The sequence below is a fragment of the Lampetra planeri genome, chromosome 57 (assembly GCF_965212315.1).
Source record: "Lampetra planeri chromosome 57, kcLamPlan1.2.h2, whole genome shotgun sequence".
Taxonomy (NCBI): Eukaryota; Metazoa; Chordata; class Hyperoartia; order Petromyzontiformes; family Petromyzontidae; genus Lampetra; species Lampetra planeri.
In genome coordinates this window covers 1,360,035-1,492,784 of record NC_136163.1, presented here as the reverse complement: position 1 = coordinate 1,492,784, position 132,750 = coordinate 1,360,035, and the positions used below count along the sequence as shown (strand labels likewise).

The following is a 132,750-nucleotide window of genomic DNA, read 5'->3' as shown; positions in this document are numbered from 1 at the left end:
CCCACCTCACCCACTCACCCACTCACCACACTGCAGCTCACACTCACTTACCCACCCACTCACCCACTCACCCACCCACTCACCCACTCACCACACTGCAGCTCACAACGCTTCTCAATCCGCTCCGTCCCTCGCACCGCTCCACTTTGAAATGCCCGACCGCCATCGTCCTCTTTCCCTCTCCCTCCCACCAAAGTTTGTTTACAACGTGACCCAATTGAACAAACCGCGTGAACTTCTTTACATTTCACAACAACTTAGCGGGTGCCGTTCGTCACTGACCGCTTGACGTTTCGGCCCTTTTGGACCATACAAACAAAAAAGATTTGGACAATAAACATTTGCCACCGGCTGTTTCCACGTCCCCCCACCCCGCCTGTGCCACGCGAGCTCTGAATCCACCGGCTGATTCCACGTCCCCCACCCCACCCGTGCCACGCGAACTCTGAATCCAAAGTGCCAAGGGTACCAGGTGGAACTCGTCTGGACGTCGCTTGGCCCTGATCGGCGGAGCAAACCCAAAAGGTTTCACACAGACCACAGGAATGAGCCAGGAACCAAGAAGCCGCAGCCAGAAGCCGCAAGGAATTCCCCGGGTTTATCCAGGATTTCCCAGGTTATACCAGATGCTAGCAAGCAGCGGGGGTGGTCACACACAGAGATGTCCCCTCGGGGGTACATGGAAAATCGGCGAGACCCCCCCCCCCGGGCCCCGCGCTTTGGGGGGCCCTCGCGATTCGATGTCACGGTGTCGGATGTAATAATGCCGGTTCAGTTTGAAGGGGTCGGGGGGCCCCACACGGAGTAGGCACCCAGGTGGCTGGGAGATGTTAACTACCTCGCCTGGTACACAGGAAGTCGTGGGTTTGATTGCCGACGCTTGTTGTATATCTGGAGTTTGCATGTCTCTCTCTCATCATCATCATCATCACGGTGGCTAGATGTTAACTACCTTGCCTTGCATACAGGAAGTCATGGGTTTGATCCCGACCCTGACACCTGCTGCATATTTGGAGTTTGCGTGTCTCTCTCCCTGTGGTCGTGTGGATTTTTCCCCGGGTCCTCCGGTTTTTCCCTCCACATTTAAAATCAACATCACACTTTTAGAGAGTATTTGGCCGATATAAACTTCCACATGACGATAAGCCACTTCGTTGGGCTATCATTTGTGATAGCCAGGAAGCTTTACATAGCTCAGCGGGCCTTACCTAGTCAAATAAAAATAGTTAATAGTTTTATAGTTTATAGAGCGATTTGTCCCAGGCTCCACAACCCCCCCTATGGACATCCTTGACCACAAACCACCACCAGTGACATCATGCAACCAGAAGTTACGAGGAACCGCCCGGAGAGACCAGTAGCTGGGAGCAGTTGCTCGCAAACCCATTTAATTCATTGTGTATTTATGCTTCATCTGTTTGACTGGGTTTGCTAATCACTGTATACGGTAGAAGCATAATGCGGGAGACAGAGGCTGAACATGCGTGTTTACGCGACGTCGCCCAGCGCGGTCTGCTGTGTGTGTGTACGTGTCAAGAGACACTCGACACCATCAAGATGTTCAATCTCCAGTGATGTTCCAGGCGAAAAGATTTTAATCGATTAAATCATTGGTGAGTCCTACGAACACGTAGACGTACGGTCCCTGTGTCAACCTACCGCCGCCGGATGAGGGCCGTGCAGGCGGTGAGGGTCATTTCGACTATACTTCACCACGCCGGTCCCGCGTGGGTTGTTGAACGTGGGGGGGGTGGGGGCGGATTGTTTGCTGTAGCGCTCTCAATGTTGCTCAAGGCGCCTGTCGTTCGTGCATGGTGGCGGACACCCATTGCAAGCACCACAGCGCGTGGTGTCGCGACGTTGTACTGCAAGCAGAGGTCGCAACCGGGTACCCGATAACCGTACCCTACCCGATACCTGGCTACCCGTACCTGGCCGGGTACGGGTACCCGTTTGCGACACTGGTGCGGCCGGGTACAGGTAGGCCGTGAGTCACTGGTGAGTAACTGTATGTCACTCATTTCCCAACGTCTTGTCTCTTCTCACAATTCAAGTTCCTAGAATCAACCCACCCGCGCCTGCAACATGGCTTCATCCCAGAGGTCGCAATCGGGTACCCGTACCCGAACCCTACCCGATACCCGGCCGGGTACGGGTAGGGTACGGGTACGGCCGGGTACGGGTACGGCCGGATACGGGTCGCCGTTTGCGACCCTGGTGCGGCCGGGTACGGGTAAGGAATCAAAACCCGTTTGCGACCTCTGACTGCAAGTTCCGACCGCGTCCGTCCGCTGCTCGCAGAGCTGCATTGGCTTCCGGTTGCCGAACGAATTCGTCACAAGGTAGCGCTCATTACACATAAAGGGCTTGCCGCAAAAGAACCACAATACTTCGCTGATCGCGTCAAGGAGCATGAAACAACTTGACGCCAATTCCCGGTCGTTATCCTCGCAGCGGCAGCTTTTTGCTGGCCATCGAACAAAGGCAGTCACCGTATTGCACTCTCTCAGATGCTATATGCACTGCACTATACACTACACTATGCACTACACTATACACTATACTACACTACACTATAAACTACACTATACACTACACACTAGACTATACACTAGACTACACTACACTATACACTACACTATGCACTAGACTACACTACACTATACACTACAGTACACTATACACTACACTATACACTACAATATACACTTCTGTAGACTTTTATACACTACACTATACACTACACTATGTACTAGACTATACACTGCTATACACTACTCTATACACTACAGTAAACACTTCTATACACTACATTCTTTACAACTGCTTTTATTGTGTTTAGTCTGTTGTCCTTCCCCCGTACCTCTAATTAGCACGGGTGGCTATGTAACGGGTGAAAGAAGTTCAACATCCATACAAACAAACATGGCGGCTCAACCCTAGCTTTGCTTCTGAGGTCTGACGGGATTGACGTGGGTGACTGCATGCCAGGTAAAAAACTACTTAAAACTATAAACTAAAAAACGATTAACTATTTTTATTTTATGAGATAAAAGGCCCACCGAGTTATACAGCTCTTTTTTAGAAGCGACCTGGTCACAAATGATAGCTCAACGAAGTGGCTTATCACGCGGAAGACCCGGAGAAAATTCCACACGACCACGGGGAGAGACAGAGATGCGACCTCCAAATGTACAGCAGCAGGCGTCGGGGTCGGGATCGAACCTACGACCTCCTGCATACCTGGCGAGGTAGTTAACATCTCCTAGCCACCGTGATAAGAGAGAGAGATGCAAACTCCAACTATACAGCAGCAGACATCGGGGTCGGGATCGAACCTACGACCTCCTGCATACCAGGCGAGGTAGTTGACATCTCCTAGCCACCGTGATGATAAGAGAGATGCAAACTCCAACTATACAGCAACAGGCGTCAGGGTCGGGATCGAACCCATGACCTCCTGTATACCAGGCAAGGTAGTTAACATCTCCTAGCCACCGTGATAAGAGAGATGCAAACTCCAACTCTACAACAACAGGCGTCAGGGTCGGGATCGAACCCACGACCTCCTGCATACATGGCGAGGCAGTTGACATCTCCTTGCCACCGTGATGAAGATGATGATGAGAGAGACACGCAAACTTCAAATATACAGCAGCAGGCGTCAGGGTCGGGATCAAACCCACGACCTCCTGTATACATGGCGAGGTAGTTGACATCTCCTAGCCACCGTGATGATGATGATGAGAGAGAGAGACACACAAACTTCAAATATACAACAGCAGGCGTCAGGGTCGGGATCAAACCCACGACCTCCTGTATACATGGCGAGGTAGTTGACATCTCCTAGCCACCGTGTATTCAGCTTCACGCCGTGTTCAGCAAAAGTCTCTGTAGTAGATGACCCACACAGGTAACGTGCCCCGCTGTGATACGCCGGCTAACGTGCGCTTCAGCACCTCCGCATCCACAGCGATTTGGTTCGCAGGCCAAAGCCTTACGGGCAACTGACGTCACCAACAACCGCAAGCAACCGCCGTGAGCAACAAAACCCCAAGAGCCAGCAGCGGTGAGCGAAGAAGCCACCCCAGTGGGCCCGCTACCGCGCACAACCAGGGTCACAAACGGGTACCCGTACTTGTACCCGGCCGTACCCGTACCCTACCCCCGTACCCGGCCGGGTACGGGTATCGGGTACCTGATTGCAACCTCTGGGATGAAGCCATGTTGCAGGCGCGGGTGGGTTGATTCTAGGAACTTGAATTGTGAGAAGAGACAAGACGTTTGGAAATGAGTGACAAACAGTTACTCACCAGTGACTCACGGCCTACCCGTACCCGGCCGCACCAGGGTCGCAAACGGGTACCCGTACCCGGCCAGGTACGGGTAGCCGGGTATCGGGTAGGGTACGGGTATCGGGTACCTGGTTGCGACCTCTAGCGCACAGCCAAGAAGGCAAGGGGGCTAACACGGGGGTCAACGGGAAAACAACATTGTCGCTTGGCGGTGGAAGGACACAAAATAAAAATAAAGTTTTTATTTGCTCTTTATTTTCTTTACCTACGTGACTTTACCGAAAAAAACAAGAGTAAAGGTACGTAGTAGTGTAGTGTATCGTAGTGTAGTGTATAGTGTAGTATATCGTAGTGTAGTGTATCGTAATGTAGTGTATAGCAGCATACCTGTTAAACCAATACGGTTTACCCCGTTTCAATACGGGAAAAATGTGTCTGTGTTTCTCTCCTTGTGATGAGACTTTGAATGATGAACGTTGAGATTTATAAGTGGCACGGGGTGACCAATGAGGTCTGACTTGATCTGTGATAAGGCAGGCACTGATAAGGGGTTGACAGGTATGCGAAACACACGGAGGGAAGCGTCAGCGAGACCCACGAGGAACCATGGAGTGGACCACCAGGTGGGGCAACGGGGAGGCACCGTACCCAACCGACGCTGGGGATTCACACGGACGGGAGAAACGATGCGAGGGGGACATTCAAAGCAACCCCGAATGACCAGGATCGACCGAAACCGCCAGCCACTAGGGGCAACCAGTAGCAACTGGGAACCAGCCACACAGCAAGCAGTGAAGGTGATTTCGCGGAGTCGTCGAGAGTGACTCGGGAGCAAGCCACCAGCGGGATGAGCAACTTCCCGGAGCAACCATTCGTGGTCCAGCACCGCCGCCTCCACTCGCATCGACAGTGACTCGGAGCAAACAACAGCAACGGCGAGCCCCACTCGGGGCAACCATCAACCACGTGGATGCGACTCGGGGACTATCGGCGTGCAAGAGGAGGGGCTCAGAGCGACCAGAATCAACCACGAGTCCCCAGAAGTCACACGGGACCAGCAGGAGCAACCATCGACTTTCAGAAGCAACTCGCGGGGGGTGGGGGGGGGGGGCAGAAGCAACTGGCAGTGACCAGGAGCCACCAGCAGCAACTAGAGTGGGGACGGTAGAGGAACCAGGGGGCTATACATTTTGATTTAAAGCTTTCGTGACTGCAGGGATTCATATTCTTGATTATTTCGGTAAAGTCACGTAGAAGGAAAATAATAAAATAATAAAAATATAAAACAATAAATAAGACGTTCCCTCCCACGTGACTTTACAGGGGGCTATACTCGGACCCATCGGAAGTGACTCGTGGTGAGTTACGAGGAGAAAACCAGAATCGACTCGAGAGAAACCAGCAGCCGCCCGGAGGAACCTCGCGGCAACTCGGAGCCACCAGGAGCCACCAGGAGCCACCCCCAGCGAGCAGCGAGCGGGAGGAACAGCAGCAGCGGGAGCCGGCAGCAACTACCCAGGAGCGAGCGGGAGCCGGCAGCAACTACCCAGGAGCGAGCGGGAGCCGGCAGCGGGTAGCCAGCAGCGGGGGCAGGAGCCCCCCGGTAGTTCACGGTGTCCCCCGGGTAGGTAGGAGGGCAGGACGCCGCGTACGCCGTGAGGTCAACACCACACGGAGCCTGTGAGGTGAACACCACGTGGGTGAGTGTGAGGTGAACACCACGTGGGTGACTGTGAGGTGAACACCACGTGGGTGACTGTGAGGTGAACACCACGTGGGTGAGTGTGAGGTGAACACCACGTGGGTGACTGTCAGGTGAACACTACGTGGGTGACTGTGAGGTGAACACCACGTGGGTGACTGTCAGGTGAACACTACGTGGGTGACTGTGAGGTGAACACCACGTGGGTGAGTGCGAGGTAAACACCGCACGAGACCCCGCGAGGCGCCCGCCTCTCCGCGCGTTCCCCCCGCACGGCGCGTCCCGCACGGCGCTCGCTCTCTCGCTCTCCGCCATCGGCTCGCGGGCCTCGCCGCAGGAGCGAGGCGACGAGGCGGAGAGCCGTGGCCGTGGAGGAGGTGGGGAGGCGACGAGGCGACGGGGCCTCCTCCCCACCGCGGCCCGGGAGTTTCTCACCATCAGCGCCTTGGCCGCACACTCCAGTTGCCCGATGGTCTCATGCGCGCTGGGCGCCGCCATCTTGGGCCGCCTGGTTGCCGGGGGGAGGGTGGGGGGGGGTAGAGGGGGCGGGGCGGATGGGAGATTCGGGTGGGGGGGCTTAGAGGGGACGGGGCGGATGGGGGATTCAGGTGGGGGGGTTAGAGGGGGCGGGGCGGGTTGGAGGGGGCGGGGCGGATGGGAGATTCGGGTGGGGGGGGTAGAGGGGGAGGGTGGGGGGGTTAGAGGGGGCGGGGCGGATGGGAGATTCGGGTGGGGGGGGGTAGAGGGGGAGGGTGGGGGGGTTAGAGGGGGCGGGGCGGATGGGAGATTCGGGTGGGGGGGGTAGAGGGGGAGGGTGGGGGGGCTTAGAGGGGACGGGGCGGATGGGGGATTCAGGTGGGGGGGGTTAGAGGGGGCGGGGCGGGTTGGAGGGGGCGGGGCGGATGGGAGATTCGGGTGGTGGGGCTTAGAGGGGGCGGGGCGGATGGGGGATTCAGGTGGGGGGGGTTAGAGGGGGCGGGGCGGGTTGGAGGGGGCGGGGCGGATGGGAGATTCGGGTGGGGGGGGTAGAGGGGGAGGGTGGGGGGGTTAGAGGGGGCGGGGCGGATGGGAGATTCGGGTGGGGGGGGGTAGAGGGGGAGGGTGGGGGGGTTAGAGGGGGCGGGGCGGATGGGAGATTCGGGTGGGGGGGTAGAGGGGGAGGGTGGGGGGGCTTAGAGGGGACGGGGCGGATGGGGGATTCAGGTGGGGGGGGTTAGAGGGGGCGGGGCGGGTTGGAGGGGGCGGGGCGGATGGGAGATTCGGGTGGTGGGGCTTAGAGGGGGCGGGGCGGATGGGGGATTCAGGTGGGGGGGGTTAGAGGGGGCGGGGCGGGTTGGAGGGGGCGGGGCGGATGGGGGATTCGGGTGGGGGGGGGGTAGAGGGGGAGGGGCGGATGGGGGATTCGGGTGGGGGGGGGTAGAGGGGGAGGGTGGTGGGGCTTAGAGGGGGCGGGGCGGATGGGGGATTCAGGTGGGGGGGGTTAGAGGGGGCGGGGCGGGTTGGAGGGGGCGGGGCGGATGGGGGATTCGGGTGGGGGGGGGGTAGAGGGGGAGGGGCGGATGGGGGATTCGGGTGGGGGGGGGGTAGAGGGGGAGGGTGGGGGGGTAGAGGGGGCGGGGCGGATGGGAGATTCGGGTGGGGGGGGTAGAGGGGGAGGGTGGGGGGGTTAGAGGGGGCGGGGCGGATGGGAGATTCGGGTGGGGGGGTAGAGGGGGAGGGTGGGGGGTCTTAGAGGGGGCGGGGCGGATGGGGGATTCAGGTGGGGGGGGTTAGAGGGGGCGGGGCGGATGGGGGATTCGGGTGGGGGGGGGGTAGAGGGGGAGGGGCGGATGGGGGATTCGGGTGGGGGGGGGTAGAGGGGGCGGGTGGGGGGGTTAGAGGGGGCGGGGCGGATGGGAGATTCGGGTGGGGGGGGTAGAGGGGGAGGGTGGGGGGGCTTAGAGGGGGCGGGGCGGATGGGGGATTCGGGTGGGGGTGGAATATGGGGGATTCGGGTGGGGGGGTAAGATGGGTGAGGGAGAGGAATGGGGGATTTGTGGGGAGGGGGGCGGTAAAAGGGGGTGGGGGGAATGGGGGGTTCGGGGAGGGGGAATGGGGTCCGCGCGCCACGTGACCCATCGCGTGACGTCACGACACTTGATAAAGTTTATTTATCAGCATACGTATTTATACTGGAGGAATCCGATGAGCTATGAAGCTCTTTTTCACAGATGTCCAGTTGGGTGAGATCGCGTCAATATAAAGGCGTCGTCAAACCCGCCACCACCCGACACAGCCAACCAGCAAGGTTTTAGTGGCACGTCAACAAAACGTGGCCGTCGTGGGACCTCATTTGCCAGTCCCAAAATATGCGAATAAGTTTTCCCATTTTTTCTGGCAACAAAACAGCTGTGTTAAGATTTCGATTTAAAGCTTTCGTGACTGCAGGGATTCATATTCTTGGTTCTTTCGGTAAAGTCACGTCGAAGGGAAATAATACAATAATAAAAATAAAAAACAAATTTTCTTGCTGTGGATTTCACACCTGATGATGATTGCTTATGTTGCAGTCGAAACGTGATAATTGTTATTGTTTTACATTTTTATTATTTATTATTTCCCTTCTACGTGACTTTACCGAAAGAACCAAGAACAGGTGTTCAGATGTTAAAACACCAAACTGAAACCTTTTACAAGGACTCATGTCTGCATTAACCACAATACTTGTGGTCAGAATGCAAACAAAAAACACACTCTGGTCTAACACGGTTCTGAGAGGAGGCTCAAAAGAAAGCTGTCTCTGGTGTGGACCAATCAGATTTAAAGAAAATGCATAGATTATTAGAGTGTTTTTTGTTTGCAATCTGACCACAAGTATTGTGGTTAAAACAGACATTATTCCTTGTAAAAGGTTTCAGTTTGGTGTTTTAACATCTTAACACCTTATAATAATACAAATATAAAACAATAACAATTCTCACGTTTCGACTGCAACACAAGCAATCATCATTAGGTGTGAAATCCACAGCAAGAAAATTTGTTTGATATTATTATTCTTTTATTTCCCTTCGACGTGACTTTACCGAAAGAACCAAGAATATGAATCCCTGCAGTCACGAAAGCTTTAAATCGAAATCTTAACAGCTGTGTGTTGGAGAAGTAAACCCACTAACAACATTTACCATTCGAGTTTACAACAACAGCAGCAGCCAGCTTCATTGCTTTGGCCATGTGTGTTTGTTGTAGTACGGAGTTAGAATGATGGCTTTAATCTAAGTTGTCTTGTGGTTGTTGTTGTTGTTTGACTTGTCTTGTGGTTGTTGTTGTTGTTTGAATTGCATCCCACTGGGATTTTTTCACAGCGTTGGTGAACGCTGCTTTTTTTCTATAAGTCTTTGCAGTTTTTCCCTGGATTTTTCTGTTTGCGCAAAGTCACTTTAAGATGTTTTCTTGTTCATGTTTTTTGTTTGTTGCGGTTGCACCCGATTCAAGAGCCGAATGGCTCACAGGGCTATACCAAATTAATGAAAATGAAACTGAATCAGGCGATTTGCTGGAATTGTGAAGAATGTCCTCCTCGAGGGCAGTGTAGAAGGTGCCAGTGTCATCACTGTGGCCCTATCGGGTGCGACAAGACCCGAGGGTTAATGGGATCGCGTCAACTTCGTCTCTCTGTGGTGGCTTTGTCCACAGCTCATGGGCGTACAGTGCGACGATTTCAATTTGTCGCGCCGGACATCGTGACGTCACGGCGGGGGTTGCCTTTGCTACGTGACGTCACCGTTGCAAGGTGTTGGGGTGGGTGGGGGGTGGAAGGCGATGCCAGCACTGAGGGTTTAATTCTGTATGTGTCAGTGATTCAATAGGATTTTTTTATTTTAGATTTGATAAAAAACGATGGCAAAATATTTCTCTATATGCCATGAGGAAATATGTAAGCCAAAAATAGCGATAATTATGTAATATGCAATAAAGATGTAAATAATTGGCACATTTTTTAAAGTATTTATTTATGCGTACGCTTGTCGTTCGTTTACATTTTAAGAATATCGATTAAGGATATTATTAGTATCCTCAAATAGCGATTCAAAATACAGCAATTACAGTGCATTATCCATAATAGAGTTTTTTTTGGGTTAGTACATTGGCTGAACACGTGGTATGCGGGTGACGTCATCGGGCAGAAGCGCGCGGTGACGTCACCGCCACGTGCTTTGCTCGGCCGCGTGCCAGCCAGGAAAACTTGTTTTTATTATAAATGTTCTACTGAACTAAGGTTTCAGATTAGGATTTTTTATTATAAATGTTATACTGAACTAAGGTTTGAGATTAGGTTTTTTTTATATATACATGTTCTACTGAACTAAGGTTTGAGATTAGGGTTTTTTTTTATATATGTTCTACTGAACTAAGGTTTGAGATTAGGTTTTTTTATTATAAATGTTATACTGAACTAAGGTTTGAGATTAGGTTTTTTTTATATATACATGTTCTACTGAACTAAGGTTTGAGATTAGGGTTTTTTTTATATATACATGTTCTACTGAACTAAGGTTTGAGATTAGGTTTTTTTTATTATAAATGTTATACTGAACTAAGGTTTGAGATTAGGTTTTTTTTATATATACATGTTCTACTGAACTAAGGTTTGAGATTAGGGTTTTTTATTATAAATGTTATACTGAACTAAAGTTTGAGATTAGGGGTTTTTTTTTATATATAAATGTTCTACTGAACTAAGGTTTGAGATTAGGGTTTTTTTTTATTATAAATGTTATACTGAACTAAGGTTTGAGATTAGGTTTTTTTTATTATAAATGTTATACTGAACTAAGGTTTGAGATTATGTTTTTTTTATATATAAATGTTCTACTGAACTAAGGTTTGAGATTATGATTTTTTTATTTATATATAAATGTTCTACTGAACTAAGGTTTGAGATTAGGTTTTTTGTTTTATATAAACAGAAGTGTGACGGCTATTCGTGAAAATGCACTGAGGTCTTGTTCCAGGAGGCAATCTCTAAGGGGCCGTCCATAAATGACGTCACGCACCTAGGGGGGGGGTCAGACATTTGTGACGAGGGGGAGGTTTGAGAAATGTGACGTCACATAAAAATACGCAACTTTAAATACGTATAGAATTGTTATAACAACACTAATTATTATAACAATACTCCTACCACATCAGAGTGCAGCGCCACATTAAATACGCACTACAATGACAATAGTTTAAAGCGAATTGAAGCATGTTTTATTTCCAAAAAGGAAATATAGTTTTGGGGGTGGGGGGGGCAGAGCTTTGTGACGTCATATTTGAGAGGGAGGGTCTGACTTTTTGTGACGCCGTGCGACGAGGAGGGGGGGGGGGGTCAAAAATCGTCCAAAATCGCGTGACGTCATTTATGGACGGCCCCTAATTTAATCAACGACTTATCCAGATGACGCGGGCTGTCTCTCTCCCCCGTGCCGGACCGACTCAGGAGACGAGTCTCTGCTGGACATCTGAGAGAGAGAGGAGAGCTGAGAGAGATTAAAAAAAAACCACAAGAGCTTTGCAGCTCATCAGATTGCTCGAGTTTTTAAATCAACATTCAGATTCCCCGGCGCGTGGCTGTGCGGCTGTGGCCACTAGGGGGCGCAGCGGCACCGCGTTAGTCATCGCAGCAGCAGCAGCTTTTGGCGCTTTGTCCATCGAACAAAGACGGTGGTCACCGCATCATCATCATCGTCGTCATCATCATCATCATTGTCGTCACCGCATGATCATCCTCGTCGTCGTCACCACATCGTCGTCGTTGTCGTCATCGACGTCATCGTCATCACCAAGTCGTCATTGTCGTCGTCATCGTCGTCTTCGTCACCACGTCGTCATCATCGTCATCGTCGTCGTTGTCGTCATCGACGTCATCGACGTCGTCGTCGTTGTCGTCATCGACGTCATCGACGTCGTCGTCACCAAGTCGTCATCGACGTCGTCGTCGTCACCAAGTCGTCATCATCGTCGTCGTCATCACCACGTCGTCATCGTCGTTGTCGTTGTCGTCATCGACGTCGTCGTTGTCGTCATCGACGTCGTCGTCACCAAGTCGTCATCGTCGTCGTCACCACGTCGTCATCATCGTCGTCGTTGTCGTCATCGACGTCATCGACGTCGTCATCGTCGTCGTCACCACGTCGTCATCGTCGTCGTCATCGTCGTCGTCGTCACCACGTCGTCATCGTCGTCATCGTCGTCGTTGTCGTCATCAACGTCATCGACGTTATAGTCGTCGTCGTCACCAAGTCGTCATCGTCGTAGTCGTCACCACGTCGTCATCGTCGTCGTCACCACATCGTCGTCGTCGTCACCACATCGTCGTCGTCGTCATCATCGTCGTCACCACGTCGTCATCGTCGTCATCACCGCATCATCATCGTCGTCGTCGCGCGGCGCTTTTCCAGATGCGCTTCTGCGGCCGTCTGGAACGCTCTTCCGATATCGGGAAGCCCACTGAGAGCTGTACACTTTTACATCCTAACTTGTTTATGACTTACATCGAGCGACTTGCTCTTACCCTCTTAATTCTACTTTGCGCGCCTGTCGTGTGTTTCTGTAGTCCATGATCTAGTTGTGTTTTGGGGGGGTTAGATCGCGTGAAAATAAATGTGTCGTTAAACCCGCCACCACCCGACACAGCCAGCCAGGAAGGTTTTTGTATCGTTCACCCTTGTTGCCTACTGACCCCGTGCACATATATAGTAGTCTAGTTGAAAGTAGTGTAGTGTATACTATTGTAGTGTATAGTAATGTAGTGTCTAGTAGTGTAGTGTATAATAGTGTATGTTATAGTGTATAGGAGCGCAATGTATAGTAATGTATAGTTGTGTATATTAATGTAGTGTATAGTGTAGTGTATATTGTAGTGTATAGTAATGTAGTGTATAGTGTAGTGTATAGTGTAGTGTATATTGTAGTGTATAGTAATGTAGTGTATAGTGTAGTGTATATTGTAGTGTATAGTAGTGTATAGTAATGTAGTGTATAGTGTAGTGTATAGTAGTGTATAGTAATGTAGTGTATAGTAGTGTATAGTAATGTAGTGTATAGTAATGTAGTGTATAGTGTAGTGTATAGTAGTGTATAGTAATGTAGTGTATAATATTGTAGTGTATAGTAATGTAGTGTCTAGTAGTGTAGTGTATATTGTAGTGTATATTAATGTAGTGTATAGTGTAGTGTATAGTAATGTACTGTATATTGTAGTGTATAGTAATGTACTGTATAGTGTAGTGTATATTGTCGTGTTTAGTAATGTAGTGTATAGTGTAGTGTATAGTGTAGTGTATATTGTCGTGTATAGTAATGTGTATAGTGTAGTGTATATTTTAGTGTATAGTAGTGTATAGTAATGTAGTGTATAGTGTAGTGTATAGTAATGTAGTGTATATTGTCGTGTATAGTAATGTAGTGTATAGTGTAGTGTATATTGTAGTATATAGTAATGTAGTGTATATTGTAGTGTATAGTAATGTAGTGTTTATTGTAGTGTATAGTAATGTAGTATATAGTGTAGTGTATAGTGTAGTGTATAGTAATGTAGTGTATAGTAATGTAGTGTATATTGCAGTGTATAGTAATGTAGTGTATAGTAATGTAGTGTATAGTGTAGTGTATATTGTAGTGTATATTGTAGTATATAGTAATGTAGTGTATATTGTAGTGTATAGTAATGTAGTGTTTATTGTAGTGTATAGTAATGTAGTATATAGTGTAATGTATAGTGTAGTGTATATTGTAGTGTATAGTAATGTAGTGTATAGTAATGTAGTGTATAGTGTAGTGTATATTGTAGTACTGTATATAGTAATGTAGTGTTTATTGCAGTGTATAGAAATGTAGTGTATAGTGTAGTGTATAGTGTAGTGTATATTGTCGTGTATAGTAATGTAGTGTATAGTGTAAAGTATAGTGTTGTGTATATTGTAGTGTATAGTAATGTAGTGTATAGGGTAGTGTATAGTGTAGTGTATAGTGTAGTATATAGTGTAGTGTATTTTGTAGTGTATATTGTCGTGTATAGGTGGTGGAGTCTGCCGCCAGGGAAAGGGAGATGTCTCAACACGCTGCTGCCGTGATCCCCACCAGGACGTCACCAGGACAAGCGGACTGAGAAACGAACGAATCAGTGGCGACTGGGGTTGTGCTACGGGCACAGGAGGCGTTTGTGTGCTTCAGGAATATTTGTGAGTGTAATTCATCTCAGTGGCCCACCTCCAATTAGCCACGGTTGGCTACGCTCGTTTGCGGAATAAGTTCAACACAGTAACATACATGAACGCGTAAAGCACAATAAAATCCCCACCACGTGTTTATTACACATGCAAGGTTGATATGAACATTTTGTGTGAAGCACACAGAGAAAAAAAAAAGGAATTAATTTCAGTTTGCACCGGTGAAGCGTTGCACTCAAACATTCGCAACCCCGCGTGCCAATGGCGGAAATTCCACATTGCTATGGCGGGGGGCCAGTCGCCCCATCCAAGGGACAACCACTGTCCCCTTATAATTACACCACACATATTCAAATAGTACACGCCTTTAAGGGACCGTGGATACATCATTTTTTTGTAAAATAGCATAAGGCACGCACTTAACAACACATTTTATTAATATATATATATATATTTTGTTGTATCGAGCGACATCGTGCAAATTTGGAGTCGAGGGTGGAACCACGGACGAGCGCGAAGACGGCAGCCACGCGACGAGCCAGCACTACCAACAATTGCCCGAGCTCTGGCGTCCCTTACGTGTATATATTAACTATATATATTAAGACGTTCTCAGCCAAATTGCACTCATTGTTGACACACGTGGGGGTGGGTGGAAGCCTGGACTTCCCAGACAAACCCCAGCTGGTGTGGGTTACACTCGATCCCAGCACGGATGGAACTGAACCCACTTGCTGTACTGCCCCGCCGTGCCCGTCGACGAAAGCCGGGAACACGGCGGCGACATCGACGCCCCGCAATGTCAGGGAGGGAGTTTCAAAGTGCACCTAGCCTGGCACAAGCGCCTTGGCGACATCGCTTCCACTTGGTGGTGGACGGCGTTTGCTGTTGTTGTTGTGATCCATCAACCGCCCCCCGCTGTTTCCAGGGGGGCTGGGTTACAGGCCACACGCGCGGCAGCATAGCCACCAGCGCCCGGATATTGTACGAGGTTACAAACCCTTTGCCCATCCACCGCTAGATGAAGGCCTCTCCGTGCCGTGAGGGTCACAAGCAGCAAAAGAGGTTAACACGACAACGCGATATTTAATCATTCATTTCAATACTGATGAGTTTTTTGTTTTGTTTGAGACGAGACACATCGTGGGTTAATGCAACAAACGAGTAGGACACCCCAAAAAAAATAATAATAACACCTTTTCCATTGCCACATCCGAACCGAGCCAGCGCGGTACGGGTAGTTTTTTCCACAGCCTGTTTGCCAAGGTGAGCCGAAAAACTAAGCCGTGCTACGCTGCTAGCTTCACGGGCCCAAACTAAAGCTATAAACTATTTTGTAGTTTACCAGGTAAGGCCCACTGAGCTATGTAGCTCTTTTTCAGAAGCGACCTGGCCACAAATGATAGCTCGACGAAGTGGCTTATCATCATCATCATGATCACGTAACAGCCAAATACTCCAAACGCGTGATGCTGATTCTAAATGTGGAGGGAACCCAGAGAAAACGCCACGCAACCACGGGGAGAGAGAGATAGACACCACAAAACTCCAAATATACAGCAGCAGGCATCGGGATCGAACCCACGACCTCCTACAAGCAGAGGCCAGGGGGAGAGCCAGGGTTGACCATGGCGTTCGTTGCGCGCGCAAAATCAGTCGGTAACGCCATGAGGACGCGGAGTCACCGCGTCGTCAACTACAGGGACTCCTCTACTTACGAACGAGTTAGGTTCCAGAGGTCTGTTCGTAAGTCGATTTGTTCGTAAGTCCAAATTTACTCCTGTCGATTCCAAGCACGTTGTACTAAACACGGGAAAAGGCTTTAAAGTTGTATCATCTCCTGTAGATGTAGATGCCACTGGTTCGTCATGTTCTGTAGATGCCACTGGTTCTTCATGTTCCACAGATGGAGATGCCACCGCTGCCATCTATTGCGCGGGTCGGTTGAACGTACGACTCTTGGTCTGAACGGGCAACTGGATATCCGTGAAGGTTTGTTCGTATCTCTGAAAGTTCGAAAGTAGAGTCCCTGGACGCGCATCTTGACTCGTTCGATGCACGCGACGTCAGTGAGCACGGCACGGCTCGGCTTACGCAATGGAAAAACCCAACCCCCGGTGCCATTCCTGTGCCACGCCCGGCCGGCATGGGCTCTGGTACGGCTCGGTTTGCGCAGTGGAAAAGGGATGTTGGCCTCCTCTTCACTCATAAGTAAATACTGACGTGCGGGAGCGGTTGGCGTGCGTGTGTGAGTCACCAGGGTAATTGAATGTGTGTAGCCAGGATTAGGCAGCAGCGCACACACCTCAACATATCGGAGGGGGTTAATTGGTTTTCTAACCGGAGTGTATTACTGTTGTTATTATATATTTATTAAAGACGGTCACTGTATCGTGCGCTCTCAGATACGCTTCTATGGCCGTAATGAAAAGCTCTACTGTCCGATATTAGTAGGCCACTGGGAGCTATGCACTTTTAAATCATCATCTAGATTGTTGTGTTTATTTGTCCTTCCCCCACACATCCGATTAGCACGGTTGGCTATGTACGGTGCGAAAGAAGTTCAACATACATACGTGCATGTATAAGCAGCGATGGAAATGCCCCGGTATGATACCCATTCGTTATACAGTCCACGTTCACTGACACACCTCACTCACAAACACAAAGATCCCCCGTGTAGCCTTAACAGACTGTCGAGGCAAGTGCTGTGAGCGAGCACCGATGAAGGCCGGCAAAGCACACGAGGGGGTGGACGCCCAACCCCTCGCCTGGCCGCCTTTGTCTCCCCTGATGTTAACACACAGCACCAGCTACGCATTTAACACCGAGGAGGAGTTCCGGGACAAGGTTCAGATGTATTCGTGGTCGATGTCGGCTGCGAGCCGGAATCGAACTCGGGTCGCCGGGTCCGTAGTTGCGGCGCACCGACCACTCACCAATTGCCGTTTGCCCACCTCTGCGGACACACCGCAGCCGTACAGGAATAGGAATCGGTGTGAAATCGCCGGGGCACTTGACGGATGTGCTGGCATCCGTCGGCGAGTCCTCGCTTAACGCGCGGCCGGTGTTCGCCCGAACGACGCGGCCCTTTCATTCGGGAACACTTCCTCGCACAACGCCACCCGCCCCCCGTTGTAACGCCGTTTGCGACCATGGTGCGTCCGGGTACGGGTAGGCCGTGAGTCACTGGTGAGTCACCGTTTGTCACTCATTTCCCAACGTCTTGTCTCTTCTCACAATTCAAGTTCCTAGAATCAACCCACCCGCACTTGCAACATGGCTTCATCCCAGAGGTCGCAATCGGGTACCCGTACCCTACCCGATACCCGGCCGGGAGCGGATAGCCGGGTATCGGGTAGGGTACGGGTAAGGAATCAAACCCCGTTTGCGACCTCTGCTTCTTCCTGTGCGCGCATAGTCGTAGTAGCGACACGGTATCTCGGCAAACTTGATGGTCGTTGCATAACTCACGGGGACGTTGTTTTCGCTTAACGAGGCACTGTTCAGGAACGCGTCTACCGTGTTAAACGAGGACTCGCTGGACTGTGCGAGCACGCGATACCACGTGGCGCTGACGCAGCTGATGACAGTACGCGTCAACCCATATTGTTTACCCGTATTCTTGTGCACGGAAATTGAGTAAAAAGCGTTGGTTTTTTTGACCTATTGGTTTTGTGTTTCTCCCTTGTGATGGGACTTAGTAGGATGAACGTTAAGGTTGATAAGGGCACGGAGTGGCCAATAAGGTCTGAATTTGTCTGTAATAAGGTAGGACGATGCATATATTATCAGAGTGTGTTTTTTGTTTGCATTCTGACCACAAGCTTTGTGGTTAATGCAGACGTGATTACTCGTAACAGGTTTCAGTTTGGTGTTTTAACATCTTAACACACCTGTTTTGTTGCCAGAAAAAAGGGGAAAAACCTATCATCACATTTTGGTACTGGCAAAGGAGGTCCCATGAGGGTATGCACCGATAAGGGGTTGACAGGTATGTGATTACGCAACAACACCTTTTGAGATCTTGCACGACGACGACAAAATGAAGGCAACATTCGAATACCTCTGACAAAATAATGAAAAAACACCAACAACTAGTCTTAAGCACTGAGTTCCACCACCAACGTGACCACGTACAGTATGCGTACAGTATGCGCGCGGCCCGTTTGTCAATCCACTGCTAGATGAGGGACCTGACCACGCCGCACCTGAATTGGGCATGGCACCCCCCCCCCCCCCAACTTCACCAAACCCGCGCTGACCGGCGCGGTGAAGTATGGTCAATCCCCCTTTTGACTGACACGGCGTGGAGAGACCTTCATCCAACGGTAGGCTGACTAAAGGGCCGTGAAGGATTATCTTATTAAAAAATTCTGGCATTCATTCCGCTTTTCAATGACACCACATTTGTCACCCATTCTAAGTACTGTATGTGTACAAGACAAAGACACCCCGAGTAGCCACAACAGACTGTGGGGCCAAGTGCTGTGAGTGAGTGGCACCTTGGAAGGCCGGCACGGTACAGGAGGAGGTGGGTGGCCAGCACTACGCCCGGCCGCCATTATCTCCCTTGCGGCGATGTCTACACACGGCACCAGGTACTCATTTGAGACCGAGTTGACATAGGGGAGGCCCAAGAACCCGTTCAGATAATCGTCTCGGGTTTGTAGCACACTCCGCACCAGCCCCTACACTCCCGCTACCCATGTAAGTCTGTGTACAGACACGCGCACACAGAGGGATGTATGGATGGATGTACCTGCTTATCTATGGTGCTTACTCAATCTCATTGCCCCAACCTCTCGGTTTGCACTGCTCCTCAAAATACTTTTTCGACGCCACATTTTCAATGATACTGCTCAAGGTCACCGCGCCAGCTGGTGTTACTCGTTAGAAATCTCATCGCAGCCCGCTAGTCCTCGCGAGCGACTTGCTCCTCCGCGGAAGGCTTCTCCTCCAGATCTTCCGCACTGTCCAGCGATCGGGAGAAAGAGTAACCGTAATTCTGTCCCTTGGCCGTGGGTAACCTGCCAAACCCATCTTTGGATTGAAAATAAACCCCTTCCTTTGCGAAGCGGGACGGCCGCGCCTTGATCTTGGAGATCATGTCCATGTAGGACTGCTTGGAGTTGGACACGACTGCCGAGAAGTTCTCGTGTGGCCTGTACTTGTCAAAGGTTGGCGTTCGTGGCAGCAACGGTGAACCCACGGCGTTGGAAGCCAGCGCCGGCGGAATCGTAACCGGCGTCTTTTGCGCCGCCGCCGTCGCTGCCGTCAAGATGGTAGCCGCCGGAGGAGTAATGACGATCGGTGGCGGCCGCTTGCGAATCTCCACCTCCTCCTTGATGGGAGGGAGGAATTTGTAAAGCTGCCAATGCCTCTGGCGTGGGGGGCGGTCCCTTGAACTCCTTGGAAGGGGCAGGGGATTCGGAGAGGGGCCGATGCTCCTGAGCCAGTCCGGGAGATTCTCCAGGTCGTCCTCTGGGCCTTCGAAGAACCGCCCGGTGCACGGCTTGCCCCCGGCGAACAGGGCGCTCCAAATGCCGCGCCCGCCGCACCCGTCTGCATCCGCTTCCTGCGCGACGGCGTCGTGCACGAAGAGAAAGGGGTTCGTGCCATCGTCGCGCGGCGCCGCGTGGCCTCCGGGGGCAGGGCCGACAATCGGCACGTGCGCGAACGTGCCGTGAACGTCGTCGTAGTCTGGTGACCCGCTGTCTATGAAATAGTCCACCCACTGCGGGCTCGAGCCTCCGCTGGTCGAGCCGCTGTCGCCTCGGGACGCCGCATCTCCGTGAGCGGGCGACGTGCCGGGGGCGTCCGCCCCATTCGCTCTGGGCCCCGGCGCACGGTCGCTCACGTCGATGCCTCCCCTGCCTTCATCAGCAACCACCGTGCCATCAACGTCTTTAAAGGAGTCGAGGGTTTGCGGAAGGTTATCCGAGCCGGTGCCATTCACAGCTACAGTCCCTCCGTTCAGCCACACGGCATTATCGTTGACGGGTTCGGCCCTCCCGTGACTTTCACCGGACCTGATGAAATCATTCTCCCGTGAACCAATGCGGTTATTCATGGAATCCAAGCCTCTGGATTTATTGCCGACAGGCAGAGGCCGACCGTCATCCGAGTTTTCCAGCGCCGTGCGATCGTCATCTGCCAGACAGGGCTTTCTGAACACCGGAATGGAACCGGCGTTCGCCGAAGCCGACCCGACCACGCTGTGGCCCGCGTCGCTCTTCCCATCGTCGTCATCTCTCCCCTCACCGTCGGAATTCTCTCCCAGTGCTTCATAGCCGGAGCCACCGTTGTGAACATTCTCGGGCATCGCGTTATCGTCATCGCCGCCGTGCGGGTGTCTCCGTGGCGCGGCCGGGGGCACGCGTGCCGTGACATCTTCCCAATCATTGCCGCCATCAATTCCGAAGCCGTCTTCATCTTGGTGCGCAGGCTCCTCTTCTACAGAGGAGCTGTGCCGGAAACTCCTGCGCAGCATGCCGCTGCTTGTGCCGTCGCTCGTGCCGTCGTTGCTCGTGTCATTGATCTCGACTTTCACCTCACCGTGGTCTGCGCCACGCTTTGGTTCAAAGCCTCCATTTCCATCACTCGGGCCTTCGCCTATAAATGGCTCACCGCCCTCCTCTCGCAGCCATTCCCCGTCGTCTTCGCGGGGCTGTTGTGTGCCACGTGCCCAATCACTCTCGTGCCTTGGTCCAACATTGTGCGGATCGGTGAAATCCTCCCGGTCTCTTAGGTCGTCCCTTGTAGACTCTTGGAATGTGTAGCCATCGTCTAGACTTTGTGCCTTGCCCGTCAAATCACGATCTTCTGGATCGTGTGTCCAAACTTTGTTGTGGCTCAGTCCTAAATCATCTCCATCAATGGACCCTTCCTTCTCTGTTTGATTTTCCTTCGTTGAGGCTTGGTGTTTGTAATCAGAGTCTGGGCTGTGTGCGTTGTCAGCTGGACTATCTGTATCTTTCGTGGGCACCCACGCACTCTTGAGGCTGAGTTTTAAATCGTCCCCGTCAGTGAAACCTTCCTTCTCTCTCTGGTCTTCATACATTGATGCTTTGAATGTGTGGCCATCATCTGGGCTCCGTGCGTTGTCTGCTAGACTATTCGTATCTAGACCGTGCGCCCATGTGTTCTTACGGCTCACTCCTAAATCATCTCCATTAGTGGAACCTTCCTCCTCCATTTTATTTTTCTTCGGAGACACTTGGTGTTTAAAATCAGAGTCTGCGCTGTGTGCGTTGTCAGCTCGACTATTCATATCTACATCGTGCGCCCAAGCAGTCTTGTGACCCAGTCTCAAGTCATCTCCACCAGCGAAACCTTCCTCATCTCGTTGGTGTTCCTTTGTAGATGCTTGGAATGTGTGTCCATCGTCTTGGCTCTGTGCTTTGCCCGTCAAACCACGATTTTCTCCATCGCTTACCCAAACTTTGTTAAATCTCAGTCCTAAATCATCCCCACCAGTGAAACCTTCATTCGCTCTTTGCTCGTTATACACCGACGCTTTGAATGTATGGCCATCGTCTAAGCTCTGTGCTTTTCTCGTCAAACCACGATTTTCTCCATCGCTTACCCAAACTTTCTTAAATCTCAGTCCTAAATCATCCCCACCAGTGACACCTTCATTCACTCTCTGCTCATTATACACCGACGCTTTGAATGTATGGCCATCGTCTAGGCTCTGTGCTTTTCTCGTCAAACCACGATTTTCTCCATCGCTTACCCAAACTTTGTTAAATCTCAGTCCTAAATCATCCTCACCAGTGAAACCTTCATTCACTCTTTGCTCATTATACACCGACGCTTTGAATGTGTGCCCATCGTTCAGGCTCTGTGCCTTGTCTGCCAGACTTTCCTTATCTCTAGCGTGCGCCCACGCGTGCTTGTGGCTCAGTCCCACATCTTCCCCACCAGTGAAACCTTCCTTCTCCATTAGATTTTTCGTCGTGGACGGTCGCTGTTTGTAATCATCGCCCATGCCCTGTGCATCGCCTGTCAGGCCGCTGCTGTCGCCGGCACCATCCCTTTGACGGGCGTCATCTTCCCGTTCGTACGCAGGCCGCTGCTCCTCTTCCTCCTCTCCCTCCTCGCCCACTAGGCCGTAGCCTCGGCGGGATTCATCATCCCCCCCGCCGATGGCCTGATCTCGTTTGTCCCACCGGTCTCCGGGATCATCCCGCGGCTCGCCCTTCTCAGAGTCTGACCCCCCGTCCCGGTTCTCGTCCTGCTGCGTGAACTCTGGGTCTCTCCTGTCGATCGCGAGTTCACTCTTAGACAGGCCATCTCCTGTGTGCACCTGACCTCTGCTCTGCAGTTCGTCTTCTCTGTTGCACTCTGGTTGGACACGTACATGGACCAGGCTTGCCTTGTACCTTGAACTGTCCTTATCCTCGGCCTCCTCATCCGACAGGTCTTCCTTGGTTCCTACGTCTTCCGTTTGGTACCTTTGGCTCTTGGTGTCAACTTGAGCTTCCGGGTCACCTGCGTCTTTGACTTTATAATCGAGGTCATTGCTGGCGATGAGCTCTTCCCCATATCTCAATCTCCTCCTCACGGGTGCCACCAGACCCTCGTCATCTGCTTGGAGGCTCTTGACCCACGTTTTCCCCGTTCTGTAAACTTTTTCTCTCTCATTGTCCTTCAGGCTTCCCTGGTCGCTTAGGCCTTCCTGTTTAGACGTGGGACTTTCTGTCTTCAAATGTTCCTTCTTCAAGCCTTCCTTGTCTTCTGGTTGATAAGTTGATCCTTCCATGTTATAATCTCTGACCTCCTTGCGTTCACCACCATCCACGTGCCTTAGGCCTTCCTTCACATTTCCAAGGTCCTTCTTCTCCCTTAGGCCTACCTGAGGGAACGTCAACCCTTCCTTGTCGCTCAATGTTGGGCCTTTGAGGTGCCCTAACGCCGGGCCTTTGAGGTGCCCTAACGCCGGGCCTTTGAAGTGTCCCTTGCGGTACCCAAGCGCCTCCTCGTGTCCGACGCCCTCCTCTTGGCATCCCACTTCCTCCGTGCCGATCATTTGCCCGTGCCTCCATAGCCCCACCTTTCTGTACGGTGAACCCTGACCCTCCACGTGGCTCTCCTTTTTCGGGGCTGACGACCCCCTGCCGCCTATTTTGCCTTCCCGGCCGATCTTGCCCTCGCCCAACGAATCATCGGACGCGTCGGCCGGGCCTGCCGGGCCCACCTCGGACGCTGTCGCCATTCTCCCCGCCAAGCCATTGAGCGTGCCGCCCTCTCGCTCGCCACGGCTCGGGCTCGGCGTTTCACCGTTTCGGTAGCGACGCCTGGAATGCGCCGCCACCACCGTCGCCGCCGCCGAGCGATCATCTGTCGGCCGTGAAGTGCGACTCGCCGGGACGTCCACTTCCTCTGCCCGTCGGCCGTGCCAGGGCCCCCCCCCGCCGTTGTGAACACCCTCCTTCGATGTCGCCGCCGAGCCGCTACCGCTCTCGCCGGAGGGTCGTGCCTTCGCCTCCCGCGGCGCATCTTCTGGACCGCCTCCGTCATCGTTGGCGTGGAGCGGTTTGTGGACGGGCCGAGGCTGGGTCAGGTAGTCGCCGATGATGCGGCGGGCCGACTGCTTGACGATGTCCTCCGTGGGCGAACAGAGGTCGGCCGTGCGAGATCTAATGAAAGGTGCAACAACAACAACAAAAAAGGTTTGTCGTGAATCAGAACGTTCCGGTGCAACAATTCCCACTGATCGGGTAGCGACGTTCGTAAAGAAATGACTAAATATTTGCGCAACAACGTAAAAGGGTGGGGGGAGACATAAATGGGGGTGTTGCTGTACTCTATCCATGGGACCTTTATTTTACCAGTATCAAAAAAAAATGAAAAAGAGAATCGGTGTTTACCCATTCTGGCAATAAAACAGGAGTTGTGTTCAGATGCTCAAACACCAAACAGATGATACACCTACTGCAAGGCATCAAGTCTGCATTAGGCACACGTTGATTTTGGCAAAAAGTCCCGTAGATATAACTACTCAACCGGAGCTACTAATACTTTGATACTTACATTGCCTTTGTACTGTTCGCATTTTGGTGTTCGCCGGGCTAACACAGGTGGTGAGACAAGGCCATGAAAAAGGCGGTCTCTGGTGTAGGCCAATCAGTTTCAAATACAATGCGTACATTATTATCAGAGTATGTTCGCTTGCATGTTTTGCCACAAATATGTGTGGTTAATGTACACTTTATGACTTTCAAAAGGTGCGTCATCTATTTTGGTGTTTGAACATCTTAATACAACCTGTTTTATTGCCAGATAGGGTAAAGCCGACTCTGGTTTTGTCAGCTGTACTGTACTCTTGTTTCCAAGCCTCGAGCTGTGGTTGTGGCCGCGATGGCTATGTTTGGCACTGTTTTGCTTTCGAAAGAGCCACGGCCGTCACCGTAATTGCGAAGGCGATGTTTCCAGCCTTTGAAATCGCTTTCGCCGCGAGGCACATACGCCGCGGAGATGTTAACTCCCTCGCCTGGTATGCAGGAGCTTGTGGGTTCGATCCCGACCCTGACGCCTGCGTGTTAAACTGTATATTTGTATTTTGCGTGTCTCTACATCTCTCCCCATGGTCGCATGGATTTTTCTCCCGGGTCATCCATTTTTTCCCCGCCACATTTAGAATCAACATGCGTTTAGACTTTAAGTATTCGTTTGCTGCTAGAAATGTCCACGTGATGAGCCACTTCGTTAAAGCTGTCGTTTGTGATGGAGAGGTCGCTTCTCAAGAAGTGCTACATAGCTCAGTGGCCCTCACATGGTAAGATAAAATATATAGTTTAAGTAGTTTCGTTTGCATATGTGCCATCTTGGCGTGCCCAATAATTAAATTCTGTCCATATTGGTAACTCGGCAGTGCAGCGAGTGCCTCTCGCAATGGGAAAGTTTGCGAGTTGGTGATTATTATAATTTTTCGTCATCATCATTATCATTATTGCCCTACGGAGTACGTAATGGAAAGCGGCCTACTGGACTAACACAGACTCGTTAAAACGCTTGCGCCGTTGTTAAAACAAATTTTGAATGTAATAAATAATACCGCAGCATGTGGGCGAGAATTAACTACGGGCGCATGCACGTGTGTTGAACGACTTTCGCACCGTACGCAGCCAACCGTGCTGGTGAAGATCAACAAACTAAAACACAAAAAGCAGTTCTAAAGAAATTCGTTTTCAATATAGATGATTTTAAAGTGCCTAGACCCATTACAGACGGCCGCAGAAGCACATCCGAAAGCGCCGCGCGATGCGGTGACCACCGATCTTTGTTCGATGGTCAGCCAAAAGCCGCTGCAAGGATGACCGGAATTCGCGTGATGGTTTATGTTCCTTGACGAGATTAGCAAGGCATTGTGGGTGACTTTGTGACAAGCACCTCATGTGTGTGATCAGTGCGACCTTGGTATGTGTTCGTTCGGCAAGCGAAAGCCAATGCAGCTCAGCGAGCACTGGACGGACACGGTCGGATCTTGCCGTGCCCCGCCACGACACGCGCCAGAGAATGTTGTACACAAGCTGCAGCTTTGTAATGCTCTTGGCAGACGACCCGTAACTTTGTAGAGTTGAGGGGGTGGGACCCTTCTTGGCTGTCACTCCGTCTCTAGTCTCGACCGTCTAAATTGACAAACTAATTTCTTTAAAGCTGCTTCTTCTTGTTGTTGTTGTTGCGTTGAGTTTGATGGACTTCCCCCACACCTCCGATTAGCGCGGTTGGCTACGTACGGTGAGAAAGAAGTTCAGCGCACACGCACGTACATAACACATACGTCGAACACGGATGCATTTACGGCTTACTGCACCTCAGTGGGGGACGCGGGGGGTGGGGGGACGTTAGGGGGGGGACGTTAGGGGGGGGACGTTAGGGGGGGGGGACGTTAGGGGGGACGTTATGGGGGGGCGTTAGGGGGGGCGTTAGGGGGGAGCGTTAGGGGGGGGCGTTAGGGGGGGGCGTTAGCAGGGGGCGTTAATGGGGGGCCTAAGCAAAACTAGCGCAGGACGTCCGAAAAATGAACGATTGAGTGGGGGGGGGGGGTTAAAAAATACCATTTGGACTCCGTGGCGCGGGTGAGGTCACACGGGTTGACCTTCAGCGCCTACAGCTGCGCGCATGCCGCCCCCCATTGGCTGAGCCACCGCCCGCCCGCGTGGTAAACACACGTGGGGCGTTGCTAGGCAACGCACAACGACACAAAGGATCCCCCCGCCTCCCACAGACTTGGGGCGAGTGCTGCCCGTGTCGAGGAGCTGGCGAGCACCTGTGAAGGCCGGCACTGCTGTGGCTGGCCAGCAACCACCACGCCCGGCCGCCTTTGTCTCCCCAGTGGCGATGATTTTACAACACCGCGCGCCAGGTACTCATTTGAGGTTGAGTCGACCTAGGGGAGGCCCAGGACCGGTTTAGAATATCGTCAATGGTGGTGTTGGCTGCCGTGAGCGGAAATTGAACTCGGGCCGCCGGGTTCGGAGCGCGAACCACGGCACTAACCGCTCCCATAATTGCTTAGCACACACACAGATACACAAAGACAAAGACAGCCCCCGGGGTATAGCCTTCACAGAGTGTTGGGGCAAGTGCTGTTAGCGAGCACCTATCAAGGCCGGCACGGCACACGAAAGGGTGAGTGGCCAACACCATCACGCCCGGCCGTTATTGTGTCCCCAGTGCCGATGAATTTACAACGCCGCACCAGGTACTCATTTGAGGTTGAGTCGACCTAAGGGTGGCCCAGAGACCTGTTCATGTGATAATCGTCACCGGTGTTGGCCGTGAGCGGCAATCGAACTCGGGTCACCGGGTTCGTAGCGCAGCGTAGCGCTAACCACTGCACCACCGCTCCCTCCACACACAGCGTTGTACTGTATCTCAAACTGGCTTGTCGTGTCTCTGCCGACCCGATTTTTCTGTCATCTCCCTCCCTCCTGTTCCTCCCCCTGCTGCTGCTGCTGGGCGCCACGGTGGCCAGGAGATGTTAACTACCTCGCCTGGTATACAGGAGGTCGTGGGTTCGATCCCGACCCTGATGAGATGTTAACTACCTCGCCTGGTATACAGGAGGTCGTGGGTTCGATCCCGACCCTGGTGAGATGTTAACTACCTCGCCTGGTATACAGGAGGTCGTGGGTTCGATCCCGACCCTGATGAGATGTTAACTACCTCGCCTGGTATACAGGAGGTCGTGGGTTCGATCCCGACCCTGATGAGATGTTAACTACCTCGCCTGGTACACAGGAGGTCGTGGGTTCGATCCCGACCCTGATGAGATGTTAACTACCTCGCCTGGTACACAGGAGGTCGTGGGTTCGATCCCGACCCTGATGAGATGTTAACTACCTCGCCTGGTACACAGGAGGTCGTGGGTTCGATCCCGACCCTGATGAGATGTTAACTACCTCGCCTGGTACACAGGAGGTCGTGGGTTTGATCCCAACCCTGATGAGATGTTAACTACCTCGCCTGGTATACAGGAGGTCGTGGGTTCGATCCCGACCATGATGATATGTTAACTATCTCGCCTGGTATACAGGAGGTCGTGGGTTCGATCCCGACCCTGATGAGATGTTAACTACCTCGCCCTGTATACAGGAGGTCGTGGGTTCGATCCCGACCCTGATGAGATGTTAACTACCTCGCCTGGTACACAGGAGGTCGTGGGTTCGATCCCGACCCTGATGAGATGTTAATTACCTCGCCTGGTATACAGGAGGTCGTGGGTTCGATCCCGACCCTGATGAGATGTTAACTACCTCGCCTGGTATACAGGTGGTCGTGGGTTCGATCCCGACCCTGATGAGATGTTAACTATCTCGCCTGATATACAGGAGGTCGTGGGTTCGATCCCGACTCTGATGAGATGTTAACTATCTCGCCTGGTATACAGGAGGTCGTGGGTTCGATCCCGACCCTGATGAGATGTTAATTACCTCGCCTGGTATACAGGAGGTCGTGGGTTCGATCCCAACCCTGATGAGATGTTAACTACCTCGCCTGGTATACAGGAGGTCGTGGGTTCGATCCCGACCCTGATGAGATGTTAACTATCTCGCCTGGTATACAGGAGGTCGTGGGTTCGATCCCGACCCTGATGAGATGTTAACTATCTCGCCTGGTATACAGGAGGTCGTGGGTTCGATCCCGACCCTGATGAGATGTTAACTACCTCGCACAGTATACAGGAGGTCGTGGGATTTGATCCGGACCCTGATGCCTGCTGTTGTTTATTTGGAGTCTGCGCGTCTCTCTCTCCCCGGTTTTCCCCCCTCCAACGCCACGCGTTTGATAGACTCGGGTTGCCACCCAGTCCACTGCGGACCAAGCCCGGATGCTGTTTCTCCGTCAGCACTGCGGTCTATAATCAACACGGCACCATCTTCTTGGTTCTTTCGGTAAAGTCACGTAGAAGGGAAATAATAAAATATTATTATTATTTAATTATTTCCCTTCTACGTGACTTTACCGCAAGAACCAAGAAGATGAATCCCTGAAGTCACGAAGCTTTAAATTGAAACACCGCACCACTTATATGCAACTGCGACTGCACGCAAACAGCCCGCCACGCCGGACACGAATGCCCCAATTCCCCTGCAACTTTGTCCGGGTCCAACCCATAGAGGTGGCAACCCCTTGTGATAGACACAAGCAGGGCTGTCCATACGGGGGGGTGGTGGAGGCCCCCCCCCAATGCCTTCAAACGTTTTATTTGATTTTCGATTTAAAGCTTTTATTTTATGTTACCAGGTAAGGCTCCACTGACCTGTGACGTCGCTCTCAGAAGCGATCTGACCATCACAAATTTCAGAAGCGATCTGACCATCACAAATTATAGCTCAACGAATTGGTTTATAATCATCATCGTGTGGAATTTTATAATAGCAGCCGAATACTCTTTAAACGCGTGGTGTCATTGATTCTAAATGTGGAGGGTAATACCGGAGGACCCGGAGAAAAATCCACGCGACTATGGGGAGAGAAACACGCAGACTCCAAATATACAGCAGCAGGCGTCAGGTCGAGATCGAACCCACAACCTCCTGTATGCCAGGCGAGGTAGTTAACATCTCCTAGCCACCGTGACGTCGAAGCGCAGCCCCCACCCCCCAAAGCACGGGGCCCGGGGCAGTCACCCCCGATTCTCCGTGTAGATGTAGAGACGACGACCAACATTTCACATTCAGGTGGGGGTGTGAGAGTGTGAGACAGAGAGTGTGAGACAGAGAGTGTGATACAGACAGTGTGTGAGACAGAGTTTGTGAGACAGAGTGTGTGAGACAGAGTGTGTGAGACAGAGTGTGTGAGACAGACAGTGTGTGAGACAGTATGTGTGAGACAGAGTGTGTGAGACAGAGTGTGTGAGACAGACAGTGTGTGTGAGACAGTATGTGTGAGACAGAGTGTGTGAGACAGACAGTGTGCGAGACAGAGAGTGTGTGTGAATGTCTTTGTGTGTGTGGGGAGCGGTAGTGTAGTGGTTAGCGCTTCGCTGCGCTACGAACCTGGCTACCCGGGTTCGATTCCCACTCACGGCCAACACCAGTGACGATTATCTGAACCGGTCCCGGGCCTCCCCTAGGTCGACTCCGCTTCAAATGAGTACCTGGTGCGGTGTGTAAACATCGCCACTAGGGAGACAAAGGCGGCCGGTCGTGGTGCTGGCCACCCACTCCCTCGTGTGCCATGCCGGCCTTCATAGGTGCTCGCTAACGGCACTTGCCCCATCAGTCTGCTGAAGCTATACGGGGGGTCTTTGTGTGGCCCAGTGTTTGTGTGTGCAATCCAGAGAGACAGACAGAGAGAGAATTTCGCTTTGGGCTACGAAACACAAAACAATCCCAGAAATGTGTTTGTGTGCGTGTGGTGGGCGTTGCGCTGATTTAATTTCTTTTTTCCTTCAACTACAAATAAATGATCAATCATCGCAAACTAAGAAATTGGCCGACGACGTCTCCTGCTCCTTCGCACATTTTTAAGAGGGCCGTAGGAGGGGTGGGGGAACAACCCGATAACACCACTCCACCACCCCTCACGCGGGGCTCCTTGGAGCACGTGCTGTCAACAGGATTGTTTCAGCACGAGCCAAACTCTGGACTGGTTTCCGCATTCAGTGTTTCATCAGTAGCAGTCAGGCTTGTTTGAACAAAATGCTGTTGAACCGACAGCATGGCATTACCCCAGCAGTGGATAGACACTGGGTGGCACATGTATGCAAGTACTGACCCCAATGACCTTGGGGAGAGGAAACCGGGTACTCACGCGGTAGGGGCCGTTTCTTCACGAACTCCGACCCCGCGGTTTGACCTCTGGCCCCGATCGCGGTCTCCCTCCGACGCGAATCCGCTCCGCATCTTCACTCCACGTGGAAGCTCTACCTGGGCCTCGATAGCAGTCCCAGCTCTGGTCCCAGTCTTGGTCTCAGCCTTGGTCACAGTCTCGGGCCTTGTCTCTATGCTAGCCTTGGTGTCAGCCTTCGTCTCGGTCTCAGTGTCAGTTCTCGCTCTAGTCCTGGTCCCGGTCTCAGTCCTAGTCTCTATCTGAGTCTTGGTGTCAGCCTCGGTCCCGATCTTGGTAGCAGTCTCTGCCTCCTCACTCTCCTTGGCGCTTGGGCTATCCTGACCGGCCTGTACCCCAGTCCCAGGACTCTGGTTCCCATTGCCGGTCGAGACCGAGGATTTCCGCCTGAAGTTCTTCGAGTCCTGCAGGATCATTCCCTCCGACGCCAGCTTTTCTCGGAGCATCGCAAGCCTCATTCGCGCCGGCAGCATCCCCGGCCTGGGACTGCCCAACACCTCCGAGTCTCTCCGAGGAAATTTCTCCGGCGACCCTGGCTGATCGCCCATCGTCTGCGAGGGCCTCCTTATCGAGGGTTGGGCCACGCGGGCCCGGCCCACCGACTCCACGGAATTGTCCGTGCCCTTTCGAGACTCAGGAGAAGAGTCGGCTTCTGTCTCCCGTTGCCTGGACTTGTCGCGGACGGGACCCCAAGGTGATGCTTGCCTCTTCCACCGACTGGACTCCTCACGGAGGGAGCCCCCAGCTTCTACCCGTTTCTCCCACCTCCTGGGCTCTGCATGGAGAGGACTGTCAGAATCGAAGAGGCCCTCCTGGCTCCTGGACTTCTCGAGGACAGGAATCCTTGCTGCTGCTGTCCGACTCTCCCACCTCCTGGGTTCTTCGGAGAGGGAAATGGCGGATCCTCTCTTGCCCTGCATCGCGGGCTCCTCCTGCAGGAAGCTCTCAGTGGCTCCCGTTCTTCTCGAACTCCTGGATACTTCAGCGGGAGGGCCATCGGGATCTATTCGTCTCTCCCACTCCCTGGACTTCTCAACGAGGGGAACCCCAGCTGCCGCCTGCCTCTTCCACCTCCCGTAATCTTCGTGGAGAGAGCTCGACACCCCTCGCCTCTCGACACCCCTGAGCTCTTCAAGAGCATGGCCTGCTAATACTCTTTGTCCACGTGTCACGGGCTCGTCGTGAAGGACGGCCTCGAGCCCTCTCCTTGAACCGCTAGAGTCTTCACGGAGAGGACCGCCAGCTTCTGCCCGCCTTGCCCGCCCCTTGGCTTCCTCAGAGAGAAGACTTTTTTCCAAGTGCAGTCGTTTCTCATCGTCCCTGGGCTTCTCAATTAGGGGAACCCTGGCTGTCGCCTGTCTCTTCCACCTCCTGGAATCGTCGTGGAGGGAAGTTGAAGCCCCTTGCCTTTCAAGACCCCTGGGCTCGCCAAGACGGTGACCTGCCGATCCCCCAAGTCCCTGTGTCCCGGGTTCCTCTTTCTCTCGCAGGAAACGCTCGATGGCTATTCTTCCCCTCCATGTCCTGGATTCTTCGCGGGGGGAGCCGTTGACCTCTATCGGCCTGCTTTGACTCCTGGATTTCTCAAGGACGGGACTCTCGGCTTCGATTAGCCTCTCCCAAATCCTGGACTTCTCACGGACAGAACCTCCAGCTATGGCCTGCCTCTCCCACCTCCTGGAGCCTTCGCGGAGAGAACCCCCAACTTCTACCCGCTTCTCCCACTTTTTGGGCTCTGCACGGAGAGGAACATCAGAATCGAAGAATCCCTCTGGGCTCCTGGACTTCTCGAAGGCGGGAATCCCTGCTGCTGCTGCTGCCCGCCTCTCCCACCTCCTCGCGTCTTCATGGAGAGACTTCGCCGATCCTCTTCTCGCCTGAGCCGCGGGCTCCTCCTGCAGAGAGCCTTCAGTGCCCCTCCTTTGAAAACTCCTCGATCCTGCACGGGGAGGACTGTCGGCTTCCACCAGTGCGTCTTGACCCCTGGACTTCTCAAGCAGAGACAGGGCAGGTCTTCTTACCTCCCGCCTGCCGGCATCCTCCTGGGCAGGGCTCCCGGCCTCCCATCTCTTCCATTTTCTGGGCTCTCCCTCGTCTTCCCCCGGAGGCTGTGGCCTTCTTCCGCCGTTCTCCTGCCTCGCACCGCCGAGTCTCTGCCGACCTCCGGGCCGCTCCTCCCGCAGAACGTTGGCGCCGCCTCCTCCTCCGGCCCAATCGTCCCCTCCGGCCCGTTGCTCCGCTCGCCGTGGAGGCCCGGCCTCGGCTTCTCGCGACGCTCTGCGGTCTCCCCACGCCGCTCGCTCCCCGGCCGCTCCGTCGCCGCTACCGCCGCCACGGCAGCGGTCGCGGTCGTCGTCGTCATGCAGAGCTGGGGACGGACCCCGAACGGCGAGCGCCTCGACCGTGGGGCGAACGGGGCGCAGGAAGCGACCGCCGCCTGCGGTCACGGCAGCGGCGGCGGTGGCAGCGCGGCGCCGTGTCCACGAGGTCCCGGGCTCGCCCATTCCCCTCGCGCTGTCCCTCGCACCTCTTTAACCGCCTCCTGCAGTGGCTTCTTCCTCGATCTGGAGAGATGGGGAGTGTGTGTGAGTGTGGTACGTTCACATTTTTACCAGACCAGGTAAACAGGAAAATGTGCATGCCCCTGAAAGCGCTCGCTCACGCCACTAAACTATTTAAACTATTGTTTATTTTACCAGGTGCAAAGCCCCACTGAACTATGTAGCTCTTTTTCAGAATAGACCCGGCGATCACAATAGATAGCTTCATGGAAGTGACTCATCGTGTGGACATTCATTGCAGCCAAATACTCTAAACCAGTGGTTCTTCTTAACCTGGGGTGCACCACAAACGCCTGGGGCGTGCGAGACATGGCCACATTCTTTTAGAAGGTAAATCATCGAAACACAAATTAAGCACGGGGCAACGGAAGTGACAACTTACTTTGTTTCATCAAACCCTATGTAGCTATTAACATTGTACATTTATTAACGATTAAGGGTCCAGTACAGGTTAAGAACCGCTGGGCTAGACTGCGACGTCGAAACGAATCGCCGGGTTAACTGACTGCACTTTTTTTGAGTCGTCTCGTTTCGATGGAAATCGTGAATGCGCGCGAGCGATCTGAAACACGCGAAGTATTTTAATTTGCTCGTGATCGTGATCTCATCACGTATTTTAATTTGCCAGCGATCCTGATCTAGCGACGTGTTTTAATTTGCTCGTGATCGTGATCTAGCGAAGTATTTAAATTTGCCAGCGATCGTGATCTAGCGACGTGTTTTAATTTTCCAGCGATCGTGATCTAGCGACGTGTTTGAATTTGCTCGTGATCGTGATCTCGCGACGTGTTTTCATTTGCTCGTGATCGTGATCTAGTGACGTGTTTTAATTTACTCACGATCGTGATCTCACGACGTGTTTTAATTTGCCAGCGATCGTGATCTAGCGAAGTATTTTAATTTGCCAGCGATCGTGATCTAGCGACGTGTTTTAATTTGCGAGCGATCGTGATGCGATCTAGATGCGATCTAGATGCCCGCCCATCTCAACCGATTGCATGTTTGACCCTCCTCCTCCTCCTTGCCTAACTGCTGACCGATCGTAGAACAACTTCCTTCCCACCCACCCACCCAGTGGCGAATGATCCTCGTAGCAAAAGTAGCAGCGGAGGAATCAACGAGTGGCAGTGACCATGGCAGGAGCAGCAGCGGCGCTAGCAGAGCAACACGCAGGTGACCGACTGCCCGGTGAGTCAGGGGCTGCAGCGAATCGGCCGGTGCTGTGATCAGTGCCGGATTATCTTCGTAACAAAAGTAGCTACATCTGTAGTAGCTACATCTGTAGTAGCTACATCTGTAGTAGCTACACGTGTAGCACGTGTAGTAGCTGCACGTGTGGTAGCTGCACGTGTAGTAGCTGCACGTGTGGTAGCTGCACGTGTGGTAGCTGCACGTGTGGTAGCTGCACGTGTGGTAGCTGCACGTGTGGTAGCTGCACGTGTGGTAGCTGCACGTGTGGTAGCTGCACGTGTAGTAGCTACACGTGTAGTAGCTGCACGTGTAGTAGCTGCACGTGTAGTAGCTACACGTGTAGCAGCTGCACGTGTAGTAGCTACACGTGTGGTAGCTGCACGTGTGGTAGCTGCACGTGTGGTAGCTGCACGTGTGGTAGCTGCACGTGTAGTAGCTGCACGTGTGGTAGCTGCACGTGTGGTAGCTGCACGTGTAGTAGCTGCACGTGTGGTAGCTGCACGTGTAGCAGCTGCACGTGTAGTAGCTACACGTGTAGTAGCTGCACGTGTAGTAGCTGCACGTGTGGTAGCTGCACGTGTGGTAGCTGCACGTGTAGTAGCTGCACGTGTAGTAGCTGCACGTGTAGTAGCTACACGTGTAGTAGCTGCACGTGTAGTAGCTACACGTGTAGTAGCTGCACGTGTGGTAGCTGCACGTGTGGTAGCTGCACGTGTAGTAGCTGCACGTGTAGCAGCTGCACGTGTGGTAGCTGCACGTGTAGTAGCTACACGTGTAGTAGCTGCACGTGTGGTAGCTGCACGTGTGGTAGCTGCACGTGTAGTAGCTGCACGTGTAGCAGCTGCACGTGTGGTAGCTGCACGTGTGGTAGCTGCACGTGTAGTAGCTGCACGTGTAGTAGCTGCACGTGTAGTAGCTGCACGTGTAGTAGCTACACGTGTAGTAGCTGCACGTGTAGCACGTGTAGTAGCTGCACGTGTGGTAGCTGCACGTGTAGTAGCTGCACGTGTAGTAGCTGCACGTGTAGTAGCTGCACGTGTGGTAGCTGCACGTGTAGTAGCTGCACGTGTAGTAGCTGCACGTGTAGTAGCTGCACGTGTAGTAGCTGCACGTGTAGTAGCTGCACGTGTGGTAGCTGCACGTGTAGTAGCTGCACGTGTAGTAGCTGCACGTGTGGTAGCTGCACGTGTAGTAGCTGCACGTGTAGTAGCTGCACGTGTGGTAGCTGCACGTGTGGTAGCTGCACGTGTAGTAGCTGCACGTGTAGTAGCTGCACGTGTAGTAGCTGCACGTGTGGTAGCTGCACGTGTGGTAGCTGCACGTGTGGTAGCTGCACGTGTAGTAGCTGCACGTGTAGTAGCTGCACGTGTAGTAGCTGCACGTGTAGTAGCTGCACGTGCGGTAGCTGCACGTGTGGTAGCTGCACGTGTAGTAGCTGCACGTGTGGTAGCTGCACGTGTGGTAGCTGCACGTGTAGTAGCTGCACGTGTAGTAGCTGCACGTGTGGTAGCTGCACGTGTAGTAGCTACTTATGTAGTAGCTGCACGTGTAGTAGCTGCACGTGTGGTAGCTGCACGTGTGGTAGCTGCACGTGTAGTAGCTACTTATGTAGTAGCTGCACGTGTAGTAGCTGCACGTGTGGTAGCTGCACGTGTGGTAGCTGCACGTGTAGTAGCTGCACGTGTAGTAGCTGCACGTGTGGTAGCTGCACGTGTGGTAGCTGCACGTGTAGTAGCTGCACGTGTGGTAGCTGCACGTGTGGTAGCTGCACGTGTAGTAGCTGCACGTGTAGTAGCTGCACGTGTAGTAGCTGCACGTGTGGTAGCTGCACGTGTGGTAGCTGCACGTGTGGTAGCTGCACGTGTAGTAGCTGCACGTGTAGTAGCTGCACGTGTAGTAGCTGCACGTGTAGTAGCTACGGGCCCCACGCTTTCAAGGGCTTCGCGCTAAATTATTTCAAGCTATCAATTCCGGTTCAGTGATTTTGCACTTGCCCTATTACTGTAGTACTATACTGCCTTCAACTTTTACGAACAACTGGGTGTTTAAAGTTAGCGATTTGTCCTATTATCTGGCCGTATAGCAAATGAAAAAATAGAATTAATTTACTGTGCAAGTTAAACATTTATGCGTTTTAATATTTGTGTTTTTTTCCTTCACTTAGGGTCCCTTTATAACATCATGCTACAGGCCCCGCACTTAGCTTCATCCGGCACTGCACCCACACATGCCTCCTCGCACGCTGCCCCCCTGGTTGGGTCATTCGTGCCGGTGACAACACCTCGCCCAAAGCGCGCGCACGCCGTGTTCCACCACCCCCCGATTCACCTGCTCATCGCTGTCAATTGGCTCTGCCTGCAATGCGCCACCATACCGCCTCATCACCTTGCCGGGTGTTCCTGGGCCTCCCCTAGGTCGACTCAGCCTCAAATGAGCAACCTGGAGCGGTGCGTAAAAACATCGCCTTGCACCTGGCGTGGTGCTGGCCACCCGCCCCCTCGTGTGCCGTGCCGGCCTTCATAGATGCTCACTAACAGCACTTGCCCCAAAAGTCTGTTAAAGGCTATACGGGGGATCTTTGTCTGTGTGTGGGTTGAAACATCGTCACTGGGGAGACAAAGGCGGCCGGGCGTGGTGCTGGCCACCCATCCCCCTCGCGTGCCGTGCCGACCTTCATAGGTGGTGCTGCTACTCGCTAACAGCACTTGCCCCTACAGTCTGTTAAGGCTACACGGGGGGGGGTGTCTCTTTGTTGTTCCTGTGAACGTCACCGTCACCTGTCACCTTACGCCGACGGCAAAATGAAACAACTCGTGGGGTCGCCACCGAAGTCTATCAACGAATCCGTGAACCCCCCCGGGTGGTTCCCTTCTGGCTGAAGCGTCCACCGCTGGTCCACCTCGCCCCGCTGTCGGCCTGCGTCGTCCCTTGCGAAGTCGCCCACGAAGTCGCCCCTCGCGCGACTCCCCGTCCACTCACTCCACCACCCACCCCAGCGGGGTCGTCACACCACTGGGTCGTCATCATCATCACACCGCTCACCTGTCGCTCTCTTCACCCGCTGCTCATGTCGCACACCCGTGGCCCGGTCCGGCGATGTCGCGAACTCGCCGTTGTCACCTGCAGCTCCAAAGCACCGCGACTCCACGTGTTGATTGAGACGAAGAGGAAGATGACGACGACGGTGACGATGAAGATGTCGACGCTTTAGCCGCAGCTCGCCTATCCCGCGGAGTTGCGTTGCGTGTTTAAAGTCTCCGCTCGAGCCCAGGTGCACCCCGGGGGGGAGGGGTGTGGGCGGGGTGTGGGCGGGGTTGTGTGATGGCGAGAGAGCGACTCCGTCGTCGTCGGCGGCTCTTGTTTGACGACGAGCGACGCGGAGACACCCGCAGCGGGAGAAGCAGCAGAAGCGAGTGAGCGCGGCGCTCAGAGAGAGACGCAGGCGGGGACACGGGAGCACCCCCCCCACCACACGCCTCCCACCACCCCCCACCACACGCCTCCCACCACACGCCCGAACCTGCACGGGGCCCTGTGCTGATCGAGACGCGGCAGACGGCACCCACGGAGAGAGGGGGAGGGGGGAGGAGGGGGAGGAGGGGGGGGAGGAGGGGGGGGGAGGGAGGGGGGAGGGGGGAGGGAGGGGGGAGGGGGGAGGGAGGGGGGAGGGAGGGGGGAGGGAGGGGTGTGACGGGGCTGGGCGGGGGAGGGGAGTTGGGGGGTGTGGTGCTGAGTTGGAGGCGAGGGAGGGGGGGCGAAGGGGGGGGGGCGAGGGGGATGCGAGGTGCGGCGAGGGGGATGCCAATTGCGGCCCCCCCCCACCACCCCACCCCCACCACCCACCCCAGACGCTCCGCGTGCATTCCGGGACGTGTTCACCTGCGCGGCGGGGTCGCCTCCAATCCTAATTAGAAGCGGCGGTCATGGACATGTGGGGCATTCCGTGTGTCCGTGTGTGTCTCTCTCTCTGTGTGTGTGTCTCTCTCTGTGTGTGTCCGTGTGTGTCTCTCTGTATGTGTGTGTCTCTGTGTGTGTGTGTGTGTCTCTGTGTGTGTCTCTCTGTGTGTGTCTCTCTCTGTGTGTGTCTCTCTGTGTGTGTGTCTCTCTGTGTGTGTATCTCTCTGTGTGTGTCTCTCTGTATGTGTCTCTGTGTGTGTGTGTGTGTCTCTCTCTGTGTGTGTCTCTCTCTCTGTGTGTGTGTCTCTCTGTGTGTGTCTCTCTGTGTGTGTCCGTGTGTGTCTCTCTCTGTGTGTCCGTGTGTCTCTCTCTGTGTGTTGTCCGTGTGTGTCTCTGTGTGTGTGTGTCTCTGTGTGTGTCTCTGTGTGTGTGTGTCTCTCTCTGTGTGTGTCTCTCTCTGTGTGTGTCTCTCTCTGTGTGTGTCTCTCTGTGTGTGTCCGTGTGTGTCTCTCTCTGTGTGTCCGTGTGTCTCTCTCTGTGTGTTGTCCGTGTGTGTCTCTCTGTGTGTGTGTCTCTCTGTGTGTGTCTCTCTCTGTGTGTGTCTCTGTGTGTGTGTGTCTCTCTCTGTGTGTGTCTCTCTCTCTGTGTGTGTGTGTCTCTCTCTGTGTGTGTTTCTCTGTGTGTGTCCGTGTGTGTCTCTCTCTGTATGTCCGTGTGTCTCTCTCTGTGTGTTATCCGTGTGTGTCTCTCTGTGTGTGTGTGTCTCTGTGTGTGTGTGTCTCTCTCTGTGTGTGTGTCTCTGTGTGTGTGTGTCTCTGTGTGTGTGTCTCTCTGTGTGTGTGTCTCTGTGTGTGTGTGTGTCTCTGTCTGTATGTTGTCCGTGTGTGTCTCTCTCTGTGTGTGTGTGGGGGGAGCGGTAGTGTAGTGGTCAGCGCGCTGCGTGACAAACCTGGCGACCCGGGTTCGATTCCCGCTCACGGCCAACATCAGTGACGATTATCTGAACCGGTCCTGGGCCTCCCCTAGGTCGACTCAGATTCAAATGAGTACCCGGTGCGATGTGTAAACATCGCCACTGGGGAGACAAATGCGGCCGGGCGTGGTGTTGGCCACCCACCCCCTCGTGTGCCGTGCCGGCCTTCATAGGCGCTCGCTAACAGCACTTGCCCCTACAGTCTGTTAAGGCTACACGGGGGATCTTTTTATCTTTGTGTGGTGCTGAACTTCTTTAGCACCGTACGTAGCCACCCGTGATAATCGGAGGTTCGGGGGGGGGAGGACAACAAACTGAACACGACACCGACACGCAGCAGTTCTGAAGCGAATGAGTGTTTCAATGGTGCTCTTTTATCGACCCCTTGAGGGTAGGAGGTATGATGGGGCGCTGTGGTCGACCACACTTGTACAGCTGCACGGGCGTCACTCAAGATCACAGCGACGTTTGTTTTGCTACAATGAGCATTGTTGAGACATCGCTGCTCAGGTACAGTTTACAGGACTGAGGCAGTTCTGGAAATTGCACATTCCTATGACAAGGGGGGAGGGTGTCTGTACGCGCGTCTGTTTCACAGAAGACGTGTCCGTTGGTACTAGTTTTATCGACCCCTCGCACATCGTGGTACTAGTTTTATCGACCCCCGAGGGAGGCAGGGTGGGACGGATGATGATGGGCCGAGCCAGCTATCACGAACAAACTTGAGTCGAACGCTGCTCGTGGGCTAACAAAGCGTCACATCCATGCTGGACTCTAGCCAACACGAGGGGCATGTCAACACCAATTACATGTAATAGCCGCTCGCTTTGTGGGCAGTAATTGAGGATGAAGGCGTGAGATCATCAACTCCGGATTCGCGGTGGCCGAGTCCCCGATTTGAACCCAGGCCCTCAGCGATGGCGGCTCGGAATCTTCTGACCTTTTGACCCCTCCCGACACTGGGACACATCTGTGGACAGCAGCAACAACAACAACAAGGACAAGAGCTTTGAAGCTCTTCGGATTAAAGATTCGAAACGAGGAAAAAAAAGATTCTAAATGAAGATGAAAATAAAGATACAAAATAAAGACAAGATGAAAATAAAGATAAAATAAAGACGATTAAAAAAAAAAGATTCTAAATAAATATTCGAAATGAAAAAAAAATAAGATTCTAAATAAAGATGAAAATAAAGATACAAAAATAAAGATAAGATGAAAATAAAGATACGAATAAAGATGATCTCCCGCAGTGGAAATGAAGATAAAAAATGCATAAATATTCTGATGCCCTCTGACCTCCCACGGCCGCCTTCGCTTGCAGTGTTCATCGAAGCGCGTGTCCAGGGATGATGGCATCGCTCTGTTTATCAGGGTGGCCACACACACAGACAAAGACAAAGATACCCCGTATAGCCTTAACAGACTGTTGGGGCAAGTGCTGTTAGCAAATACTTATGAAGGCCGGCACGGCGCACTAGGGGGTGGGTGGCCAACACTACGCCTGGCCGCCTTTGTCTCCCCAATGACGATGTTTACACCCACGCACACACAGAGAGACAAAGATACCCCGTATAGCCTTAACAGACTGTTGGGGCAAGTGCTGTTAGCGAGTACTTATGAAGGCCGGCACTGTGGCACACGAGGGGGTGGGTGGCCAACACCACGCCCGGCCGCCTTAGTCTCCCCTAGTGGCGTTGTTTTTTTACACACCACACCGGAGTGCCCATTCGAGGCCGATACGACCTAGTGGAGACCCAGGAGCGTTTCTAACAATCGCCATCGCTGGGTGTTGGTGTACGGTGGGTTTTCTGCAATATTTTTCTGTCTTTTCTTGGATTTTCTGTTTTCACTTAGTCACTTTAAGATGTTTTCTTGTTCATATTTTTGTTTTTTGTTTGTTGCGTTTGCACCCGATTCAAGAGCCGAATGACTCACAGGGCTACACCAAATAAATTAACTTGAACTTGAGTTGGTGAATCGAACCTCGCGTCGGCGGTAGGGGGGGGGGGGTCATGGTGCAGTGTGCTAACCGCTGCGCCACCGCTCCCTGCTGGTGACACAATACACAGACAGAGAGAGACACAGACTTTGACTTTTTATAAGTTTATTCACCAGCGGCAAAATGCCCTGGAATTTCGCAATATTCAAGCCTTAATGGCCACACCAAAAAGCACAGCTCACCATCCCACCGCCGCCCCGCGACACGCAACGCCGGCACTACAATCCCCACGCACCGGCCGCGCAACAGCATCCGACGCGCTGTGTCATTTCGAGCTTTGGCACCTCTTTGCTTGGCAGGGCCCCCCCGCTTATTCCACACTTCCTCCCCTGATGGTTCGAGGTCACAGTCATCGGTAACATCACCACCGCTAGACAACGCGGCCCGTGCGCCACGCCACCGCGCGAGCCACACCGCCACATGCACATTCATCCACGTCACATGTGCCACACCGCTGCGCACGCACCACCACCCCGCGAGATTTCCGCGACACGTGTGTCACACCACCGCATGCACCATACTGCGACGCGCACGTCACGCCACAGGTACGCGTGCCACAACGCCCTGCGCCACACCGCGGCACGTGCGCCGCACCGCCTGGTGCGACCCACCGCCGCGCACGTGCGCACATTTTTGGTCCGCCGCGTGCGCCACACCTCAGCACATGTGCCGCGCCGCCAAGTGCGTCACACCGCTGAGTGAGTTCCGCACCACCGCGTGCGCTACACCATGCCACGTGCGTCACGCCGCCTCACTCCGCGTGACACACCGCGGCGCGTGTCCCGCGCCGCCAAGCGCGCCACACCGCCGCGCACACACCACATTATTCAGACCGCCGCGTGCGCCACACCTCAGCACATGTGCCGCACTGCCAGGCGCGTGCGCTGCACGGCCGGACTGTCACGCGCTCCGCTCCACCACGCGCGCTGTACCGCCGCATACGTCCTGCCCGCGTCGCCGCGTCTAACGCCCGTTTCGACTCGATCATTAAAAAGTGAAGGTCAGTTCACCATTCGTGTTGGTGCAGAGGGCCTGACCGGCCCCCCACCGCTCCTGGAACACGGCGTGCGCATCTCCAACCTGGGAAAAGTACGCGTGCTCCAGCCGGAGCCTCGCTTTCAGCAGACCTTTCAGCGTTGCCTCCGCTGAACAACTATCGTCCGTGTCACCTCGCAGTTTCTTTTTTCGCGTTTTGTATACTGCCATCTTGGCTTGCGCGCAGACAAAGTTTGCCAGGATGTGGCGCTTGTCCGCCCGGTACGGTACCCCGCATATAAAGACGCTCTTGTAGAAGGGCACCCCCAATTTCTTAAACACGGCTCCCAGGAGTCTGAACAGCGGGTCCAGCCGCGAGCACCCCACGTACTGGTGGGCGAGGTCCTCCCTCGCGCCACAGAACACGCACAGGTCTGATGCCCCCGGGGTGACCTTGCTGATCCACGCCGCCGAGGGCAGCGTCCAATGCGCCAGCCTCCACTGGAGGTCCCCGCTGCGCTTTGCCACGGGGGCCTTGTAGAGCTGTTTCCACTGGGGGGTGGTGTCGATCAAGGGAGAGAAGAACTCCCTCCACTTCGTGTCCGGTAGGTTTTCCAGCTCTCGACACCGCAGTGTTTTGACGCAGCAGTCGTACAGCACCCGCTTGGAGGCACCCTTGAGGGCCACGTCTCTGCAGTTCGCGAGCTTGAGCAACCTCCCTGCCTCACAGCGCCCGGGGGGCTGGATGCAGGAGACGCGCAACTCCTGGAAAGCGGGGGGAGGGGAGGGGGGGGGAGGAGGAGGGCGGCGGCCGTGCGGCACCGCTGTCTCCTGGCGTTTCTAGCTGCAAACGCAGCTTCCGCATCGCCGCGATCGCCTCTCGCAACAACTTTTCTCCGGCCATCATGGAGCGGAGCCCAGCGGCGCCGCTCACCTCAGCTGCGTTCTTCCATTTGGAGCGGCCGTCCTGGCTCTTCACAAGATCCCTAACCGTTCGCACTCCTGCCGAGGCGAAACGGAGGGCCAGCGTTCCCTCCTCCCTGATTCCATCGAGGAGGCTATTGTGGAACAGGGGTTCGGTCATGAAGCCGTTAAGGCCGTGGTGCGGGCTCGCCCTGCTCCATTCCAGGCTCCGCCACGCCTCCAACAGGCTCTGGTAATAGCCCGGCAGTCCGGTGCAATCGACTAGGGACAGGTCCATAAGGAAGAGCTCCCTCCCATATCCCAGCCGCCCGCCCGCATTTCTCAGCAGGGCGAGGGCCAGCGACGTCCGGGGCAGCTCTTCTTGCTCATATAGCAAGTTTCTCACGGCCTGGAGCCTGAAGCTCATCACTCGAGCGGTGACGTCTACCAGGCCCTGGCCGCCCTCACCCACCGGCAGGCAGAGGACCCCTGGCCTCATCCAGTGCTTGCCGTTCCAGACAAAGTGGGCAAGCGACCTGTTCGCCCTCGTGAGTAACCAGCCCGGGGGTTGGAGGGCCTTGGCTCTGTGCCACAGCACCGAGGCTGCCAGGTTATTCCCTATGAGCACTCTCCCCCTGAAGGACATTTGTGGGGCAAGATGTGCCCACGCTCTCAGTTTAGCATCAAATACGTCGCTCATCTCGGTCCAGTTTTTGTGAACGACTTGGGGCTTCCCTAGGTACACTCCGAGATACTTCACGCCCTCACCCTGCCAGGTGACTCCGCCTGGGAGGAGCACGGAACTCACTGCACCTTGTGACCCCATCCATAACGCCTCACACTTCCGCCAGTTGACTTTGGCGCAGGAGGCCTTTTCATAGACCTCCACCGCCCGGCAGAGTGCAGCGACGTCCTGCGCGTCGTTGATCACGGCGCATACGTCGTCCGCATATGCGGAGAGCTTTATGACTGCATTCTCCGGCCCCGGGACCACGAACCCGGACAAGGTGTTTCTCAGGCGTCGCAAGAGCGGCTCAAGGGACAGGGTGTAGAGGAGCCCCGAGAGAGGGCACCCCTGCCTGACTCCTCTTGTCACGGGAACAGGGCAGCCCAGCCTTTGATTGATTTTTATGAGGCTGGATATGCCCGTATATAGGAGGTGCACGAGTGCCGTGAAGTTCTGGCCGAACCCTAAGGAGAGGAGCAGTCTTCTCAGGTACTCGTGGCTTACCCTGTCGAACGCCTTCTCCTGGTCCATGAATAGGAGACCTGCATCCATGTCGTGCATATCGGCGAGGGAGATCACATCCCTGACCGTGCCGATGTTGTCATAGATGCAGCGGCCGGGGATGCAATACGCCTGCTCGGGTTGCACGAGCTGACCCACCACCTCTTTGAGGCGGTTTGCCAGCGCCTTGGCGAATATTTTATAGTCGGCGCACAGGAGGGAGACGGGCCGCCAGTTTTCTATGCGACGCAGGTCCCCCTTCTTAGGCAACAGGGTGACCACCGCCCTCCTGCAGCTCTGCGGGAGTTCCCCGTCCCGCAGGCTCTCCTCCAGCAGCCCCAGCAGGCAAGGGCCGAGTACATCCCAGAAGGTCTCGTAGAACTCAACTGGCAGCCCATCGATCCCTGGGGATTTGCCAGCTGCCAGACCTTTCATGGCAGTGTGCAGCTCCTCCAGGGTGACAGGGCTTTCCAGTTTGTCTCTCTCCGCGTCCCCCAGAGTAGGGCCCGCAGCTAGTAGTTCTTCAACTGCCTCGTCCTGTACGTGCTCAGCCTTGAACAGGTGTGAATAGAAGTCCTTCGCGATCCTAGCAATTTCCCCCTCGGCAGTTGCTGTCTTCCCCTCTGGGGTAAGCAACCCTGAAATGTTGTTCTCATTGCTCGAGGGTCTATTGCCTAGCCTAAAGAAATACTTTGAGGGAGAGTCCGTCTGTGCCAGGTGTTGCACCTTTTTGTGCACAAACGAACTATGTGCCTGTTGGTCCGTGACGGCCCTAAAAAGTCGCCGCTTCTCCAGCAGCACCTCGCCCTCGTTGTTGTGCGCGTCCTGGGCCGAGCCCATCTCAGCCTCGAGCAGCAGCAGCTCGCTCGCCAGGTGTTTCACCGTCTCCTCCTTGGCGGCGGCGTGCTGGCTCGAAAGCTGTAGACAGAGGGCCCTAATTTGCGCTTTAGTGTGTTCCCACCATCTCTGACCAGAGCTGAAACTGCTCCTAGTTGCTGCCCAGTGTGACCAACAGGCCCTGAATGCCTCCGTGAAATTTTCGTCCTCAAGCAGCTGCACGTCGAGTTTCCAGTAGGGGCAGCGACGCCTCTCCCTGGGGACTCGCAGCAGTGCTGAGACCAGGTGGTGGTCAGAGAAACCGGATGGGGTGATGTTGCTGCCCCCGAGCCGGTTAGCGCTGTCCGCACTGATGTACAGCCGGTCCAGCCTGGCGAGGCTCATCCTCCCCTGCAGGCCCGCGCGGCACCAAGTGTATTGCCTCTGGCCTGGGTGTTGCAGTCGCCACGTGTCGAGCAAACCCAGTTGCTGCACCATGTCGGCTAATGGCCGTGCGGATTCCGGGTGGGGCTCAGCACTATTGCGGTCGAGAGCCGGGTCGAGGGTGCAGTTCATATCTCCCCCCACGACCGTGAGCACCCCGTCCGCACTGCCTGCCTCCAAGGCATTCCGCAGTGTGCCGGAGAAAAAGCGTTTCCTCTCACTGGTCTTACTCGGCGCATAAACGTTGAAACACCGTAGCCTCGTGTTGTTTAACACGAAGTCTACAGATATCAGATGGCCTTTTTGGATCTCTCTGAAGGCCACGCCTTCCGGGAGAAACTTTGGACTAAACACAATTGCAACACCAGCGCGGTTGTCTTCTCCGTGACTGAAAAAGGTCTGACTGCCCAAGAGGTGCTGGCGCTGGCCCTGCAGAGTTGCGTCAAGGTGCGTTTCTTGCAGAAACGTCACATCCGCTTTCTGCTCGCTAATGAAGCTGCAGATGCGGTGCCACCTCTGATCGCTTCGAGCTCCGTTGCAGTTTAAACTCGCGATCCTTACACCTGAGGAAGCCATGGCTTTAGGCGTCGGCTTCAGCAACAGCATCAGCGGGGGGGCACTCCGGTTGGGACATGCTCCCTTTTCTTGCTTTCTGCATGAAACCCCTCAGCCGATTGCCTTCCTGCGGGGTGCATTTGTGCTTTTCCATGTCGCTGATGATTGTCTGCGCGACCTTCAAGAAGGCCTGCGCATCGGGGAAATAATCTCCGATGTCGACCCCCCGCTTCTTGTAACTAGTTCGGAGGAATTCGACAATCTTGCCGGGTGTGTACTCTCGTTTCTTCTTAACATGTGAGTAGCTCCCCTCACTCAAGTTGTCTTCTATCTCTAACTCCGACCCTCCGTCGTCTGAGTCTCCCGGCACGCTTGTGTGAGGCTCGGTGGTTACCTCTTCCAACGCACCGTGCCGATCGGAGGTGTCTTCCAACTCGGGCCGGCTCCCCTCTGCGGCCTCTGCCTCCCTCACCTGGTCGGGTGAGGAGGTGAGCTGGTCGTCACCCCCGAGCGCCGTGTCATCGGCAGGCTCATCGGTGGCTTCCAGCACCCCCCCCCCTTCCGGGGCAGCTGAGTCCGGGTCTGGTGGTCGCCCCTCTGCCTCGGCATCAACCGGCCGGTGGGCCTCGTCAATGACGATCACCTCACCCTGTGGCTCGGCCTCACCGCCGCGCCCTGCTGTTGCGTTCGGGCGGTTGTCCCGTTCGTCACTGTCGCTGTTGTCTTTCTCGGCGGCGGCGGCGGCCACGCGTTTTGGAAAGGTGCCACCGCGCCCCCCCCCCCCCATTGCCTCCTCTCGCCTTCCGCTTTCTCGACTCAACGGCGGTGAAACCCTTTTCCCCGCCGTCAGTCATTGGCTGCGCGTGACCATCAGCAGAGTCGGTGGGGGTCTGCTGCTGCTGCTGCCGCGGTGGCGGCGCCTGCTGCTGCTGCTGCAGCGGCGGCGGCGACGCCTGCTGCTGCTTCTGCTGCTCCCGCACTTCTGCTGCTGCTGTCTGCGCAGGCGGAGCTGCTTTTCCCCTTTCTTGTTTGTTTGCCGTGCAGTGTTTTCGGGTGTGTCCGACACCACCACACCCGTAGCACTTCGGCGCGGCCGTGGAGGCATACACGGTATAGACGTGACCATCAATGGTGTACTTGAAGTTCCAGTGCCGGCCCGAGCCTCTTGGGGGCCCTAAGCAGAATTTGATTTGGGGGCCCCCCTCCCACCACGCAGACTCATCTGTGCTAGAAGATTATTGACACAAATGTCACACTATAATGTTATAGCGAATATTATAAACGAATACAGTGAGGTTATGTATTAATAAAAAATAAAAACAACACTTAAAATACTTCACTCTTTTATTAAAACTTCTGAATACAAACGGTCACAAAAAACATATTAAATAAATTATTTGCAAATGTGCATTAAATGTGCAATCTTTTAAATAAAACCAAAATAGACAAACATTAATCTAATCAAAAATAGAATGTTTTGATCTCAAATATGTTTTTATCAATTTGAGCTTGGAAAAGCTCCTCTCTGCTGAGGCAACTGACACAGGCAGAGTGCAGGCTATCCTGAGAGCTACCCAAAGATTTGGGTAAAGCTCACACATCTCATTTTGTGAGAGGTATGTGAGAAGCTCAAAGGCAGTCATCATAGTTTGGGGAAGTTCAGGAAGACTCTCTATCTCTACTGCCAGTGCGCTACCATCAATATCAGCCTCCTCTCCACAAGAGAGTTTTTCCCCAAGAAGCTCACATTGTTCCCTCCGGACCTTTTGATCTAGCTCCCTAAAATTGAGCAGCACTCCAAAGTTCTCTTTAACCTCACTTAGAGACTTAAATCTATCCTCCAATGACAGAATACTACGGTCCACTACAGCATTAAAAAATGACACTTCCAGCCTCTTCATAGCGTCCACTATCGGCTCATCTGCAGCCTCATAGGCAAAGTGCCTTTTTGTAGAACGCAATCGCTTCTCTTTCAGCACTGCTTCTGTGTTCATCCGCTCACAAATTTCTTTAGCAGATGTCTGTGCATCACAGAAGCCTGTTTTTCGGTAACTGATAAGTTCGCCTTTGTTCTTTTTTACAAGGTTAACCGCTACATCAAGCTGCATGTTGGTTGACTGTAGAAGCTTGCTCGTGATGTTAATTTTAGACAAAATGTCACACCAGACAACACAACAAATCTGAAACCTAAATGAACCTATCTCTTCCGCAAGGGAGTTGGCTTCAACAGCCACTACAGGGTCAGTCGCTTTACTTCTCAGTTCTAGCAGGGCTTCCCTCACCTTCTCTGACTGGTAGCGCAAAGCTTCAATACTTTTTATCCGGCTTTCCCAGCGTGTCTCACTCCAGGACTTGAGGGTGATGTCAACAAACTTCCGTAAGATGGCCCACCTTTGAGTGGACCCAGCGAACAAATTGTACAGCTTCTCCACATTTCCAAAAAAACAAGAAGCATCCGTTGATGCTTTAGCCGCATCTGAAACGGTCAGATTTAGTGTATGAGAACTGCAAGGCACATAAAAAGCTCTTGGATTCTTAACTAATAGCCTAGCCTGCACACCTTTGTTTTTTCCCTTCATATTAGCCCCATTGTCATAGGACTGCCCCCGACAATCCTGAAAAGGGATGTTCAATTCCTCAAGCCTGTTAAGGATTAGATTGGACAAACCCAGGCCAGTGGATTCTGGAGCTATCAGAAATCCTAAAAAGTGCTCTTTTATTTCTGGTGTTTTGCCCAGAGTGACTGTGCGCACCACAACAGACATTTGTTCATGGTGACTAACATCAGGTGTACAGTCTAAAATAATTGAATAATATTTGCAGTCCTTGATTTCTGCCACCATTACCTCAATTATTTTGTCACTGACACACTCTATCAGCTCATTCTGGATAGTCTTACCCAGGTACGTGTTGTGCTGCATTCCACTATCAATTCGTCTGATGTGGTCTTTTAACACCGGGTCAAATTTTGCCATCAGTTCCACCTCTTTAAGGAAGTTCCCATTGTTGGCCTGATGCAAAGTATCGACAGACCCCCTGAGTGCAAGATTCCTCTCCGCCAAAGACTGAATGATACTAATCAAACGAATGAGAACATCTCTCCAACGATTTCTTTCTGCCTCCAAAAGGGCCATTTCTGTTGCATCAATAGTCTTCTGCTTAGAAAGACGGAGGGCAAAGTCTTTCCACTTCACCATATTACTGCAATGATCTTGACTATTCTCATGCTGTTTCAGCAAAGCACCTACATTTACCCAATCACGCTGTCCCTCTGTTGACAGTTTTGTGGACTTTCTTGTGAATAATTTGCAACAGAAGCAGTAAACCGCATCTTTTTGCTTTGAATAAATTAGCCAGCTTCGCTTGATTTTTTCCCCATTAACTAACTGTCTGTATGTGTAGTGGTAGTGAAAGCTTCGTCCATCTGATTTCTTGGGGAAGGTAAAGGTGTCACTTATTGGCACTGGCCCTCTTCTTACCAGATCAGTCCTTTCTGAGTCTGACAGGAATGCTGACCATTCAACTGGGTCAATTGGAGGAGCTGTTGATCTATCTTGATAGCTGGAGCTTGTTGAGGGAGTAGATGGGAAATCTATTGCAGTGGGTGGAGATGTAGAAGGACCTGTAGGGACATTAGATAAAAATAAAAAATAGAATTATAAAATAACATAACACAGAATATTTTATAGTAAAGCCAACACAAAACAAAAACTTTTAGATTAACTGACCTGTCATGCTGGCTGAGGTTGAAACCGATGTATCAGTGAATGTAAGTGCTTGTAACTGCTCCTCGCTTTCAGTCGCTTGTAACTGCTCCTCGCTTTCAGTCGCTTGTAACTGCTCCTCGCTTTCAGTCGCTTGTAACTCTGCAGTGGATGAACCTGCAATGATAAAATAAACAAACAAACAAATAAATACATAAATAAATAAAAAGCTAAATGTGTCATGTCATATTAACAGGCTATGTAACCATTTGCCATCAAGAAAAACCTCACCTGCTGTATCATCAGCTGTGGAGGCTCTGACACTCGATATGTCAGTAGGGGCAGGTAAAATTGGTTGTGCTCCAAAGTACTTCAACAGTGTTCCTGGAAAAAAAAAATAGCATTGCATAAATGCATAGTTGATCGAGCAGAATGAGTTTATTTTTCCATCATTACTAAGCAATTCCACACCACACCTAACAATTCATATTCTATTGGCAAATGAGGCATAATTGCAGTATGGTGAAAAATTAACATGGTGATCTACTGCAGCCTATAAATATGAGGATAGCACTGCTACATCAGTTGCCACCATATTAATAAAATTGAAGTCTATTTTCATTACAGAAGTCTCCCCACCTAACATGGCTTTGGTATATTTTCTCATAAAGATCAATACCATCGCTTGCCAAAGATCTTAAAGCAGAGACCGCACGTGCTTTGCCTATGAAGCTGGAATATTCACTTCAACACAAACAGCAATGCTAGCTAAGCTTGTCATCGCTGTTTTCTCCAACTTAAACCGATATCTATCAACGTGAAATACACACCTACTACCTAGATAAATGTATATTAATAACATTTCACTGTTGTGGCGGGGATTTAGCTCTGGTGCGTTATATTACCACTTTTATGGCTTATAAAAATATCATGAGTCATGACTAGCTAGCTGCTTCCTCAAGTGACGTGAGCACAATTTGTGCTGCTGCTGCACAAAACATACTGTAAATAATAATGCAAACATACCTTTATCTCGCTCTTTTTTCTCCTCCTCGGTCCTTTTCTTTTTTCTTTTTTCGGCACCAGAGGGATACGTCCTTTTTTGTGACATGGCTTAGGCGTATTTATTATCGTGACGTACAATTGCGCGCACCTGCCCGCGCCCGCGCCCGCGCCCACGCGAATTGTCAATGAGCCGTGACATCCGTGAGCCGTGACAAAGCAGCAGTTGTCGACAGAATTTTCTTGTCTTGAATCATTTATTCATTCATTCATTAATTCATTTATATCACTTGTTTAAGTTATTTAATTGTAAAAAAAAACGATTCGGGGGCCCCCTGGTGGCCAGGGGGCCCCAAGCAGCCGCTTAGTTCGCTTATGCCTCGGGCCGGCCCTGTGAAGTTCACATCCAATTCCGTGTTGCCTTCCTTTAAGATCATAAACGTTTGACGCTGCAGCGACAAAACGTGTGCTAGCTTTGGGTCTTTCGACCTCAAAGGCAGCATAATTATATTCGAGATCACTGTGCCGAAGCGCTGTAGATCTCGGCGCAGTTCGGTGCCCTTGAGAAATGGCGGCGCACCTGAGAGCATCACCCTGATGGCGGGCGACGAGAGCGGGGTGCACTGCACAAACAGCCCTTCCCCGACGTCGAGCCCCGTCTCTACCAGGCGCGCCACCATACTCTCCTGGGTCACGTACACCACCACACCTCGATCTTGCCTTTGGGCGGTGAGGATGCCCGCATGGCCCACACACGTGGCCACAGCAGCAGCGACGATGTCGGCTGTGATCTCGGGCGGTGGATAGCAGATTAAACCGTTCCTTCGCGAAAGACACTCGAGCCTTGGATATTGCGCCATGGTGGAAAGGCAGCAGTAACCGCAGGTCTTAGCGAGAAAGGGAAACGAAAAGAACGATGACTCTCCCTTTCAGGCCAGGCACAGGCTCTCACCTGAGCCCAGGCCTCTGTCCGCTCACCTGGTGGAGCAGGAGCGACCACTAGGTGTGGCCTCTCCGCACGGGGGCGAGAGAGAGAGAGAGAGAGACAGAGGGACAGAGAGAGACAGAGGGACAGAGACAGAGAGACAGAGACAGAAAGACAGTGAGACACAGAGAGAGACAGAGACAGAGCGAGAGACAGAGGGACAGAGACACAGAGAGACAGAGAGAGACAGAGAGAGACAGAGACACAGAGAGACAGAGAGAGAGACAGAGAGAGACAGAGACACAGAGAGAGACAGAGAGACAGAGAGAGACACAGAGAGAGACAGTGACAGTGGCCAGGTAGCGTGGCCGAGCGGTCTAAGTTGCTGGATTAAGGCTCCAGTCTCTTTGGAAGCGTGGGCTCAGATCCCACCGCTGGCAAAGCTTGTTTTGCATTAAACACAACGTGCAAAATAGTCTTTAAATAAAGAGACAGAGTCAGAGGTCGGTCGGTTTGCTGCGCGTGGGATGCCACTGACGTGCAGCCAGGGGCCACGCCCGCGTGGATGAGGCCACTAGCGCTCAGACGTCACGGCAACACGCATCGGTGTGGATCGCCAGGTATTTGCACATCGTACAGTACAACCTGACTTCCCGGAACGTACGATTGGAGTTCGTTCGAGTCATCGCGGTGGCGGAGTTCAACGCTCCGAGTGGCCAGCAACAATCGGCACTGTCGTGAGACGAAGAATAAAACAAAAGGATACCCGATAAGGGTGTAGCAAGGTGGTAATGATTGCAAGAGTTTAATTATGACGGTGGTGGTGGCAGTGGTGGTGGTGGTGGTGATGATGGGAGGAGGGAATTCCAGTGGCGCGGTGCGATCGGTTAAAGCAGAAAAGAGAAGTGGGGCGAGTGAGTCAGTGGGTAGGTGAGTGGGTGAGTGGGTGGGTAAGTGGGTGGATGGGTAAGTAAGTGGGTGGATGGGTGGATGGGTAAGTAAGTGGGTGGGTGGGTGGGTGGATGGATGGGTAAGTAAGTGGGTGGATGGATGGGTAAGTAAGTGGGTGGATGGGTAAGTAAGTGGGTGGATGGGTGGATGGGTAAGTAAGTGGGTGGATGGGTGGATGGGTGGATGGGTGGGTAAGTGGGTGGATGGGTGGATGGGTAAGTGGGTGGATGGATGGGTAAGTAAGTGGGTGGATGGGTAAGTAAGTGGGTGGATGGGTGGATGGGTAAGTGGGTGGATGGGTAAGTGGGTGGATGGGTAAGTAAGTGGGTGGATGGGTAAGTAAGTGGGTGGATGGGTGGATGGGTAAGTGGGTGGGTGGATGGATGGATGGGTAAGTAAGTGGGTGGATGGATGGGTGGATGGGTAAGTAAGTGGGTGGATGGGTGGATGGGTAAGTAAGTGGGTGGATGGGTAAGTAAGTGGGTGGATGGGTGGATGGGTAAGTAAGTGGGTGGATGGATGAGTAAGTAAGTGGGTGGGTGGATGGATGGATGGGTAAGTAAGTGGATGGATGGGTGGATGGGTAAGTAAGTGGGTGGATGGATGGGTAAGTAAGTGGGTGGATGGATGGATGGGTAAGTAAGTGGGTGGATGGATGGATGGGTAAGTAAGTGGATGGATGGGTGGATGGGTAAGTAAGTGGGTGGATGGGTGGATGGGTAAGTAAGTGGGTGGATGGATGGGTAAGTAAGTGGGTGGATGGATGGATGGGTAAGTAAGTGGGTGGATGGGTGGATGGGTAAGTAAGTGGGTGGATGGGTGGATGGGTAAGTAAGTGGGTGGATGGATGGGTGAGTGGATGGGTGGGTGAGTGGGTGGGTGAGTCGGTGGGTGAGTCGGTGGGTGAGTCGGTGGTTGCGTGGGTGGATTGGTGAGTGAATGAGTGGGTGAGTCGGTGGTTGTGTGGGTGAGTTGGTGAGTGAGTGGGTGAGTGAGTGGGTGGGTGAGTGTTCTTATGACCCGCAGTGTCGTGGATAAACACATTCCGCTCAGTGACCAGCACATGGCAGTGAAGCCATGGATTTTTGCACCTCTCCGTACGAAGTTTCGAATGCCGCACCCAGACGTGGGTCACGTCCTCGTCGCTGTGAATGTGAAATTAGGGATCAATAAAGTCATATGAATACAAATCGATGCATTGTTACATGAAGGCAAGTCCAGATATTGTTTAGCAAATTGCTGTTTTCATTTACATAGCATAGCAATTATTAGTTTAAAATATTTTTCATAGCATATTTGAATATTGCATCTGCCTCGTCGTCGTAAAAACTAATTTTTGTTGTTGTTGTTGTTACGTTCTGACCACGTGCTAAGCCCCCCACCCCATCCCTTCACTGGACGCGTGCGAAGCAAGAGCTTTATAGCTCATCGGATTCGTCCTGCAGTATCAATAAATATTCAGATTCTGAGTGAGCGAGTGACTGGGAGTGAATCAGGGATCTGAGTTCAGGCGAACGGTGACTGTGGCAGTAGAGGCGATAGTGGAGTGGTAAGGTGGGCGAGTGAGCGAGTGACTGTGGAGTGAATCAGGGAGCGCTTCGCAATTATCAATCAACAGCGACAGGAGGGTGTGCCCGGGGAAAACAGGGACAGGTTGTAAACCTAAGTGGTCCATGTGTAATGCGGGCGTAAGCGACCTTCTGGATGTGACGTCACGGGGGGTGGAGTCATGTGACGTGGGGGGAAGGTTCGGGGCTTTAAGCGGGTAAACCGGAAGGGGAAGGCAGTCGGGGTGTGAGCGGAATAGAGTGAGGCCACGCGGGCGAGTGTGGAGAGGGGGGGGCGCCGACGGCCATCGGGAGCCAACCCCGAAGATAAGAGGAAGCTGCGGAGTGGTGTGCAGCTGCAGAGGAGACAGCCGGGAGGGCTGCGTGTTAGAGGCAGCGGTGTGGCTGCCAGGAGGAGCTGCGGAGAGAGAGGGAGAGAGGGCTGCTTGTTAGAGGCAGCAGTGTGACTGCCAGGAGGAGCTGCGGAGAGAGAGAGAGAGCAAGAAGCTGTCAGAGCTGCGGAGGGAGAAGAGCAGCAGCGAGTACAGCCAAGGGGGGCTGTGTGAGAGAAACAGCAGCAGAGCTGCTGTTGTGGATCGGGCCGACATTGGAGTCAGCACCGTGGAGAAGCTACAGAGTAAAGACAGCCGTGTGGGTGTACAGCACGAACCGAATAATAAAGGACACTGGGACAGACATCGTGGTCCAGTCGTTTATTACACTGGTGTCGGAAGTGCAACGGCATGTCGAAACAAGTGAGGAAGAAAGTTAATCCGGCGCCTGCATCGGCTTCTTCGTCCGACGACGACGAACTCCCTCCAACCACGGATCCTGTTGGGGTGGTGGAGGAGAGCCCGGCTGAGGCGACCACGGGAACGGGAGTGGAGGATGTTGGCGCGGTGGCGGGTCCGTCGACATCATCAGACGCGGATCAACGATGGCAAGCGATGGCGGTACAACTGGAGGCACTTAAGGACGTCCTGGCGCATCTATGCCATCTCGTCGCGCCAGGAACGATGGATGATGCAAGTGGTGCTCCGCGGGCCGCCACGTTGCCTGTCCTGCCGCCGCCATTGCCCACGCGGCAAGAGGCCGCCATTTTGCGCGCTCCGTGGCGCCAAACCGCCATCTTGGCCACGCCGCGGGCCGACGCCATTTTGAATTTGCCACCACAACCACCACCATTGGAAGACGGCGGGAAGAGGAGTCGGAGTCGCCACCTTACAACGGTTAAAGAATTTTCCGTCGGTGGGGACTGGAGCGCGTTCGCCTGCCGCTTCTTGGCGGCGGTACGCACAGCAAGATGGACCGATGCGGAGGCTTTGGAGGTGTTACCGACTCTCCTGGACGACGAATCTGTCCGATTCTTCCGTTCCATAACGACCGATAAGAAGGCAACTTTATGTGGTGTTTTTCAAGAAATGGCCGATGCTTATGAGCCACCAGATGATGCGCATCGGCGATTCGCTCAACGACAACGAGCACCAGAGGAGTCGCCCGTGGCGTTCAGGGGTGCGGTGCTGGAGCTGGCCATGGCAGCTTATCCTGAGACGCCACAGGACCTGCTCGAGCCTCTCATATTAGGGAAAATGTTGGAGCTGTCTCGGGATCTAGGGATCCCCATGCCTGTGTGTGGGCATGAGAAGCTAACTTCCCGGACGGCTGCTAAGTGTCTCGATGCGCAATTCAACCTCCGTCGCTGGAAACAAGTGACGGCGTGGACGGGGGGGCCCGTCAAAGAAGGGGATGCGCTGGGGTGGAACCCTGCGCAGGCTGTCTATGTTCCGGATGACCGGGGCCCTCAACAACTGACGGCCGCCTCCGCTCCATGGACGGGACGCGGCGGGCCGAGACCGCGCGCGGCACTACCAGAACGGGGCCGTCAGGAGGCGAGGCCTGCGCTTCGGCGCAACGAGGCCGAATGTTTCCGCTGCGGGCGTAGGGGCCACTACGCCAGAGACTGCTGGGCCCGCTTCCCGGCTCCGCCGCAGCAGGAGGCCTCGGCACCGGTCAAGTCGGCTAAAGATCCTCCGAAACAGGCATGTCGGCACGCACCAGACACTCGGCAAGGCTTTCCACCTCACCCACCACCTGTGTTGCGCGATCCTATTGTTGTTGTTAAAGAAAGGCCATCGACGGGGCCTTGTCATTCAGTTACGCAGTGGCGCAAATTGGCACGGAGAGTTGACGCGGCCGCTACGGGTTCGTCCACTGTACCGGGGTCCATACAAGGTGTGGACGTGCGCATTTTGGTCGACTCGGGGGCGTCTGCGACTATTATATCGGATGTCATTTTCCATCTGTTGGGCATTCCGTCGGGGGCTGTGCGTCCGGTTTATGGGTCGTGCGTCGCTGCGAACGGGGGTAGCATGGGCATCGTGGGTCAGGTGGATGCTAAGATATCTATTGGGGATGTGTCGGCCTCGGGTGTTGTGTTGATATCGAGATCTTTGGCGGTTCCTTGTTTGTTAGGCACCGATTTTTTGGCTAAGATGCCCATTTTGATCAAAATCAATGAGAATTGTATTGAACTGCCGGGGGGCCGTCAAATCTCGTTTCTGCCGTCGCCCTGGGGGCGACCTGCTTCGGCCGTACAAGTGCAGGCGCTGTCCGTCGCATCTGTGGACATCCCACCTGGTACACAGATGCTTATACCTTTGCGATATCGGAAGCCCCTGCCTGATCGGCTAGGAGCAGTAGGGGTCTTGTTGTCACCGTCCGCCACGATAACAACCGGGTTGGCGTTAGTGGGGGCACAGACCATCGTCCGGCTGGATCAATTACCGTTTTTACAGGTGCTTAATGCGGGGGGAGAAAACGTCCGTGTCCCGGCCGGTACGGTTGTGGCACATGCCACTACGGCGTTTGCGACCCATGATTGTCCACATAGCCGGGGAGTTGTTGCTGGGGTTTCCGAGCCAAGGAGTTCGGATGATCGTTGGGTTGCTCAATTATGTGACGAAAATTCTTCCCTGTCCATGGAGCAACGTGGTGCGCTGCGTAAATTGTTGTTGACATATTCCGATGTGTTCAGCTCCGATGATTTGGATTTGGGCCGCACTTCCTTGCTTTACCATCACATTGAGACGGGCGATGCTGCCCCTATTCGATTAAATTCGCATCGGATGAGTCCTGCGGAGCGAGAACACGTACGGGGGGCAGTGGAAGACATGTTGGCTGCGGACATTATATCGCCATCTAACAGCCCATGGGGCGCTCCAGTCGTCTTGGTTAAGAAGAAGGATGGCAAATTGCGATTTTGTGTTGATTTCCGCAAATTGAATAAGATATCGGTGGCAGATGCGTACCCTCTGCCGCGTATGGATGACTCCCTCGACGCATTGTCGGGGGCTAAGTTCTTTTCCACACTGGACCTCTCTTCGGGATTTTGGCAGCTTCCCCTTGACGAGTCCTCACGGGAGAAAACCGCATTCCGTACGCCTCAGGGGTTATTTCAATTCAACTGTCTCCCGATGGGATTGAATGCGGCCCCTGCTACATTTCAAAGATTGATGGAGCTCGTTTTGACGGGGTTGCAGTGGGAGACATGTCTTATATATTTGGACGATATCATTGTCTTCAGCCGCACATTCGATGAACATTTGACGCGGCTGGAGACAGTGTTCACGAGGATGCGTTCTGCCAAATTGAAATTCAAACCAAAGAAATGTCACCTACTGCAACGGTCCGTCCGCTATTTGGGGCACATTGTGAGCGCTGAGGGAGTGTCCACGGATCCGGAAAAGACGGCGTGCGTCCGGGATTGGCCGACTCCGGCCACCGTGGGGGATGTTCGGCGGTTTTTGGGATTTGCCTCGTATTACCGAAGATTCGTGCCGGGTTTTGCGACGATTGCGAGGCCTTTGCATCTCCTTACGGGTAAAGGACGGAAGTTTGTTTGGGGACAGCCGGAGGAGGCGGCCTTTCGGAGTCTGCGTGATCTATTGGCCACGGCCCCAACATTGGATTATCCCGATTTCGATCACCCATTCATTCTTGATACGGACGCGAGTGACACGGGTATTGGGGCGGTGTTATCACAGTCTAAAGGGGGTGTAGAGCGTGTCGTGGCGTATGGTAGCCGAGTCTTGTCTCCTGCGGAAACCCGCTACTGTGTCACTCGCAGAGAACTATTGGCGGTTGTTTTTTTCCTACGGCAATTTCGACCATACCTCTACGGTCGTTCTTTTATTGTGCGTACGGATCATGCGGCCTTGCAATATGCCCTTAAAATTGACCAGCCATCCGGACAGTTGGCACGTTGGTTGGACACGCTACAGGAATTTTCCTTCCAAATTCAACATCGGAAGGGTGTGCGCCATGCGAACGCTGACGCACTTTCCAGATTACCGCGGCGCGGCCCTTGTAAATGTGAGTCGGGGACGCATAGGTGTTCGCCGATTCCAAACCCCCCTCAGCCGCTCACGTTGGCCGTCGAGAAGTTGGACACTCCGATGGAACCGGGACCGGCTGACGGGGTTTTGAATCTGCCGCGGTCTGTCTGGATCCGGGAACAGATGATGGATGAGTCATTGGTGTCCTTGCGGAAGCGGTCTGCTAAGGACAATGGGAGTCCGAGTACGGCTGTGGGGCCGCAAACCGCTCTCCGAGATGGTCTGCTTATGTGGCGGGAGGGGTTCCAGGAACGTTGGCGCCTGGTGGTACCAACGTCCTTGCGGTTCGAGTTGATTAGAACCCTCCATTGTGACACTCTCTTACATTTAGGGGTGCAGAAGACCTTGTTGACGTTGCAACGTCATTATTTTTGGCACGGCATGGCGACAGATGTCGTAGGGCACGTGCGCGCGTGCCCTGCGTGTGCACAACGTAAGCCGCCGAAACATCCTTACGTGCCGCCTCTCCAGTCGATTCAGGTGTCTCGAGTCAATGAATTGGTGGCACTGGACATATTGGGACCTTTTCCACCATCGGCGAGGGGTAATAAATATTTGCTGGTAGGGGTTGAGTACCTCTCCCGTTGGCCGATGGCCTGGCCGTTGCCCGATCAGTCGGCCGCGGCCATTACCGACGCCTTTTTGTTTGGGTATATTATGGATAAGGGGGCGCCTGAGAGACTCCTCACGGACCAGGGCAGGAATTTCTCTTCTAAATTATTGGCGGAAGTGTGCGCGGGCCTTGGGACTAAGAAAGTACGGACATCCCCATACCATCCGCAGACGGATGGTATGGTTGAACGGCTGAACAGGACATTGTCTGCCATGCTTTGCCATACCGTGAGTGAACAACAATCAGATTGGGATCTGCACATCCCCGGGGTGCTTTCGGCGTACAGGATGACGCCTCATGCGGCTACAGGATATTCGCCGTTTTACCTTATGTATGGTCGGGAAAACGTGCCGCCGGTGGATGTGCAATTGGGAACTGGGGTGAAGGGACCTCGGAAACCACTTCCTGAATACATTCAGGACACGGTTCGCCGAGTCACGGAGGCGCGGGAGAATGCCCGCGTGGCTACGGCCAAAGCCCAGGCCCGGAACGAGCGATATGCGCGACGGTCTGAGGGGGAGTGCCCTTGGAAGGTTGGGGACCTAGCCTGGCTTCATTGTCCACAGGTACGTCCGGGGACCTCGCCGAAATTGCACAAACCCTGGCATGGTCCCGTACGCCTCATTGCGGTTCCCAACCCACAGACAGCACGCGTCCAGATTGGGTCTCGTCGCTGGGTTGTGCATACGTCGCGCTTGAAACCATATATTGCTCCCTTACATGATGCGTCATCCCCCAATGTTGCCTTGCCGGGGTCTGTTGCTGCTGACTCTCCCCTGCCTGCGTCCATTGATTTTGCTAGAGCGCCTGTCGTACCTGTTCCAGACAGGCCGGCCGTGACATTGCGGGGGACGAGGGGCCCTGCTCGGAGGACGCCTGCCAGGTCTGCGGGACCTTCGAGCCCTGCAGCGCTTCCGACCCAGCTGCGGGCACGGTCACAGGACAAGCCCAAGACTAACTCTTTAGAGACACGGGACGGCGGTGGACTTCCACCTGCGACAGGGGGATTACCCCCTGTCGTTCCTCGACTTTCATCGCGTTCCCGTTCTGCGAGTGGGCCGCCGACCGTCCGGGACGGGCCGGCGACCCGCACACGTTCCAAATCGCTTACGTTTCGTTGAGTGTCGTTGTCTTGTTATTTTCTTCTTACAGTTGTATTTATTGCATGCTTTTTGTACGCTCGTTGATGTTAATTGCGTTGTTGTTGTTGTTCTTGCTGTTACATTGTATGCTTAGTGTCCTTTAGGGGGGGAAGCTCGGTTCGCCGCATTACGATTTGCTATTGGTCAGCCGAGGTCGGCTGGGATTTTTCTACGGGGGAGGGTGGTGTAATGCGGGCGTAAGCGACCTTCCGGATGTGACGTCACGGGGGGTGGAGTCATGTGACGTGGGGGGAAGGTTCGGGGCTTTAAGCGGGTAAACCGGAAGGGGAAGGCAGTCGGGGTGTGAGCGGAATAGAGTGAGGCCACGCGGGCGAGTGTGGAGAGGGGGGGGCGCCGACGGCCATCGGGAGCCAACCCCGAAGATAAGAGGAAGCTGCGGAGTGGTGTGCAGCTGCAGAGGAGACAGCCGGGAGGGCTGCGTGTTAGAGGCAGCGGTGTGGCTGCCAGGAGGAGCTGCGGAGAGAGAGGGAGAGAGGGCTGCTTGTTAGAGGCAGCAGTGTGACTGCCAGGAGGAGCTGCGGAGAGAGAGAGAGAGCAAGAAGCTGTCAGAGCTGCGGAGGGAGAAGAGCAGCAGCGAGTACAGCCAAGGGGGGCTGTGTGAGAGAAACAGCAGCAGAGCTGCTGTTGTGGATCGGGCCGACATTGGAGTCAGCACCGTGGAGAAGCTACAGAGTAAAGACAGCCGTGTGGGTGTACAGCACGAACCGAATAATAAAGGACACTGGGACAGACATCGTGGTCCAGTCGTTTATTACACATGCATCGGCCTCCTCGTCCTCGTCGCTGTGAGTGTGAACTCGGGCACATTGCAGAGTCCGGTCACCTCTCCCCTCCACTCTGGCAGGTGACAGGTGACACGTCACGTGGCTCCAGGGCAGGTGTGGTCAGGTCAGGTGGGCGTGGCCAGGTAAGGTGGGCGTGGCCAGACGAGGTGGGCGTAGTCAGGCGAGGTGGGCGTGGCCGGGCGTGACCAGGCGAGGTGGGCGTGACCAGGCGAGGTGGGCGTGGCCAGGCGAGGTGGGCGTGGTCAGGCGAGGCGGGCGTGGTCAGGCGAGGTGGGCGTGGTCAGGCGAGGCGGGCGTGGCCAGGCGAGGTGGGCGTGGTCAGGCGAGGTGGGCGTGGCCAGGCGAGGTGGGCGTGGCCAGGTGAGGTGGGCGTGGCCAGGCGAGGTGGGCGTGGTCAGGCGAGGTGGGCGTGGCCGGGCGAGGTGGGCGTGGTCAGGCGAGGCGGGCGTGGTCAGGCGAGGTGGGCGTGGCCAGGCGAGGTGGGCGTGGCCAGGCGAGGTGGGCGTGGTCAGGCGAGGCGGGCGTGGTCAGGCGAGGTGGGCGTGGTCAGGCGAGGTGGGCGTGGTCAGTGAACGTGGCCAGGCGAGGGGGCGTGGCCAGTGGGCGTGGCCAGGCGAGGTGGGCGTGGTCTGGCGAGGTGGGCGTGGTCAGGCGAGGTGGGCGTGGCCGGGCGAGGTGGGCGTGGCCGGGCGAGGTGGGCGTGGTCAGGCGAGGTGGGCGTGGCCGGGCGAGGTGGGCGTGGCCGGGCGAGGTGGGCGTGGTCAGGCGAGGTGGGCGTGGTCAGGCGAGGTGGGCGTGGCCGGGCGAGGTTGGCGTGGCCGGCCGAGGTGGGCGTGGTCAGGCGAGGCGGGCGTGGTCAGGCGAGGTGGGTGTGGCCAGGCGAGGTGGGCGTGGCCAGGCGAGGTGGGCGTGGTCAGGCGAGGTGGGCGTGGTCAGGCGAGGCGGGCGTGGTCAGGCGAGGTGGGCGTGGTCAGTGAACGTGGCCAGGCGAGGGGGCGTGGCCAGTGGGCGTGGCCAGGCGAGGTGGGCGTGGTCCGGCGAGGTGGGCGTGGTTAGTGGGCGTGGCCAGGCGAGGGGGGCGTGGCCAGTGGGCGTGGCCAGGCGAGGCGGGCGTGGTCAGGTAAGGCAGGGGTGGTCAGGTGATTCTGATCCCGATCGATGTTGGTACCTCGAGCGGAGGCGCCGAGTGGAGCAGTTTGCGTGGGGGCGGCTGCGCTGTACTCGAGCCATAAAATCCTACAACGCCATAAAATCATGAAATCGTAAAATCCCACAATGCCATAAAATCCTACAACGCCATAAAATCATGAAATCGTAAAATCCCACAATGCCATAAAATCCTGCACGCCATGAAATCATAAAATTCTACAACGCCATGAAATCCTATATAAAATCCCACTGCCATAAAATAAAAATCCTACAATGCCATAAAATCAAATCCTACATAAAATCCGACAAGTCACGAAATCATAAAATCCTAAATAAAACCCACAATGCCATAAAAAAAAATCTTACATAAACTCTTACACGCCACGAAATCATAAAATCATACAACGCCATAAATCTTCGATAAAATGCTCACGCCATGAAACCACCGATCAGAGATTTGCCACCCCCACCCCCCATATATGGCCATCGTGGATCGATAATCGTGCTTAATCGTGATCGATTCCCGCTCGCTCGATCCACCCTCAACAAACGTGAAAAAAAACAAATCCGCTACCGGGTTCTTCGTCAAATTTCGCGGATTAATCGTCGCGCGTTTCGATTCATTTGCCAAATCGATCCGTGGATCGAGTCACGATGTCACGCCCCCCACACAAAGACAAAGGTTCCCCCCGACCCCCGTGTAGGCTCTAACAGTGTTGGGGGGCAAGTGCTTGTAGCTTCAGTGCCAATGAAGGCCCGTGAGCTGGGATCCAACTTTTAGGGGCCGTCCATAAATGACGTCACGCACCTGGGGGGGAGGGGGTCAGACATTTGTGACGATGTGTGACGAGGGGGGGGGGGGAGAAATGTGACGTCATATCAAAATGCGCAACTTTAAATAAATATAGACAACACTTCTACCTAATTAAATAGACTTTTTAATAAATGTTTTCTCCTACATCATCAGAGTGCAAAGCCACATTAAATACGCACTACAATGACGGCCCCTAACCACTGCACTCACCGCTCCCATCAACTCCCCCACCTCCTCCCCTCAGCAACCGTCGACCAATCGGCTCGCGGCTCGGATCCGCGTCCCGGTTGCTAGGGAGGCAATGTTGTCGGGAGCCGGGCCGCTCGCTCCGTGGACCGCGCCGCCGAGAGGAGGAGGAGACGGGGGGAGCGAGAGGCTCAGAGGGGCCCCAGAGAGAGAGGGGAGAGGGGAGAGGGGGGCTGGGGGGCGGGTGGGACCCCCACGGGGCCGTCGAGACGGAGTGGAGGGCGACGGCGAGATGAGCTCTCCCTTGGCTCAGCTCGGACGGACGCGCAGAGCTCCGCTCCCGGATGGAGGAGACCTCGGGTGAGTGAGTGGGTGAGTGGTGAGTGGGTGAGTGGGTGAGTGGATGGGTGAGTGAGTGGGTGAGTGAGTGGGTGAGTGGGTGGGTGGGTGGGTGAGTGAGTGAGTGGGTGGGTGAGTGAGTGGGTGAGTGGGTGGTGAGTGGGTGGGTGAGTGGGTGAGTGAGTGAGTGGGTGGGTGGGTGGGTGAGTGGGTGAGTGAGTGGGTGGGTGAGTGGGTGGGTGAGTGAGTGGGTGAGTGAATGGGTGAGTGGGTGAGTGAGTGGGTGGGTGAGTGGGTGAGTGGGTGGGTGAGTGGGTGGGTGGGTGGGTGAGTGGGTGGATGGGTGAGTGAGTGGGTGGGAGGTGGGTGAGTGGTTGGGTGAGTGGGTGGGTGAATGGGTGGGTGAGTGGGTGAGTGGGTGAGTGAGTGAGTGGTGAGTGAATGGGTGGGTGGGTGGGTGAGTGAGTGAGTGAGTGGGTGAGTGGGTGAGTGGTTGAGTGGGTGGGTGAGTGGGTGGGTGAGTGGGTTAATGGGTGGGTGAGTGAATGGGTGAGTGAATGGGTGGGTGAGTGGGTGGGTGAGTGGGTGGGTGAGTGAGTGAGTGAGTGGGTGAGTGGGTGAGTGGGTGGGTGAGTGGGTGGGTGAGTGAGTGGGTGGGTGGGTGAGTGGGTGGGTGGTGAGTGAGTGGTGAGTAGGTGAGTGGGTGGGTGGGTGGGTGAGTGAGTGGTGAGTGAGTGGGTGGGTGAGTGGGTGAGTGATTGAGTGGGTGAGTGTGTGGGTGAGTGGGTGAGTAAGTGGGTGAGTGGGTGGGTGAGTGGGTGGGTGAGTGATTGAGTGGGTGAGTGGGTGGGTGAGTGGGTGGGTGAGTGGGTGAGTGAATGATTGAATGGGTGAGTGTGTGGGTGAGTGGGTGAGTGAGTGAGTGGGTGAGTGAGTGGGTGAGTGAGGAGGTGAGTGAGTGGGTGAGTGAGTAGGTGAGTGGGTGAGTGAGTGAGTGAGTAGGTGAGTGGGTGAGTGAGTGAGTGGGTGAGTGAGGAGGTGAGTGGGTGAGTGAGAAGGTGAGTAGGTGAGTGGGTGGGTGAGTGAGTAAGTGAGTGGGTGAGTGTGTGAGTGGATGAGTGGGCAAGTGGGTGAATGAGTGGGTGAGTGCGTAGGTGAGTGAGTGAGTGCTCGTCCAGAAGCTGCGTTTTTTAGATTATTGCTGCTGCTGCTATAAATATACCACGCATATACAGGAAGTCGTGGGTTCGATCCCCACCCTGACGCCTGCTGCTGTGTATTTGGAGTTTGCGTGTCTCTCATCATCATCACGGTGGCTAGGAGATGTTAACTACCTCGCCTGGTATGCAGGAGGTCGTGGGTTCGATCCCGACCCTGACGCCTGCTGCTGTATATTTGGAGTCTGAGTGTCTCTCTCCCCGTGGTCGCGTGGATTTTTCTCCGGGTCCTCCGGGTTCTCCCTCCACATTGAATATCAACGTCACCACGCGTTTAGAGTAGTTGGCTGCTGCTATACATTTCCACACGGTGATGATGACGACGATGATTAGAAAGAGAGCGACACGCAAACTCCACATATACAGCAGCAGGCGTCAGGGTTGGTGGCCAGGTCGCTTCTGACAGAGAGCTATAAATAGCTCAGTGGCCTTGTCTGGTCAAATAACATAAACATCGTAAAGTCTGGGCAATGTCAGTCTGGGAGAATGTCAATCTATGGGCTGTGTCAGTCCAGGGTGTCAACTGACGCAGCAAAGGATTCTGACTCAAACCAGCTCTGTCATGGACCATCGTGTTATTTTTTACACGCTTTTATTTAACTCACTCTGTCAGTTGTTGTTGTTGTACCCTCAAATCTTGTAACCCAATTTTAACCCACTTCCCAATGTGGTATCGACTGCAAACTTGGTATACTTATGTGATACTGATGACAATACTATATTCCAGAGGTGGGACAAAGTCATTGTTATGCAAGTCCAAGTCGAGTCGCAAGTCATCAAATTCATGACTCGAGTCTGACTCGAGTCCAAGTCACATGACTCGAGTCCACATCTCATAGGTGGGACAAAGTCATTGTTATGCAAGTCCAAGTCGAGTCGCAAGTCATCAAATTCATGACTCGAGTCTGACTCGAGTCCAAGTCACATGACTCGAGTCCACATCTCATAGGTGGGACAAAGTCATTGTTATGCAAGTCCAAGTCGAGTCGCAAGTCATCAAATTCATGACTCGAGTCTGACTCGAGTCCAAGTCACATGACTCGAGTCCACATCTCATAGGTGGGACAAAGTCATTGTTATGCAAGTCCAAGTCGAGTCGCAAGTCATCAAATTCATGACTCGAGTCTGACTCGAGTCCAAGTCACATGACTCGAGTCCACATCTCATAGGTGGGACAAAGTCATTGTTATGCAAGTCCAAGTCGAGTCGCAAGTCATCAAATTCATGACTCGAGTCTGACTCGAGTCCAAGTCACATGACTCGAGTCCACACCTCTGCTATATTCTATCATAAAAATAAAATAATTTTTTTTTTAAACATTCTTTTTAATATGTTGTGTTTCGGCTTGGGTCTAATTGTCCACGCTCAACTAACGTTGGCTGTAATGGGCCACGGCCCCTTACGTTATGGCAAGCCTGATGGCCACTTCCTGGAGTCGTGGAGTTCTGCCATTACTCGTACATTTCATTAAAGCGTGTTTTAAAAAAGTGTTTTTAAATATTACTTTCTCTAAACCTTGCCAAGGGAGCGTTGATCCGAACAAAGCCGACACGCGCACAGTACTTTCTTTCTCTGCCTTCCTGCCAGTGGGAGACACATGTAGGCCGACATCTCTCAGGGCTTTCACGTGCAATCCTAACGCGCCGATGAGAAAAGAAAGAGCGAGATAAGAGAGAGATAATGCAGCGCTCTCCGATGACAAAGCTTTTGAAACGTGAACGTTCCATGACAGCTCAATGCCGACTGCGTGTGTGTGTGTCGTGTGTGTGTGTCGTGTGTGTGTGTGTCGTGTGTGTGTGTGTCGTGTGGGTGTGTGTCGTGTGGGTGTGTGTCGTGTGGGTGGGTGTCGTGTGGGTGTGTGTCGTGTGGGTGTGTGTCGTGTGGGTGTGTGTCGTGTGTGGGTGTGTGTCGTGTGTGGGTGTGTGTCGTGTGTGGGTGTGTGTGTGTCGCGTGCGTGTGTGTGTGGGTGTGTGTCGCGGGTGTGTGTGGGTGTGTGTGTGTCGTGTGTGGGTGTGTGTCGCATGTGGGTGTGGGTGTGTCGCATGCGTGTGTGTGTGTGTGTGGGTGTGTGTCGCGTGTGTGTGTGTGGGTGTGTGTGTGTCGTGTGTGGGTGTGTGTCGCATGTGGGTGTGGGTGTGTCGCGTGCGTGTGTGTGTGGGTGTGTGTCGCGTGTGTGTGTGGGTGTGTGTCGTGTGTGGGTGTGTGTCGCATGTGGGTGTGTGTGTGTCGCGTGCGTGTGGGTGTGTGTGTGGGTGTGTGTCGTGTGTGGGTGTGTGTCGCGTGCGTGTGTGTGTGGGTGTGTGTGTGTGGGTGTGTGTCGCATGTGGATGTGTGTGCGTGTGTGTGTCGCGTGCGTGTGGGTGTGTGTGTGGGTGTGTGTGGGTGTGTGTCGCATGTGGATGTGTGTGCGTGTGTGTGTCGCGTGCGTGTGGGTGTGTGTGTGGGTGTGTGTCGCATGTGGATGTGTGTGCGTGTGTGTGTCGCGTGCGTGTGGGTGTGTGTGTGGGTGTGTGTCGCGGGTGTGGGGAACGGTGGCGTAGCGGTTAGCGCGCTGTTCAGCAAACCTGGCGACCCGAGTTCGATTCTCGCTCACGGCCAACACCAGCGATAGCGATTATCTGAACAGCTCCTGGGCCTCCCCTAGGTCAACTCAGCCTCAAATGTGCACCCGTCGAGGTGCGTAAAAACATCGCCACTGGGGAGACAAAGGCGGCCGGGCGTGGGGTGTTGGCCACCCACCCCCTCGTGTACCGTGCCGGCCTTCATAGGTGCTCGCTACTCGCTTAACAGAACTTTCCACGACAAGTCTGCGAAGGCTACTCGGGGCAACTTTGTGGCGTTGAGTCGTGAGCACGGCATGCGGTGAAACAGGCTCAGCACTTCACGTCAGCCGGGGTCTGTACGCCCACGCTTGGGGGCTGCGAATGTGAACCTTTAAAAAAAAGTTTAAAAAATTAACCCGTAAAAACAAAGTTTTTCACTATAAATCCTTTATATGCGTGGCACCGGTTTTATTTTATTATTCATTTCTGTTTTTCTTGAGTAAGAGTTTCATTTTTATCACATTGGTATTTTAAATAAAATATGAAAATTGTTTTTTCCTAAAAAGTGGAAAATTGTGGAAAAAAAATTTCACCAAAATAAATTGTCACGCACAACGAGTCTGTGTGCAAAATGTCAGCTCGATTGGATCACGGGAAGTGGGTTAAAAAACGACCGAAAGATTTGCACGGTCGTAAGCGCGCAAGCAAGTGAACTTAATATCAAGGATTTAAAAAGCAATGAGATTTTCAATGCACGCACACAAACGCACTTTTATTTGCACTGAAAAGTAGAAAATATATTTATTCGACCCCAGAGTTAATCAATTGTTGCATCACAATGGGATTTTTGCACGGAGCATTGTATACGGTGCTTTTCTGGACCAGTTTTTTTTTAATGAAATCTCGAATTGCTACGCGCGGAGGCGAGACTGGGTAGAAAATTGCAGCTCGTTCGAGCTTCGTAGATCCGACGATATTGAGCGAACAAAGATTCCAAAAAATATAAACAGACAACCACGCGAGTTCAATAGAAGTGTGCAGTAATAATGAAAGTGTGTGGTGATAATGAAAGTTTGTGGTGATAATGAAAGTGTGTGGTGATAACTCCACGTGCCACACGACACGGCCCCTAGTGCAAACAACACCACCACCACAAACAACACCACCACCACAAACAACACCACCACCACAAACAACACCACCACCACAAACAACACCACCACCACAAACAACACCACCACCACAAACAACACCACCACCACCACCACCACAAAAAACACAACCACCACAAACAACACCACCACCACAAACAACACCACCACCACAAACAACACCACCACCACAAACAACACCACCACCACAAACAACACCACCACCACCACCACCACCACAAAAAACACAACCACCACAAACAACACCACCACCACAAACAACACCACCACCACAAACAACAACACCACCACCACCACCACAAAAAACACAACCACCACAAACAACACCACCACCACCACAACCAACACCACCACCACAAACAACACCACCACCACAAACAACACCACCACAACCAACAACACCATCACAAACAACACCACCACCACAAACAACACCACCACCACAAACAACACCACCACCACCACAAAAAACACAACCACCACAAACAACACCACCACAACCAACACCACCACCACAAACAACACCACCACCACAAACAACACCACCACAAACAACACCACCACCACAAACACCACCACCACCACAAACAACACCACCACCACAAACAACACCACCACCACAAACAACACCACCACCACAAACAACACCACCACCACAAACAACACCACCACAACCAACACCACCACCACCACAAACAACACCACCACCACAAACAACACCACCACCACAAACAACACCACCACCACAAACAACACCACCACCACAAACAACACCACCACCACAAACAACAACACCACCACAAACAACAACACCACCACCACCACCACCACAAAAAACACAACCACCACAAACAACACCACCACCACCACAACCAACACCACCACCACAAACAACACCACCACCACAAACAACACCACCACCACCACAAACAACACCACCACCACAAACAACACCACCACCACAAACACCACCACCACCACCACAAACAACACCACCACCACAAATAACAACACCACCACCACCACCACAAAAAACACAACCACCACAAACAACACCACCACCACCACAACCAACACCACCACAAACAACAACACCACCACCACAAACAACACCACCATCACAACCAACACCACCACCACAAACAACAACACCACCACAAACAACACCACCACCACAAACAACATCACCACCACACCACCACCACCACAAACAACACCACCACCACAAACAACACCACCACCACCACAACCAACACCACCACCACAACCAACACCACCACCACAATCAACACCACCACAAACAACACCACCACCACAAACAACACCACCACAACCAACAACACCACCACAACCAACACCACAACCACAAACAACAACACCACCACCACAAACAACACCACCACCACCACCACGACCAACACCACCACCGCAAACAACACCACAACCATCATAACAAAGGTTTATAGGTTAGATCGCATAAGTATAACTGTGTCGTAACCCTCCACCACCCAACACAGCCATTCAGTAAGGGATTTGTCAAGTTAACAAAAGACAAATAGTTCACTACTTTAGCCCACCGGTGTGTTGGAGAGTAAATCCACAACATTCACAATCTGAGTAGTACGACGTTCCGCTGGTAATTACATCAACCAGCATCATCGGGCGATTTGCCAGAATAGTGAAGCAATCCATCTGCTTCCGGTCCTAAATCGAGCAGCAGCATCTACAGCTTTAGTGCAGCCTGGAAGCGTATTATTAAGTTATACGTCTTACAACTGCATTCCTTATAGAGGTAAACGCATACTAATTAACTGATTACTAATCTATTATATAATGACAATACCCCCCCCCTCCTCTCCTCGGCCTCTGATCTCTGCACCTGATGGGTTCAGTGATGACGTCGTCCTGCTTCTGCTGCTGCTCTATCTAAGACCTGAAGCAGGTGGATTGCTTCACTTTGCTGGCAAATCGCCCGATGATGCTGGTTGATGTAATTACCAGCGGAACGTCACGGTACTTAAGTCGTAAATGTCGTGGATTTACTCTCCAACACACCGGTTAGGCTAAAGTAGTGAACTATTTGTCTTTTGTCAACGTGACAAATCCCTTACTGAATGGCTGTGTCGGGTGGTGGAGGGTTACGACACATTTATACTTAGTCCAGTTCACCATAGGTGTCCAGTTCACCATGGGAGTCCACTTTACCATGGGAGTCCAGTTCACCATGGGAGTCCAGTTTACCATGGGAGAAGTCTGCAACCTGCGGCTCTTTAAGTGGCTTTTTTTTACTACCAAATTCGAACACAAAAAAGTATTCATGATCTTAGGTTCTTGTTGTCGCCACGACGCTTGTGCCAGGCCATGTGCACCTTGAGGCCACGTGAAGTGTCGAACGCCCGCTGGCAGGAGGTCACGGGGCAGACCCAACAGGTGCCACGGGTCGACTGACCGAGATGACCGAGATGACTGGCTGATGCACCACCTGTGCCCCCTACTGTACCAACTTGCTGTGCTTTAGCCACCCGGTGCTCCGCTCATTGTTGTGAGTATCGCTCCTCTGCCCTCCGTTGTTGTTGGAGGGCGACTGCCTCCAACTGCTCAGTAGCGTCCTTCACGAGCCTCCTCCACAGAGGCCGATCTCGACACCGCTGGTACCAGTCATCGGCAAGTCCACTCAGCTCCACGTCCTCCTGTACCACATCACTCCATCTCTTCTCTAGCCCGTGCCGCGCCTGTTTAGCCCCCTCGATCCGGCCGAACAAAAGCTGTTTAGGCATGCGGTGGCTGGGCATGCGAGCTACATGACCCAGCCAACGCAGCCTTGCCTGCCGGAGGAGCTCACCGATGAGACTTTGCCCAGATCTTTCAAGGATTTGTGAGCTCCTCACACAATCCAGCCTGGTTAAACCCAGGATGGATCGTAGGCAGGCCAGCCTAAATGTTTCCAACCGGCGAAGATGCTCCATTAGGGGGGTCCACATTTCGCAAGCGTAGAGAAGGGAGGGAATGACTGTGGCCGAGAAGACCTGAAGCTTTGCACGGAGCGACAGACTAGGTAGCTTCCACACAGCGTTACGCAAACGATGAAAAGATATTGCCGTTCAACTGATTCGGAGTGAGACCTCTGCTGTTAAACTGGAGCCGGTCATAAGCACACTACCCAGGCATGGGAAACTCTCCACTCTCTCCACTACTGCCCCATCACTGATTGGGAGTTGTGGGGGTGGAGTGTCCGATGCTACAAAATACCCAGGCAGGTGCTTAGTTTTGGTGGGGCTGATGGTAAGGCCCCACCTCTTCGTGGCACGCTCCAGTCTCAGCAGCAGCATCTCCAACTCCTCCTTTGAATGACTAGCTATTACTAAATAATCAGCATACATAACGTGGTTGACCAATAGGGAGCCATCCCTTGATCGCACCTGGGCATCGATCAGCCTCCCATTATATCTGTACCAAATCGAAATTCCCCCGGTACAGCTATTGAAGGCTTCACGAACTACGTGGTCAAAATATATGTTAAATAATGTGGGAGCCAGAGGACATCCCTGTCGCACCCCAAGGTGTACAGGGAAAGGCTCTGACTCCCGGCCACGTAGTTTTACCCGGGCCCGCTCACCATCATGAAGGTCCTTAATGATCGTGAGCAGAGGGTCAGGGACTCCGAAAGCATGAAGAACAACCCAGAGCCCAGGCCTACTGAAGGTGTCTTCGGCCTTGACCAGGTCAATAAAGCAGAGATGTAGGTCTTGTTGGAATTCCCTACACCTCTGCTGTAGCAGACGGACAGAAAATATGGCATCTGTGCAGGACCGCCCTTTCCTAAAACCGCATTGGGGCTCTGCAAGCCTCTCCTCAGCGTGCCTAGCAAGGCGATGTTGAATAATCCTTGCCAGGACCTTTCCCGGCACACTGAGGAGTGAGATGCCCCTGTAGTTGTTACAGTCTGTGCGGTCCCCCTTCTTAAAGAGGGGGACCACCAGGGCATCCTTCCAATCCTGCGGAACCCATCCAGTGGTCCAGACTGTTGTTATGATGTCATATAGGGCAGTCCGTGCACAAACGCCACCCTCCCTCAGCATTTCGCTTGGGAGATCATCTCTGCCCGGTGCCTTTCCTGGTTTCAAACTCCGGATCGCCTTCAGTACTTCCTCAACAGATGGCAATTCAGCCAGCCACTCACAGGGGGTGACTTCTTCCAATATTTGAGGCACCGCAGCCTCAGCAGGGTTTATCCCCACTTTGTGCCATGATGTTTTCCTGGCTGAGGGATTTCCCCTCTCCCAGGACCTCACAGAAATGCTCAGCAAAACTGCAAACCTTTTCCTGGGGTCGGAGATTGGATCACCGTTTTTTCCCCTAATGATGGTTATAGGTGTGGCGCTGCAGGTTACTTTTTTGATGGAGTTAAATAGTGATTTGTGATCGCGGGCCACTGAGGCAGACTCCATCTCCTCAGCAACCTGCGACCACCACCCATCCTTGCAGCACCTTACAACTCTCCGAACCTCCGAGCGAAGGCTGCGGTAAGCCTCCTTATTCTCTGACGTTGGATGCTGTAGCCGATGAGAGTGGGCCTGTCGCTTTTTCTCAACTATCCTGAACACCTCCTTTGTCAGCCAGGGTTTCTGGGGAGGTCTGGACCGCATACCCAAAGCAGCCATTGCAGCTGCATGAGTCACAGTCCTAAACCTCACCCATTTATCCTCGACATCAGGAGGAGTGGGGGACGATGCCAACCCCAGCTGCAAGCGATGATGAAATTCTCGCTTGCAACTTTCATCAGGTAACTGAGGGCAGGCCACTTTAGGTTGGAATGGGGTCCTGAGTGTACACCCACCACCAGAGTAGAATAATGGCAGGCGCATCTTACAGATGACTAGTCAATGGTCAGAGGGCAGATCAGCTCCATGGTAGGTCCTGGTGTCAAGGACATGGGCTCGCAACTGCTGGTCTGTCACTATGTAGTCCAGCAGATGTTCTTGCTTGGCCCCGGCATGCATTCATGATGTTGTGTGGATGCGCCGATGCCGGAAGAGCGTGTTGGTAATTACAAGCCCATGGGCTGCACAAAAATCTAGCAGCCTCCTACCGTTGTTATTGAGCTGATCTGGCACATGCCTTCCAATCACTCCAGACCAGGTGCCAGCATCATGACAAACTCGGACATTGAAGTCACCCAACAAGATGACTCTGTCCCGAGTGGCCACTTTAGCCAGCACCTGTGACAGGAGGTCATTGAAGACATCTGGCTCATTGGCTTTTCCTGCATCCCTCCACGGATGTTCGTCTTCGGTGGGGACAGAAGTAACCACGACCACCACTCCTCGTCTCCGGTTGATGGGAAGGCGAGCCCAAAGTATCCTGGGGCTTACAGCTTCCCACACCTCACCGCCACGCTCCCACGCCCCCTTCATTATTTTGTTCAGCAGAAGAGCCACACCCTGTTTGGCAGTCTCTTGCCCCGAGTGGAGGACTGTCCACCCCTCATGGTGGCAGGAGTCAGAACTGGTCCACCGGACCTCCTGAATGCCACAGAGATCCAGGCGGTACCGGTCCAGCTCCCGACAAAGAAGTGGCAGCCTCTCCTCCGCAGTGAGCGTTCGAACATTCCATGTGGCCATCCGTAGTGGTTTTTCGTTGTTTCTGGAGGAGCCCCGAGGGTGAAGATTCAATCTCCTGGCTCCGCCAATTGGGGTTTGTCCAGGAGACGTCATAGACGCCTGTCCCCCCGGGGCCTCCGGAACAAGCTTATTTGTTACATTTTTACGTTTCATTCGTAGTTTAGTGGTAATGAATTGAATGTGGAGGAGTTACCAGCCCCTCGCACCCGTCCAGAGCCCCCGTTTAGCCACTGTCGTGGTCACAGATGCCATGAGGGGAGAGGCCAATGGGCATTGGCCCTCCCCCTATAGCACTGTTCACGACAGTGTTGCCTATCCGGCACCGTGAGGAGGTAGGGGGTTGTTTTGCCACTACAAACATCACCACCACCACAAACACCACCACCGCAAACAACACCACCACCACAAACAACACCACCACCACAAACAACACCACCACCACAAACAACACCACCACAAACACCACCACCGCAAACAACATCACTACCGCAAACAACACCACAAACAACAACACCACCACAAAAAACACAACCACCACCGCAAACAACACCACCACAAACAACACCACCACCATCATAACAAAGGTGTTTTGGGTTAGATCGCGTAAGTATAAATGTGTCGTAACCCTCCACCACCCGACACAGCCATTCAGTAAGGGATTTGTCACGTTGACAAAAGACAAATAGTTCACTACTTTAGCCCACCGGTGTGTTGGAGAGTAAATCCACAACATTCACAATCTGAGTAGTACGACGTTCCGCTGGTAATTACATCAACCAGCATCATCGGGCGATTTGCCAGAATAGTGAAGCAATCCATCTGCTTCCGGTCTTAAATCGAGCAGCATCTACAGCTTTAGTGCAGCCTGGAAGCGTATTATTAAGTTATACGTCTTACAACTGCATTCCTTATAGAGGTAAACGCATACTAATTAACTGATTACTAATCTATTATATAATGACAATACCCCCCCCCCTCTCTTTTCCGCCTCTGATCTCTGCACCTGATGGGTTCAGTGATGACGTCGTCTTGCTGCTGCTGCTGCTCTATCTAAGACCTGAAGCAGGTGGATTGCGTCACTATTCTGGCAAATCGCCCGATGATGCTGGTTGATGTAATTACCAGCGAAACGTCGTACTACTCATACTACTCAGATTGTAAATGTTGTGGATTTACTCTCCAACACACCGGTTAGGCTGTAGTAGTAAACTAAGTGGCGTTTTGTGCAGGTGACAAATCCCTTACTGAATGGCTGTGTCGGGTGGTGGAGGGTTTTGACACATTTATACTAACGCGATCTAACCAAAAAAACCTTCATTATGAATGATATTAATCAGGAAAGCCTGCCACGTGTTAAACAAACACCACCACCACAAACGACACCACCACGACCACGGGCCATGTGCACATCGTACTAAACAACAGACAAAGGTCCCCGTACAGCCTGTAACCTGTTGGTGGTGGTGGGGGGAAGTGCTGTTCGTGCCAGGGGTCGGCAACCATCGGAGTCCAATTTACCATGGGAGTCCAGTTTACCATGGGCAGGAGTCTGCAACCTGCGGCTCTTTAAGGGGCTGTTTTTTACTACCAAATTCGAACACAAAAAAAGTATCTTCTTGTTGTCGCCACTGACATCACCACGACGCTTGTGCCTGGCTATGTGCACCTTAAGGCCACGTGAAGTGTCGAACGCCCGCTGGCAGGTCACGGGGCAGACCCAGCAGGTGCCACGGGTCGACTTACCGAGATGACCGAGATGGCTGGCTGATGCACCACCTGTGCCCCCTACTGTACCAACTTGCTGTGCTTTAGCCACCCGGCGCTCCGCTCGTTGTTGTGAGCGTCGCTCCTACGCCCTCCGTTGTTGTTGGAGGGCGACTGCCTCCAACTGCCCAGTAGCGTCCTTCACGAGCCTCCTCCACAGAGGCCGATCTTGACACCGCTGGTACCAGTCATCGGCAAGTCCACTCAGCTCCACGTCCTCCTGTACCACATCACTCCATCTCCTCTCTAGCCCGTGCCGCGCCCGTTTAGCCCCCTCGATCCGGCCGAACAAAAGTTGTTTAGGCATGCGGTGGCTGGGCATGCGGGCTACATGACCCAGCCAATGCAGCCTTGCCTGCCGGAGGAGCTCACCGATGGAACTTTGCCCAGATCTTTCAAGGATTTGTGAGCTCCCCACACAATCCAGCCTGGTTAAACCCAGGATGGATCGTAGGCAGGCCAGCCTAAATGTTTCCAACCGGCGAAGATGCTCCATTACACACAGACACACACACTCACAGACACACACTCACTCACAGACACACACACGCACAGACACACACACGCACAGACACACACACGTACAGACACACACCCTCACAGACACACACACAGACACACACACACACGACACACACACACTCACAGTCACACACGCGCACGCACAGACACACACACACAGACACATACACACTCACACACTCACAGACACACACACTCACAGACACACACACGCACAGACACACACACGCACAGACACACACACGCACAGACACACACACGCACAGACACACACACGCACAGACACACGCACGCACAGACACACACACAGACACTCACACAGACAAAGATCCCCCATATAGCCTTAACAGACTGTAGGGGCAAGTGCTGTTAGCGAGCACCTATGAAGGCCGCAACGGTACACGAGGGGGTGGGTGGCCAGCACCACGCCCGACCGCCTTTGTCTCCCCAGTGGCGATGTTTACGGACCGCACCAGGTACTAATTTGAGGCTGAGTCGACCTAGGGGAGGCCCAGGACCGGTTCAGATAATCGTCACTGGTGTTGGCCGTGAGCGGGAATCGAACTCGGATCGCAGGGTTCATAGCGCAGCGCGCTAACCGCTACACTACCGCTCCCCACGAGGTGGGACACGTGACGAGGTGGGACACGTGACGAGGTGGGACACGTGACGAGGTGGGACACGTGACGAGGTGGGACACGTGACGAGGTGGGACACGTGACGAGGTGGGACACGTGACGAGGTGGGACACGTGACGAGGTGGGACACGTGACGAGGTGGGACACGTGACGAGGTGGGACACGTGACGAGGTGCTGCAGTGTCCCAGCAGGATTCCGATCGGAGAGCAAACTCCGAGCCGGTTTGTGGCATTCACCGCCTCGTCAGCAGTGCAGGGTTCGCTTTCACCGGTCAGTGCTCATGAGCTGCTGCATGTTCGAAAGCGCTGCGCTACGAACCCGGCGAGCCGTCCTGGGCCTCCCCTAGGTCGACTCAGCCTCAAACGAGTACCTGGTGCGGTGTGTAAACATCGCCACGTAGGGAGACAAAGGCGGACGGGCGTGGTGCTGGCTACCCACCCCCTCGTGTGCCGTGCCGACCTTCATAGGTACTACTCGCTAACAGCACTTGCCCCCACAGTCTGTTAAGGCTACCCGGGGGATCTTTGTCTTGTTTTGTGTGTGTAGGTTGGTGTCCTTCTTTCGCACCGTACGTAGTTGCGAGTCGCTGTGGGTTTTAGTTGAGTGTGGAGGATGGGTAATCATGTAAGGATAGCCTCAACTTTATAAACTTTATAATTATGTAAGAATAACCTCAACTTTATAAAGCGTCTTTCATCTTGAAGTATCGCAAAGCGCGGAGGACGGTCTTGTTGGCAATACTATTGTTGACACATCGGGGGGGAAGAGAGACGCGTGGGGGAGTAGGAGGAGGAGGAGTTGGTGCCAGAACGATGCAACTTCGTTCCCGAGGCAGAATTACGCGTTCAATTACGAGGAAAGGTAAAATGTTCTTATTTTTATTACATTCCACGCTTTTTATTAAACTCACTGTCTGTTGTTGTCGTTGTTGTTGTATCCTCAAATCTTGCAACTCAATTTTAATAAATGTTTTCTCCTACAACATCAGAGTGCAGCGCCACATTAAATACGCACTACAATGACAATAGTTTAAAGCGATTTGAAGCATGTTTTATTATTTGGGGGGTAGGGGGGCAGAGCTTTGTGACGTCATATTTGAGGGGGGGGGGTCTGACTTGTTGTGACGCCCTGTGACAAGGCGGGGGGGGGGCGTTCAAAAATTGTCCAAAATCGCGTGACGTCATTTATGGACAGCCCCTTTAAAAAAGAAAGTGGTGGGTGCGTGCCGCTCGGCAGAGGTGTCCCCCGCATGAGCGCCCGTCGCACACAACATTGGCCTCGTGAGAGGGCATCGAGATTTACGACTCGGCCATGACCGTGACATTCCACAGCGGCCCTCTGCGCGAGACGATCAGTAACAATCGTGGCCGCCACGACGTCACGTGAGAGGTCGAACGGCCTCTCACGTTCACCACCACCACTCCCGTTCACCACCACCACTCCCGTTCACCACCACGTCTCCCGTTCACCACCACCACTCCCGTTCACCACCACCACTCCCGTTCACCACCACGTCTCACGTTCACCACCACCACTCCCGTTCACCACCACCACTCCCGTTCACCACCACCACTCCCGTTCACCACCACCACTCCCGTTCACCACCACCACTCCCGTTCACCACGTCTCACGTTCACCACCACGTCTCACGTTCACCACCACCACTCCCGTTCACCACCACGACTCCCGTTCACCACCACCACTCCCGTTCACCACCACCACTCCCGTTCACCACGTCTCACGTTCACCACCACGTCTCACGTTCACCACCACCACTCCCGTTCACCACCACCACTCCCGTTCACCACGTCTCACGTTCACCACCACGTCTCACGTTCACCACCACCACTCCCGTTCACCACCACCACTCCCGTTCACCACCACCACTCCCGTTCACCACCACCACTCGCGTTCACCACCACCACTCGCGTTCACCACCACCACTCCCGTTCACCACCACCACTCCCGTTCACCACCACCACTCGCGTTCACCACCACCACTCCCGTTCACCACCACCACTCGCGTTCACCACCACCACTCCCGTTCACCACCACCACTCCCGTTCACCACCACCACTCCCGTTCACCACCACCACTCCCGTTCACCACCACCACTCCCGTTCACCACCACCACTCCCGTTCACCACGTCTCACGTTCACCACCACGTCTCACGTTCACCACCACCACTCCCGTTCACCACCACCACTCCCGTTCACCACCACCACTCCCGTTCACCACCACCACTCCCGTTCACCACGTCTCACGTTAACCACCACGTCTCACGTTCACCACCACCACTCGCGTTCACCACCACTCCTGTTCACCACCACCACTCCCGTTCACCACCACCACTCCCGTTCACCACCACCACTCCCGTTCACCACGTCTCACGTTCACCACCACGTCTCACGTTCACCACCACCACTCCCGTTCACCACCACCACTCCCGTTCACCACCACCACTCCCGTTCACCACCACCACTCGCGTTCACCACCACCACTCCCGTTCACCACCACCACTCCCGTTCACCACCACCACTCGCGTTCACCACCACCACTCCCGTTCACCACCACCACTCCCGTTCACCACCACCACTCCCGTTCACCACCACCACTCGCGTTCACCACCACCACTCCCGTTCACCACCACCACTCCCGTTCACCACCACCACTCGCGTTCACCACCACCACTCCCGTTCACCACCACCACTCCCGTTCACCACCACCACTCCCGTTCACCACCACCACTCGCGTTCACCACCACCACTCCCGTTCACCACCACCACTCCCGTTCACCACCACCACTCCCGTTCACCACGTCTCACGTTCACCACCACGTCTCACGTTCACCACCACCACTCCCGTTCACCACCACCACTCCCGTTCACCACCACCACTCCCGTTCACCACCACCACTCGCGTTCACCACCACCACTCCCGTTCACCACCACCACTCCCGTTCACCACCACCACTCGCGTTCACCACCACCACTCCCGTTCACCACCACCACTCCCGTTCACCACCACCACTCCCGTTCACCACCACCACTCGCGTTCACCACCACCACTCCCGTTCACCACCACCACTCCCGTTCACCACCACCACTCCCGTTCACCACCACCACTCGCGTTCACCACCACCACTCCCGTTCACCACCACCACTCCCGTTCACCACCACCACTCGCGTTCACCACCACCACTCCCGTTCACCACCACCACTCGCGTTCACCACCACCACTCCCGTTCACCACCACCACTCGCGTTCACCACCACCACTCGCGTTCACCACCACCACTCACGTTCACCACCACCACTCCCGTTCACCACCACCACTCCCGTTCACCACCACCACTCCCGTTCACCACCACGTCTCACGTTCACCACCACCACTCCCGTTCACCACCACCACTCCCGTTCACCACCATGTCTCATGTTCACCACCACGACTCACGTTCACCACCACCACTCCCGTTCACCACCACCACTCCCGTTCACCACCATGTCTCATGTTCACCACCACCACTCACGTTCACCACCACCACTCCCGTTCACCACCACCACTCCCGTTCACCACGTCTCACGTTCACCACCACGTCTCACGTTCACCACCACCACTCCCGTTCACCACCACCACTCCCGTTCACCACCACCACTCGCGTTCACCACCACCACTCCCGTTCACCACCACCACTCCCGTTCACCACCACCACTCGCGTTCACCACCACCACTCGCGTTCACCACCACCACTCCCGTTCACCACCACCACTCCCGTTCACCACCACCACTCGCGTTCACCACCACCACTCCCGTTCACCACCACCACTCCCGTTCACCACCACCACTCCCGTTCACCACCACCACTCGCGTTCACCACCACCACTCCCGTTCACCACCACCACTCGCGTTCACCACCACCACTCCCGTTCACCACCACCACTCGCGTTCACCACCACCACTCACGTTCACCACCACCACTCCCGTTCACCACCACTCCCGTTCACCACCATGTCTCACGTTCACCACCACGACTCACGTTCACCACCACCACTCCCGTTCACCACCACGTCTCACGTTCACCACCACGACTCACGTTCACCACCACCACTCCCGTTCACCACCACCACTCCCGTTCACCACCACGTCTCACGTTCACCACCACGTCTCACGTTCATCACCACCACTCCCGTTCACCACCACTCCCGTTCACCACCACCACTCCCGTTCACCACCACCACTCTCGTTCACCACCACGTCTCCCGTTCACCACCACGTTCACCACCACGACTCACGTTCACCACCACGTCTCCCGTTCACCACCACTCCTGTTAACCACCACCACTCCCGTTCACCACCACCACTCCCGTGCACCACCACCACTCCCGTTCACCACCACCACTCACGTTCACCACCACCACTCCCGTGCACCACCACCACTCCCGTTCACCACCACTCCCGTTCACCACCACCACTCCCGTTCACCACCACCACTCACGTTCACCACCACCACTCTCGTTCACCACCACGTCTCCCGTTCACTACCACCACTCCCGTTCACCACCACCACTCCCGTTCACCACCACGTCTCCCGTTCACCACCACCACTCCCGTTCACCACCACCACTCCCGTTCACCACCACGTCTCCCGTTCACCACCACGACTCCCGTTCACCACCACTACTCAAGTTCACCACCACCACTCCCGTTCACCACCACGACCATTACCACCACCACGACCACCACCACCACCACGACCACCACCACGACCACCACCACGACCACCACCACGACCACCACCACCACGACCACCACCACCACCACCACGACCACCACCACCACCACGACCACCACCACGACCACCACCACGACCACCACCACCACGACCACCAACACCACCACGACCACCACCACCACGACCACCACCACCACGACCACCACCACGACCACCACCACGACCTCCACCACCACGACCACCACCACCACGACCACCACCACGACCACCAACACCACCACCACCACCACGACCACCACCACAACCACGACCACCACGACCACCACCACCACGACCACCACCACCAAGACCACCACCACCACGACCACCACCACGACCACCACCACGACCACCACCACGACCACCACGACCACCACCACGACCACCACGACCACCAACACCACGACCACCAACACCACCACCACGACCACCACCACCACGACCACCACCACGACCACCACCACCACGACCACCACCACCACGACCACCACCACCACCACGACCACCACCACCACGACCACGACCACCACCACCACGACCACCAACACCACGACCACCAACACCACCACCACGACCACCACCACCACGACCACCACCACGACCACCACGACCACCACCACGACCACCACCGCCACGACCACCACGTCCACGACCACCACCACCACCACCACCACGACCACCACCATCACGACCACCAACACCACGACCACCAACACCACCACCACGACCACCACCACCACGACCACCACCACGACCACCACGACCACCACCACGACCACCACCGCCACGACCACCACGTCCACGACCACCACCACCACCACCACCACGACCACCACCATCACGACCACCACCACCACGACCACGACCACCACCACCACCACCACCACGACCACCACCACCACGACCACCACCACGACCACCAACACCACCGCCACGACCACCACCACCACCACGACCACCACGACCACGACGACCACCACCACCACGACCACCACCACCACGACCACGACCACCACCACCACCACCACGACCACCACCACGACCACCACCACGACCACCACCATCACGACCACCACCATTACGACCACCAACACCACCGCCACGACCACCACGACCACCACGACCACGACCACCACCACCACCACGACCACCAACACGACCACCACCATCACGACCACCACCATTACGACCACCAACACCACCGCCACGACCACCACGACCACCACCACCACCACGACCACCACCATCACGACCACCAACACCACCGCCACGACCACCACCACGACCACCACGACCACCACCACGACCACCACGACCACGACGACCACCACCACCACGACCACCACCACCACGACCACGACCACCACCACCACGACCACGACCACGACCACCACCACCACGACCACCACCACGACCACCACCATCACGACCACCACCATTACGACCACCAACACCACCGCCACGACCACCACGACCACCACGACCACGACCACCACCAGCACGACCACCAACACGACCACCACCATCACGACCACCACCAACACCACCGCCACGACCACCACGACCACCACCACCACGACCACCACCATCACGACCACCAACACCACCGCCACGACCACCACCACGACCACCACGACCACCACCCGACCACCACCACCACGACTATATAGTATAGGAGTGTAGAATGTAGTGTATATATTGTACTCTATAGTAGTGTAGTATGTAGTGTAGCGTATAGTGTATTGTATAGGAGTGTAGTATGTAGTGTATAGTGTACTCTATAGTAGTGTAGTATGTAGTGTATAGTGTATATTGTATAGTAGTGTAGTATGTAGTGTATAGTAGTATGCATGTTGAACTTCTTTCGCACCGCACGTAGCCAACCGTGCTAATCGGAGGTGCGTTGGGTGCGACCTACGGATTCAATGCCGCACTCTGCAGCTGTAAATCAACCATCGCGACGACCGTGGTGCGTGCGATGTTGTTGTTGATGTTGTCGATGTTGTTGTTGTTGCATTGAGGCCAAGGCCGTTGAATGTCCCCACAGGAAGCGGCGAGCTCCCTTCAAGACGCGCAGCTCCCACGCAGGTACAGCACGCGAGACGGCGAGAGCGAGCGGGAGCCACGTGACATTTGTGCACCACGGATCCCGGCTGCCCGAGTTTGATTGCCCACTCACGGCCTCCCGTCTCACCCACCCGCTCACTTGCTCACCCACTCACTCACTCACCCACCCACCCCCTCACCCACTCACCCACCCACTCACCCGCTCACCCGCTCACCCACCCACCCACCCACTCACCCACTCACCCGCTCACTTGCTCACTCACTCACCCACTCATTCACTCACCCACTCACCCACTTACTCACTCACTCACCCACTCACCCACTTACCAACTCACCCACCCACTCACCCACTCACTCATTCACCCACTCACCCACCCGCTCACTTGCTCACCCCGCTCACCCGCTCACTCGCTCACGCGCTCACCCGCTCACTTGCTCACTCACTCACTCACTTACTCACCCACCCACTCACCCACTCACTCACTCACTCACTCACCCACTCACCCACTCACTCACCCACTCACTCACCTACTCACTCACCCACCCACTCACCCACCCACCCACCCACTCATTCACCCACTCACTCATTTGCTCACTCACCCGCTCACTCATCCACTTACCAACTCACCCCCCCCTCCCCGTCGACGCTGGGTGGCCGGCACGTGGCCTTCATAGGTGCCCGATAACAGCACTTGCCCCAACAGCTGCTCCAGGCTATACGGGGGGACTTTGTCTTTGTGCGAGCAGCCCCGGAGGAGGCTCTGGTCTCGGGGCGTCTGGCATCCCCAGCGGACAGGTCGCCGCTGCTGCTGCCGCCGCCTGGGGGGGCCCTCGTGGCACGGAGCAAGCTCGGCAAGCCTCCCAGAGGTGCGTGTGTCAGTGCGTGTGTCAGTGCGTGTGTCAGTGTGTGTGTGTCAGTGTGTGTGTCAGTGCGTGTGTCAGTGCGTGTGTCAGTGCGTGTGTCAGTGTGTGTGTCAGTGCGTGTGTCAGTGCGTGTGTCAGTGTGTGTGTCAGTGTGTGTGTCAGTGTGTGTGTCAGTGTGTGTGTCAGTGCGTGTGTCAGTGCGTGTGTCAGTGTGTGTGTCAGGGTGTGTGTGTGTGTGTCAGTGTGTGTGTCAGTGTGTGTGTCAGCGTGTGTGTCAGTGTGTGTGTCAGTGTGTGTGTGTGTGTCAGTGCGTGTGTCAGTGTTGTGCATCAGTGCGTGTGTGAGTGTGTGTCAATTTATTACCACGAAACTACGAATTAAACGTAAATCTGTAACAAATAAGCTTGTCCCGGAGGCCCCGGGGGAACAGGCATCTATGACGTCTCCTGGACAAACCCCAATTGGCGGAGCCAGGAGATTGAATCTTCACCCTCGGGGCTCCTCCAGAAACAACAAAAAGCCACTACGGATGGCCACGTGGAATGTTCGAACGCTCACTGTGGAGGAGAGGCTGCCACTCCTTTGTCGGGAGCTGGACCGGTACCGCCTGGATCTCTGTGGAATTCAGGAGGTCCGGTGGACCAGTTCTGGCTCCTGCCACCATGAGGGGTGGACAGTCCTCTACTCGGGGCAGTAGACTGCCAAACAACAGGGTGTGGCTCTTCTTTTGAACAAAATAATGAAGGGGGCGTGGGAGGTGTGGGAAGCTGTAAGCCCCAGGATACTTTGGGCTCGCCTTCCCATCAGCCGGAGGCGAGGAGTGGTGGTCGTGGTTACTTATGCCCCCACCGAAGATGAACATCCGTGGAGGGATGCAGGCAAAGCCGATGAGTCAGATGCCTTCTATGACCTCCTGTCACAGGTGCTGGCTAAAGTGGCCACTCGGGACAGAGTCATCTTGTTGGGTGACTTCAATGCCCGAGTTGGTCATGATGCTGGCACCTGGTCTGGAGTGATTGGAAGGCATGGGCCAGATCAGCTCAATAACAACGGTAGGAGGCTGCTCGATTTTTGTGCAGCCCATGGGCTTGTAATTACCAACACGCTCTTCCGGCATCGGCGCATCCACACAACATCATGGATGCATGCCGGGTCCAAGCAAGAACATCTGCTGGACTACATAGTGACGGACCAGCGGATGCGAGCCCATGTCCTTGACACCAAGACCTACCGTGGAGCTGATCTGCCCTCTGACCATCGACTAGTCATCTGTAAGATGCGCCTGCCATTCTTCCACTCCGGTGGTGGGTGTACACCCAGGACCCCAATCCAACCAAAAGTGGCCTGGTCTCAGTTAGCTGATGAAAGTTGCAAGCGAGAATTTCATCATCGCTTGCAGCTGGGGTTGGCATCATCCCCCACTCCTCCTGATGTCGAGGGTAAATGGGCGAGGTTTAGGACTACGACTCATGCAGCTTCAATGGCTGCTTTGGGTATGCGGTCCAGACCTCCCCAGAAACCCTGGCTGACAGAGGAGGTGTTCAGGTTAGTTGAGAAAAGCGACAGGCCCACTCTCATCGGCTACAGCATCCCACGTCAGAGAATGAGGAGGTTTACCACAGCCTTCGCTCGGAGGTTCGGAGAGCCGTAAGGCGCTGCAAGGATGGGTGGTGGTCGCGGGTTGCTGAGGAGATGGAGTCTGCCTCAGTGGCCCGCGATCACAAATCACTATTTAACTCCATCAAAAAAGTAACCTGCAGCGCCACACCTATTACCATCATTAGTGGAAAGAACAGTGATCCAATCTCCGACCCCCAGGAACAGGTTTGCAGATTTGCTGAGCATTTCTGTGAGTTCCTGGGGGAGGGGATATCTCTCAGCCAGGAAAACATCATGGCACAAAGTGGGGATAACCCTGCTGAGGCTGCGGTGCCTCAAATATTGGAAGAGGTCACTCCCTGTGAGTGGCTGGCTGAGGTGCCACCTGTTGAGGAAGTACTGAAGGCGATCCGGAGTCTGAGACCAGGAAAGGCACCGGGCAGAGATGATCTCCCAAGCGAAATGCTGAGGGAGGGTGGCGTTTGTGCACAGACTGCCCTATATGACATGATAACAACAGTCTGGACCACTGGACGGGTTCCGCAGGATTGGAAGGATGCCCTGGTGGCCCCCCTCTTTAAGAAGGGGAACCGCACAGACTGTAACAACTACAGGGGCATCTCACTCCTCAGTGTGCCGGGAAAGGTCCTGGCAAGGATTATTCAACATCGCCTTGCTAGGCACGCTGAGGAGAGGCTTGCGGAGCCCCAATGCAGTTTCAAGAAAGGGCGGTCCTGCACAGATGCCATATTTTCTGTCCGTCTGCTACAGCAGAGGTGTAGGGAATTCCAACAAGACCTACATCTCTGCTTTATTGACCTGGTCAAGGCCTATGATTCCATCAGTAGGCCTGGGCTCTGGGCTGTTCTTTGTGCTTTCGGAGTCCCTGACCCTCTGCTCACGATCATTAAAGACCTTCATGATGGTGAGCGGGCCCGGGTAAAACTACGTGGCCGGGAGTCAGAGCCTTTCCCTGTACACTTTGGGGTGCGACAGGGATGTCCGCTGGCTCCCACATTATTTAACATCTATTTTGACCACGTAGTTCGTGAAGCCTTCAATAGCTGTACCGGGGGAATTTCCATTTGGTACAGATGAAGTATTGGAAATGACGGCAGGAAACTCCTTGACGGGTAACACACTTCTTTTATTAAATCTTCGCTTATCTCGATACAACGTGTAGTCTCTATTCTTCCGCGTACGGTCACCAGACACCGGTACAACTCGTAACCTCTTTTCTTCTTATAACACACCGTACTGAACTCGTGTAGACTCCAAGCCTCTGGCTACACACGCCTCACTCGTCTCGTGTAGACTCGCCTCGTGTAGACCCTATGCCTCTGGCTACACACACATCACTCGTCTCGTGTAGACTCTTCTCGTGTAGACCCTATGCCTCTGGCTACACACACATCACTCGTCTCGTGTAGACTCTTCTCGTGTAGACCCTATGCCTCTGGCTACACACACATCACTCGTCTCGTGTAGACTCTTCTCGTGTAGACTCGTCTCGTGTAGACCCTACGCCTCTGGCTACACCCATATCCCTCGTCTCGTGTAGACTCTAGGCCCCGGCTACACACTCGGCATGCTGACACTGCATGCTCACACTACCCCCGCCTCTGGGTTACACAGAGTCCCGGTCCTCGCAGGACAGCGGGACTAGGTACCGCAGCGCCCTGGCTCTTCCTCCCGTCTTCAGTCTTCGCTGGTTACACTCTCCCCGTGCGCCTGTGCGCATCCCCTTATATAGTCGTTCCTCCCGGGAGACGGAGCGGATGCGGACCTCGATGCGAGCATCGCTTGTTAGTGAACCAATCACAACGCGCTATCTCTACGATCCTTTTTCCCCAACGCGTGTTTTCACTCACCAACCAATCACGCCGCGCTGCCACTCGATCACTCCCACACCAGCACGTCACCGGCACCCAGCCAATCAACATCACACAACCCACGATCCCGCGCTGACCCCTGATCCCTCACCGTCAGCGCGCGTCACCACACACACATCCAATCACAACGCGCTGGCACCCGATCGCTACCCCAGCGCGTATCACCACTACACAGATATAATGGGAGGCTGATTGACGCCCGGGTGCGATCAAGGGATGGCTCCCTATTGGTCAACCACGTTATGTATGCCGATCATTTGGTAATAGCTGCTCATTCAGAAGAGGAGTTGGAGACGCTGCTGCTGAGACTGGAGCGTGCCACTAAGAGGTGGGGCCTTACCATCAGCCCCACCAAAACTAAGCACCTGCCTGGGTATTTTGTACCATCGGACACTCCACCCCACAACTCCCAATCGGTGATGGGGCAGTAGTGGAGAGAGTGGAGAGTTTCCCATACCTGGGCAGTGTGCTTATGACCGGCTCCAGTTTAACAGCAGAGGTCTCACTCCGAATCAGTCGAGTGGCAATATCTTTTCATTGGTTGCGTAACGCTGTGTGGAAGCTACCTGGTCTGTCGCTCCGCACGAAGCTTCAGGTCTTCTCGGCCACAGTCATTCCCTCCCTTCTCTACGCTTGCGAAACGTGGAGCCCCCTAATGGAGCATCTTCGCCGGTTGGAAACATTTAGGCTGGCCTGCCTACGATCCATCCTGGGTTTAACCAGGCTGGATTGTGTGAGGAGCTCACAAATCCTTGAAATATCTGGTCTAAGTCCCATCGGTGAGCTCCTCCGGCAGGCAAGGCTGCGTTGGCTGGGTCATGTAGCCCGCATGCCCAGCCACCGCATGCCTAAACAGCTTTTGTTCGGCCGGATCGAGGGGGCTAAACGGGCGCGGCACGGGCTAGAGAAGAGATGGAGTGATGTGGGACAGGAGGACGTGGAGCTGAGTGGACTTGCCGATGACTGGTACCAGCGGTGTCAAGATCGGCCTCAGTGGAGGAGGCTCGTGAAGGACGCTACTGGGCAGTTGGAGGCAGTCGCCCTCCAACAACAACGGAGGGCGGAGGAGCGACGCTCACAACAACGAGTGGAGCGCCGGGTGGCTAAAGCACAGCAAGTTGGTACAGTAGGGGGCACAGGTGGTGCATCAGCCAGTCATCTCGGTCATCTCGGTCAGTCGACCCGTGGCACCTGCTGGGTCTGCCCCGTGACCTCCTGCCAGCGGGCGTTCGACACTTCACGTGGCCTCAAGGTGCACATGGCCTGGCACAAGCATCGTGGTGACGTCACCGCCACTTAGTGGCGAATGGCGGTTGTTGTTGTTGTCAGCACGTGTTTCAGTGTGTGTGTCAGTGTGTGTGTCAGCACGTGTGTCAGTACGTGTGTCAGCACCTGTGTCAGCGTATGTGTCAGTGTGTGTGTCAGTGCGTGTGTCCGTGCGTGTGTCAGTGCGTGCGTGTGTCATTACGTGTGTCAGTGTGTGTGTGTCAGTGTGTGTGTCAGTGTGTGTCAGTGTGTGTGTGTCAGTGCTTGTGTCCGTGCGTGTGTCAGTGCGTGTGTCAGTGTGTGTGTCAGTGCGTGTGTCAGTGTGTGTGTCAGTGCGTGTGTCAGTGCGTGTGTCAGTGTGTGTGTCAGTGCGTGTGTCAGTGCGTGTGTCAGTGCGTGTGTCAGTGTGTGTGTCAGTGCGTGTGTCAGTGTGTGTGTCAGTGCGTGTGTCAGTGCGTGTGTCAGTGTGTGTGTCAGTGCGTGTGTCAGTGCGTGTGTCAGTGCGTGTGTCAGTGTGTGTGTCAGTGCGTGTGTCAGTGTGTGTGTCAGTGCGTGTGTCAGTGCGTGTGTCAGTGTGTGTGTCAGTGCGTGTGTCAGTGCGTGTGTCAGTGTGTGTGTCAGTGCGTGTGTCAGTGTGTGTGTCAGTGTGTGTGTCAGTGCGTGTGTCCGTGCGTGCACGTGCACGTATGGGGTAGCGGTAAACATCGCCACGAAGGGAGACAAAGGCGACCGGGCGTGGTGTTGTGCCACCCACCTATCCCCTCGTGCCGTGCCGGCCTTCGTAGGTGCAGCTCGCTCTCAGCACTTGCCCCAACAATATGTTAAGCCTATACGGGGGATCTTTGTCTTGTGTGTGTGTGTCTAGGGGTGCCAGTGCCCAGCGATGGGGAGCTGCTGTCGGTAATGAGCGCGCGCCTCGCTCAGCTGGAGCAGCGAGTGAAGCTCTACGCTCACGAGGTTCACGACAAGGTGAAGCAAGCACAAACACAGCACCTCTCTGTGTGTGTGCGTGTGCCTCTCTCTGCGAGTGCTGCTCGCTGACAGCACTTGCCCCAACAGTCTGCTGAGGCTATACGGTGGATCTTTTTCTTTCGTGCTGAGCACTTGCCCCAACGGTCTGCTGAGGCTATACGGGGTATCTTTGTCTTTGGTGCTGAGCACCTGCCCCAGCAGTCTGTCCAGGCTATACGGGGGATCTTTGTATTTGGTGCTGAGCACTTGCCCCAACAATCTGTTGAGGCTATACGGGGGATCTTTGTCTTTGGTGCTCAACACTTGCCCCAACAATCTATCCAGGCTATATGGGGGATCTTTGTCTTTGGCGGAGGCACGCCTTCCGCCTCCTCACTGCTGATATTTACTCACCCAGGTGCTTATCGAAGGCTAAGCAGACCTAGGGGAGGCCCAGAACCGGTTCAGTATATTCGTCACCGATGTTAGCCGTGAGTGGGAATCGAAGCCGGGTCGCCGGGTTCATAGCTGAGTGCGCTAACCACTGCACCACCGCTCCCCGCTGCTGGGGCAAGTGCTGTTAGCGAGCACCTATGAAGGCCGGCACTGTGGCACACGAGGGGGTGGGTGGCCAGCACCACGCCCGGCCGCCTTTGTGTCCCACGTTGGCGATGTTCACACACCGCACCAGGATCTCATTTGAGGCTGAGTCGACCTAGGGGGAGGCCCAGGACCGGTTCAGATAATCGTCACCGGCGTCGGCCGTGAGCGACAATCGAACTCGGGTCGCCGGGTTCGAAGCGCGGCCGCCGCTCCCCACCAGCACGGCACCTACGCACGCGCCACCGCGGTATTAACCAGGGCCGCCCACTGGAGTCGGAGCCGCGCACCTCTGCAACAGAAAAGCGGTGAACGTCGCTGCTGCTGCTGCTGCATCCACGGTGCCGTGTGACTCACGGCATCGTGCCGCGCTCTGCCCCGCAGGACCAGAAGCTGAGGAGCGCGCAGGAGAAGATGAGGTCCCTGGAGATGAGTGAGTTGTTGAACTTCTTTTTGAAAACTCGTTTTCTTTATCACTGCCTTGTTGCGTTTCGTTTGTTGTCCTTCCCACCCCGCACCTCCGATTAGCACGGTTGGCTATGTACGATGATGAAGAATTTCAACGTACCCACACACTACACTATACACTACACTACTATACACTACACTACTATACAGTACACTACTATACAACAACAACAACAACCGCCATTCGCCACTAAGTGGCTGTGATGTCACCACGACGTTTGTGCCAGGCTATGTGCACCTTGAGGCCACGTGAAGTGTCGAACGCCCGCTGGCAGGAGGTCACGGAGCAGACCCAGATGCCATGAGTCGACTGACTGAGATGACTGAGATGACTGGCTGATGCACCACCTGTGCCCCCTACTGTGCCAACTTGCTGTGCTTTAGCCACCCAGCGCTCGGCTCATTGTTGTGAGCGTTGCTCCTCCGCCCTCCGTTGTTCTTGGAGGGCGACTGCCTCCAACTGCCCAGTAGCGTCCTTCATAAGCCTCCTCCACTGAGGCCGATCTTGACACCGCTAGTACCAGTCATCGGCAAGTCCACTCAGCTCCACGTCCTCCTGTACCACATCACTCCATCTCTTCTCTAGCCCGTGATGCGCCCGTTTAGTCCCCTCTATTCGGCCGAACAAAAGCTGCCTTGCCTGCCGGAGGAGCTCACCGAATGGACTTTGCCCAGATCTTTCAAGGATTTGTGAGCTCCTCACACAATCCAGCCTGGTTAAACCCAGGATGGATCGTAGGCAGGCCAGCCTAAATGTTTCTTACCTGCAAAGATGCTCCATTAAGGGGGTCCACGTTTCGCAAGCGTAGAGAAGGGAGGGAATGACCGTGGCCGAGAAGACCTGAAGCTTCGTGTGGAGCGACAGACCAGGTAGCTTCCACACAGCGTTACACAACCGATGAAAATATTTTGCCGCTCGACTGATTCGGAGTGAGACCTCTGCTGTTAAACTGGAGCCGGTCATGAGCACACTGCCCAGGTATGGGAAACTCTCCACTCTTTCCACAACTGCCCATCAGCGATTGGGAGTTGTGGGGGTGGAGTGTCCGATGGTACAAAATACCCAGGCAGGTGCTTAGTTTTGGCGGAGCTGATGGTAAGGCCCCACCTCTTAGTGGCACACTCCAGTTTCAGCAGCAGCGTCTCCAACTCCTCCTCCTCTGAATGAGCAGCAATTTCCAAATCATCGGCATACATAATGTGGTTGACCAATAGGGAGCCATCCCTTGACCGCACCCAGGCATCGATCAGGCTCCCAATATATCTGTACCAAATGGAAATTCCCCCGGTACAGCTATTGAAGGCTTCACGAACTACGTGGTCAAAATAGATGTTAAATAATGTTGGAGCCAGAGGACATCCCTGTCGCACCCCAAAGTGTACAGGGAATGGCTCTGACTCCTGGCCACGTAGTTTTACCCGGGCCCGCTCACCATCATAAAGGTCCTTATTGATCGTGAGCAGAGGGTAAGAGACTCCGAAAGCACGAACAACCCAGAGCCCAGGCCTACTGATGGTATCATAGGCCTTGACCAGGTCAATAAAGCAGAGATGTAGGTCCTGTGGGAATTCCCTACACCTCTGTTGTAGCAGACGGACAGAAAATATAGCATCTGCGCAGGAACGCCCTTTCCTGAAAACGCATTGGGGCTCCGCAAGCCTCTCCTCAGCGTGCCTAGCAAGGCGATGTGGAATATTGGTTGCCAGGACCTTTCCCGGCACACTGAGGAGTGAGATGCCCCTGTAGTTGTTACAGTCTGTGCAGTCCCCCTTCTTAAAGAGTGGGACCACCAGGGCATCCTTCCAATCCTGAGGAACCCGTCCAGTGGTCCAGACTGTTGTTATCATGTCATGTAGGGCAGTCTGTGCACAAACGCCACCCTCCCTCAGCATTTCACTTGGGAGATCATCTCTGCGTAGTAGGTTCAATGAGACGTAGACGACGTAGTCGGAGGCACACTTATTTATTATAACGTTTCACTCAGCACAGGCCAATGTATACAATACTCGAAGGGGTAACGGCCCCTTCACCCGTTTAATAGGGAGACCCCAGTAACTTTAACCGGCTAGCCTACTACCAGGTCCTCCACTCGAGAGCTAGGGGAGGCTTGCTGATCCAGCTCTGGTCAAGCTAGGATCACGGCACCCTTAGCCACCAGACCTGCTCTTACAAGAGCATCGGCTCTGGGCTCTCGGGGCCACGCCACTGGCTTGCCCTGGTCGGTCCTTAGAAGGACAGCAATCCAGGAGAGTCCCAGGGCCTATCTAGCCGGTCTTCTCTCTTCACTGGTTTAAGCTGAACACTGAGGTCTGGACCGCGTACCCAAAGCAGCCATTGCAGCTGCATGAGTCACAGTCCTAAACCTCGCCCATTTACCCTCGACATCAGGAGGAGTGGACGATGATGCCAACCCCAGCCGCAAGTAATGATGAAATTCTCGCTTGCAACTTTCATCAGCTAACTGAGACCAGGCCACTTTATGTCGGAATGCGGTCCTGGGTGTACACCCACCACCGGTGTGGAAGAATGGCAGGCGCATCTTACAGATGACTAGTCGATGGTCAGAGGGCAGATCAGCTCCACGGTAGGTCCTGGTGTCAAGGACATGGGCTCGCATCCGCTAGTCCATCACTATGTAGTCCAGCAGATGTTCTTGCTTGGACCCGGCATGCATCCATGATGTTGTGTGGATGCGCCGATGCCGGAAAAGCGTGTTGGTAATTACAAGCCCAAGGGCTGCACAAAAATCTAGCAGCCTTCTACCGTTGTTATTGAGCTGATCTGGCACATGCCCTCCAATCACTCTAGAACAGGTGCCAGCATCATGATCAACTCGGGCATTGAAGTGACCCAACTAGATTAAAATATCACGAGTGGCCACTTGAGCCAGCACCTGTGACAGGAGGTCATAGAAGGCATCTGATTCATCGGCTTTGCCTGCATCCCTCCACGGATGTTCGTCTTTGGTGGGGGCATTTGTAACCACGACCACCACTCCTCGCCTCCGGTTGATGGGAAGGCGAGCCCAAAGTATCCTGGGGTTTACATCTTCCCACACCTCACCGCCACGCTCCCACGCCCCCTTCATTCTTTTGTTCAGAAGAAGAGCCACACCCTGTTGTTTGGCAGTCTCCTGCCCCGAGTAGAGGACTGTCCACCCCTCATGGTGGTAGGAGCCAGAACCGGTCCACCGGACCTCCTGAATGCTACAGAGATCGAGGCGGTACCGGTCTAGCTCCCGACAGAGGAGTGGCAGCCTCTCCTCCGCAGTGAGCATTCGAACATTCCACGTGGCCACACGAAGTGGCTTTTCGTTGTTTCTGGAGGCTCACCAAGGGTAAAGATTCAATCTCCTGGCTCCGCCAATTGGGGTTTGGCCAGGAGACGTCATAGACGCCTGTCCCCCCGGGGCCTCCGGCACAAGCTTATTAATTAGTGGTCATTAATTGAAGGTGGAGGGGTTACCAGCCCCTCGCACCCGTCCAGAGCCCCCTTTTAGCCACTGTGGTGGTCACAGACGCCTTGAGGGGAGAGGCCAATCTGCATTGGCCCTCCCCTAATGGCACTGTCCACGACAACGTTGCCCGTCTGGCACCGCGAGGAGGTAGAGGGTTGTTTTGCCGGACTATATAGTACACTACTATACACTATACTACTATACAGTACACTACTATACACGGCACTACTATACACTACACTACTATACACTACACTACTATACACACTAATATACAGTACGCTACTATACACTACACTATACACTACTATACAGTACTCTACTATACACTACACTATACAGTACTCTACTATACACTACACTATTCACTACTATACAGTACACTCTACACTACTATACACTACACTACTATACACTACACTACTATACAGTACACTATATACTACACCACTATTCTACATTGATAACGAATTTCTTTAGAACTGACTGTTTTCTTTAGTTTGTTGTCCCTCCCCTCACACCTCCGAAGATCAACGTGCACACACACAGCGCGTTCTCTCGTCATTCACGAAGTTCAACGCGCACACACACACATCGCGTTCCCTCGTCATTCACGAACTCGCTATCCGCAAGTTTGGCGATCTGCGAATCGCGTCTGGAACTCTGCACGACTGCTGCATCGAGAGAGAGATAAAGCGATGAGATATAAAGTGATGAGAGATAAAGTGATGAGAGATAAAGTGATGAGATATAAAGCGATGAGAGATAAAGTGATGAGAGATAAAGTGATGAGAGATAAAGTGATGAGAGATAAAGTGATGAGAGATAAAGTGATGAGAGATAAAGTGATGAGATATAAAGTGATGAGAGATAAAGTGATGAGAGATAAAGTGGTGAGATATAAAGTGATGAGAGATAAAGCGATGAGATATAAAGTGGTGAGAGATAAAGTGATGAGAGATAAAGTGATGAGAGATAAAGCGATGAGAGATGAAGTGATGAGAGATAAAGTGATGAGAGATAAAGTGATGAGAGATAAAGTGATGAGATATAAAGTGGTGAGAGATAAAGCGATGAGAGATAAAGCGATGAGATATAAAGCGATGAGAGATACAGTGATGAGAGATACAGTGATGAGAGATAAAGCGATGAGAGATAAAGCGATGAGAGATAAAGCGAGGAGAGATAAAGTGATGAGAGATAAAGCGATGAGAGATAAAGCGATGAGATATAAAGTGGTGAGAGATAAAGTGATGAGAGATAAAGTGATGAGAGATAAAGCGATGAGATATAAAGTGGTGAGAGATAAAGTGATGAGAGATAAAGTGATGAGAGATAAAGCGATGAGAGATAAAGCGATGAGAGATAAAGCGATGAGAGATAAAGTGATGAGAGATAAAGTGATGAGAGATAAAGCGATGAGATATAAAGTGGTGAGAGATAAAGTGATGAGAGATAAAGTGATGAGAGATAAAGCGATGAGAGATGAAGTGATGAGAGATAAAGTGATGAGAGATAAAGTGATGAGATATAAAGTGGTGAGAGATAAAGCGATGAGAGATAAAGCGATAAGATATAAAGTGATGAGAGATAAAGCGATGAGAGATGAAGTGATGAGAGATAAAGTGATGAGAGATAAAGTGATGAGAGATAAAGTGATGAGATATAAAGTGGTGAGAGATAAAGCGATGAGAGATAAAGCGATGAGATATAAAGTGGTGAGAGATAAAGCGATGAGAGATAAAGCGATGAGAGATAAAGCGATGAGAGATACAGTGATGAGAGATACAGTGATGAGAGATAAAGTAATAAGAGAGATAAAGTGATGAGAGATAAAGCGATGAGAGATGAAGTGATGAGAGATAAAGCGATGAGAGATAAAGCGATGACGGCGATGGCGGCGCGTGCTGCAGTGCATCCCGTGGAGAGCGACGGCTTGAACTACGATCGATCCACGATGACGACGATGGGGCGATGTGGACGGTGACTTGTGCCGCAGTGCGTGACGCGGAGCGCGACGGCGGGACGACGGACCAGGCCACGAGGGCTCTGCGGGACAGATGCTCTCAGCTGCAGGAGCAGGTCGAGCAGATGGAGGTGCCGCGCGCAACAACCGGGCACCGTCGCGCACTCACCGCCGATGCTCGTTGCGAGCCGAGTCACCTTGCGCCGCACGGGGACGGCTGACACCGGGGGTGCCCTAGGCCGCGCCCGCATCATCGTCCCCCTGCTGGCGGGATCATTTCCCCGATCGCTCCGGGAGAGTCGGCGGGAGAGGCCTCGCTGCCGGATGGGAAGTCCCGGCGGAGGCGAGAGGAATTCACTGGAGTTATATTCCTCGCAAATGTGTGGCCAGTGCTTATAGATGACTGTATATACAGCTCGAGTGGCTCCAGAATGTCAGCTGTATTTACTCTCCAACAATGATTAGGGATAGTGCTTTTACACTTCCTCGTCTTAATAAGCACACCTGAGATTTCCTGCACAATATATACATCGGGCGTTGCACCTTATCTCGCTGCATTGCAGCTTATATAATTGGAATATTTAAAAAGGTCTCCATTGTTGTGGTAAAATTTCTGGATTACCCGAATCCAACTCTTCTCTGGCTTACCCGAATCCAACTCTTTTCTGGCTTACCCGAATCCAACTCTTTTCTGGCTTACCCGAATCCAACTCTTCTCTGGCTTATCTGAATCCAACTCCTCTGCGTGACACTGGCGTGGGTGTGCGCAGGCGTTCCTGCGGGACTACGGACTCGTCTGGGTGGGAGACGCCGGCGGGCGAGGGGCGGAGGGTCACGAGCCGGCCGCCGACGCCGGTGGTGAAACCCACGGGGGCTCACGTACGCACGTGCAAACGCACACACGCGCGTACGCATGTGCACACGTACTCACGTGCACACGTACGGATGTGTACACGCACGCATGCACTCGCACGACAAAGATCCCCCGTGTAGCCTTAACAGACTGTAGGGACAAGTGCTGTTAGCGAGCGTTTACGAAGGCTGGAACGGCACACGAGGGGGTGGGTGGCCAGCACCACGCCCGGCCGCCTTTGTCTCTGAGCAGCGATGTTTACACACCGCACCAGGTGCTCATTTGAGGCCGAGTCGACCTAGGGGAGGCCCAGGGCGGCTCGCCGGGTTCGTAGCGCAGCGCTCACCGCTACGCCCAAGAAGGGCGCTCGCCTATTAGCATGCAGCAGTTCATCAGCACTGACCGGTTAAAGCGAACCCTGCACTGCTGATGAGGCGGTGAATGCCAAAAACCGGGTCGAACTAGGGGAGGGCCCGTGGCCGGTTCATATGATCACCGTGATCGGTGTCGCGGGCCGTGAGCGGGAATCAAACTCGGGTCGCCGCGCTAACCGCTGCACCGCCGCTCCCCAGGGACGACCGCCGACGCCGCCGCGGGCCTCCGCGTGGACTTGGACGCGGTGCTGCGGCACGTGCGGGAGCTGAACCTGGTGGCCGGCGAGGGGGAGTCCCAGGTGGAGCGCACGGCCGGAGGGGCGCGCCTGAGGCCCCCGCAGAGCGTGCCGCTCACCCTCTACCGCAACGGCATGCTCATGTTCGGCGGGCCCTTTCGGCCCTACACCGACCCCGCCACGCAGGTGAAGCGGGGACCCCCCCCCCCCCCGTTGCCTGCCACAGCAGCAGCGGCAGGCGACGGTGGCCGAGGGTTTATGATTATTTCTATTACGTACTCGACGACAAAAAACGATTACAACTATTTTTTATTTACGCGCTTTTATTTAACTCACTCTGTCTGTTGTTGTTGTATCCTCAAATCTTGTAACTCAATTGTAACCTACTTACCAATGTGGTATCGACTGCAAACTTGGTATACTTGTGTCATACTGATGACAATACTATATTCCATCATAATAAAAAAAATTCTAATAAATATTTTTAAACCATCTTTTTTACATGTTTCGGCTTGGGTCTAATTGTCCACGCTCAACTGACGTTGGCTGTAAATCACCACGGCCCCTCACGTTATGGCAAGCCTCGGGGCCACATCCTGGAGTCGTGGAGTTCTGCCATTACTAGTGTAGTGCTCGACTTGACACGACAGCTTCTTGTCTTTCCTCTTTCACTTTATTTCGCGTATACCGATCAACACTCCTCCAGCTAACACCGATCAACGCTTTTCCTCCGCGCTCTCCGCTCGCTCGCCGCGTTCCGCCGGCCTCACTCGCTCCCCTTCACTCCTCCATCGACTCTCCTCTCCACTCTCTCTGCCACAGTTCGGCTGCTCTTTATCAGCTCCGCCGTCACACTCTGTCGTAATTCTATCAGCTTCTCTTCCCACACTCCAGCCGCTTACTACTGGCTTCGTCGTCTCACTGCTACCCTACACTTCTCCACTGCTACCCTACACTTCTCCACTGCTACCCTACGCTTCTCCACTGCTACCCTACACTTCTCCACTGCTACCCTACACTTCTCCACTGCTACCCTACGCTTCTCCACTGCTACCCTACGCTTCTCCACTGCTACCCTACACTTCTCCACTGCCACCCTACGCTTCTCCACTGCTACCCTACACTTCTCCACTGCCACCCTACGCTTCTCCACTGCTACCCTACACTTCTCCACTGCCACCCTACGCTTCTCCACTGCTACCCTACACTTCTCCACTGCCACCCTACGCTTCTCCACTGCTACCCTACACCTCTTTACTGCTATTAGCTCTGCTGCTTCGACTCCTCCATCCTCTGTCTCCTCCCAGGCGCAAACTCCCGCCTCCTCCAATAACCCCCTCTCTTTATCCCCGAGCCAATTAATCCCCAATTAATCTGGGGCATCCCCCGCGACGCCACTCGCCCCCAGCCCCCGCTGGCACCTGGCATGTTTTTCCCGACAATGCGGCGCCACTCAGCGACAACAACAACCTCTCGGCCAATCAGCGCCCTGCGTCCTTCATTACTCCCTGCCACCTGCTACCGTCCTCAGACAGCGCGGCCCCACATCTCGACAACAACAAAAAGCAGCCAATCAGCGCCCCGTGTCCTTATTTGCTCCCTACTCGTCTCCGGCCCTCTACTCATGCCAAGCAACAGCAACACCTCGATCTCGGCTGCTCCCACTGTACGCCGTGTGCGCGTACACCGACTTCAGCGTGTGACGCGTACTTTCAGGCACTACATTAGTACAGTACATTTCATTAAAGCGTGTTTCAAAAAAAGTGTTTTTAAACATTACTTATTTAGTTATTCTATTGTCACCAGCTGTACGGCCCCACTGAGCTACTACGTAGCCCTTTCTGCCGAGGCGGACCTTGCGATCACAAATGGTAGCCCCATTTGGCCACATGGCCTCCCAGCATTGAACCACTTCTTGGACCACATCAATTCCAGACACCCATCCATCAGATTCACCATGGAAGTGGAGAAAGATGGTAAACTACCATTCTTAGATATTCTGTTTGAGAGGAGACCTGACGGATCCTTGGGACATTCTGTCTACAGGAAAGCCACCCACACAGATTCCTACTTGAAACCTGATTCCCACCACCACCCATCTCAAAAGAATTCTCTCATCAAAACGCTATACCACAGAGCTCATGGCATTTCTGACCAACACCACCTGGCCAGTGAATTAAGACATGTACATCGGGCCCTCAGGATGAACGGATATTCTGACCGCACCATCCGCCAAGCTGTTTCTCCCACCATACAGAAACAGCCACATGAAACTCTGATCAAAACTATCACGTTGCCATACATAGCAGGTGTGACCAAAAGATCTCCAAAATTCTAAACAAACATAAGATCCATGTCCGATTCAGTACAGTACATAAAATCCGTGATCTAATTCCATCTGTGAAAGATGTCATTCCTGACTTACAATACCCTGGAGTCTACAAACTGAGTTGCAGTTGTGGTGATTGCTACATTGGAGAAACGAAACGTCATATCTCTGATCGTGTCCGTGAGCACAAGTCAGATCTGAAACACGGCAAAACTGATTCTTCCGCCATTGCCGATCATTGCTACAACGCTGTGGGCTCTCATGAAATTGTCTTTTCCGAGACCAAGGTGCTCTGCAAACCTCCTGGATATCATCAAAGGTTTGTACACGAAGCCATCCAAATATACAAACACAGACATAATTTCAACCGTGATGATGGGTACAAACTTAGTAATCATTGGAAAGATGTTATTAACCATGCAATAAAGATTTAACTACACATATTTGGACCATCTTATTTGACAGGCACTATTCTTCAGTTACCGTATAGTTTCTTCTTCTTTTTTCACACACTGGTTTTCCTACTTTAAGTTTTACCGCACATTTTTGGCAAATCTAGAATTAATCCCAGCAACGTAGCAAAAGTGCTGTTTCATCTACATAACAAAGGCTCAGTCCCATTCACAGCAGCCGCACCTTTACATCAGCCGCACCTTAACAACTCTTGGAACCTCCCAGTTCAACCAGTCTACACAACAAAGACTCATTCCTGGCAGCGGTTTCAGCCGCACCACCTCTACATAACAAAAGGCTTAGTCCCATTTACACGCACCTTTACATCAGCTGCACCTTAACAACTCTTGGAACCTCCCAGTTCAACCAGTCTACACAACAAAGGCTCATTCCTAACAGCGTGCTTCAGCTGCACCGAACCTCACAATAATAATATCCAGGGCCTACCTTGGCTCCTCCCACCCTCAACCAGTATATATACAAGGACTGTTTTCTTGGAATATCTCTCACTTGATACAGCTATCGTGCTGTGACGGTTCCACCTGAAGACGGAAGCTTGTGTTGCCTCCTACGTGACTTCACCAAAAAAACCTAAGAATCCAAATATACAGCAGCAGGCGTCAGGGTTGGTATCAGACCCACGACCTCCTGCATACCAGGCGAGGTAGTTAACATCTCCTAGTCACCGCGTATTTATGTTGAACTTCTTTCGCACCGTACGTAGCCAACCGTGCCAATCGGAGGTGCGCTCTTCAACGTATCTCTCTGTATGTCTGTGGGTTTCTACCAGGGACATGCGGTCAGGGGAGGCAGGGGAGGCAGAGCCTCACCTGTTACTAAAAGTAAAAAAAATAATCAAATCAAATAGAAATTAAGATTTTTCCATTGATCTGTGTTATAAATGTCATTTCTGTACGAGTCCAATCATTTTTATAGTCAAAATCGCCAAATTTGCGGAACTCCGACGCAAATACAGGAAGAGATGAGGCAGCAACGAGCTCAGCCTCACCTCTAATTGCGCAACCCCTCAGTAACTGGATGTAGCGCGGGCAATAAGCGCGTGCCTGTTACTATCTCGGTGTGTCACCAATGTAATGTTTGTAGACCCCTTCATTTCATGTCCTCGCCTTCCATGCTCCAGGTAACTTATGTCACGTGCGTGTATAAAAATATTTAGGCTCGCTGGTCTCGTCATGAAACTGCAATGAAAAAGCACCAGGGGAGGCAGCTATCACATCTGCCTCACAGTGAGGCCACGCCCCGTCAGTGAAGCCACGCCCCCCTCAGTATGTGAATCTGGCTCTGACACGAGCCAGTGCCTCCCCAGCCAGACCTCACCGCACGTCACTGGTCTCTATGTATCTCTGTATCTCTGTGTATCTCTATGGGTCTCTATGTATCTCTATGGGTCTCTCTGTATCTGTGCATCTCTATGGGTTTCTATGTATCTCTATGCATATCTATGGGTCTCTGTATCTCTATGGGTCTCTGTGTATCTCTATGGGTCTCTGTGTATCTCTGTGTGTCTCTATTGGTCTCTATGTATCTCTATGGGTCTCTGTGGGTCTCTATGTATCTCTGTATCTCTATTGGTCTCTATGGGTCTCTGTGTATCTCTGTGTATCTCTATGGGTCTCTATGGGTCTCTATGGGTCTCTCTGTATCTCTATGGGTTTCTATGTATGTGTAATAAAGGACTCTTTCTCAATGTCGATCTCCGTTGTCCTTTATTTGGGTTCGTAGAATCTCGCTCACACGGCGTCCTTGCTCAGGCCCGCGTCTCCTCCGACGATCACTCCACAGCCACTCTGCTGCTCCGTTCTGCAGCCTCACTGCTGCTCCGCCCTGCAGCCACACTGCTGCTCCGCTCTGCAGCCACACTGCTGCTTCGCTCTGCAGCCTCACTGCTGCTCTGCTCTGCAGCCTCACTGCTGCTCCGCCCTGCAGCCACCCTGCTGCTCCGCTCTGCAGCCTCACTGCTGCTCCGCCCTGCAGCCACCCTGCTGCTCCGCTCTGCAGCCACCCTGCTGCTCCGCCCTGCAACCTCACTGCTGCTCCGCCCTGCAGCCACACTGCTGCTCCGCTCTGCAGCCACCCTGCTGCTCCGCTCTGCAGCCACACTGCTGCTCCGCTCTGCAGCCAGCCTTCCACAGCCCGCTAGCCCTCTGCGTCCTGACACCGATGGCTGACGGTGCCGACGTCTTCCCACGCGCAGCGATCGCGCCACCCTCCCCGTACTGCTCAGCGTGGCCTCCTCCCGTTTCACTCCGTCTCAACTCCCCGATCCCCTTCCGGTTCTCTCCCTATATCCTCTCCCCTACGTGACCCTAACTCCTCCCTCTCCTCACGTGACCCAGACTCCGCCCCCCTCAATCCTTGCTCGCATTACATATGTCTATGGGTCTCTGTGTATCTCCGTGAGCCTCCCCGTGACGGAGCGCTTGTCTTGTCTCAGGAGTGTCTGCAGGACATCGTGGACGGATACTTCCCCTCCGAGCTGCAAGGTCGATACCCGGACGGCGTCCCCTTCCAGGTGCCCTCCAACATCCCCGTGCTGGAACTCCACTCACTAACTCGCTAAAACTCATATAACTAACGAGCTAAAACTCATCTCACTAACGAGCTAAAACTCAACTAACTCGCTAAAACTCATCTCACTAACGAGCTAAAACTCAACTAACTCGCTAAAACTCATCTAACTAACGAGCTAAAACTCAACTCACTCACTCGCTAAAACTCATCTAACTAACGAGCTAAAACTCAACTCACTAACTCGCTAAAACTCAACTCACTCACTCGCTAAAACTCATCTAACTAACGAGCTATAACTCATCTAACTCACTCGCTAAAACTCATCTAACTAACGAGCTAAAACTCATCTAACTAACTCGCTAAAACTCATCAAACTAACTCGCTAAAACTCATCTAACTAACGAGCTAAAACTCATCTAACTAACTCGCTAAAACTCATCAAACTAACTCGCTACAACTCATCTAACTAACTCGCTAAAACTCATCTAACTAACGAGCTACAACTCAACTAACTAACGAGCTAAAACTCATCTAACTAACGAGCTAAAACTCATCAAACTAACTCGCTAAAACTCATCTAACTAACGAGCTAAAACTCAACTAACTAGCTAGCTAAAACTCAACTCACTCACTCGCTAAAACTCAACTAACTAATGAGCTAAAACTCATCTAACTAACGAGCTAAATCTAACTAACTCGCTAAAACTCAACTAACGAGATAAAACTCAAGTAACGAGCTAAAACTCAACTAACTAACGAGCTAAAACTCATCTAACTAACGAGCTACAACTCAACTAACTAACTCGCTAAAACTCATCTAACTAACTCGCTAAAACTCATCTAACTAACTCGCTAAAACTCAACTAACTAACGAGCTAAAACTCATCTAACTAACTCGCTAAAACTCATCTAACTAACTCGCTAAAACTCAACTCACTCACTCGCTAAAACTCATCTAACTAACGAGCTAAAACTCAACTAACTAACTCGCTAAAACTCATCTAACTAACTCGCTAAAACTCAACTAACTAACTCGCTAAAACTCATCTAACTAACTCGCTAAAACTCAACTAACTAACTCGCTAAAACTCATCTAACTAACTCGCTAAAACTCATCTAACTAACTCGCTAAAACTCAACTAACTAACTCGCTAAAACTCAACTAACTAACTCGCTATAACTAAACTAACGAGCTTAAACTCATCTAACTAACGGGCTAAAACTAAACTAACTAACTCGCTAAAACTCATCTAACTAACTCGCTAAAACTCATCTAACTAACTCGCTAAAACTCAACTCACTCACTCGCTAAAACTCATCTAACTAACGAGCTAAAACTCAACTAACTAACTCGCTAAAACTCATCTAACTAACTCGCTAAAACTCATCTAACTAACTCGCTAAAACTCAACTAACGAGCTTAAACTCATCTAACTAACGAGCTAAAACTCAACTAACTAACTCACTCAAACTCATCTAACTAACTCGCTAAAACTCAACTAACTAACTCGCTAAAACTCAACTAACTAACTCGCTAAAACTCATCTAACTAACTCGCTAAAACTCATCTAACTATTGAGCTAAAACTCAACTAACTAACGAGCTAAAACTCAACTAACTAACGAGCTTAAACTCATCTAACTAACGAGCTAAAACTAAACTAACGAGCTTAAACTCATCTAACTAACGAGCTAAAACTCAACTAACTAACTCACTCAAACTCATCTAACTAACTCGCTAAAACTCAACTAACTAACTCGCTAAAACTCAACTAACTAACTCGCTAAAACTCATCTAACTAACTCGCTAAAACTCATCTAACTATTGAGCTAAAACTCAACTAACTAACGAGCTAAAACTCAACTAACTAACGAGCTAAAACTCAACTAACTAACGAGATAAAACTCAACTAACTAGCTAGCTAAAACTCAACTAACTAGCTAGCTAAAACTCATCTAACTAACTCGCTAAAACTCAACTAACTGAGATAAAACTCAACTAACTAGCTAGCTAAAACTCATCTAACTAACTCGCTAAAACTCAACTAACTAACTCGCTAAAACTCAACTAACTAGCTAGCTAAAACTCAACTAACTAACGAGCTAAAACTCATCTAACTAACTCGCTAAAACTAATCTAACTAACGAGCTACAACTCATCTAACTAATGAGCTAAAATTAAATTAACGAGCTAAAACTCAACTAACTAACGAGCTAAAATTCAATTAACTAACGAGCTAAAACTCAACTAACTAACGAGCTAAAACTCAACTAACTAACGAGCTAAAACTCAACTCACTCACTCGCTAAAACTCATCTAACTAACGAGCTAAAACTCATCTAACTAACTCGCTAAAACTCAACTAACTAACTCGCTAAAACTCATATAACTATTGAGCTAAAACTCAACTAACTAACTCGCTAAAACTCAACTAACTAACGAGCTAAAACTCAACTAACTAACTCGCTAAAACTCAACTAACTAACTCGCTAAAACTCATCTAACTAACTCGCTAAAACTCATCTAACTATTGAGCTAAAACTCAACTAACTAACGAGCTAAAACTCAACTAACTAACGAGCTAAAACTCAACTAACTAACGAGATAAAACTCAACTAACTAGCTAGCTAAAACTCAACTAACTAGCTAGCTAAAACTCATCTAACTAACTCGCTAAAACTCAACTAACTGAGATAAAACTCAACTAACTAGCTAGCTAAAACTCATCTAACTAACTCGCTAAAACTCAACTAACTAACTCGCTAAAACTCAACTAACTAGCTAGCTAAAACTCAACTAACTAACGAGCTAAAACTCATCTAACTAACTCGCTAAAACTAATCTAACTAACGAGCTACAACTCATCTAACTAATGAGCTAAAATTAAATTAACGAGCTAAAACTCAACTAACTAACGAGCTAAAATTCAATTAACTAACGAGCTAAAACTCAACTAACTAACGAGCTAAAACTCAACTAACTAACGAGCTAAAACTCAACTCACTCACTCGCTAAAACTCATCTAACTAACGAGCTAAAACTCATCTAACTAACTCGCTAAAACTCAACTAACTAACTCGCTAAAACTCATATAACTATTGAGCTAAAACTCAACTAACTAACTCGCTAAAACTCAACTAACTAACGAGCTAAAACTCAACTAACTAACTCGCTAAAACTCAACTAACTAACTCGCTAAAACTCAACTAACTAACTCGCTATAACTAAACTAACGAGCTTAAACTCATCTAACTAACGGGCTAAAACTAAACTAACTAACTCGCTAAAACTCATCTAACTAACTCGCTAAAACTCATCTAACTAACTCGCTAAAACTCAACTCACTCACTCGCTAAAACTCATCTAACTAACGAGCTAAAACTCAACTAACTAACTCGCTAAAACTCATCTAACTAACTCGCTAAAACTCAACTAACTAACTCGCTAAAACTCATCTAACTAACTCGCTAAAACTCAACTAACTAACTCGCTAAAACTCATCTAACTAACTCGCTAAAACTCATCTAACTAACTCGCTAAAACTCAACTAACGAGCTTAAACTCATCTAACTAACGAGCTAAAACTCAACTAACTAACTCACTCAAACTCATCTAACTAACTCGCTAAAACTCAACTAACTAACTCGCTAAAACTCAACTAACTAACTCGCTAAAACTCATCTAACTAACTCGCTAAAACTCATCTAACTATTGAGCTAAAACTCAACTAACTAACGAGCTAAAACTCAACTAACTAACGAGCTTAAACTCATCTAACTAACGAGCTAAAACTAAACTAACGAGCTTAAACTCATCTAACTAACGAGCTAAAACTCAACTAACTAACTCACTCAAACTCATCTAACTAACTCGCTAAAACTCAACTAACTAACTCGCTAAAACTCAACTAACTAACTCGCTAAAACTCATCTAACTAACTCGCTAAAACTCATCTAACTATTGAGCTAAAACTCAACTAACTAACGAGCTAAAACTCAACTAACTAACGAGCTAAAACTCAACTAACTAACGAGATAAAACTCAACTAACTAGCTAGCTAAAACTCAACTAACTAGCTAGCTAAAACTCATCTAAATAACTCGCTAAAACTCAACTAACTGAGATAAAACTCAACTAACTAGCTAGCTAAAACTCATCTAACTAACTCGATAAAACTCAACTAACTAACTCGCTAAAACTCAACTAACTAGCTAGCTAAAACTCAACTAACTAACGAGCTAAAACTCATCTAACTAACTCGCTAAAACTAATCTAACTAACGAGCTACAACTCATCTAACTAATGAGCTAAAATTAAATTAACGAGCTAAAACTCAACTAACTAACGAGCTAAAATTCAATTAACTAACGAGCTAAAACTCAACTAACTAACGAGCTAAAACTCAACTAACTAACGAGCTAAAACTCAACTCACTCACTCGCTAAAACTCATCTAACTAACGAGCTAAAACTCATCTAACTAACTCGCTAAAACTCAACTAACTAACTCGCTAAAACTCATATAACTATTGAGCTAAAACTCAACTAACTAACTCGCTAAAACTCAACTAACTAACGAGCTAAAACTCAACTAACTAACTCGCTAAAACTCAACTAACTAACTCGCTAAAACTAAACTAACGAGCTTAAACTCATCTAACTAACGAGCTAAAACTAAACTAACTAACTCGCTAAAACTCAACTAACTAACGAGCTAAAACTAAACTAACGAGCTTAAACTCATCTAACTAACGAGCTAAAACTCAACTAACTAACTCACTCAAACTCATCTAACTAACTCGCTAAAACTCAACTAACTAACTCGCTAAAACTCAACTAACTAACTCGCTAAAACTCAACTAACTAACTCGCTAAAACTCATCTAACTAACTCGCTAAAACTCATCTAACTATTGAGCTAAAACTCAACTAACTAACGAGCTAAAACTCAACTAACTGAGATAAAACTCAACTAACTAGCTAGCTAAAACTCAACTAACTAGCTAGCTAAAACTCATCTAACTAACTCGCTAAAACTCAATCTTAATTTTAGAACTTTCGTGACTGCAGGAATTATTATTTATTTCTTTCGGTTAAGTCACGTCTAAAGATAAAATAATAAATTAAATAATAGAATACGACGTTTCGATTGCAACACAAGCAATCATCATCAGGTATAATGAAATAGCGACATAAAATCTAACCAGAAAACTATAGACAGACATATTAGCAGACAGATATCACCAAGATACATAGCGAGAGCGACACAGGTAACAGAGAGGGGTGATCGTCTCTGTGTGGTGGCCTTAAATAGACAGAGGGGGGGGGCGGAGGCAGAGAGAGGGAGGAGGGTTAGAGAAAAAATTAGCATATCAATGAGTGGTCAACAGACGTGGTGCTGCGAATGCGATGGCACGGCAAGCAAGCCTGAAAATCAGGAGAAGGACACACTAAAATTAAATAACCTAGTAAAATATCGAAATGTAATGTAATACAACACAGAGGGTCGGTCAACACACAATTAACGCATAGCCTGGTTGATTACGTATTTCAAAGATTGCTAAGTTAGAATTTAAGTGTGAACAATCTAAAGAGAGGACACAGGCAGAGAAAACAAGTCGCCAGAGAGAGAGAAAAAAGATAAGCTTAAAACTTCCCCGTAGAAGTGGTTCAATCTTAATTTTAGAACTTTCGTGACTGCAGGAATTATTATTTGTTTCTTTCGGTTAAGTCACGTCTAAAGATAAAATAATAAATTAAATAATAGAATACGACGTTTCGATTGCAACACAAGCAATCATCATCAGGTATAATGAAATAGCGACATAAAATCTAACCAGAAAACTATAGACAGACATATTAGCAGACAGATATCACCAAGATACATAGCGAGAGCGACACAGGTAACAGAGAGGGGTGATCGTCTCTGTGTGGTGGCCTTAAATAGACAGAGGGGGGGCGGAGGCAGAGAGAGGGAGGAGGGTTAGAGAAAAAATTAGCATATCAATGAGTGGTCAACAGACGTGGTGCTGCGAATGCGATGGCACGGCAAGCAAGCCTGAAAATCAGGAGAAGGACACACTAAAATTAAATAACCTAGTAAAATAACCTAGTAAAATATCGATATTTTACTAGGTTATTTAATTTTAGTGTGTCCTTCTCCTGATTTTCAGGCTTGCTTGCCGTGCCATCGCATTCGCAGCACCACGTCTGTTGACCACTCATTGATATGCGAATTTTTTCTCTAACCCTCCTCCCTCTCTCTGCCTCCGCCCCCCCCCCTCTGTCTATTTAAGGCCACCACACAGAGACGATCACCCCTCTCTGTTACCTGTGTTGCTCTCGCTATGTATCTTGGTGATATCTGTCTGCTAATATGTCTGTCTATAGTTTTCTGGTTAGATTTTATGTCGCTATTTCATTATACCTGATGATGATTGCTTGTGTTGCAATCGAAACGTCGTATTCTATTATTTAATTTATTATTTTATCTTTAGACGTGACTTAATCGCTAAAACTCATCTAACTAACTCGCTAAAACTCATCTAACTAACTCGCTAAAACTCATATAACTATTGAGCTAAAACGCAACTAACTAACGAGCTAAAACTCAACTAACTAACGAGATAAAACTCAACTAACTAGCTAGCTAAAACTCAACTAACTAACGAGCTAAAACTTATCTAACTAACTCGCTAAAACTAATCTAACTAACGAGCTACAACTCATCTAACTAATGAGCTAAAATTAAATTAACGAGCTAAAACTCAACTAACTAACGAGCTAAAACGCAACTAACTAACGAGCTAAAACTCAACTAACTAACGAGATAAAACTCAACTAACTAGCTAGCTAAAACTCAACTAACTAACTCGCTAAAACTTATCTAACTAACTCGCTAAAACTAATCTAACTAACGAGCTACAACTCATCTAACTAATGAGCTAAAATTAAATTAACGAGCTAAAACTCAACTAACTAACGAGCTAAAACGCAACTAACTAACGAGCTAAAACTCAACTAACTAACGAGATAAAACTCAACTAACTAGCTAGCTAAAACTCAACTAACTAACGAGCTAAAACTTATCTAACTAACTCGCTAAAACTAATCTAACTAACGAGCTACAACGCATCTAACTAATGAGCTAAAATTAAATTAACGAGCTAAAACTCAACTAACTAACGAGCTAAAACTCAATTAACTAACGAGCTAAAACTCAACTAACTAACGAGCTAAAACTCAACTAACTAACGAGCTAAAACTCAACTAACGAGTTAAAACTCAACTAACTAGCTAGCTAAAACTCAACTAACTAACGAGCTAAAACTCATCTAACTAACTCGCTAAAACTCATCTAACTAACTCGCTAAAACTCATCTAACTAACGAGCTAAAACTCAACTAACTAACGAGCTAAAACTCAACTAACTAACGAGCTAAAACTCAACTAACTAACGAGCTAAAACTCAACAAACTTAAAACATTTTTTTACTTTGACCAGGCAAGGACTGCTGAGCTGTGAGGCTCTTTTTCAGAAGCGACTTGGCCACGAATGATCGCTCAACGAAGTGGCTCATCATCATCATCACCACGTGGACATTCATCGCAGCCAAACAACTCTGAACGCGTGACGTTGATTCTAAATGTGGAGGGAATAACTGGAGGAGCCCGGAGAGAAATCCATAGCATCACAACAAAGGCATTGGGATGCTGCTGGATTCTTCTAGACGCTATCTAGCTTCACAACAAAGGCATTGGCATGCTGCTGGATTCTTCTAGATGCTACCTAGCGTCACAACAAGGCATTGGGATGCTGCTGGATGCTACCTAGCGTCACAACAAAGACATTGGGATGCTGCTGGATGCTGCTGGATGCTACCTAGCATCACAACAAGACATTGGGATGCTGCTGGATGCTTCTAGACGCTACCCACAGCTTTCCCTCAGTCTTCTTTGGGCCCTGCGTACGCATCTCGCGCATCTTCGCGGGCCGTGCCTTACCCTACAATATAAATGATTTATCACGTGGCGTCATGGTGGCTAGGAGACGTTAACTACCTCACCTGGTACACAGGAGGTCGTGGGTTTGATCCCGACCCTGACGCCTGCTGCTGTGTATTTGAAGTTTGCGTGCTTCTCTCTCTCTCCCTGTGTTCGTGTGCATTTTTCTCCCGGCCCTCCGGTTTTTCCCTCCACATTTGGAATCAACATCACGCGTTCACAGTTATTTGGCTGCAATACATTTCCAAGTGATGGTCAGCCCCTTCTTTGAGCTACCATTCGTGATCGGCAGGTCGCTTCTGAAAAAAGAGCTATGCAGCTCAGGTGGGCTTTAACTGGTAAAATAAAACATAGTTTAGTTTAACACGTAGTAGGGGCTTTCGCGACCAATATTATTCACACACCGGTGGGCCGAAGTAGTAAACAATTTGCTTACATGACGAACTTTTCCTGGCTGGAGGGTTACGACGCATTTATACTTTACGCGATCTAACCCACAAACCTTTATTGTGAGTGTATAGTTTAGTTTAGCCACTGCCGCCGCGTTACGGGAGAACAGCTCCGTTGGTCGGCATCTCCTGGCCACCGTGGCGAGCGGAGCAGCAGCCGCGGCCGCTTCCGAGCCAACAACTGGAATTGATTATTGGCTCCCGTGGGCGCCGGCGGGCAGGTGACGGACCGGCGGGGCGAGGTGTTCCACGAGCGCCGGCTCGGAGACGACTTCCCTGGCCACGGGGAGACGCTGGGGGGGGGACGAGGAGGAGGAGGCGGTGGCGGGGTGGAGACATCGCGACTCGTGGAGCCGCACGCCGAGGAGCGGAGCGAGCGGAGTGGGCGAGCAACGGCTGGTGCGCAGACACACACACGGACACACACTCATTCCCCGTTTAGCCTGTAACAGATCGTTGGGGCAAGTGCTGTTAGCGAGTAGCACCCGTGAAGGCCAGCACAGCACACAAGGGTTGGCATCAAGCCCGGCCGCTTTTGTCTCCCCAGTGGCGATGATTTTTACACACCGCACTAGGTACTCGTTTGAGTACCTAGGGGAGGCCCAGGACCGGTTCAGATAATCGTCACTGGGTGTTGAGCATCAGCGGGAATCCAACTCGGGTTGCCGGGTTCGTAGCGCAGTGGGCGAACCGCTACACTACCGCTCCCCACTACACTACCACTTACACACAACAACAACAACCGCCATTCGCCACTAAGTGGCGGTGACGTCACCACGATGCTTGTGCCAGGCTATGTGCACGTTGAGGCCACGTGAAGTGTCGAACGCCCGCTGGCAGGAAGTCACAGGGCAAACCCAGATGCCACAGGTCGACTGACTGAGATGACTGGCTGATGCACCACCTGTGCCCCCTACAGTGATAACTTGCTGTGCTTTAGCCACCCGGCGTTCTGCTCGTTGTGAGTGTCGCTCCTCCCCCCTCCGTTGTTACTGGAGGGTAACTGCCTCCAACTGCCCAGGAGCGTCCTTCATGAGCCTCCTCCCCAGAGGCCGATCTTGACACCGCTGGTACCATCATCGGCAAGTCCAATCAGCTCCACATCCTCTTGTACCAAATCACTCCATCTCTTCTCTAGGCCATGCCGTGCCCTTTTAGCCCCCTCTATCCAGCTGAATATAAGCTGTTTAGGCATGCGGTGACTGGGCATGCGGGCTACATGACCCAGCCAACGCAGCCTTGCCTGCTGGAGGAGCTCACCGATAGGACTGTCCAGATCTTTCAAGGATTTGTGAGCTCCTCACACAATCCAGCCTGGTTAAACCCAGGATGGATCGTAGGCAGGCCAGCGTAAATGTTTCTCACCGGCGAAGATGCTCCATTTGGGGGGTCCACGTTTCGCAAACGTAGAGAAGGGATGGAATGACTGTGGCCGAGAAAGCCTGAAGCTTCGGGCGGAGTGATAGACCAGATAGCTTCCACACAGCGTTACGCAACCGATGAAAATATATTGCCGCTCGACTGATTCGGAGTGAGACCTCTGCTATTAAACTGGAGCCAGTCATAAGCGCACTGCCCAGGTATGGCAAACTCTCCACTCTCTCCACTACTGCCCCATCACCAATTGGGAGTTGTGGGGGTGGAGTGTCCAATGGTACAAAATACCCAGGCAGTTGCTTAGTTTTGGTGGGGCTGATTGTAAGGCCCCACCTCTTAGTGGCAAGCTTCAGGTTCAGCAGCAGCGCTTCCAACTCCTCCTCTGAGTGAGCAGCAATTACCAGATCATCAGCATACATAACATGGTTGATCAATAGGGAGCCATCCCTTCACCGCATCCAGGTGTAGTATGGTTCCAGGGAGACTTGACACGTAGTTGGAGGCACACGCTTATTTATTAACACCAGCACGTAACTCGGAAGCTTACAGTAACTGAAGGGGTATCGGCCCCTTCACCCGTCTAGCTACGGAACACAACAGCCTAGCTCACAGCTAGCTTACCCTAGGTTACGGCACCCCGAATACCCAGAGCCCGCTCTTAGAAGAGCGTCGGTTCTGGGCTCTGGGGGCCACGCCGCTGGCTTGCCTGGTCGGTCCTTAAAAGGACAGCGATCCCAGGGAGTTCCAGGGCCGGTCTAGCTGGTCTTCTTTCTTCACTGGTTACAGCTTAACACTCGACCCAGAGCCCTTCGGCTCACCGCCTTAAATAGCCATCTCCCCCCGAGGGGAGGGGCTGTGGGGGATCACAGCGTACGGCGAGGACGTCGCTGCGAGCACCTGCTCCGCGTACCGACGTAGCCACGCCCATTGTGTTTGTTTGCCACCCGCGGCAAGTCTAAATCAGGCCGTCTACAACGGCCACAACGGCTCTACACAGGCATCGATCAGCCTCCCATTGTATCTGTACCAGATGGAAATTCCTCTGATACAGCAATCGAAGGCTTCATGAACTACGTGGTCGAAATAGATGTTAAATAATGTTGGAGCCAGAGGACATCCCTGTCGCACCCCAAGGTGAACAGGGAATGGCTCCGACTCTCAGCCATGTAGTTTTACCCGGGCCTGCTCACCATCATGAAGGTCCTTAATGATCGTGAGCAGAATCAGGGACTCCGAAAGCACGAAGAACAACCCAGAGCCAAGACCTATTGATGGTATCATAGGCCTTGAACAGGTCAATAAAGCAGAGATGTAGGTCTTGTTGGAATTCCCTACATCTCTGCTGTAGCAGACGGACATAAAATATGGCATCTGTGCAGGACCGCCCTTTTCTGAAACCACATTGGGGCTCCGCAAGCCTCTCCTCAGCGTGCCTGGCAAGGTGATGTTAAATAATCCTTACCAGGACCTTTCACGGCACACTGAGGAGTGAAATGCCCCTGTAGTTGTTACAGTCTGTGCGGTCCCCCTTCTTAAAGAGGGGGAGCACCAGGGCATCCTTGAAATCCTGCGGAACCCTTCCAGTGGTCCAGACTGTTATTATGATGTCATGTAGGGCAGTCTGTGCACAAACGCCACCCTCCCTCAGCATTTCGCTTGGGAGATCATCTATACCCGGTGCCTTTCCTGGCCTCAGATTCTGGATCACCTTCAGTACTTCCTCAACAGATGGCACCTCAGCCAGCCACTCACAGGGGGTGACTTCTTCCAATATTGAGGCACCGCAGCCTCAGCAGGGTCATCATCCCCACTTTGCTCCAAGATGTTTTCCAGACTGAGGGATTTAGCCTCCTCCAGGACCTCACAGAAATGCTCAGCAAATCTGCTAACCTGTTCCTGGGGGTCGGAGATTGGATCACCATTCTTTCCCCTAATGATGGTAATAGGTGTGGTGCTGGAAGTTATGTTTTTGATCGAATTAAGGAGCGATTTGTGATCATGGGCCACTGAGACAGATTCCATCTCCTCAGCAACCCACGACCACCACCCATCCTTGCAGCACCTCACGGCTCTTCGAACCTCCGAGCGAAGGCTGCGGTAAGCATCCTCATGTTCTGATGTGGGATGCTTAGAGTGGGCCTGTCGCTTTTTGTCAGCCAGCCTGAACACCTCCTCTGTCAGCCAGGGTCTCTGGGGAGGTCTGGACCGCGTACCCAAAGCAGCCATTGTAGCTGCACGAGTCACAGTCCTAAACCTCGCCCATTTACCCTCGACTTCATGAGGAGTGGGGAACGATGCCAACCCCAGCCACAAGCGATGATGAAATTCTCGCTTGCAACTTTCATAATATAGCAGAGACCAGGCCACTATGGGTTTGAATGGGGTCCTGGGTGTACACCCACCACCAGAGTGGAAGAATGGCAGGCAGATCTTGCAGATGACAAGTCGATGGTCAGTGGGCAAATCAGCTCCACGGTGGGTCCTGGTGTCAAGGATATGGTCCCGTATCCGCTGTTCTGTTACTATATAGTCCAGCAGATGTTCTTGTTAGGACCCGGTATGCATTCATGATGTTGTGTGGATGTGCCGATGCCGGAACAACGTGTTGGTAATTACAAGCCCATGGGCTGCACAAAAATCTAGTTGTTATTGAGCTGATCTGGCCCATGCCTTCCAATCACTCCAGACCAGGTGCCAGCATCATGACCAACTCGGGCATTAAAGTCACCCAACAGGATTACTCTATCCCGAGGTGATAGAAGGCATTTGACTCATCGGTCTTGCCTGCATCCCTCCACGGATGTTCGTCTTCGGTTGGGGCATAAGTAACCACGACCACCACTCCTCACCTCTGGTTGATGGGAAGACGAGCCCAAAGTAGCCTGGGGATTACAGCTTCCCACACCTCACCGCCATGCTCCCACGCCCCCTTCATTATTTTGTTCATAATGTAATGCGGGCGTAAGCGACCTTCCGGAGGTGACGTCACGGGGGGTGGAGTCATGTGACGTGGGGGTAAGGTTCGGGGCTTTAAGCGGGTAAACCGGAAGGGGAAGGTAGTCGGGGTGTGAGCGGAAAAGAGTGAGGCCACGCGGGCAAGTGTGGAGAGGGGGGGCGCCGACGGCCATCGGGAGCCAACCCCGAAGATAAGAGGAAGCTGCGGAGTGGTGTGCAGCTGGGGAGGAGACAGCCAGGAGGGCTGCGTGTTAGAGGCAGCGGTGTGGCTGCCAGGAGGAGCTGCGGAGAGAGAGAGAGAGGGGGCTGCTTGTTAGAGGCAGCGGTGTGGCTGCCAGGAGGAGCTGCGGAGAGAGAGAGAGAGAGCAAGAAGCTGTGAGAGCTGCGGAGGGAGAAGAGCAGCAGAGAGTACAGCCAAGGGGGGCTGTGTGAGAGAAACAGCAGCGGAGCTGCTGTTGTGGATCGGGCCGACATTGGAGTCAGCACCGTGGAGAAGCTACAGAGTAAAGACAGCCGTGTGGGTGTACAGCACGAACCGAATAATAAAGGACACTGAGCCAGACATCGTGGTCCAGTCGTTTATTACACTGGTGTCGGAAGTGCAACGGCATGTCGAAACAAGTGAGGAAGAAAGTTAATCCGGCGCCTGCATCGGCTTCTTCGTCCGACGACGACGAACTCCCTCCAACCACGGATCCTGTTGGGGTGGTGGAGGAGAGCCAGGCTGAGGCGACCACGGGAACGGGAGTGGAGGATGTTGGCGCGGTGGCGGGTCCGTCGACATCATCAGACGCGGATCAACGATGGCAAGCGATGGCGGTACAACTGGAGGCACTTAAGGACGTCCTGGCGCATCTATGCCATCTCGTCGCGCCAGGGACGATGGATGATGCAAGTGGTGCTCCGCGGGCCGCCACGTTGCCTGTCCTGCCGCCGCCATTGCCCACGCGGCAAGAGGCCGCCATTTTGCGCGCTCCGTGGCGCCAAACCGCCATCTTGGCCACGCCGCGGGCCGACGCCATTTTGAATTTGCCATCACAACCACCACCATTGGAAGACGGCGGGAAGAGGAGTCGGAGTCGCCACCTTACAACGGTTAAAGAATTTTCCGTCGGTGGGGACTGGAGCGCGTTCGCCTGCCGCTTCTTGGCGGCGGTACGCACAGCAAGATGGACCGATGCGGAGGCTTTGGAGGTGTTGCCGACTCTCCTGGACGACGAATCTGTCCGATTCTTCCGTTCCATAGCGACCGATAAGAAGGCAACTTTATGTGGTGTTTTTCAAGAAATGGCCGATGCTTATGAGCCACCAGATGATGCGCATCGGCGATTCGCTCAACGACAACGAGCACCAGAGGAGTCGCCCGTGGCGTTCAGGGGTGCGGTGCTGGAGCTGGCCATGGCAGCTTATCCTGAGACGCCACAGGACCTGCTTGAGCCTCTCATATTAGGGAAAATGTTGGAGCTGTCTCGGGATCTAGGGATCCCCATGCCTGTGTGTGGGCATGAGAAGCTAACTTCCCGGATGGCTGCTAAGTGTCTCGATGCGCAATTCAACCTCCGTCGCTGGAAACAAGTGACGGCGTGGACGGGGGGGCCCGTCAAAGATGGGGATGCGCTGGGATGGAACCCTGCGCAGGCCGTCTATGTTCCGGATGACCGGGGCCCTCAACAACTGACGGCCGCCTCCGCTCCATGGACGGGACGCGGCGGGCCGAGACCGCGCGCGGTGCTACCAGAACGGGGCCGTCAGGAGGCGAGGCCTGCGCTTCGGCGCAACGAGGCCGAATGTTTCCGCTGCGGGCGTAGGGGCCACTACGCCAGAGACTGCTGGGCCCGCTTCCCGGCTCCGCCGCAGCAGGAGGCCTCGGCACCGGTCAAGTCGGCTAAAGATCCTCCGAAACAGGCATGTCGGCACGCACCAGACACTCGGCAAGGCTTTCCACCTCACCCACCACCTGTGTTGCGCGATCCTATTGTTGTTGTTAAAGAAAGGCCATCGACGGGGCCTTGTCATTCAGTTACGCAGTGGCGCAAATTGGCACGGAGAGTTGTCGCGGCCGCTACGGGTTCGTCCACTGTACCGGGGTCCATACAAGGTGTGGACGTGCGCATTTTGGTCGACTCGGGGGCGTCTGCGACTATTATTTCGGATGTCATTTTCCATCTGTTGGGCATTCCGTCGGGGGCTGTGCGTCCGGTTTATGGGTCGTGCGTCGCTGCGAACGGGGGTAGCATGGGCATCGTGGGTCAGGTGGATGCTAAGATATCTATTGGGGATGTGTCGGCCTCGGGTGTTGTGTTGATATCGAGATCTTTGGCGGTTCCTTGTTTGTTAGGCACCGATTTTTTGGCTAAGATGCCCATTTTGATCAAAATCAATGAGAATTGTATTGAACTGCCGGGGGGCCGTCAAATCTCGTTTCTGCCGTCGCCCTGGGGGCGACCTGCTTCGGCCGTACAAGTGCAGGCGCTGTCCGTCGCATCTGTGGACATCCCACCTGGTACACAGATGCTTATACCCTTGCGGTATCGGAAGCCCCTGCCTGATCGGCTAGGAGCAGTAGGGGTCTTATTGTCACCGTCCGCCACGATAACAACCGGGTTGGCGTTAGTGGGGGCACAGACCATCGTCCGGCCGGATCAATTACCGTTTTTACAGGTGCTTAATGCGGGGGGAGAAAACGTCCGTGTCCCGGCCGGTACGGTTGTGGCACATGCCACTACGGCGTTTGCGACCCATGATTGTCCACATAGCCGGGGAGTTGTTGCTGGGGTTTCCGAGCCAAGGAGTTCGGATGATCGTTGGGTTGCTCAATTATGTGACGAAAATTCTTCCCTGTCCATGGAGCAACGTGGTGCGCTGCGTAAATTGTTGTTGACATATTCCGATGTGTTCAGCTCCGATGATTTGGATTTGGGCCGCACTTCCTTGCTTTACCATCACATTGAGACGGGCGATGCTGCCCCTATTCGATTAAATTCGCATCGGATGAGTCCTGCGGAGCGAGAACACGTACGGGGGGCAGTGGAAGACATGTTGGCTGCGGACATTATATCGCCATCTAACAGCCCATGGGGCGCTCCAGTCGTCTTGGTTAAGAAGAAGGATGGCAAATTGCGATTTTGTGTTGATTTCCGCAAATTGAATAAGATATCGGTGGCAGATGCGTACCCTCTGCCGCGTATGGATGACTCCCTCGACGCATTGTCGGGGGCTAAGTTCTTTTCCACACTGGACCTCTCTTCGGGATTTTGGCAGCTTCCCCTTGACGAGTCCTCACGGGAGAAAACCGCATTCCGTACGCCTCAGGGGTTATTTCAATTCAACTGTCTCCCGATGGGATTGAATGCGGCCCCTGCTACATTTCAAAGATTGATGGAGCTCGTTTTGACGGGGTTGCAGTGGGAGACATGTCTTATATATTTGGACGATATCATTGTCTTCAGCCGCACATTCGATGAACATTTGACGCGGCTGGAGACAGTGTTTACGAGGATGCGTTCTGCCAAATTGAAATTCAAACCAAAGAAATGTCACCTACTGCAACGGTCCGTCCGCTATTTGGGGCACATTGTGAGCGCTGAGGGAGTGTCCACGGATCCGGAAAAGACGGCGTGCGTCCGGGATTGGCCGACTCCGGCCACCGTGGGGGATGTTCGGCGGTTTTTGGGATTTGCCTCGTATTACCGAAGATTCGTGCCGGGTTTTGCGACGATTGCGAGGCCTTTGCATCTCCTTACGGGTAAAGGACGGAAGTTTGTTTGGGGACAGCCGGAGGAGGCGGCCTTTCGGAGTCTGCGTGATCTATTGGCCACGGCCCCAACATTGGATTATCCCGATTTCGATCACCCATTCATTCTTGATACGGACGCGAGTGACACAGGTATTGGGGCGGTGTTATCACAGTCTAAAGGGGGTGTAGAGCGTGTCGTGGCGTATGGTAGCCGAGTCTTGTCTCCTGCGGAAACCCGCTACTGTGTCACTCGCAGAGAACTATTGGCGGTTGTTTTTTTCCTACGGCAATTTCGACCATACCTCTACGGTCGTTCTTTTATTGTGCGTACGGATCATGCGGCCTTGCAATATGCCCTTAAAATTGACCAGCCATCCGGACAGTTGGCACGTTGGTTGGACACGCTACAGGAATTTTCCTTCCAAATTCAACATCGGAAGGGTGTGCGCCATGCGAACGCTGACGCACTTTCCAGATTACCGCGGCGCGGCCCTTGTAAATGTGAGTCGGGGACGCATAGGTGTTCGCCGATTCCAAACCCCCCTCAGCCGCTCACGCTGGCCGTCGAGAAGTCGGACACTCCGATGGAACCGGGACCGGCTGACGGGGTTTTGAATCTGCCGCGGTCTGTCTGGATCCGGGAACAGATGATGGATGAGTCATTGGTGTCCTTGCGGAAGCGGTCTGCTAAGGACAATGGGAGTCCGAGTACGGCTGTGGGGCCGCAAACCGCTCTCCGAGATGGTCTGCTTATGTGGCGGGAGGGGTTCCAGGAACGTTGGCGCCTGGTGGTACCAACGTCCTTGCGGTTCGAGTTGATTAGAACCCTCCATTGTGACACTCTCTTACATTTAGGGGTGCAGAAGACCTTGTTGACGTTGCAACGTCATTATTTTTGGCACGGCATGGCGACAGATGTCGTAGGGCACGTGCGCGCGTGCCCTGCGTGTGCACAACGTAAGCCGCCGAAACATCCTTACGTGCCGCCTCTCCAGTCCATTCAGGTGTCTCGAGTCAATGAATTGGTGGCACTGGACATATTGGGACCTTTTCCACCATCGGCGAGGGGTAATAAATATTTGCTGGTAGGGGTTGAGTACCTCTCCCGTTGGCCGATGGCCTGGCCGTTGCCCGATCAGTCGGCCGCGGCCATTACCGACGCCTTTTTGTTTGGGTATATTATGGATAAGGGGGCGCCTGAGAGACTCCTCACGGACCAGGGCAGGAATTTCTCTTCTAAATTATTGGCGGAAGTGTGCGCGGGCCTTGGGACTAAGAAAGTACGGACATCCCCATACCATCCGCAGACGGATGGTATGGTTGAACGGCTGAACAGGACATTGTCTGCCATGCTTTGCCATACCGTGAGTGAACAACAATCAGATTGGGATCTGCACATCCCCGGGGTGCTTTCGGCGTACAGGATGACGCCTCATGCGGCTACAGGATATTCGCCGTTTTACCTTATGTATGGTCGGGAAAACGTGCCGCCGGTGGATGTGCAATTGGGAACTGGGGTGAAGGGACCTCGGAAACCACTTCCTGAATACATCCAGGACACGGTTCGCCGAGTCACGGAGGCGCGGGAGAATGCCCGCGTGGCTACGGCCAAAGCCCAGGCCCGGAACGAGCGATATGCGCGACGGTCTGAGGGGGAGTGCCCTTGGAAGGTTGGGGACCTAGCCTGGCTTCATTGTCCACAGGTACGTCCGGGGACCTCGCCGAAATTGCACAAACCCTGGCATGGTCCCGTACGCCTCATTGCGGTTCCCAACCCACAGACAGCACGCGTCCAGATTGGGTCTCGTCGCTGGGTTGTGCATACGTCGCGCTTGAAACCATATGTTGCTCCCTTACATGATGCGTCATCCCCCAATATTGCCTTGCCGGGGTCTGTTGCTGCTGACTCTCCCCTGCCTGCGTCCATTGATCTCGCTAGAGCGCCTGTCGTACCTGTTCCAGACAGGCCGGCCGTGACATTGCGGGGGACGAGGGGCCCTGCTCGGAGGACGCCTGCCAGGTCTGCGGGACCTTCGAGCCCTGCAGCCCTTCCGACCCAGCTGCGGGCACGGTCACAGGACAAGCCCAAGACTAACTCTTTAGAGACACGGGACGGCGGTGGACTTCCAGCTGCGACAGGGGGATTACCCCCTGTCGTTCCTCGACTTTCATCGCGTTCCCGTTCTGCGAGTGGGCCGCCGACCGTCCGGGACGGGCCGGCGACCCGCACACGTTCCAAATCGCTTACGTTTCGTTGATTGTTGCTGTCTTGTTATTTTTTTCTTACAGTTGTATTTATTGCATGCTTTTGTACGATCGTTGATGTTGATTGCGTTGTTGTTGTTCTTGCTGTTACATTATATGCTTAGTGTCCTTTAGGGGGGGAAGCTCGGTTCGCCGCATTACGATTTGCTATTGGTCAGCCGAGGTCGGCTGGGATTTTTCTACGGGGGAGGGTGGTGTAATGCGGGCGTAAGCGACCTTCCGGAGGTGACGTCACGGGGGGTGGAGTCATGTGACGTGGGGGTAAGGTTCGGGGCTTTAAGCGGGTAAACCGGAAGGGGAAGGTAGTCGGGGTGTGAGCGGAAAAGAGTGAGGCCACGCGGGCAAGTGTGGAGAGGGGGGGCGCCGACGGCCATCGGGAGCCAACCCCGAAGATAAGAGGAAGCTGCGGAGTGGTGTGCAGCTGGGGAGGAGACAGCCAGGAGGGCTGCGTGTTAGAGGCAGCGGTGTGGCTGCCAGGAGGAGCTGCGGAGAGAGAGAGAGAGGGGGCTGCTTGTTAGAGGCAGCGGTGTGGCTGCCAGGAGGAGCTGCGGAGAGAGAGAGAGAGAGCAAGAAGCTGTGAGAGCTGCGGAGGGAGAAGAGCAGCAGAGAGTACAGCCAAGGGGGGCTGTGTGAGAGAAACAGCAGCGGAGCTGCTGTTGTGGATCGGGCCGACATTGGAGTCAGCACCGTGGAGAAGCTACAGAGTAAAGACAGCCGTGTGGGTGTACAGCACGAACCGAATAATAAAGGACACTGAGCCAGACATCGTGGTCCAGTCGTTTATTACAATAAGAAGAGCCACACCCTGTTGTTTGGCAGTCTCCTGCCTCAAGTAGAGGACTGTCCACCCCTCATGGTCGCAGCAGCCAGAGCCGGTCCACTGGACCTCCTTAATACCACAGAGATCCAGGCGGTACCGGTCCAGCTCCCGACAGAGGAGTGGCAGCCTCTCATCCGCAGTGAGCCTTCGACCATTCCACGTGGCCACCCACAGTGGCTTTTTTCTATTTCTGGAGGAACCCCGAGGGTAAAGATTCAGTCTCCTGGCTCCGGCAAATGGGCTTTGGCCAGGAGACGTCATGGATGCCTGTCCACCGGGGCCTCCGGCACAGGCTTAGTTAGATTTTTATTCCGTGGTTTAGTGGTACTTGGATTGAAGGTGGAGGGGTTACCAGCCCCTCGCACCCGTCCAGAGCCCCCTTTGGCCGCTGTGGTGGCTACAATCGCCATGAGGGGAATGGCCAATCTAAATTTTCCCTCCCCCCATGGCACTGCTGCTCATCACAGCGTTACCGTCCGGCACCAACGAGGAGGTAGGGGGTTGTTTTGCCGCTAACCCACACACACAAAGAACAAAGAACCCCCGTATAGCCTTTAACAGACTGTTTGGGCAAGTGCTGTTAGCGCGCACCTATGAAGGCCGGAATGGTACACGAGGGGGTGGGTGGCCAGCACCACGCCCGACCGCCTTTGTCTCCCTAGTGGCAATGTTTCACTGCACCAGGTACTCATTTGAGGCTGAGTCGACCTAGGGGAGGCCCGGGACCGGTTCAGATAATCGTCACTGGTGTTGGCCGTGAGCGGGAATCGAACTTGTGTCGCCGGGTTCATAGCGCAGCGCGCTAACCGCTGCAGTATCGCTCCCCACACACACACACACGTTTGTGCACGCACACCTACACAAGACAACGATCCTCCGTATAGCCTAAACAGACTGTTGGGGAAAGTGCCGTTAGCGAGCACCACCTACACACCACGCAGCGAACACGCACCCATTCACACACTTGCCCCAACAGTCCGTCAAGGCTGTACACGGGTGATCTCTGTCTCTGTGTTTCGTGAGAAGAGGGTGGTGTGAGCGTGGAGGAGTTCGTCAGCAAGCTTCCCGCGTGCGTCATCAAGCGAGGCAGCGTCGTGTCCGTCCGTGCGTCTGTACGGAGCCTGCTCATGGTGTGTATCGACAGAGACACGCACACAAAGACAAAGATACCCCCCTCCCCCGTATAGCCTCAACACACTGTTGGGGCAAGTGCTGTTCGCGAATTGCACCGATGAAGGCCGGCACGGCACCACATGTTGAGGGGGCGGGTGGCCAACACCACCACGCCCGGACGCCTTTGTCTCCCCAGTGGCGATGTTTACGCACCGCTACACCAGGTACTCATTTGAGGCTGAGTCGACCTAGGGGAAGCCCAGGACCGGTTCAGATAATCGTCACTGGTGTTGGCCGTGTGCGGGAATCGAATTCGAGATACTGGGTTCATAGCGAAGTGCCCTAACCGCTGCGCTACACACACAACATATAAAGATCCCCCATATAGCCTCAACAGACTGTTGGGGCAAGTGCTGTTAGCGAATTGCACCGATGAAGGCCCGCACGGCACACGAGGGGGTGGGTGCCCAGCAACAAACCCCACCACGACCGGTGCAGAGAATCGTCACCGGTGCTGGTGGCTGTGAGCTGGAATCGAACTCGGGTAGGCAGGTTCATCGCGCAGCACGCGAACCGCTACGCTACGTCTCCCCACGATAGATACATACAGATACATAGATACACATACATACAGACACATAGATACATAGAGATACATACAGACGCATAGATACATACAGATGCACAGATACATAAAGACACATAGATACATACAGATACATAGATACACATAGATACATATAGATGTATAGCCACATAGATATACATTAATACATATAGACACATAGATACATACGATACATACAGACGTAAAGATCATCCAGACACATAGATATGTACAGATACATAACAACAACTGCCATTCGCCACTAAGTGGCGGTGACGTCACCACGACGCTTGTGCCAGGTAATGTGCACGTTGAGGCCACGTGAAGTGTCGAACGCCCGCTGGCAGGAAGTCACGGGGCAGACCCAGGTGCCACGGGTCGACTGACTGAGATGACTGGCTGATGCACCACCTGTGCCCCCTACTTGTGCCAACTTGCTGTGCTAATGCCACCCGGCGCTCCACTCGTTGTTGTGAGCGTCGCTCCTCCCCCCTTCGTTGTTGTTGGAGGGCGACTGCCTCCAACTCCCCAGTAGCGTCCTTCACGAGCCTCCTCCACTGAGGCCGATCTTGACACCGCTGGTACCAGTCATCGGCAAGTCCACTCAGCTCCACGTCCTCCTGTACCACATCACTCCATCTCTTCTCTAGCCCGTGCCGCGCCCGTTTAGCCCCCTCGATCCGGCCAAACAAAATCTGTTTAGGCATGCGGTGGCTGGGCATGCGGGCTACATGACCCAGCCAACGCAGCCTTGCCTGCTGGATGAGCTCACCGATGGGACTTTGCCCAGATCTTTCAAGAATTTGTGAGCTCCTCACACAATCCAGCCTGGTTAAACCCAGGATGGATCGTAGGCAGGCCAGCCTAAATGTTTCTAACCGGCGAAGATGCTCCATTAGGGGGGTCCACGCTTCGCAAGCGTAGAGAAGGGAGGGAATGACCGTGGCCGAGAAGACCTGAAGCTTCGTGCTGGTCTCACTCTGCTGGTCTCACTCACAGGGTGACGACGATCCGGGGACTCGCACCAGAGGACTCATCACGGTGGAGACCAGCGTGGACAGGCGAGACAGCGGCGGCGTCGTCACCATCGTCGTTGTCATCGTCATCGTCGTTGTCGTCACTATGATCACCATGACGACGACCTTCATCATTGTCACCCATCTCTTCACCCCTAGCCCATCACGCCCCAGCTACGACCACGCCTACCCCAACCCCTACCACTACCAATACCCCTACCACTACCCCAACCCCTACCCCAACTCCTACCCCGATCACTACCCGAACCCCTACCACTACCCCAACTCCTATAACTATTCCAACCACTACCATTACCCCTAACACTACCCCTCGTCATTATGCGTTGTTATAATAACGACGTGGTGTGACTGTGTGTTGTGGTGTGTTGTGACGCGGAGTGACGCGGTGTGACGCGGTGTGTTGTGACGCGGTGTGACGTGGTGTGACTCTGTGTGTTGTGACGCGGTGTGACGTGGTGTGACTCTGTGTGTTGTGATTGTGTTGTGACGTGGTGTGTTGTGATTGTGATGTGACTCTGTGCGCTTCCGTGCAGGGCTGAGCGGGAGGGAGTGGGGGGGTTGGAGTTTGGCCGCATCGCGACCCTGAGAGTGAGGTCGGAGAGCGGAGAGGAGCGCTACCTCCTCCGGATGGAGGCCACCCACACCATCACTCACCTACGGGCTTACCTGGACTCTCACAGGTACACAAACACCGTCACTCACCTACATGCTCACATGGACTCTCACAGGTACACACACACACACCATCACTCACCTACAGGCTTACCTGGACTCTCACAGGTTCACACGCACACCATCACTCACCTACGTGCTTACCTGGACTCTCACAGGCACACACCGTTACTCACCTACGCGCTTACCTGGACACGCACAGGTATCCATGCTATGTTCGTCACGTGACCCGTGCTATGTTCGTCACGTGACCCGTTCTGTGTCCGTCACGTGACCCGTGCTGTGTCCGCCAGCTCCAGGCTGGGGCGGTCTCCAGGCTACGAGCTGCTCGCCGGCTTCCCTCCGCGCGTCTGCGACGACGCCGCGGCCTCGCTGGACAGCCTCGGCCTGGCGCCCAGCGGCACGCTGCTCATGCGAGTCGCCGTGGCAGCCCGGGCTACAGCGCAGACACCTGCAGTGCCGTGACCTACAGCACAGAGACCTACAGCACAGAGAGCTACAGCACAGAGACCTACAGCACAGACACCTACAGCACAGAGACCTACAGCACAGAGACCTACAGCGCAGAGACCTACAGCACAGAGACCTACAGCGCAGACACCTACAGCGCAGACACCTACAGCACAGAGACCTACAGCACAGACACCTACAGCACAGACACCTACAGCACAGAGACCTACAGCACAGAGACCTACAGCGCAGACACCTACAGCGCAGACACCTACAGCACAGAGACCTACAGCACAGACACCTACAGCACAGAGACCTACAGCACAGAGACCTACAGCACAGAGACCTACAGCGCAGACACCTACAGCACAGACACCTACAGCACAGAGACCTACAGCACAGACACCTACAGCACAGAGACCTACAGCGCAGAGACCTACAGCGCAGACACCTACAGCGCAGACACCTACAGCGCAGACACCTACAGCACAGAGACCTACAGCACAGACACCTACAGCACAGAGACCTACAGCACAGAGACCTACAGCGCAGACACCTACAGCGCAGACACCTACAGCACAGAGACCTACAGCACAGACACCTACAGCACAGAGACCTACAGCACAGAGACCTACAGCACAGAGACCTACAGAACAGAGACCTACAGCACAGACACCTACAGCACAGACACCTACAGCACAGAGACCTACAGCACAGACACCTACAGCACAGACACCTACAGCACAGAGACCTACAGCACAGACACCTACAGCACAGAGACCTACAGCACAGACACCTACAGCACAGACACCTACAGCGCAGACACCTACAGCGCAGACACCTACAGCGCAGACACCTACAGCACAGACACCTACAGCACAGACACCTACAGCACAGAGACCTACAGCACATACACCTACAGCACAGACACCTACAGCACAGACACCTACAGCACAGACACCTACAGCGCAGACACCTACAGCGCAGACACCTACAGCACAGAGACTTACAGCGCAGACACCTACAGCACAGACACCTACAGCGCAGACACCTACAGCACAGACACCTACAGCACAGACACCTACAGCGCAGACACCTACAGCGCAGAGACCTACAGCGCAGACACCTACAGCACAGACACCTACAGCGCAGACACCTACAGCACAGAGACCTACAGCGCAGACACCTACAGCACAGACACCTACAGCGCAGACACCTACAGCACAGACACCTACAGCACAGACACCTACAGCACAGAGACTTACAGCGCAGACACCTACAGCACAGAGACCTACAGCGCAGACACCTACAGCGCAGACACCTACAGCGCAGACACCTACAGCACAGACACCTACAGCACAGAGACTTACAGCACAGACACCTACAGCACAGACACCTACAGCACAGACACCTACAGCACAGAGACCTACAGCGCAGACACCTACAGCACAGACACCTACAGCACAGACACCTACAGCACAGACACCTACAGCACAGACACCTACAGCACAGAGACCTACAGCACAGACACCTACAGCGCAGACACCTACAGCACAGACACCTACAGCACAGACACCTACAGCACAGAGACCTACAGCACAGAGACCTACAGCGCAGAGACCTACAGCGCAGAGACCTACAGCACAGACACCTACAGCACAGAGACCTACAGCACAGACACCTACAGCACAGACACCTACAGCACAGAGACCTACAGCACAGAGACCTACAGCACAGACACCTACAGCACAGACACCTACAGCACAGAGACCTACAGCGCAGAGACCTACAGCGCAGAGACCTACAGCACAGAGACCTACAACACAGAGACCTACAGCACAGAGACCTACAGCGCAGACACCTACAGCACAGACACCTACAGCGCAGACACCTACAGCACAGACACCTACAGCGCAGAGACCTACAGCACAGAGACCTACAGCGCAGACACCTACAGCACAGACACCTACAGCACAGAGACCTACAGCGCAGAGACCTACAGCACAGACACCTACAGCACAGACACCTACAGCACAGAGACCTACAGCGCAGACACCTACAGCACAGACACCTACAGCACAGACACCTACAGCGCAGAGACCTACAGCGCAGAGACCTACAGCACAGACACCTACAGCACAGACACCTACAGCACAGAGACCTACAGCGCAGACACCTACAGCACAGAGACCTACAGCGCAGACACCTACAGCACAGACACCTACAGCACAGACACCTACAGCGCAGACACCTACAGCACAGAGACCTACAGCGCAGAGACCTACAGCACAGAGACCTACAGCGCAGACACCTACAGCACAGACACCTACAGCACAGACACCTACAGCGCAGACACCTACAGCACAGACACCTACAGCGCAGACACCTACAGCACAGACACCTACAGCGCAGACACCTACAGCGCAGACACCTACAGCACAGAGACCTACAGCGCAGAGACCTACAGCACAGAGACCTACAGCGCAGACACCTACAGCACAGACACCTACAGCACAGACACCTACAGCGCAGACACCTACAGCACAGACACCTACAGCGCAGACACCTACAGCACAGAGACCTACAGCGCAGAGACCTACAGCACAGAGACCTACAGCACAGACACCTACAGCACAGACACCTACAGCGCAGACACCTACAGCACAGAGACCTACAGCACAGAGACCTACAGCACAGAGACCTACAGCACAGACACCTACAGCACAGAGACCTACAGCACAGACACCTACAGCACAGACACCTACAGCGCAGACACCTACAGCACAGAGACCTACAGCACAGAGACCTACAGCACAGACACCTACAGCACACACATCTGTAGAATATGGGTGTACAGCATAACGGGTCTCTCCGATGTGTCTTTCGGATCGTGCCGCCATGTCATTCGGCACATTGTCCCGACGTTTTGCGCCCCCCCCCGCCCCCTACGCACCCGGGGATCTTCTGTTGAGCTTATCTCAAGCCACCCGCAGAAAGTTCCGCGTGGAGAATGGAGCACGAAACGTCCGGGACATCATTCCGGGCAAGGCGGCGCTACGAGGCGAGCGCACGTCGCAGAGTTGAAGCCGCGTCGGTGCGATCGCCCTCCACCTGCCCGTGGGTCAAAGCAGGGAGGTCGGGGGGAGGGGGGTATACGTACGGCAATGTTGAGTCTCAAAGTAAAAAGTGAAATAAACGAAGGTGTCTTCTCCCACCTCGGATGCGCGGCGTCGCGTACCGTTTCACCCGGCGGCTTTGCTCACGTAGATCACAGGGAGCGCTAAACCTCTTCGTCTTGTCCAGAGAGAGTGGTGACCTTTCGCTGAGGTGGTCCAGGAACCGTGTTCTTCCAAGGGGTGCCACGGTGGCTAGGAGATGTTAACTACCTCGCCTGGTCTACAGGAGGTCGTGGGTTCGATCCAGACCCTGACGCCTGCTGCTGTATATTTGGAGTTTGCGTGTCTCTCTCTCATCATCATCATGGTGGCTAGGAGATGTTAACTACCTCGCCTGGTCTACAGGAGGTCGTGGGTTCGATCCCGACCCTGACGCCTGCTGCTGTATATTTGGAGTTTGCGTGTCTCTCTCTCATCATCATCACGGTGGCTAGGAGATGTTAACTACCTCGCCTGGTCTACAGGAGGTCGTGGGTTCGATCCCGTCCCTGACGCCTGCTGCTGTATATTTGGGGATTGCTCTCTATGTGGCCGCGTGGATTTTTCTCCAAGTCCTCCGATTTTTCCCTCCACATTAAGAATCGACGTCACGCGTTCAAGTGGTTTGGCTGCTGTGAAGATCCCCGTGACGATGGGCCACTTCGTCGAGCTATCATTCGTGATGGGCCAGGCCGCTTCTGAAAGAAGAGGAGCTACATATATAGCTCAGTGGGGCCTTTACTTTGCAAAATAAAAATATAGTTTATAGTTTTAATCTGGATTTGAAGCTTTCGTGACTGCAGGAATCCCATACTCTTTGGTTCTTTCGGTAAAGTCACGTAGAAGAATAATAATAGATCACGACGTTTCGATCGCCACACAAGCAACCGTCATCAGGTGAGATCAACACAGCAGGGGAAATTCTGAAGGAGAAAGAGCTGCTGCAACAAGAGGTCATACAGGTAGGAACAGTTCCACACAGCCCACCAGGGATTACACTGGTCAACACACTTTTTCTGGCATAAGGTATTCCAGCGGGTTTAATGTAATTTTGGGGTGCTGATTCCAAATCTGGCATCAGTTTTTGTCTATCACATCAGGTTTTTGAGATATCAAATATTGCATTTTTAATAAAAATTGCAGAAGAAAAATATTAAATAAATGTGGATATCTACATAAAATTATATTGTAAACACACTATCCTAAAAATACAGCACCATATTTTAACACTAAAGCAGTCACTGACTCGCAACAACTTGCAATCATAAGTGACAGAGTTAATTTCGGGTAAAATCAATGAAAATGGGGTATGCCGATAGCATAAAATGAGATGTGATAGAATCAGCACCCTGCAATTAGTCTAAAACAGCTGCAAAAGTCCAGGCCAAAATTTTTTTTTTTGTTGTTGACCAGTGTTATTTGTCTGTCGTGCATAGCCCCTCCCAAACATGTAGTACGCTCCCGGATTGGTTGAAGTGCGTCACGTGGCCGCGAGCTTTCTGTCGTGCACGAATGCGCTGTCCAACCAAGTTCCTACCTGCCCACTCCGAAGGAACGTGTTAAAAGGTAGGAGGCAAGTTGCTGGTGCAGGCTGCTTCTAAAGGGTAGAAATGGGCATAGCCCAAGAGTCATAAACGACTGCTGAGCGTGAGACAAGGCGGAGATCGGAGGCAGGGGGAGAAAGAGGGGGGCATAGATAATCGGAGGCAGGGGGAGAGAGAGAAGCTGTGTTCGTGAATGTGACTCAGAGAGTCGAGAATAGCTGCTAACGACAGGTAGGAAGGGGGGGGGGGGCATCAAAGCCAGTTATGACCTAAACTGGTTAATAACATCTTTCCAATGATTGCTCAGTTTGTACCCATCTTCTCGGTTGAAATTGTGTTTATATATCTGGATGGCTTCATGGACAAATCTTTGGTGGTAGGTCGATGATTTGCAGAGTACCTTGGTCTCGGGAAAAAACAATATCGTGTGAGCCCACTGCGTTATAACGATGATCAGCCACGGCAGAAGTATTGGTTCTGCCGTGTTTCAAATCTGCCTTGTGTGCGCGAACACGGTCCGAGACATGTCGCTTAGTTTCCCCAATGTAACTGCTGCCGCAGACACAGCTTGGTTTGTAGACACCAGGGTATTGCATGTCAGGAATCACATCCTTCACAGATGGGATCAAATCACGGATTGTGTGTACTGTGTTGAATCGAACCTGGATCTTGTTTGTTCAAGATTTTGGAAATCTTTTTGGTAACACCTGCTATGTATGGCAAGGTGATGGTTTTGATTGGGTCCTCAGACGGTTCTCTCCCCATGGTTGGGAATACAGCTTTGCGGATTGTGCGGTTTGA

At 53.0% G+C, this 132,750-nt stretch overlaps 2 protein-coding genes and 1 long non-coding RNA gene across 3 annotated transcripts; 1 reads left to right on the top strand and 2 right to left on the bottom strand.

The window, feature by feature from the left end:
* Positions 1-19,013: 19,013 nt before the first annotated feature.
* LOC144735752 (uncharacterized) lies at positions 19,014-37,609 on the bottom strand. The gene is made up of 3 exons (XM_078618253.1): positions 37,289-37,609; positions 30,459-33,058; positions 19,014-23,833 (listed from the first exon to the last, which is right to left on the bottom strand). The coding sequence occupies exons 2-3, from the start codon at positions 32,996-32,998 to the stop codon at positions 19,105-19,107; spliced, it is 7,269 nt and encodes a 2,422-aa protein (XP_078474379.1). The 5' UTR covers positions 32,999-33,058; positions 37,289-37,609; the 3' UTR covers positions 19,014-19,104.
* Positions 37,610-48,617: 11,008 nt separating this feature from the next.
* Positions 48,618-51,134, bottom strand: LOC144735779 (uncharacterized). The gene is made up of 4 exons (XR_013588688.1): positions 50,770-51,134; positions 50,035-50,127; positions 49,768-49,920; positions 48,618-49,661 (listed from the first exon to the last, which is right to left on the bottom strand). It is a non-coding gene; the product is annotated as an uncharacterized LOC144735779 (long non-coding RNA).
* A 12,401-nt stretch (positions 51,135-63,535) lies between these two features.
* Positions 63,536-127,393, top strand: UBXN11 (UBX domain protein 11). Its single transcript, XM_078618380.1, has 14 exons — positions 63,536-63,632; positions 83,908-83,948; positions 84,675-84,794; positions 90,414-90,517; positions 91,484-91,532; positions 97,025-97,122; positions 97,762-97,870; positions 98,417-98,640; positions 103,692-103,769; positions 112,440-112,617; positions 124,398-124,501; positions 126,091-126,152; positions 126,662-126,808; positions 127,094-127,393. Exons 1-14 carry the CDS (start codon positions 63,565-63,567, stop codon positions 127,263-127,265), a joined length of 1,554 nt encoding a protein of 517 aa, XP_078474506.1. The 5' UTR covers positions 63,536-63,564; the 3' UTR covers positions 127,266-127,393.
* The last annotated feature ends 5,357 nt before the right edge of the window (positions 127,394-132,750 follow it).

Bases quoted from the DNA above. Each gene is read 5' to 3' on its own strand.
- LOC144735752 (XM_078618253.1), bottom strand. From the start codon at position 32,998: ATGGGCGAGCCCGGGACCTCGTGGACACGGCGCCGCGCTGCCACCGCC. The intron at 23,834-30,458 runs GTGAGTACCCGG...ACCTTTCATTAG, and splicing joins GAAGAAACGGCCCCTACCGC to ATCTCGCACGGCCGACCTCT.
- UBXN11 (XM_078618380.1), top strand. From the start codon at position 63,565: ATGAGCTCTCCCTTGGCTCAGCTCGGACGGACGCGCAGAGCTCCGCTC. The intron at 97,123-97,761 runs GTGCCGCGCGCA...GGGTGTGCGCAG, and splicing joins AGCAGGTCGAGCAGATGGAG to GCGTTCCTGCGGGACTACGG. The intron at 98,641-103,691 runs GTGAAGCGGGGA...GTCTTGTCTCAG, and splicing joins ACACCGACCCCGCCACGCAG to GAGTGTCTGCAGGACATCGT.